A 144179-nucleotide genomic window follows, 5' to 3' on the forward strand; every position below is an offset into this window, starting at 1 on the left:
TCACACCTGTGTTTAAGCAATTATATGCTAGTCACTAAGGGTCTTCAAGGCACGTATCTGATTATAATATGCCAAATCACTGTAAGTGCTTCAGCCGGGGCCTTGGCTCAACCAAGCAGACTGAGTTGCTGAGTTGCTAAGAACACAAATACTACATCGAAGGCAATTTCTGATTTGTTGTTTAATGTTGATTCTGTAAGACATTGCAGAACCTTTGTTGTTGGAACAGGGACATGGATGTGAAGAGTTTGATGGAATGTGTTGTATGAATCTTTCTGGTCATTCTAATTCGATACATGCACAGCTGAAAACCCTGGCTCAGCTTACCCAGCAATTGCAAGTGAGCAATGACCTAGGGATAACTAAATGGTTGTCCTCATGGGGCATTACAGGTTGACTTAAAACACTGCTATTTGAAGGACTGCGCTGATGTATCATTGCTATTTTAATCACTGTAGTTGTTAGACTTGCTTATAGTTGCGTGGTGAAAACAAGTGAACAGAACGACCCACAATGTTTTGCTCGCACAAAAGAAAAAGGGGGGAATTGTTGCAGAATGGCTGTAAGAGCAAGGCCATGGAGCCTTAGAGGCCTTGTGCGAGCAAGGCAAGGTGTAGGCCTCACAGGTAACCAGATACCGGATGTGGGAGGAGAATGTGAAGGAAGCTGTGTAGAACTCACCAATACTGTTCTGACTAGTAGGCGTGGCTAAACACCATGCCGATATAAGCGAAGTGTGCCACAAATAAGAGTAGAAGCTTGCTTATCACCCATATTGGGTTGGCATGTCTTGCTTCTCCTCGCCACTTACACAAATATATCCATAGAATCTGGTCACAATCTCTTCATCTATGTCATCTTTACAGCTGATGAATAACAATTGGCTTGCAATGTCCACAGACTACGTACAAATCATTTTGATACTTGGACATCTGGAAAACTTTGTCCAATGTTAATGGTGTGCTTCAAGTTGCACAATTTCGTTCTGCAATAGCACAAATTATCCTGCAGAAGGCCACTGCCAGATATGAGGAAGGACAATATGTAGTTCACAGTGATGCAGAGTCATAACAACAGATTGTAAAAAATCTTGGAAGAGAAACGGGCATTAGAATCTATTACTATTTTATATTCATTCGTTTAACATTTAAGTTGTGAACATAGTTAATCAAATTCATCAATATCTTTTCTGTCATGCCTGCCACTAGGACTTGCGGAATGCAGTAGTCCAATGAACACAAGGCTGCAGCAGCCCCTTGTCCCAGGTTGATAGTAGTTAATGACATTGAGTGCATATCCCTAGCAGACACACATGCATACATACTCACAATACATATGTGCTTATACACACAGCTGGCCACACAGACCAACAGAAATGGAACACACAGCCTTTAGAGAAACATAAACAGAAATAATAGCCTAATTTTTTCCTATTTCTGGCTGCTCAGGATGAATGCTCATTAATAGAAAACATGTTTTTTGTAAGCGGCGAGGAGAAGCAAGACACGCCAACCCAATATGGGTAATAAGCACACTTCTACTTTATTTGTGACGCAGTTCACTTATATAGGCGTGGTATTTAGCCACGCCTCCTAGGCACAACAGTATTGGTTAGATCCACACAGCTTCCTCCACATTCTCCTCCCACATCCAGTTTCCGGTTACCTGTGGGGCCTACCCCTTGCCTTGCTTGCACAAGGCCTCTAAGGCTTCATGGCCTTGCTCTTAGAGCCATTCTGCAACAATTCCCCCCTTTTTCTTTGTGCAAGCAAGACATTGTGGGTTATTCTGTTCACCTGTTTTATCACACAACTATAAGCAAGTCTAATAGTTACAATGATTAACCTAACAATGATACATAAGCGCAGTCCTTCAAACAGCAGTGTTTAAGTCAACCTGTAATACCCCGTGAGGACAACCATCTAGTTATCCCTATGTTATTGCTCACTTACGATTGCTGGGTAAGCTGAGCCAGGGTTCTCAACTGTGCGTGCATCGAATTAGAATGATCAGAGAGATTCATACAACACATTCCACCAAACTCTTCACATCCATGTCCCTGTCCCAACAACAAAGGTTCTGCAGTGTTGCACGTCTTACATAGTCAACATTAAACAACAAATCAGAGATTGCCTTTGATGCAGGATTTGTCTGCTTAGCAACTCAGCAACCCAGTCTGTTTAGCTGCGCCAAGGCCCCGGCTGACGCCATACTTGGCGAGAGGAAAGAAACTGTTACAATAGTGCCAGGTGACCAAAACTTACATCAGATCTACAGTTAGCAGTAAGACTAAGTACAAAGCGTTTTAAGCACCTTAAACGGTGCTGTCACTGAAGTGTTAGGGGTCAACAGGGTCGGTCTTCCAGTAACTGGATTGCCGCAGATCGGAACATTCTGCTGAGCGACTTCAGGGGATGATCGGTAGAGCGGGAAGTGTTGCGGGAAGCATACCTGAAACACACGCTGGTGCTTCTGTAATCTAAAGGACTAGAATTTACATTTGTCGCAGTACCATTCACCTTGGCTTAAGTGCTTGTTCAACTAAATATTACGCAGGTACCCATTCGCACGGCCCCTAATAATTCTACTCCCGCGGTCCATTTAGGGCAATAGGCGAATATGGTACCCAAGTGTCCCAATTGTCTGTTGTGCTGTTGAGGTTGGCAGTGCTACATACGACATGGCAGACGGGCAAGGGCCAGTTGCCTATAAGAATATCAACCAAACATATTGGAAACGGTTTACCAAGGGAAGGTAAGGCGAGGCAAATGGCGTTCTGCCCCGCAAACTTAACCATCATCGCCCACCCGTTGTTCCTGGGCTGCGGAGGCAAACGGCTGATCGTTTCTGGAGTCTTCGTTACTGTCAGGAAAAGCAGGGGAAGATAAGGACACTGTTTTGGTCCACTTCGCAGGGACCCACTGTGTACCTGCGGATGTAAGCACACACGTATAACCTCGCCCCATGTACTTCACTTCTGCCGGGCCCTGCCATAGGCCTGTGCTGGGATCACTGTACATGACCATCATGGGTGCCTTAGATTCGGACGCCACGGCTCGGCCGTGCACTTGAGCAGGGGGAGAGTCCTTGATCTGCAAAAATGCACAAGTAGTTCAGAACAAACAATGCCTTAGACAGTCTTTCTTGCACATCGTGAACGTCACTGAACTTTTCAAGATACTGTTTCAGGGTCTGATGCACCCGCTCAACTATGGCCTGTCCCGTTGGTGAATGGGGAATGCCATTCACATGTTTGACTCCCCATTGTTGACAAAATTGGTGCATTCTCTCACCTACATAGGCAGGCCCATTGCCCGTTTTTATTTGCTGAGGCACTCCCATAACGGCAAAACAGCTAGTTAGATGCCGTACTACATGGGAACCCTTTTCTCCTGTCTGGGCTGTGGCCCACAGGAATCTGCTATATGTGTCAATTGTGACGTGCACATACTTTAGGCGTCCAAACTGCGGCACGTGTGTGATATCCATCTGCCATACTTCACAAGGGCCCAAACCCCAAGGGTTCACCCCAATTCCCAGCCCTGGTCCATGATGGCTGCAGCAGGGGCAGGCCCTGACAATGCCTCTCGCTTCCCCCATTGTAATCTTAAATTGACGGAATAGTCCCTTGGCATTCTGGTGAAAAGTGTTGTGGGCCTCCCTGGCCTTTACGAAGTTGCTCAGGGGTGCAGCAATGAAACTAATTGATCTGCTCTTCATTGCCTTCCCCCAACCCCTGTGACCATTTATGACTCTGTATGTGGATGATGGTGTAAGCACACTCCTGCTGATGAATGGCCGCCTGCAGCTGACACAGCAGGTCAAACAACCGCCGGTTTCGACACTCTCTGAGTCGAGCATCCTCAATGCACTGAACCACACCTGTGACGTACATAGAATCAGAGATTACATTTATTTCTGTGTGATGCCACTTCAAAAAGGTCCAGACAACCGCCGCTAGCTCTAAAGTCTGCAGTGAGTCCTCTGCTTCTGTGGCCAATATCTGCTGGTGCCATTTCTCATCCTGCATCCAGGTCACCGCGGCACGCCGAAACTTCTTTCCAGAGTTACTGGCCAGCGGGCGCTCACTCTGTTTTGGTATCTTGATCCGTTCTTGCTGGCTGATCCAGCGCAAGGTGGTGGATTGCAGTTGCTCTACCTTAAGCTCCGCAGCCTGAGACAGCAGGCTGACTTATAACGCCTGTGAATGCTGGAGATACCACTCAAGATCCTGCCATTTTATTGGCAGGTAAATAGTTCCGGGTTCCTGGGCCGTTAATTGCAACACCCTCATTTGGCCCTTTTGGACCAACTCTGCTAAATTTTCTATTTTCTGTTGAATAGTGGTTTTGGGCCGGACAGCAGTAAAAAGCCACTCCAATATCTTCACCTCCTCCCCCCTTTTCTTTTTGCACTGTGTCAGTGCACCCAAGAGTTGCTTAGGGCCTTGTAATATTGTAAGGTCTATGGGAAAGTCTGGGTCTCGACAGTCAACCCATCTCTGTACGATTTGTGTGCTGATGAGCTGAATGGTTAGCCGCTGTTCTGACGTGGGTCGCACCGGCCATGCTGGGTCAGTGCCTTGCAACAGGGGTCTCAAGGTGTCAATATCATTGTTTGAAATGCCCACGACAGGACGCAGCCATTGTATATCTCCAAGTAAGCGCTGTGCGTCATGTAGGGTCGAAAGTTGCAGCTTCTGCGGTTGTACCTGGCCCTCTGTAATATGCCAACCTAAATATTTCCAAGCAGGGCCGCGCTGAATTTTTTCAGCCGCGATAATGAGTCCTTGTTTGCTCAGTTGCTGCTCCAGTAGAGTCTCTTGGTCCGTGGTGAAGGGTTGATTTTGGGCGAATAGAATATCGTCCATATAATGATAAATTAATGTTCCTGGCCATATCCGGCGAAGGGGCTGGAGCGCATTGGCCACAAACAGTTGACATAGGGCAGGGCTATTTTTCATGCCCTGTGGCAGTAGTCCATTCAAAACAGCGAAAAGGTGCTGCTTTATTTGGCATTGGCAAGGTGAAGGCGAATCGTGAGGTATCTAGTGGATGCAGCTTAATTGTGAAAAAACAGTCTTTAAGATCAATAACCAGCAGGTGCCAACCCTCAGGGAGCATAGCAGGGTTGGGCAATCCTGGCTGCAAGGCACCCATTGCTTGTATCTGTGCATTCACAGCTCTCAAGTCCTGTAGCAGTCTATATTTTCCTGATTTCTTTTTTATAACAAAAACCTGTGGGGCCTACCCCTTGCCTTGCTCGCACAAGGCCTCTAAGGCTCCATGGCCTTGCTCTTAGAGCCATTCTGCAACAGTTTATCTATATTTATATATGTACAATATTGATCTCTCCTGGACAGACAGGATAGTGTACCTGGTAACTAACCTCTCTATTTTCTGATCTCTGATTGCCTAAGGTGCAGACAATGTGCAAACAGGTCCTCCAGTTGACTGTGAGACCTTACAGTCTCCTTAGTAGCTGGCTTGGACCTGCTAGTCTCTCAAGTAGCCAGTATTCGGCAACTTAGGTACCTGGCTCCCAAATCTCTTATTTGCCAGCTAGGCCACCTTGATGCCCATTAGTGATGAAGTCCTTGGTATAGATACCTACACAATATGCACAAACCCCAGTTCCTGCTACCCAAACAAAAGGGACCCTGTCCTACCTAGTAGTCTAGTTGTTAGACCTCCGTAAATGCGTGCATATACAGAACAGACTGTACCTAATCAAGAAAAAATAAAAGAAGAAATAAAATTTAATGAGAAGAAAGGACAGACTGCTGATCAAGCAGAATTGGGCTGCAGGGGAATCTCTGCTTTGGAATTGAAGTACCTTTCCCCTCTCCTTCTTCATTGACCTTGGTGTCTGCAGAGCTGTTATTCATACGTATTCTGCCTCCTTAGATATTTTATCTCGGAGGCCCTACCTCTGCTGCTGATGGGCTCAGACTTGGTCAGGGTCTGTCTTGCTGCTGACTGGCATTGGGTCTATTAGACATGACAGAAGCTTCTTACAGAAGCCACCCTGAGTAGCTCCCCTGCTACTAAAACGTTGCCATGCAAACCCAATACACCCTGTTTGCCATCAAACCCATGAGCTCTTTCTAGTATGTAGAGACCTAACGCCATACCTATCACTGAATGGATGTGTGTAGTCAAAGTCACCATCATCTCCACATAGATGAGAAACAAGAAAATGTATGTCCAGAAGTCATACACTTCAGATCCATATTTTCACTGAACACCCTCAAAATTATATGGGAAGAGGGTAGCTAAACTAGTTATTCCATTCTTAGTCCTTTCCAAAAAAGGAGATACAACCCTAATTATTCTATGATTCTGTGCTTCTATGAAATATTAGCTTTTCTTGTTTGCATAAAAGACATCAGAAGCACCAATTTCTTGCAATTTCCACACATCATAATCAAAATTAACTACATAATTAGGAAATTAACAGCACTAAAGAAAATTTTCAGTGTAATGAATCTTTAAAAATTCCATCCACATCCATGACTGTTAAAGAGATGTGGTCAGGATATCAAACATCTGATTTTGTAAATGGATATCAAATCTCAAGAGCTGAAGTGTTTGTAGTTCTAAGACATTTTCTGTCACAAATATTAATATAAATATGAAAATAATTTTGAAACAGTGAAACTTTTTTTATGTCCCATTCCATGTAAATGCAACATCATTATTCCACAGACATGAAAAGCCTAGACAGTGTAAATATTTTCTAGGTACAGTCACCTTCTATACAGTTAATTCAACTTTTGCATTTCATGTTACTTGTATTTCAAAGTAATTTTCATTAAGTTTCATATCCAAGGGATTTTTGTAGCTGATTCTCTAAATTGCATTTTACTGGAAGTTAACGATACAAAGTGACCATGAGAAATTTGAACACTTCAACATTAAAACACAATTACAGGAGAGTTTTCTTACTCCACCTATGTACAGGGTACTGTACATCACAAAATTCTGTTTCTTTCCCCAGATCACAATTCTCTTCATCTTGACTAGCTCATAAATATGAGTTTGTACAAAAAAACTTACCATGCTTTTATAGTGTCCATATAGTTTTCATGCCTTTCAGACCAAAGGAGTTCTTATCCTCTGGCTTGTGGGTATATGTTCTTGGTAATGTAGGTAGACAATTCAGTAAGAAGACTGGTGTTGATTTTAACTGAAAGAAAAATGGCAGAATTCTAACTTCAGCCATTTGAAAGCTATTATTTTTTCAAGCTGAAAAACATGTATGTTCTTCATACATGCAGTTGATTGATACAGACTTTTGAAGATACTGACAATAGCAATAACGTATACAAGAAACAACTGTGAAGAGTTAGTGCCTTAAGAATATTAATATTAATTAATGGAAGAAAATGTGCATTCTTCATAGAAATTGATGGAAAATTGATGCATTTATAAATAAACTTCAAGAACAGCAGAGTTTGCGTGTGCAGAATAAAAATTTTACCATATTTTGGTAGCATTTGTAAAGGTTACCAATGTTACTCTGGGAGAATAAATATGAATATGTACAGAAACTGCAAAAAAATACGTTGCACTCTACAGTATTTTAATCAAGAACCTTAAGGTAGTGTAGAGATCTCCTGAAGAGATGCCACATTTCAGCTTTAATCAGTTCAGAAACAGTTAACATGTCTTTAAATGAGATTTGAGAGAGTTTGATCAAGTATATGCAGCTACGGTATTTGGTTCTATCACAGTCAGATGCCCAGGTCCTGGGAGAGTTCTGAGACTTAGAATCAAGAGCAAATAGTTAGATGTAGGATGCTTTGACCATTACCTGTTTCATAAACAAGTCCAGCCAGTATATTTGATGAAATTGTTAATCAACTCAGAATCAGGTAATTTCCCTTGCTGTTTACTGCAATCCATTTTCTTCATCAAAAGAAAACATACATGAAGGAGAAATTTAAGAAATCAAAGGAACAACTTTAAAACGGATTTTAAAAATTCAATTACATGTATGTTATTACCTGTTATCAGTATGACCCATATTAATTAAGAAAACTTAATGAGCAATAAATATTAAATAGTTGTGTGGTAATTACTGAGAATTAATGCTTCATTTGACAAGTATTCAGCTGCAAATGTTTATTGAATAGGATAAACAGTTACATTAAATTCTAACTTGCTAATACTTGTGTGCTATTGAGACATAACAAGAAATAGTGTGCATTTAGATAATTTAGTTGACCATAACACAATAACATTTTTCCATCTTCCAAGTAGTCTTCTGCAATGTGCATTTTTTTTTTAATGCTAGTGCACAACGAAACCAAACTGAAAGTGAAAATCCCTTGTAAAACTTAACTTAAAATAATATCTGATCCAAGTCATACATTACCAAGAAGTTGAACAAATAATTTGGATTTCAACTTACTTCTATTTAGTATAAAAGTACACATTTTAAATATGTCAGAAATGAGTTCTGTCACATAGTGCAAATTTTGCTTTTAAGCTAACAGTAAGTGTTTGGTAAAGATTTCACTTTCAAATATTTGTCCTTTTCTGATAAATCTACTAGTATTCCTTGGAGTTTTTTCTGATCAGCTCTGTTGTCAGGGTATTCTTAGGTTGCAATCGTTCAACCTTAGAGGACAGCTTCAAGGAATTATTCTGTCAGAAGTATCTAGAAAAGCAACTTAGAACTAATGTCATGTAAACTAGTGAAAAGCACAAATGGATCAGTGGTTGAAGTGAATGCAGTCCTTTGAGGACGAAAGATCAAGTTCTGTATAATGTTAGATGTGTTCACATAAATTAAACTGCACATAAAAGGATTTTGAAGAATCTATGAATTCAATCGCAGTATATTCATTTTAGGGTAGATTTGCTCAACATTCTAGAACCTGTTGAGTGATCTGTAGAATTTTTGGAAATTTCCTGGTATATTATCTTCCAGAGGCAACAGGCACACGGGTGGGTGTTTTCCATTCAGGCATCAATATGAACACACCAGGAAAAAACATGTACCTGACACTGAGATGACCAAATGCACCACAGAGTGTAATAGACAAATACCTATATGCAATATTCTACACAAGACTTGTACCAAATTTTCATTGGGTTGAGAGCTTTACAAGCTCTATAGAGAGCTGATTCCTACAGCCAAAATAAGTCATCAAAAATGGCTTTGCTTCTTATTGAAAACAAGGGTCAATTTTTCGATGAAGACAGCTGGAGTATGTTTTTTTTTGTTTTGGTTTGTTTGTTTGTTATTTAAACCTAAAATACACTCAATTACTACAATCACGAGGGACATCTTGAATAAATCGGTTTTTATTTCTTAGAGGTGAAGTCTTAGCTTTACTGAATTCAGTGAAATAATTTCAGTTTAGTTGGGTAATATGGGAAGCATTCACATCAGATGTTAACCTATGTACAAATAATTGAAAGAAAAAAAAATGCATGTTTTAAAATGGATTTTAGAGATCACCAGTTCTGTGAATACTATTTCATGTTTCTTAATCTCTCAGAAATATATAGTTAATCTGTATGTCATGTATTTCTGTACTTACTATGTCATAACCTTATAATCATTGCAAAAACATATTGCTAGCTATCATTTCAACTTTGTAGGGATTCTACACTATAGTTAAATTTCAAACAAAGTCAAAAAATATTAATATTCATTTCCAAACACTCACATAATGATCTTCTGTTTCTGAAGGTAGAAATCTTATCCACTGAGCCATGTTTTTCTCCTTCTCAAAAAGTGCAGTCTTTTAATAACATATTTAGTGTAATCAATACTGACAGAGACAATGTGCAAATAATTACTTAGTAGTAGGAGAGTGTTATAATTTGAAGGCAGCATGTGTTTGTAAATTGTTCCATACTTCCTACCTCCATGTGCCATCCAAACATTCTTCATCTCAGCAAGGTTACAACATGAAATATGTAATTTTATAGGAGTTGAGATGAGTATTTCAGGTTCTTTCTTCTAAAATTGCCTAATTGCAAGAATTTTATCCGCCAGTTCATATGTTCCCTTATGTGTCTTTTCTGATTCAACTCAATCTTGAAAATCTGACAAACATTCTTGGGGCTTAGGCCTTTTTGTTGTATAAATGTAACAAAATGGATGTTAACATGCTTATGTAACCCACTGTAAATATGGGTTGTGATGCTGGCTTGTGACAATAATGTTTCATTTAACATATTCTACAGTTTATTTTCATGAACAGTCATTTGCTGAAACCCAGGGAAAATTTGTAACACATTTATACAGTTGCACTGATTTTCTAACTTTTCAAAATAGAAATTTAGGGCACAATAATTCTGTTTCTTACTCAAAGCTTTGTCATCATGTCCAAAACAATGTAACTGTCATTGTCTGCATCTATATAATGAGTATAGTAATCAGAAGGAGCTTTCAGGAATAGATAAACCAGCTGGCTGCCAAGATGGATTCCTGTCATTGCTGTTGGTATTAATTAAAATTTCCATGTGCAATCACTTAGGCCCTAATTCAACACACTTCTTCAACAGGTGCCTAATTTTAAATACACCAGTAGTCTTCAGCAGGACAACTCAAGTACTTATACATAGGCATCTGCTGAAATGCCTTACTGAGCTAGAACCCCTACTGTGGCTGTTCTTGAAGGAGAAGAATATACAAAAATAGGGAAAAGAGGGAATAATAATAAAAGAAAAACATTTTAATTGTGCATATATTGCCACTCTGTTGCTAAACCCTATTCCCAAGGGTCACGAAGTGGGAATATATCACTGCTTAGTCTGCAGCATGTTACCCTAAGCATCCTTTACCTTCTGATTCCAGCTGTTCCTGTGGAGAAGGCTTTTTTGCAGGCAGTATTCAATGTTGATATCTGCTTTATATAACCCATAATAACAATATAAGGACTTCATTGTGTGTCACTCCTATCTTTTAACAGCAGAACACCTCTCCAAATACTGAAATTGCTGTTCAGCCCCAGTGTAAGGAAAGAGACTATACAAAAATAAAGAGGAGAATGTGTTCCATTTAATACACACATCACCTGCATTTTAGCTGATTAGTATTATGCTGCCTGGTTGTACACATATAAATAAAAGGATGTGATTAGAGAAAGCAGAAAGCAAACAGAGAGAGGATGGCAGCAACTACTTTAAGAGGGAGCCTTATCAGAGAAGGTAATCTCTTTATTTGGAAGTCACACTTCTGGGCAAGCCTGAAAGAGAGTAGTACTAAAACCACTAAAGGTTTCTTCAGAGGGAAAAGATATTGCTCAGGCTGAAAACAAGAGATGGATGTGAATCTCAAGCAGACAAACAGAAAGCATATTACAGAAGTATAATCTGTTTCTTTTTTCCCTCAGGAAATATCAATAACTAGGATGACTGGGACTTACTGACATTTGAACAGTTGAAACCTAGGTATGAAAAGGATAGAACTAGGTTTTCTTTGTTTTTCTTTGCCCTGCAAGATGTAGTTTTGGAGGTTTTGACCTCCAAAATTTTATGTTATTTTAGCAAAAAAAAAAAACAGAGACACCTTCAACACCGGAGCAGAGGTAAGCTCAGCATCCAGGAGCCTCAACTCAGCTGCAAGAGCACCCGAGGGAGCCTCAAGTTCTCGACAGGACTTGCCCAGGAGGTAGCAGCTCAGCTGACAAGAGGACCTGAATTATAGGGGGCAGAGCCAGGAGGAGCGGCACCAGCCCTGACTGGGTAAAAACCCGGCCAGGGAGAGCAAGTGATCAGGAGTGCGGCGACTAAGGCAAGTCGAGGCAGTTTGAGCGGCAGTTCGCGCAGGAAGGCGAGCACGTGTCGCATGACCAGGGTCCGGTCTGGGAGCTCTGCTCTGGCTGCCTCAGCTGTGGCCAATGTAGGCACCCAGACAGAGCCGGCGAGAGGGGAGGCTGCAGTGCAGAGCTCGGGGTGTAGAGAGTGCCTGCACTGGTCTGGTGAGGGGAGGGTGCACAATGGGCAGGGCTGCACTCGGTGCACCCTGGTGGAGGTCCTCCTGCAGCAAGGGCTGAGCTGCGGGACGCTGTCAGTAGGCTGTGAGACGTCAGGGAAGCTGAGAGGAAGCAGGAATGCTTGCTCCAGACCCAAACTGTGCAGGGGCCTCAGGCGTCCCCAGCAGTTCATGGAGGAAAGAAAGAAGCCATTAACCCAGGAAGCTGGTAGCTAGTAACAAAGGAAACCAAAAAAGGAGGAAGAGGACAATTAAAAGCAAGGGGCTTCCTCTTAAATCTGTTGTCCCCACCCAAAACCGTTTTGCTGTCCTCTAGGGGGCTGATGAGGAAACACACCTGCAGCAGAAACAACCAGCTGGTGCGCTGGTAAAGATCTCTGCTGGTGCTGCCAGGAAAAACAGCGGGTCATAGTAGTAGGGGACTCTACACTGAAAGGAACAGAAGCACTCATCTGTCTGCCTGACCCAGTATCAAGGGAGGTGTGTTGCCTACCAGGGGCATGGATTAGGGATGTTGCAGAGAGGCTACCTGCTCTAGTAAGTCCCACGGACTATTACCCAATTCTAGTGATCCATGTGAGTGCTAGTGATACACATAGCATTTGTCTGGAGAACATAAAGAAGGACTGCAGAGCCCTGGGAGAGGTGGTTACGGGCTCTGGAGCTCAGATTGTCTTTTCATCAATTCTCCAGGAAACAGGGGAGGACCCTAAAAAGGCTATGAGGATTAGCCAAGTTAATAAATGGTTAAAAGTGTGGTGCCATAGTCAGGGGTTTGGGTGTCTTGAACATGGGACCCAGGTTAGTAGGCGAGGTCTAGTGGGGGCTGGTGGAGCTGGTCTGATAAAGAAGGGAAAGAGCAGTTTTGGTAGGAGGCTTGCCAGACTGGTCAAGAAAGCTTTAAACTAGATGTGTTGGGGAGGGGGGGCATCATTCCATCCCAACACACCCAGTCAGTTGCCAGCACCTATAATAAATGCTCAGAGCAGTGTAGAGATATTCCAGCCGCTCCAGCCAATGAGCTGGCATCATTTGGAGCTTGGCTCAGATGCCTCTATATAAATGCCCATAGCATGGGGAGAAAACAAGAGGAATTAGAGATGTGTGCACATCTATGGGGGTATGATATAACAGGCATCACAGAACCATGGTGGGTTGACTCCTATGACTGGAGTGTTGGAATGGAGGGTTACAGGCTCTTTAGAAAAGAGAGGCCTGGCAGGCTGGGAGGGGGAGTTGCCCTTTATGTTGGGGATAGGCTGGAGAATATGGAACTCTGTCTGAGGACAGGTGAGCAGTTTGTGGGTCAGGGTTAAAGGGAATATAGCTATGGGAGAAATTATTGTAGGGATCTGCTACAGATCACCTGATCAAGGGGAACCTGCAGATGAAGCACTCCATAGACAGATAGGAAAAGCCTCACGCTCGCAGGCCCTTGTTCTCACGGGTGACTTCAACCAACCTGACATCTGTTGGAGGACAGCACGGCCCGGCACAAGCAATCCAGGAGGTTCCTCGATTGTGTAGAAGACAACTTCCTTCTGCAAGTAAAGGAGGAACCGACAAGGAGAGGTGCCATGCTTGACCTCGTGCTCACCAACAGGGAAGGTCTCTTTGGAAATGTGACTCTCCAGGGCAGCCTTGGATGCAGCGATCATGAGATCCTCAAATTTGAGATCCTCAGGACAGTGAGAAGAGCGTGCAGCAAGCTCAGTGCCCTCGACTTCAAAAGAGCAGACTTTGGCCTCTTCAGGAACCTGCTTAGGAAGGTTCCATGGGATATAGCCCTAGAGGGCAGGGGGGCCCAAGACTCTTGGTTGATATTCAAGGATCACCTACAGCAAGTTCAGGAGTGTTGCATCCCAACCAGAAGGAAGTGCATCAGGAGGGCCAGGAGACCTCCTTGGATGGATTAGGAGATGCTGAGGAAAATTCCGAGGAAAATTCCGAGGAATATTCCAAGGAAAAAAGAGGCTTATAAAAGGTGGAAGCAAGGACAGGTGGCCTGGGAAGAATACAGGGATGTTGTCCGGGAAGCTAGGGACCAGGTCAGGAAAGCTAAGGCTCAGTTAGAATTACACTTTGCTAGGGATGTTAAGGATAACAGGAACGGATTCTATAGGCACGTAGCGACTAAAAGACAGGATAGGGACAATGTAGGCCCCCTCAGGAAGCTGTCAGGAGAACTGTCTACCCTGGACTGGGAGAGGGCTGAGGTTCTGAATGACTTCTTTGCCTCACTATTCACTGGCAAAGGCTCTGACCACACCACCCAAGTCTTGGAAGGCAGACGCAGGGACTCTAAGAATGAAAACCTTGGGCCCACTCTAGGACAGGATCTGGTTTGAGAGACCACCTTAAGAACCTGAACATACACAAGTCCACGGGACCTGATGAGATCCATCCGCGGGTCCTGAAGGAGCTGGCAAATGAAGTTGCTAAGACACTGTCCATCATATTTGAAAAGTCGTGGCAGTCAGGTGAAGTTCCCTACAACTGGAAAAAGGGTAATATAACCCCCATTTTCAAGAAGGGGAATATGAATGACCCAGGGAATTACAGACCAGTCTCACCTCTGTGCCTGGCAAAATCTTGGAGCAGATTCTCCTGGAAGGCATGCTAAGGCACATGCAAAACAACAAGTTGCCTGGTGACAGCCAGCATGGCTTCACTAAGGGGAAATCCTGCCTGACCAATTTGGTGGCCTTCTCTGATGGGGCTACAGAACTGATGGACAGGGGTAGAGCAGTTGATGTCATCTACCTGGACTTGTGTAAAGCGTTCGACACTGTCCCACACGACATCCTTGTCTCTAAATTGGAGAGACATCAATTTGATGGATAGACCACTCCGTGGATAAAGAATTGGCTAAATGGCCATACACAAAGAGTTGTGGTCAACGGCTCAATGTCCAGCTGGGGATCAGTAATGAGTGGTGTCCTCGGGGATCGGTGTTGGGACCGGTCTTGTTCAACATCTTCATCACTGACATGGACAGTGGGATTGAGTGCGCCCTCAGCAAGTTTACCGATGACACCAAGTGTCTGGTTCAGTTGATATGCTGGAGGGAAGGAATGCCATCCAGAGGGAACTAGACATGCTTGTGAGGTGGGCTGATGCCAACCTCATGAAGTTTAACTTAACAAGTGCAAGGTCCTACACCTGGGTCGGAGCAATCCCAGGCAGAGCTAAAGGCTGGGCAGAGACAAGATTCAGAGCAGCCCTTTGGTGAAGGATTTGGGGGTGTTGGTCAAAGAGAAACTTAACTTGAGCTGGCAGTGTGGGCTCGCAGCCCAGGAAGCCAACCATATCCTGGGCTGCATCAAGAGGAGCATGAGCAGCAGGTCGAAGGAGGTCATCCTGCCCCTCTACTCTGCTCTTGTGAGACCTCACCTGGAGTATTGTGTGCAGTTCTGGTGTCCTCAACATAAAAAGTACATTGGAACTGTTGGAACAAGTCCAGAGGAGGGCCATGAGGGTGATCAGGGGACTGGAGCACTTCCCGTATGAAGACAGGCTGAGGAAGTTAGGGCTGTTCAGCCTGGAGAAGAGAAGGCTGCATGGAGGCCTCATAGCAGGCTTCCAGTATCTGAAGGGGGCCTAAAAGAATGCTGGGGAGGGACTCTTCATTAGGGATTGTAGTGATAGGACAAGGGGTAATGGGTTAAAACTTAAACAGAGGAAGTTCAGATTGGATATGAGGAAGACATTCTTTACTGTGAGGTTGATGAGGCACTGGAATGGGTTGCCCAGGGAAACTGTGAATGCTCCCTCCCTGGCAGTGTTCAAGGCCAGGTTGGACAGAGCCTTGGGTGACATGGTTTAGTGTGAGGTGTCCCTGCCCATGGCAGGGGTGTTGGAACTAGATGATCTTAAGGTCCTTTCCGACCCTAACTATTCTATGATGCTATGATTCTAATACAACAAAAGTCTCTAGTGCAAATGGGCATAAATGAAAATGGTATCCTAAAAATTACTAAATAAGCTCATTAATGAGAACATTTATATTGAAATTACTTGTAGATTTTATTAGAATAATTTCAGTACTTTTCCTTTCTGAACATGTTTGGATATTTGCAAGGAGTGAGAGAAAAAATTTAAATAAAAAGTTTGTATTTACACTGGCGTTTAGCCCAATCTCTCATAACAGAAGTGGTTTCTGGAAATCTGAACTGCAGATTTCCTTTTTTCTGAAGAAATTACTACTTTGATGAGCAATATCATCGACTGACAAGTTAAAAATACAAATTTTCATTGGAAAAAATATCTACTTTAATTGTATTTTAATTTACTTGAAAAAACCCAAAACATATAGGGACATTCTCTCTCCTTTTTCATTTTAATGAATTTTTTGGTGAGCTTATTTTGACTTAGTATTTCTTGATTTTAATTTTTGTATATACTTCAGAAACAAAATCAAAACTCTCCAATGGTTTTCTGCTCATTTTAATTGAAGGAGATTCATTGCCATGGCAATTAATGTTTATGGCTTGCTGTTTATCTGAAATTACCTTTTTTCAAGTAGCAAAAAGGTTTGTGCTACTTTAAGTCCTTAAAGTTTGAAAACCACAATGGGATTACCAAATAATTTGAAGAGACTTGGCCTAACATTAAAATTGCAATTGCAAGACTTTTAAAGTTTCTATCTCAAAAAATGTCACAGCTAATTGTCAAGGACTATAATAGTTATTTGTGTAAGGTTGCTATTGCTATCTAGGTTGTAAGTAACACATACCACATTGCTATCAAGAGCAAGGAAGTTAGTTTCAACAACCCATGACACAGAATTAAAATGCAAGGGTTATTTTGTTGGTTATTAGCCTCAAATGAAAGTTACTGGTATCTAAGTCTTTAGTTATACGTTACAATTTTTTTTCCTTTTTTTTTTTCAGTATCTTGTATTGTTCTGTCAATGCTATACGAAGTAATTTACATGTTACTCTTCTAATTTTGGCTACAGTGCTAATGACATATCCTAGAGCTAGGACTAGTTCCTTTCAGAAGTCTAAAATGTCTAGTTTTGTTCATAAATATCTCTATGGCATCACCTTTGAAGAAATTATACTTCCTCTGTAAACTGGCAGAAGTGCAGAAAAAAACCATTTTTTTGCTAAATTTAAGTTTTGTATGCTGTATGCTAGAATTTATATTCTCCCAATGAAATCAGTGATAACATACATGAAGGCGGATCATGTCTTGGGATAAGGCTTTCTCCTAACATTCAAAGTATCTCTGATTTTTTACTAAAATAATTTTCGGAATCAGTATATACAAAGTATGAGAATACAACAGTGTGTTTTGTTAAAGATTAAACTATATAAACATTGCACATCCGAATGAACTTAAAAAAATAAGCATTAAATGGTAAAGATACCTAGTTACAAATGGAAGAAAATCTTTTGCAAAATATATATTTAATATTTGACTTCTTAGTATCTTCAGTGGAGTTCAATAGAACATCTTCAAAAGATCCTAATAATTAAAATTCATGTTTGTTTCCTAAATTCAGACTTTATTCCTTACTTGTTTCTTCCTCTGGACAGTTGATCTCTGTTTCTTGTCTAATATCTAGGAACTAATATCATTATTATTTTCACCTTCCAAAGGTCCCTAAGCTGTAGCTACTACTTAACTTTTTGTACAACATGTCTTAACTAATAAGCACTGTCAAGCTAAACAGAAATTTTGTGTGATTGCTGCTTCTTAAGACCTAAACAAAGACTCTGTTCCTGAAAGCTTATTTCCAGTTCTATCAGTTTGTCAGCTACTACTCTTCCTATAAACTTTGTCTCAGAATATAATGATAATGAGGTATTTTAACATAGAAGGTGACTCCCACAGTAAACAAAAGACAAGACAATGTCTTGTTGCGCCCTGAGCAACCATATTCTGTACAGACTGAGCCAAATAATCCTATTTCTTTCAACTAGATTGCAAAAGAACTATTAACAGGAATTGAGTAAATTGTGCAGTCAGCATCACAGAAAGAGTTAGGAGCAGGTCTACTGAGCCAAGTTCAAGATACTTGGCAAAGGAGTCTCAGGACATTTCATCTAAACACTAAAAAAGATACAGTAATCATGTCACTAATGGAGTGCAGTTGGCTTCCAGACTACTCAAAGCATTTTTCTGTCAGTACTTTTTGTGACTAGAATGCCCTTTGTCAAAGTAATTTTGCTTTCATATTTTCATTTTATCAACAATATAAGGAGATAATAGACTTCATCTTACCTTACTGATGAATAGGTAAAGGTAACAGTACCTTCCTTTTAACACTACAGAGCCTTGTTTCTGCACATGATCTGGTAATGTCCTAGCAGTCTCTCCTCTGGTCCTTTTACTAAAAAATATGTGGCCTAGAAAACCTTGATAGTATGCTTAGATTTTGTACTTCTGAAAGGCAAAAGAAATTATTAATTATTAACTGAATTGTTTAGTCACAGAGGTACGTGACTGGTGGCCATTAATCTCATAATTATGACTGATAAATACAAAAGGTTATATGCTTATTTTTCAAAGATTTTAAACTTCCCTGAGAGCTTATACCTTTAAATGAGAAGTGTATAAAAGAATAAAAATTGAAATGTACTTTCATAAAATATGATTTTTTAAAAGTCTAGTAAACAGTGGAAGAGGTCTATATTTATTGTGATCCTTAACTTTCCATTTAAAATGCTAGCAATTAATATTTTATAGTCTTGAAATAAATAATTGGGAATAAATTTGGAGTTTTTTGTCTTTATAATATTTTCCTATAGTAACATGTTCCTGTAGTGAAAGTGAGAAAAAGATGTAAAGTTTGTACTTTTTAATTTACCAGTCAAATGCACAAAACTGACTTCACTATACTACCACAGCTTGTTCTTTAATCTCAGTAAACTGTTCCATGATAGAAACCATATAAACATCAGCCTGTTCAAAGTGAAAAACCCCTATGACACACTGAACAAATACAATAGAGATTTACACTTACAAAGGAGAGTCATAAAATAGATCTAGCAGAGCTTCACTAACTTCAAGGCAAGACATCCAGCTGAGGAAATTACTTCCTATTTTTTATTCAGACATTTACAAGGCCCTGAAGGCAATATAGGGGCCTGACTATTTCTTCTGGTCCTTTTCCCTGGGACCTCTCCCCATGCAGCCCATGGGCTCAAAAGACTCATTTCAGCCTAACCCTGGTCATCAGTCCCTGCTCCAGCAGTGCTGTAGGATGTTGGTCTCCAGCTCTATCCATGGGTCATTTATGAAGGAAATATTTCTCATTAAATGTTCTTTTGTTTTAAAACATAAAATATGTATGTTAAGGTATTTAAGATGATTTCAGACACAGGAAGAGACTACAAATAGTGTTGATAGTATCACCTTTCCCTTAATCTGCTTCTTTAGACTGCTTTATCTTCATGTCATTAACCAGATGCCACCTGGTTGCCCAGGACACAGATTTGTGCACCATTTCTACCCATGAACTCTCAAAAGCAATATTTAACAGAAATGTAACAGATATGTATGCTCAAGACCTATGATTTTTTGAGTTCATCTGCTTGTATGTAGCTGTGAAAAGGAAATTGATTCCTTTTTGCCCAGCCTTCAACCCAGTTAGCTAATATGGTTGAGGGACCACAACATGTCTTGTTAGACTGAGTAGAACTTATTTTATTTTTTAAGAAAGTCTAGTTCTTCAGTCCTAATACTTTCTCTTTTTCGTTACCTTTTGTTGTGGATTGAAATATTGATGACCTACCTGTCAGTTATGGAAAAGATGATGCAGAAGAACTGACACCAGGCAGTGTCAGTTATGGAAGAGATGATGCAGAATTCAGTAGCAGTGAATGAAAAACAGATGCTTCATTCCAGCTGATGAATGCTGAAGGTTTGTAGGACTTCTCTGCACAGTAGTAAAATGCAGGCTGTGCAGGTGTTTTTCATTTGTTGAAAAGACTAGTGTGAATCCATTTTCTTCTTCCTTCCTCAGTCTACAGCAGTCAAAAAAAAATGAAACTTTTGCCAAGCCAGGACATGCTATTGTAGATGCAAACTATTTATAATCTACTTTTTTTAAACATTGTTCTTAATCAATAAGATCAGATTTTAAGTTTCTGTAATAATTTACAATCATTTGTAGTGAGGAATGTAACAGTTTGTAATGTTATGAGTGCCCTTTTAATGTAGTCATGTGAGATATGCAGTGATTTTCTATTTATATGAAGATAGGACTGGAAAGAGATCTGAAGATATGCAGCATCCCTGACCCCCAAAAGGACGAGTTTTATTGTTCCTTACAGGTTTTGAAAATCTGTTCTTAAATATCCCCCCATTATGGATATCTCTGTTATGGGTGTGACTTGGATCATTCTTTGCAGGTGATTTCTCTTGTCATACATTTTAAGACACTGGTATTTTACTGACCTGCAAAGGCTATCTGTCAAAATGCTTAACTAAATATTTCTTTGTGGAAAATATTCCATGTTTATACAAATAACCAGGTATGATACATTATGGTATCTTATGTGAACTATGCAACCCATTGTATTGGGTATGTGCAGAATTTTGTGTCTGCTCAATCAACATGCATGGATTTTTCATTTTCTGCTTTACTTTTAATATTATTTCAGTATCTAACTTTTGTCAACAGTTATTCAAAAGTTGTCATCATTCACGTATTTCTTCATTAAAATCCTACAACCATAGAACATTCTTCTATATACCCTAGAATCCAAGTTTAAGACAACACCTTGATCTTGACTGGATGATGGAGTACCTACCACAGGAACTATCACCACCACTCTTCTAGCATATTCTTTCTGAATCTTATTCTGGTAACTACTTTTGCCAACTAACTTCATATAGTTGAGCAACTTCAGGCTGTATGCATATTTTAAATTTATATGGACTAAATAAAAATTCCAAAGTAGTAGTGTGAACATTGCTCCGATACACAGCTTTGCCTTCAATGAATACTTAATAGAATGCCGTGCATTCACAAGGCAGTGCATCTTTTCCCACACAGTGAAACATTCACTAGTTTCTGAGTGATAGGAAAGCTCTATCTTATCAGTGAGACTTCGGTGATATCTATGCAAAGTGGATCTGTAGAGTAGTTATATAAAAATTTGCTGTAGCTAAATTAAAATTTGTAAAATTCCATCTCTACATTTCTTTTCATTCTAATAGTTGTAGTAAATATATATTAAATACATCATATATACTTAAATATCACACAAGATGTAAATGGCCTTACTTGCAATGACCCATGAAAAAACACTGATCAACCCAATGAGCTGTGAATCAATATTGCCTTTAAATGCATTCTAGCATAACGTTTTATAAAAGTGTAATATAAAGCACTAAAGCATAATATTTACAGATTAACCTAATAACCTATAGCAAAATATATATATGACACCAAGCTGTGTGGTTTGGTTCATACGCTGGAGGGAAGGAATGCCATCCAGAGGGACCTTGACATGCTTGTGAGGTGGGCTGATGCCAACCTTGTGAAGTATAACCATGCTAAGTGCAAGGTCCTACACCTGGGTCAAAGCAATCCCAGGTGCATCTACAGGTTGAGCAGAGAAAAAATTCAGAGCAGCCCTGTGGAGAAGGACATGGGGGTGTTGCTCGATGAGAAACTTAACATGAGCTGGCAGTGTGCGCTTGCAGCCCAGAAAGCCAACCGTATCCTGGGCTGCATCAAAAGAAGTGTGACCAGCAGTCGAAGGGGGTGATCCTGCCCCTCTACTCTGCTCTCGTGAGATCTCATTTGGAATATTGTGTACAGTTCTGGTGTCGTCAACATAAAAAGGACACGGAACTGTTGGAACAAGTCCAGAGGAGGGCCACGAGGATGATCAGGGGACTGGAGCACCTCCCGTATGAAGATAGGCTGAGAAAGCTGGGTCTCTTCAGGCTGGAGAAGAGAAGGCTGCATGGAGACCTCATAGCAGCCTTCCAATATCTGAAGGGGGCTTTTAAGGATACTGGGGAGGGACTGTAGTGGTAGGACAAGGGGTAATGGGTTAAAACTTAAACGGGAAGTTTAGATTGGATATAGAATCATAGAATAGAATCATAGAATCATAGAATAATTAGGGTTGCAAAGGACCTTAAGATCATCTAGTTCCAAACCCCCTGCCATGGGCAGGGACATGTTATGATAAATCATATCACGCCAGGCCTTGTCCAAACTGGTCTTGAACACTGCAAGGGATGGAGCATTCACAAACTCCCTGGGCAATCTATTCCAGTGCCTCAGCACCCTCACAGTAAAGAATTTCCTCCTTATATCCAATCTAAACTTCCCCTGTTTAAGTTTTGACCTGTTACTCCTTGTCCTATCACTACAGTCTCTAACGAAGAGTCCCTCCCCAGCATCCCTATAGGCCCTCTTCAGATACTGGAAGCCTGCTATGAGGTCTCCATGCAGCCTTCTCTTCTCCAGGCTGAACAGCCCCAACTTCCTCAGCCTGTCTTCATACGGGAAGTGCTCCAGTCCCCTGATCATCCTCGTGGCCCTTCTCTGGACTTGATCCAACAGTTCCATGTCCTTTTTATGTTGAGGACACCAGAACTGCACACAATACTCCAGGTGAGGTCTCACAAGAGCAGAGTAGAGGGGCAGGATCACCTCCTTCGACCTGCTGGTCATGCTCCTTTTGATGCAGCCCAGGATACGGTTGGCTTTCTGGGCTGCAAGCACACCCTGCTGGCTCATGTTCATTTTCTCATCAACCAGCACACCCAAGCCCTTCTCCGCAGGGCTGCTTTGAATCTCTTCTTTGCCCAACCTGTAGCTGTGCCTGGGATTGCTCTGACCCACCTTGCACTTCTCATGGTTAAACTTCATGAGGCTGGCATCAGCCCACCTCACAAGCATATTGAGTTCCCTCTGGATGGCATTCCTTCCCTCCAGCATATCAACTGAACCAGACACTTGGTGTCATCGGTAAACTTGCTGAGGGCGCACTCAATCCCACTGTCCATGTCAGTGATGAAGATGTTGAACAAGACCGGTCCCAACACTGATCCCGAGGACACCACTCATTACTGGTCTCCAGCTGGACATTGAGCCATTGACCACAACTCTTTGCATGCAGCCATTTAGCCAATTCTTTATCCACGGAGTGGTCTATCCATCAAATTGATGTCTCTCCAATTTAGAGACAAGGATGTCGTGTGGGACAGTGTCGAACGCTTTACACATGTCCAGGTAGATGACATCAGCTGCTCTCCCCCTGTCCATCAGTTCTGTAGCCCCATCAGAGAAGGCCACCAAATTGGTCAGGCAGGATTTCCCCTTAGTGAAGCCATGCTGGCTGTCACCAGGCAACTTGTTGTTTTGCATGTGCTTTAGCATGCCTTCCAGGAGAATCTGCTCCAAGATTTTGCCAGGCACAGAGGTGAGACTGGTCTGTAATTCCCTGGGTCATTCATATTCCCCTTCTTGAAAATGGGGGTTATATTACCCTTTTTCCAGTTGTAGGGAACTTCACCTGACTGCCACGACTTTTCAAATATGATGGACAGTGTCTTAGCAACTTCATTTGCCAGCTCCTTCAGGACCCGCGGATGGATCTCATCAGGTCCCGTGGACTTGTGTATGTTCAGGTTCTTAAGGTGGTCTCTCAAACCAGATCCTGTCCTAGAGTGGGCCCAAGGTTTTCATTCTTAGAGTCCCTGCGTCTGCCTTCCAAGACTTGGGTGGTGTGGTCAGAGCCTTTGCCAGTGAATAGTGAGGCAAAGAAGTCATTCAGAACCTCAGCCCTCTCCCAGTCCAGGGTAGACAGTTCTCCTGACAGCTTCCTGAGGGGGCCTACATTGTCCCTATCCTGTCTTTTAGTCGCTACGTGCCTATAGAATCCATTCCTCTTATCCTTAACATCCCTAGTAAAGTGTAATTCTAACTGAGCCTTAGCTTTCCTGACCTGGTCCCTAGCTTCCCGGACAACATCCCTGTATTCTTCCCAGGCCACCTGTCCTTGCTTCCACCTTTTATAAGCCTCTTTTTTCCTTGGAATATTCCTCGGAATTTTCCTCGGAATTTTCCTCAGCATCTCCTAATCCATCCAAGGAGGTCTCCTGGCCCTCCTGATGCACTTCCTTCTGGTTGGGATGCAACACTCCTGAACTTGCTGTAGGTGATCCTTGAATATCAACCAAGAGTCTTGGGCCCCCCTGCCCTCTAGGGCTATATCCCATGGAACCTTCCTAAGCAGGTTCCTGAAGAGGCCAAAGTCTGCTCTTTTGAAGTCGAGGGCACTGAGCTTGCTGCACGCTCTTCTCACTGTCCTGAGGATCTCAAATTTGAGGATCTCATGATCGCTGCATCCAAGGCTGCCCTGGAGAGTCACATTTCCAAAGAGACCTTCCCTGTTGGTGAGCACAAGGTCAAGCATGGCACCTCTCCTTGTCGGTTCCTCCTTTACTTGCAGAAGGAAGTTGTCTTCTACACAATCGAGGAACCTCCTGGATTGCTTGTGCCGGGCCGTGCTGTCCTCCAACAGATGTCAGGTTGGTTGAAGTCACCCGTGAGAACAAGGGCCTGCGAGCGTGAGGCTTTTCCTATCTGTCTATGGAGTGCTTCATCTGCAGGTTCCCCTTGATCAGGTGATCTGTAGCAGATCCCTACAATAATGTCTCCCATAGCTATATTCCATTTAACCCTGACCCGCAAACTCTCTGTTAACTGCTCACCTGTCCTCAGACAGAGTTCCATATTCTCCAGCCTATCCCCAACATAAAGGGCAACTCCCCCTCCCAGCCTGCCAGGCCTGTCTTTTCTAAAGAGCCTGTAACCTTCCATTCCAACACTCCAGTCATAGGAGCCATCCCACCATGTTTCTGTGATGCCTATTATATCATACCCCCATAGACGTGCACACATCTCTAATTCCTCTTGTTTGTTCCCCATGCTACGGGCATTTGTATAGAGGCATCTGAGCCAAGCTCCAACTGAAGCCGGCTCATTGGCTGGAGAGGCTCGGATATCTCTACATTGCTCCGAGCATTTATTATAGGTGCTGGCAACTGACTGGGTGTGTTGGGATGGAATGATGCCCCCCCTCCCCCACACATCTAGTTTAAAGCTTTCTTGACCAGTCTGGCAAGCCTCCTACCAAAACTGCTTTCCCTTCTTTATCAGACCAGCTCCACCAGTTCCCACTAGACCTGGCCTACAAACCTGGGTCCCATGTTCAAGGCACCCAAGCCCCTGACTATTACACTACCCTTTTAACCTTTATTAACCTGGCTAATCCTCATAGCTTTTTTTAGGTCCTCCCCTGTATCCTGGAGAATTGACGAAAAGACTATCTGGGCTCCAGAGCCCCTAACCACCTTCCCCCAGGGCTCTGTAGTCCTTCTTTATGTTCCCCAGGCTACTACTGTCTTTATCCCTAGCGCCCACATGTATCACCAAGAGTGGTAATAGTTCGTGGGACTTACTAGAGCAGGCAGCCTCCCTGCAACATCCCTAATCTGTGACCCCGGTAGGCAACACACCTCCCTTGAGATGGGGTCTGGCTGGCAGACGAGTGCTTCTGTCCCTTTCAGTGTCCAGTCCCCTACTACAACGACCCGCCGCTTTTTCCTAGCAGCACCAGTAGAGATCTTCTTTACCAGGGCATCAGCCGGCTGTTTCTGGCTCAAGTGCTTTTCCTCAGCCCCCTGCAGTACAGCAAAGCGGACAACAGATTTAGGGGGAAGCCCCTTGCTTTTGGTTGTCCTTTTCCTTCTTTTTTTGTTTTGATTTTTTTTTGTCACTAATTCCCAGCTTCCCAGTTTAATGGCCTCCTTTTTTCCTACATGAGGTAGAGGTGAAGCTCGAGGACCCTGCACAGTTTGGGCCAGGAGCAAGCATTCCTGCTTACTCTCAACTTCCCTGACATCTCGCAGTCTATTAATAGCATCCTGCAGCTCAGCCCTTGCTGCAGGAGCACCTCCACCAGGGAGCACCGAGTGCAGCCCTGCCCATTGTGCACCATTCCCTCACAAGAGCAGTGCAGGCACTCTACACCCCGAGCTCTGCACTGCAGCCTCCCCTCTCATCGGCTCTGTCTGGGTGCCTATGCCAGCCACCACTGGAGCAGCCAGAGCAGAGCTGCTGGACCGGGCCCTGGTCATACAAGTGCTCACCATCCCCCTCACCTGCCCGCGCAAACTGCCTTGACCCGCTCTGTTTGCCGCACTCCTGATCACTTGCTCTCCCTGGCCAGGTTTTTAACCAGTCATGGCCGGTGCCGCTGCTTCAGGCTCCGCCCCCTGTGAGTCAGCTGCTTGCGTCAGCTGAGCTGCCGGCTCCTGGGCAGGTCCTGTCGAGGACTTAAGGATCCCTTGGTGGCTCTTGTCGCTCTGAGTTGAGGCTCCTGGACGCTGATCTCCCCCCCACTCTGGTGTTGAAGGCGTCCTCTCTCGAGCTACTCACCTAGGCAATTGAGGATGTTCTTTACTGTGAGGGTAGTGAGGCACTGGAATGGGTTGCCCAAGAGTGTTGTGAGTGCTTCATCCCTGGTGGTGTTCAGGGCCCAGTTGGACAAAGCCTTGGGTGATATGGTTTAGTGTGAGGTGTCCCTGCCCATGTCAGGGGGGGTGGAACTAGATGACCTTAAGGTCCTTTCCAGTCCTAACTATTCTATGATTCTATAAGTCACACTTCTTCCCAGGTGAAATTCAGGCCTGTCTTGCACAATATTATAACAAACCTTTTGTGTACATGATGTTGCTGAAACTGAGGTACTTCTAATAACAGGGATAATTTTAACAGTGTACTATGCCCTAAATTATATTCTAATCACATCAATAATGTCTTTTCCTATGGAAAATAATTTAATCAAATCACATTAGGTACTGACTTTGAGCTAATGCAAATGCCTTCTAGGATGGGAAATTGTCATGGTTTATGCGCAGCCGGCAACCCAGAACCATGTAGCCGCTTGCTCGCTCACCCTCCTCTCACTCACCCCCTCCTGGAGGGATGGGAAGGATAATCAAAAGAATGTAACTCCTACGGGTTGAGATAAGAAAAGTTCAGTAACTAAGGCATAAAACAAAACCATTACTGCTACCACCAATAATAATAATGATAAGGGAAATAACAAGGGAAGAGAATACAACTGCTCACCACCTGCCGACTGATACCCAGCCTGACCCGAGCAGTGGTCTAGCCCTTCCGGGTAACTGCCCCCAGTTTATATACTGGCCATGATGTGCTGTGGTATGGAATACCTCTTTGGGTAGTTTGGGTCAGGTGTCCTGTCTCTGCTTCCTCCTGGCTTCCTCTCCTTCCTGGCAGATCGTGAGACTCAGAAAGTCCTTGGTCAGAGTAAACATTACTTAGCAACAACTAAAAATACCGGTGGTATCAGCGTTGTTCCCAGGCTGAAAGTCAAAAACACAGCACTGCACCAGCTACTAAGAAGGAGAAAAATGACTGCTACTGCTGAACCCAGGACAGAAATAAAAATAGAAGATGTACAGTAGAAGAAAACCCAGTATATAAACTGAGATTAATTTTGAAAAAAAATTATTTCAGTTTAATTAACATAAATTACGTAGAAAACTGGGAAATGCCAATGCAGAAAAATACTGAAAGGCAGAGCTGACAGTATGTGCATCCTGTTTCAGATGAAAAGTTCATTATCCGCTTGGTCTACACAGTTATAGATGTATCAGAATGGTGTCAATAATCTGATAAAACTATATTGAGATTGAATATCACCTGTAGGTTTTGAGACAATAACTTGGAGATCTTCTGATCAGAAGAGAACACTGTTTGCATATTGTTGAAAGAAAAAATGTCAAATTAAATAGTGGAATAATGGCATGAAAGTCTTTGTTTTATATGTTTCTTTGAATTTCATCTCTACTGTTCAAATGCTAGGAATATAAAGATGCACTAATGAGTTGAAAAAAATAAAATATAAGGGAAGTAAAATGAAAGCATTTGCCAATCTGCAAGAATGTTCTTGAGCGAAAGGATTTGTCCATTCCGAGAATCACTCATTGTACGTCTGATATTCTGAATGCTCTAAAAATGACCTGAGTTAAATATAAATGTGCATGCAAGATGCTTCTAAGACAGTGGATAATTCATTTAGGAACATATCAGCAGATTATAATTTCAGTTTGACCAGATCAGTTGGTTTCGGCCAAAGGACAAGATGCTCTAAAAGACACCAACATCGATTCTACTGAGATTTAAATGTTGCAAAGTGTATTAATATTTTATCTGACAATATATTTGAGGTGAACAAAGTTGATCAGTGTAATAATCTTTAAAAAAATTAATCTGTACAATAACATGTAAAATCAAAGACCGTTATTTTCATTAAAATCTTTAAAGGAAGCCACCAAGCACATTCTACAGCTTGCTTTCTCCCTCTTTGTATAACATTAATTCCATGAGTATGATTATTTCATTACATATTTTCTGCAAATGAAAATCTACCAAGAAATACAAGAAAGAAATACCAAAGATTGTCTGCCATTTTCATATTAAAATTGTGATTTAAAAAGTGTTCAGCTATGTTATAGAAGAATATGTGTTTTAAAACCTGTCCTGTTCAACATATTTGTCAATGATCTGGAGAAGGCGATGGAGTACTTGCTCATAAAGTTTGCTAACTACTACTTGTTAATTGAGGTGGGTATCAGTAAATATATACAAGGTTAGGGCTGCTGTCCAGAAGCACACAGAGAGTATGTGGAGGGACGGCCCACAGAAACATGATGATACTCAGGAAAACACAAGTAGAGAGACTGTATGAGCTCTTGGTTTGAACAAAGGGTAGCATTTCTGGATTGTTTCTGTGGTCGCTCTACAGCGGGGACAGACATCTGATTGAGTATTGTGAAACTTAAAAACAAGCCTCCAATTATGAATACTTAAAGTCATGATCAAACCATGGTTCAGTTCAAAACTAATTTGATTCTGCAGACACTTATATACTGCAGACACTTGCGTCCACCTGAATAATCACAATATCAATTGGAATAACTAGCCAGTCATTACTACTTTCCCACTTGTTTGGAAAGAGCTTGTCCTGGGTTTAGCAGTAGCAGTCATTTTTTATTCCTTCTTAGTAGTTGGTGCAGTGCTGTGTTTTTGACTTTCGGCCTGGGAAGAGAGCTGATAACACCGATGTTTTTAGTTACTGCTCAAATGTTTAGACTGGGCATAGGACTTTGTGAGTCTCATGCTCTGCCAGGGAGGAGGAGAAGCCGGGAGGAAGCAGAGACAGGACACCTGACCCAAACTAGCCAAAGGGGAATTCCATACCACAGCACATCATGCCTGTGGAGGTAACTGGGAGTTACCCGGAAGAGCTGACTCACTGCTCAGTCGGGCTGTGTATCGACAGGTGGTATTTTATTCTCTTCCTTAATTATTTTCCTTATCATTATTATTATTGGTGGTAGCAGCCGTGATTTGTGTTATACCTTAGTTACTGGACTGTTCTTATCTCAACCCGTGGGAGTTAAATTCTTTCGATTCTCCTCCCCATCCCTCTGGGAGTTGGGGTGGGGGGGATGGGTGAAGGAAAGAAAGGGGGGAGTAGAAACTGTGTGGTTGACTGGGTTTAAACCACAACAGTTCTTGGCACCCAACGTGGGGCACAAAGGGTTGAGATAATGACACATTTGTATTTCTTATTTTTTTAATATCTGTTTTAGTGTTTCACCTAATGGAGTATTTATACCTGAATCTACAGAGGAAAGTTAAAATACTTGGAGTGAAACAAGGTACTGAGGATTTTTTTGTTGCTTTTTGCCTTGTTTTTTGTACAGAATGGTGATGTCTGCTGTTTTTTTCCTCAGTATGTCCAGCAGCACATGCAACAAGTGCTGGCAGAGCTGACTGACAGCAAGAATAAACTGACCTGTGACAAAGGAAAACTTCAGGTGGCAAGCCTGCAGCACCAGCTGGGCGCACCAAAGGATGATAGTAATAAGGCAACAGCCATGCTGGAACATGCATTAGCATCTCATAACAAGATGAAAGCAGCACTGGATGTGGTACAAACTGAGCTGGTACATAAGGACACTGAAATCAGCCACCTCAGAAGAGGAAAGCACTAGACTCAACTGAAAATACAGATGTTGGAAAGAGAACTGAAACATGTGCTGCAATTAAACAAGCCAAACGGTTACAGCCTCTTTGATATGGAGGACGATGGCTGAAGTATAAATATGGGGAGGCCTGGCAGACTGACTATATCACACTCCCACCAACCCGCCGAGGCAAGAGCCATGTGCTTGCGTGGTGAAAGGAGCCAGCGGATGGCTGGAAACTTACGCTGTGCCCCATGCCACTGCCTGGAACACTATCCTGGGCCTTGAGAAACAGATTTTGTGGCAACACGGCACCCCAGACAGAATTGATTCAGACAATGGGACTCATTTCCGGAATAATCTTATAGACACTTGGGCCAAAGAGCATGGCACTGAGTGGGTATATCACGTCCCCTACCATGCACCAGCCTCTGGGAAAATCAAACGGTACAATGGGCTGTTAAAAACTACACTGAGAGCAATAGGTGGGGGAACTTTCAAGCATTGGGATACACACTTACCAAAGGACACCTGGTTGGTCAATACTAGAGGATCTGCCAACAGGGTTGGCCCAGCCCAGTCAGAACTTTTACATACTGTAGAGGGGGACAAAGTTCTTGTGGTGCACATAAAGAATTTGCTGGGGAAGACAGTCTGGGTTATTCCTGCTTCAGGTAAAGGCAAACCCACTCGTGGGATTGCTTTTGCTCAGGGACCTGGATATACTTGGTGGGTAATGTGGGAAGATGGGGAAGTCCAATGTATACCTCAAGGGGACTTGATTTTAGGGGAAAACAGCCAATGAACTTAATTGTATGTTGTTGCCTGCTATGTAATATTTTTACAGCCCATCAACTAGATGTCTTCAGGTCACCAGTGACTGGCCCTGACTTCCCTCCGACCATCATCCCAACAGAGAATGAACTTTGATAGAACCAGACGAGTTCTGCAGTAAAGGAACGATCAGCATCAGCATCCAACACTTCACACAGCCTTTCCTGCCCTGAAAGATTGTTACAAGAGATGGAACCTGACATCATGGACCAAATGGACTCAGCAGCATTATAGGGATTGGTCCATGCACTAAGAAATGATCTCTTTGTCTGTGTGTGTATGTGGACGTATAGATGTAAGAGCAAAGGTATATTGAAAATGTGGGATCTAAGCATGATGTGAATGGTATGGAATAAGGGGCGGATACTGTCCTGGGTTTAGCAGTAGCAGTCATTCTTCTCTTCTTCTTAGTAGCTGGTGCAGCACTGTGGTTTTGATTTTCTGCCAGGGAAGAGAGCTGATAACACCGATGTTTTTAGTTACTGCTCAAATGTTTAGACTGGGCATAGGACTTTGTGAGTCTCATGTGCTGCCAGGGAGGAGGAGAAGCCAGGAGGAAGCAGAGACAGGACACCTGAACCAAACTAGCCAAAGGGATATTCCATACCACAGCACATCATGCCTGGGGAGGTAACTGGGAGTTACCCAGAAGGGCACTCTCTTCTCGGTCAGGCTTGTTTTGGTTGGTGGTATATTATTCTCTTCCCTTGTTATTTTCCTTATCATTATTATTGGTGGTAGCAGCCGTGATTTGTGTTATACCTTAGTTACTGGACTGTTCTTATCTCAACCCATGGGAGTTAAATTCTTTTGATTCTCCTCCTCATGGGAGTTGGGGGGGTGGGGGGGAATGGGTGAAGGAAAGAAAGAGAGTGGGGAGTCGAAACTGTGTGGCTGACTGGGTTTAAACCACAACAGAGCTACTAGGGATTTAGGATTTAAGACGAAGGATTTTTCAAATAGCCGTGAAGGATGCACTTGCATCTGCAGGATCTCAAATCTTACACAAGAAATATATAGCTGTTATAAAACTGGGCTCTTTCTTTCTCCACTCCCTCTTTCCCCTCCCTCCATGCCCCCCCCTCCCCCCTCTTGTAAATCTGTTATTTTCCTTTCCCCAAATAATTTTTTTTTTTCAGCTGTAAACTTCTTGTTAGTGCAGCACAGGTGGGGCTATTCTTAAAGAATTTTACAAATATTTATTTTATCAGATGATCTTTCATATTTGTGTGTAAATCAATTGTAGGAAAAAAAAACACAAACCACCAGAACATTGGCAATTGCAAAAATCCCTGCTTTAAGTTTATTGGTAATCTGTTTTTCCATTAATTTTATTACTATTGCCAAGCTTTTACAGGGTCAAGGCTTAACAAAGGGTAGCTAATAACTTTGTTACATGCTGGAAAGATGGAAGGACAAAAATAGTAAAGAATGAAAAACCAGCTGTTTATAAACATGAACTCAGATCCTGGAGCAAGGGCTTTGACGTTTTCTGCTCTTTCTAGTGGTCTTTTTGTTTTGTTTCTTTGATAATTTTTTATTTCAATGCCTTCTTTATTTTTATTGTCTGGTTTCCTATTTAGAAGTAAAATGTATAAACATCAGTCACATGAACAGCCTTATTGAGAGCAAGGCAGAGATTAGTGATGTATATAATTATGCATGTACAATTGCAGTATCATAGTATTCAGTTAGAAAAATCACAGGAGTGAGCTATACTCTTACTTATAAAACAGCTGGCAGCTTTTTTTACAAGCAACATAGTAATTAAATCAATATTAAATAATTTCTCAAATAGTGTGTAGCACATTAGAGAGCAATAATTCTGAATTTTTAACTGTCTTTTAATGTCATTAATTTATTTGCTTTTCAGAAGTCAGTTTTTGTGCTTTTCTCATCTGTAAGGAAGTGCTTTGAAATATTGAAGAAAAAAAATAACTCATTGACTCAGATAAAGCACAGAAAATTTTTTTTTTTTACAAAAGAAAAGAAAAATAAGCATTCTGTTTCACTTTCTTGCTCTATAACAGAAGATGGACTAGTATGTTAAAAGTTCTTGAATCACAGAATCCCTGAACCATAGAATAATTTAGGTTGGATAAGACCTTTAAGGTCGTAGAGTTCAACCACTAACCTAAAACTGCGAAGTCCCCCACTAAGTCATGTCTCTAAATGCCGTACCTACATGTCTTTTAAATAACTCCAGGGATGTTGACTCAATCACTTCCCTGAGCAGCCTGCTTCAGAGCTTGACAACCTTTTTGGTGAAGGAATTTTTCCTAATACCCAATCTAAATCTCCCCTGGCACAACCTGAGGCCATTTGCTCTTGTCCTGTCACTTGTTACATGGAAGAAGAGACCAATTCCCAGCTTGCTACAACCTCCTTTCAGGTAGTTGTAGACAGCAATGTCTTCTCAGCCTCCTTTTCTCCAGACTCAACAACCCTGTTTCCCTCAGCTGTTCCTCATAAGTCTTGTGCTTTAGACCGTTCACCAGTTCCATTGCCCTTCTTTGAACACAGTTCAGCACCTCAATGGGACATACGAAAGCATGAATCTTAAAATCAGTACCTGAATAGATCTTGCTGGGATTTCATTACAGAGAATCTCAGTTTAAAGTTTTGTATCTACCAACCTCATCATTTCCTTCCTGACTAACAGATTAAGGCCTATATTCTGATCTTTTGATATCTCTGCTCCTCAGCAGCTTGTCATAAGCCATGTGCCTCATTTCTTTCAGGCACTCTCAGCAATGCATGGTTCATGTGTAAGCAGTGAAGCCAATTATCTGAATTGTTCTGCCTCTTTTGACACTGGAAAAAAAAAAAAACAAACCAGGTTTTGCTCTCATTTACAAAAAACAGTGCTTGAGAAAATGTAATTTCTCCACAGACAGGAGAAAGAAATTGCATGTTGGTGTTCAGAACTGAAAACTTAGAGGCACTAAAAAATGTAAAGAGGGTATTGGGTAGAAAGAAAAACTGAGGGTGTGTTTTTGTAGCAATGGAGGGCTGTGAAGATGGTGATCAGCAAAGGCACAGCCCCACACTCCTGGGGAGCAACCAGGGCCCTGGGTTTAGGGACACACCAAGAGGTTACGACTGCTTGTTGCATCACTGGCAGAGGTAGGGGAGTGCATGGGCTCAGCGGGGTGAGATGCACAGTGAGTGAGTAGTCATGGCACAGTGCTTTATGTGAATACTGACATTTACTTCATGTGATATGGTTACTATTTAATTTAAAGACCACTAAGCTGCTTTCAGACAGTTTATTCCTAAGGATCCTCTTACTATATCTCAGATGCAAATAATCTACAACATAGACACAGCCATGTCTCAAAAGCAAGATCAACCATCTTTCTCTTGATTATTATTCCTTTATAGTAGTAATTTATTCTTCTTGGATTATTTCTAGAGTAATTACACAGACTATAATTCAGTCTTTTTATGGTGAATTTGCAAGACATCTTTATAGGTTCGTGCAGAAGTTTCATTTATCAAATTTATTTCCATCAAATTTAAAGTAAATATCTTAGCAACACCTAAGTATTCTTTGTGCATGGTATGATTTTGTAATAAAATTTTCTGGTTTGATTTTTAAATTGTTTTGTTATTTCAAAATCTCCAGATATGAGCACCAATATTAACAGGACTATGGAGAGTTGACCTTTGCTGGCTGCCAGCTGATCTCTCAACCCACCCACCCCAACAGGACAGGGGAAGAAAACAGGATGTAAAAACTCATGGGTCAAGATAAAGGTGGGGACATCACTTACCAGTTACCATCATAGGCAAATCAGACTCAAATTGGGGAACCTTAATTTAATTTATTGAAAATAAAAAATAGAGTAAGGTTTAATTAAGGAAGTTTTCTCAATTGCAAAATTCTGTATTCTACCTTGGAAGTGAGCAAACAAAAAGAAAATAAAGATATGTATTCTTTTTATAATATCCAATAATAATATAAGGTAGAGAAAGAAGTGTTGTTCAGGGTAAAATGTATTTGGAAATAGTCACTAAAGCTGTACATTCTGGATGATCTCATATATCACACATAAATCTACACTGAACCATATTTACTGTATTACAGCCAAATGCATTGGAGTTTGTGAGTATATTCTCAGAAAACAAAAATCAGGAAATTCATAAATATTAATCTGAAGAGCAATATATATAGCATTTTGGAATATATGATGTTAGAGTTCATTCTTACTCTCACTGAATAAGTTAGTGGGGCGCATTTTTTGCCAGAGAGCCGGTATATGCTCATGATGAAGAGGGAATTCTGGTGTTTCCACTTTTAGTCTTCTATGGAGATACTTGCCAGGCCAAAGGAACATATGACATGAAGATCTAGGACATTCTTGATAACTGGGCACTACATGAATAATAACCATAGAATCATAGAATGGTTATGGTGGGAAGGGACCTTAAAGATCATCTAGTTCCAAACTTCCTAACGCAGGCAGGGACACCTTTCACCAGACCAGGTTGGCCAAAACTTCATCTACCCTGGCCTTGAACACTTCCCGGAACGGGGCATATACAACTTCTCTGGGCAAACTATTCACTAGAGGGTCTCACCACCCTCATGGTGAAGCATTTCTTCCTACTGTCCAATCTAAATCTCCCCTTTCAGTTTAAAGCCATTCCCCCTTGTTCTATCACTCCATGCCCTTGTAAAAAATCCCTCTTCAGATTTCCTGTAGGCCCCTTTTAGGTATAGGGAGACTCCTATAAGGTCTCTGTAAAGCCTTCTGTTCTCCAGGCTGAACAAGCCCAACTCTCTCAGCCTGTCTTCACAGCAGAGGTTCTGCAGACCTCAGATCATCTTTGGGGCCCTTTCTGAACTCACTCAAACAGGTCCACGTCCGTTTTGTGTTTCTGGCCCCAGATATTAATGTAGTACTCCAGGCAGAGTCTCACCAGAGCAGAGTAGAAAGGGGACAGTCAACTCCCTTGACCTGCTGGCAATGCTCCTTTTGATGCAGCCCACCATACGGACTAATAATGCTGTAGGAACTGTTAACTGCTTTCAGTCACCCTGCTCTCTGAGCCATATGTGCCGCAGGGTCTTTGTCCACCAGACTATAGTGCCATGTCTATTATCACGCTTCACTCAGATTAGCAAACCTATTATCAGATGCATGAATTAGCTTAAGCTTAACGGAGCTATACTACTCCCAGTCCCCAAGCTAGCTCAACTGTTATTAATGCAATCTGATACACTCTTAAGAGCAAATATCCATTGAAAATCACTGGACATTCATCAAAAATCCTGTAGACTTTTTAAAAATCCAACTTTATTTTCTGTTTTTCTGATGTTCAAGATGACTGTAAGTAGCTTCTGATCTGTCCATATTTGCGTGCAATATGTAGCCAAGAATATTGTGGCCACCTTTTGTGTAGAAAAATTTCAGCAGCATCAGTAAAATTCAATATGGAGAGCAAAAAGAGGTTTCCCTCATGAGCATTCCAAGCCACAAGACAAGCAAGATTGAATACTGATAGGCATCAACCACTTAAATGGAAAATGTTTGCAATGCATTTCTTGCTGAGACAAGAGTTGTTACCCTGATGCAATCCGTAATACTTCAACATCCTTCTATAGGAAAATAAATCTGAGCTAAGGATTACTTGGGCTTTAATGTTTTTATTCTGTATAATTTACTTTTTCCCTAACTCCTTGTTTGGTTTTTTGTTTTTTTGACTTTTTTGTTTGGTTTTTTTTTTTTTTTGGGGGGGGGAGATGTTGGTTTGTTGGTTTTTTTTGTTTTTTTTTTTTTATTTCTTTTTTTTTGTCAGAAAGTGTATTTGGAATAATTCTGGAATACTTTAATCCAAGTATTGACATATTATTTCACAGTGAATTCTAATTTTGCTTTCAGTTTATAAACATGATAATTCATTTATCTGATAGGGATTTCTGGATGAAACTCTCCCTTGAAATAGTTCCTTGTGTTATGTCTGTGTGTTTTAATTAAACATCACAGTCAAAACCTGTCATTTAAAAACTTATTTTGACACATTATTATTATTTGTGATCCACAGCAGTTACTCAACATTCATCTGACATGTGTAATAAAATAAATTTTATCCACACTGAAAGGAGCTTAGATGAGTAAGTAAGAACAAATAAACTGAAAGTACAAGTTTTTTTCTTACTTACCTATGCAGTTTATCACTGAAGAAAATATCAGTATTCTATGTATGCATCAAGTGTCACTGAAAAATTACATTCGTACTACTTTGGATAAATCAAAAATACTTTTAATACATAGCTGATAATATTTCAAATTATGAAGGCTACTAGTTTGTACTGAACTTGTAGAACTCAAAGTTTGTTTCAAGTGCCACATGCTGAGCACAGACTAGGACTGCGGAATACAGTGTCAGAGAGTAACACAGTCTGTTTTTTTATTTAAAAGTATTATCTCTCCTCTACTTTTTCTTTTATATTCTGTCTGCAGAACATTTTAGTAAATAACTCCTAGATGACACATGCCTAAATACAAAGTTCATACTTAATTATGGTCTGTTTAAGCTGCTTCTAGGCCAAAGCCACTATTTATTGAGAAAGTGGAAGAATTACTCTCTCAAAATTTACCGTTAAGGCTCAGAATTGTATTATCTTCTCCAGTAACATCTTTGAGCTCTGAAAACACATACTACCTTTCCTCAAGGAACAATGACCAATATGGTACAATAATTTGTTTTTGTTTGGTAGTGACTTAAGCATAACAGAATGGTCTTTTGTAGAGTACCGTAGCTGCAAGTGATTTAATGTTAAAATTAATTTAGGTTTGAGATACCCTTTAGTGTTTTTTTTTTTTCTGGAAAATATTTGACATTCTTTCTATTGTGAGAAACTTATGGGTCTTTTTTTAGAGGATAAAACATAATGAGATACTTCTTGAGTTAGGCATAACTACATGATCTGAAAAAAAATAAAAAGAAGTAAACTACAAAAGACTACAACTCAAATATAAAAATAAGTATACTTCTTATAGAGATGATATTTCTGATATTTTACTTAAATATTTTTCGGATGAGCAAGCATTCTGGTGCTTCAACAAAAAAAGAATGGCTCAACTTTGATATCTAAATTCCAATTCTGGATCCTCATGACCACAGCCTGGTTGCTACCTATTCCTGAAATCTCCTGAGATAAATGGATGCCTTTTCATGTTCCAGTGTTAAACTTCCCTTGTGCCAAAACTTTTTATCTTGATATGCTACTAGGACTTCAGTCTTCACAGCATCAGACAGTCCGTGATCTATTTTATATTTAATCTTTGCCAATATACACAGGGTGGATATGATGTCCACTTTAAATAATATCTCCATTGCTGTACCTAAGTCAGGATATGATTTATTTAACTGTGTTAAACACAGTTCAGGCCAAAGTTTGATTTTCTGTAGTGTTTGAAGAGATTCAAGCCCTTATCAACCATCTGAGTATGACAGTGTGTCTCTCAAACACACTGTAAACTGTAGTTGAACACAATTTCTGGAAGGTCCACAACTTTGGACTGCTGCAGAGGAAAAGGAATTTTTAAAGCAAGTTCTTCGGGCGTCACCAAAGTGTATCGCAAAACCAGCTCTGTGTTATGGGCCTCTCAGCATTTCTAAGTAAAACATAATTAAGTAATTACTTACAAGTACTAATTCAAATTAGTTCATTAAAAGTAATTAAAAACATCTCCAGGTGTCATATGTACCTGTGGGCAGTTTGCTTGGGTCCCTCAGTGGTTGCATTTTTTCAATCCTATATTTATTTCTAGGCAGGGATCCTGTAGGAGGCATTGTACTAGAAATGTATTTAACACAGGGAAACAACTTTTCTCTCTGAGACCAAATGCTGGAATGTTGTGATGCACAGAGTATTTATATCAATCTCTTATGTTTTTATTATTTGAAATGATATCAGGAAGTCTGCAAAAAATGTACATTCTTCTCCACTGAATACTGTACAAAAATGTAATTTAACTACAAAAAGTATAGAAATTGAATTTCTACGAGAAGTAGGAGAATCTTACGTATGCAATTCTTTTAAAGTCTGCAATCTTTACTATTTAGATTTGGAAATTTTCTTTAACATTTGGTTAAATCCATGGATATTTAAAGTGACAGTCTTATCTATGAGATATACTTTCAGAAATAAAACATAAAGTGTTTAATTAAATGGGAAGCAATGGAGATTTTAAATATCATGTAAACAGTCTTTTCAGGGAGTTTTGGATAGTATCCAGAGTAACCACAAATGAAACTCTCTACATAATTCAACATAGAGTTGGAATTTGTGCTAACAGAGGAAATTTTCTAATACTTGAAGAACATTGACTTCTCTCCCTAAAATGAGTCATTGACAGTGGATTCAGTGAAATACAGGAAAAAAGAAAACAACAAAAAACGAAACAAAACCACCAAAAAACCCACATAAGGTGCTTTATTTGTTTGGGGGTTTCTTTTTAGATCTGTTATGCGTATTAATTATAAATTAGAGTTAGACATATGAAATGAAGGGTATGAATGTCTGAAAAGTTACAAATAATTGAAAAAGCAAGAAATCCGTTAGGACTTCATCCTTCCTTAAAAAGCCTGTTTCTCATTTGGGTTTTGGAAAGCTGAATTCTTGGACTCACAGAACTGCTCTTTAAAATGCAAGCTTGTGACTGTTCTTTTCAGTGCTGATTGACAAGATCTAATCTAATCTACATAGGATTTGTTATTAGCAGAAATATTTTAATTATGGGTTTGTACCTGGTTAGGGGAATTTATATAAAATAATATTTAAAAATAAAATCTCAACTATCATGCATTTTCTGGCCTTGTTATTAAAAAAATCAGATTTCTAGCCATTGAAGTACAGTTCAAAAAGCTTGTTGAATCTAATTCTTTTGTCTTAAAATTTCCTCACAAAGTAATTTCCAAATTCTCTTTCTCTCCTTAATTGTTCATCCAGCCAAAAGCAGATGCATATACTTGAACATATGTAGGTGTTCATATGAGGAATCTAGCTGCCTAATAAATAAAAGTAGAAATTACCTAAATGGAATTTAATGCTTTCAATCTACTTCAAATATCCTTATCCTTCAACAGTCGTTATGCGTACATCAGCAATTTCTGCTCAACATTGAACTGAAGTAAAACAGGCTGCATATAAACAATGTTCCCTATCTTGCATAGTCATACAATGTTAATTTAAAATAAGATAATACTGTATTCAGCTATAATTACCAGGTTTATTTATTTGTCTTTGTTGTGGTTTAAACCCAGTCAGATAACTTGTTCATTCACTCCCCCCCCTTCTTTCCCCCCCCCTACTCCCGGAGGGACGGAGAGGAGAATCGAAAAGAATGCAACTCCCACGGGTTGAGATAAGAACAGTTTAGTAACTAAGGTATAACACAGATCACTACTGCTACCACCAATGATAATAATGATAAAGGAAATAACAAGGGAAGAGAATACAACACCTCAGCACCAGCCGACCGATAACTTGCCCCCCTCAGCCCGACCAAGCACCGACCCATACCTCCTCCAACCCTGCAGTCTCCCAGCCCTTCCGGCTAACTCCCAGTTACATCCTGGGCATGACGTGCTGTGGTATGGAATAGCTCTTTGGTCAGTTTGGGTCAGGTGTCCTGTCTCTGCTTCCTCCCAGCTTCCCCTCCTCCCTGGCAGAGCATGAGGCTCACAAAGTCCTTGGCCAAACCAAAACATCTCTATCAGCTCTGTTCCCGAGCCGAAAGTCAAAACACTGCACTGCACCAGCTACCAAGGAGGAGAAACATGACTGCTACTGCTGAACCCAGGACAGTCTTAAACAGAAATATTAATTAAACTTAAATTAGGTGTATAAAATTAAATCATGTTTCTTGACAACAAATTTCAAGAAAACAAATCATTCTGAAAAGAAAATTAAACAGAAAAAAATTGAAACTAGATATGCATTTACAATAGAATTCAATTTTTTTTACTTTTAATTTATTTATTTTTCATCAGCATAAGTAGCACCTTCGAAATGCTTTAAATGCTTTGAATTCTTTAAAAGATGAGAGATCTGGCTTTGCAGTGTCTCCTAAAAAAATACTCATGCTTTGAAGCAGTTATCTATAATATTAATCACTTCTGTGTTTGTAGTGTGGTGAAAGTAAGCCTTTGTCATCTTTTTATTTTTTATCTTACAGAGGTGTAAGGGGGAGCTTTGGCACAAAGGGAGTGCAAAAAGGCACAGCAGAAATCAGTTTTTGTTCTAAACAGTTTTGAAGAAAACTAGCACTGCATTCAGATATTTTAGAGGAAAAAAATACAATGGGTTAAGGATATGATTGCCCAAAATAGAAAAAATAGATGGAAAGCATTGTTTCAGTTCAGAGGGGGAGGAATAGTGGGGAGATGTTGCTGGATATGGGAAAACAGACATGGTCAGTCAGTGATTTTTATGAGCTGCTTTTTTAAACTTCCCCATTCTGATTTCATGAAATGGAATATTCTCTCAGGGTGGAAAGCATTTTAAATTTATTGATGTGCTGCATTTAACTTTGCAGCCAAAACTAACATTGTTTTAATGGTACTGTATTTCTATTTAAAATAAATTTGCAGTAAAAATTTTTGTACCGCTTATGTGCAATCCAGTCATTTCATAATTGTTTCTATAGGCAATATAGTCATAGACAAGTTGTCAGTATTTATGTTAAAGGATTCTAAGTATTTTTTCCATCAGGATAAACAATAGCCTGGAGAAAAAGGCAAAAGAAAGAAAACATATTTCTAAAAAAGTCAAATAAAAATGGAAAGGTAAAATCCAATACAAAGAGCAGAAAGGAATCTGCAGTTGACACTATGAAATTAACAAATGTTGTTCATACTTGTACGCCCATACACGCTTGCACATATATTAAAGTTTGTCTTGTCTTGCAATAGGAGAGTTTTAAAAGCAGAAATAGATGAAATTACTAATGGAACAGAACTTGATTAAGCTGTTAAAACAATAGTCCTTGAAATCTATTCCATTAATTTCTTCAGTAACACTCTTGAGATTTGCCTTAAACCTACCTGTTTGGTAGAATACTGAAAAGACACAGGTATTGTTTTTTCTGGATTTATTACAGTTCAGTCACATGGCTATTTATTTTTGATTTAAGTGATAGCCCAATGTCAAATTAAGATATTAAGCAATATTTCCTAAAAGGAAGCAAAGCCTAAACTATCGACCCATTATGTCAATGAAAACCTTTGCAGTCAGTTTAGCAAGCAGTGGAATTAAACGTATTCCCTGATACTTTGAAGAATTGCATTCCATTCTGATTACTTGATGTAGAAATAGATGTTCAGCTCACACGCAATCTTCACAGGTTTTACTGACTGCAAAATTTAGATAACAGTCATAATAACATAGAGTGTCTTTGTAATTATAACTTTATATATCATAGGTCAGTGGTTTTTAACACAGAAACCCCACAGATGAACAATTATTTGGAGATTCTTTCATTACAGATGTGCTTCATAGTCTCCTTTTTTCCATCTCCTTTTTTCTATCTTCTGCAACTTGCAAAAATTCAAACAGCATATTCATATTTAAAATTATAGTGTTTCTAAAATGTTTCTAGTGTCTTTTTTTTTTTATTTTCTGTCTTAAAAATGAATAGAAGATAGTGGCATGAGTTCAGAGTGGAATTCATCCTGGAGTTAATGAACAAATGTTAGCCTCCATGTTCCAAGGGTGAAAAGAGACAATGACATACTTAAAATTCATAAAGAATGAAGGAATCTAGCATAGTTTGCCCAAAATACAAAAAAGCAGCAGTAACACAGGAGAATCAAATTAAATTACTATTGGAATTAGCAGAACATGCCCCATCCTGACTGAAACTCCAGTAAAGAAGGAACATCTTCAACATAGTTATGAAAGACAGTGGAATAAATGTTATAGGTCATTATCTAACACAAAATACAAGTAAAGCAGTAGAAATATGTTATGTATTCATTCATTGGTTACAGATCATAGAAGTAGGATCTTCTTTATGGAAATTCAGTTTACCACTTTTTTTTTTTATGTAGTTTTCTTACCCTCAGGGAGAGAAAGGAAATAAGGAAGAAAATCCATCTTCTGAAACTACTCTCTCTGGAGACCACAGTGCCTTCAGTTACCGCCTTTGAATTATTTAGTTAGAGAACTAGCATTAAAAAAACCCAAACCAGTATTTGAAGAAATTAACACAGTATTCCTCTAAGTTTTAAGACCAAAGCCTCTCTTCAACATAGGCAAAACTAAGGCTTGATAATGGTAAAACGAATAGACAGGAAATCTCATTCTTCAGTCTAGCAGAAGAGCATCACAAAAGAACATCCGTGACTTAGCAAAGACTTTTAAAGTTGCCACCTTAAACAACGAACCTTGTCAATCCTTAATTATCTAACAAAAATAGGTGAATCAAGCTTAGGAGTGCAATTCAGAATGAAATACATGATAGGTAATATTTCTCCTACCTACATTAATTATCCAGCATCACAGATCTGCCTTGAGCTATTCATCTTGTCGTCCTCTGTATGCAGTGAAATGAGACAGGACCTCCAAACAAGTTGCCACACTGGTGGGTTGACCCTGGCTGCTATATGATTGCCCTCCTCATCTGGACAGGGGAGAGAAAATATAGTGAAAGGCTCATAGGTCGAGGTAAGGGCAGTGAGAGATCATTCACCAGTTATTGTCATGGGCAAAACAGACTTGACTTGGGGAAATTATTTGATTATTAGATCTAGTTAGGAGCTATTAAAAAAAAAGTAAACAATCTGGATGTAAAAGCCCAAATCACTAGAAATACAGACTTCTGAGCTAGAATAATCTTGTTCTTCTAGCATTAAAAAAGTAAAAAAAATACAAAATAGGATAACCTCTGACAAAATGGAAGATCTGCCTGGCTTAAACTTGAATAAACTTGGATGTTCATAAACACCTGACCCCAAAACTGGAACAATGTTGGTGACAATGGGTCCTAGGGGTAACACTACATGCAAAGACCCTTCCAAATGGTCCATGGATCATTTCCAATTTCAGCTTAACAGGCTGCCCACAACTGACATATTTTCCTAAAAGCTGCCTAAACTCATGCACAGAGCTGATAAGTACCAGCCACAGTTTCAAGATATACTGGAGCTCCTGGCTGAGCTCTCACACAGCAATGGTCATGATCAGTGTTTTCTATCACTCTGGAAAAGTGAGAGGGCCAATCCTCAACTACTATATAAAGGTGAGGTATATAAAGCATAGCACTTTTCATGTTTAGGAGGCTCCAGTTTCTACGTATTCAATACATGCCTGGTTGTTCTCTGTATCCAGTATCCAGCACCGCAGGACTTGCCTGTGAGCTCTGCCAGTGTCTGGGCCCTCAAAACAGTAACTTGACTTTTAATGTGAAAACAACAATCTCTAGCCTCCTGCCAACTTTTATCACAGAAGCATGCAAAAAATTTGGAAGGGAGCTCTGAATTTCACCTAGTACAACCACCTGCTCAAAGAAGGCTAACTTCAATGTCACAGCAGGTTGCTTAAAGGCTTATTCAGACAAATATTGAAAATTTCCAAGCATGGGGATTCCATAACCTGTTTGGTAACTTTCAGGACAATCATTTAAACACATGAAATTTTAAAAGCTTAAAATGGGCCAACAGGGGAAAACATTTTCAGAAGCTGTCCAACAGTAGGGTGAGCTCCTTCAGGAAGGGTAATGATGATAATTTTTCAAATTGAAGTCTAAAGAAAACTTATTATATTCTCTGGTGTCTTATATGAACCCGTAGCAAAAAGAAAATAGTGAAAACAACCAACCAAACAAAAGAGTTGGGGGAAGGGGTAAAAACCAGCAGAACATAAACTACACAACTTTGTTTTAAGGAGAATTGTAAGTAAAATATATTTTAAAAATTTATGGGTTTTTTTGTTTGTTTTGTTTTTGTTTTTAATTTTATTATTTTATAAAACTCCAGTGAATATATTGCTTAAAATTAATGAGATAGAATAGACTGCATTTGAATGTCAGGAATAATAGAATTTCAGAAACCATAGAAAAATGATGGAAATTTATCAGAATACATTGTTATAGCATTTTTGAAGATATGGTTAGCAGTAATTTGTTTATATAAAAAAGCTGAGAAGTAAATTAGAAACTGCTACAATGAAACAAACCCATGTTTGCCCCAGTGAAGACAATAGCTCAAGTCCCTGTATATCATGTTTTTCTGATATTGGAGAACAATCAAGGCTCTTTGCAATTTTTCATTTCTTCCCTGAATTGCAATTTGGACCTGAAAAAATAATTTTTCATTATGGATGTCTCTCCTTATTGCTGTAATGGATCCTCTTGCCAACGTAACTAGGAGAACTGAAATATGTCAATAAACAATCAGAATAAAATGAATAAGAGCTTGCTACCTTACAGATAATTTCTTACTGATGCTTTCCACTCCAGATATGCCAAAGACCCAGATTTTATCCACCTGCTGTGTCGGTCTTTCTAGGTACATTATTTCATTATCCAGATGAGAATTAAACAATTACTGATTCGCATGAGTATTCCTTTTGAATTTGTACTGCTTCAGCCATCAGATATCTTTCAAGTCCCAAGTAAATTATACAGCTATCTGGCTGACAGCTTGCAGAATTCTTCTGGGATACTGAGGGGAAAGCAGGAAAGGGAGATGAGGATTCAATTAACAGAGATTCATTAGGATGGTGTCAGACATAATACTAATACATTCTAGTATCTTCCCAAAGGTTTTCAAATATTGGCAAACAGGGATCTCAGACTTTGGCTTCAGAAGGGTGTTCACACATTACCCTATTTATTGAAACAAAAATTAGAGGGGATTGTGAAAGAGAGAGAGAAAAGATTTGTAGACCAGCCTGTCAGATTTTTTCCTACTGCAAAAATCTATCTTTAAAGGTCTTCACAGACATCTCTATCACTATTGGTAAGTGCTCCCAGGTATTAACTAGAAATATACTTTTATTTTTTATTAGGTCTTCTATTATGTTTCACATGAAATAATCACTCTTTATACATTTTAACAGCCTTCAAATATTTATAGAATATCATGACCTACTTTGTCATCACCTAACTATTAAACTTAGCTCTTTTAATCTTCACTCAAAAGTCAATTTGTCTTTCCTGTTTATTCTAGTTATATTTTTATAACATAGAATTTTCATCTAGAAGAAACTTTAATAATTTTCTTGTTACTTGCTCTAGACTAATAATAGTCAAAATTATCATACTAACATGGTTTCTAAGACATCAGTAACCCTTGCATCTTTGCTGCAGCATGGATCTCCATCCCCTATTTTCACTGAGTTGGCAGACTGAAAGACCTTAACAGCACACTGCTCCTCAAACACTGATGTGGTGCCCCAAGCTTATCTCTAGAAAATCTGGTTTTATGCCTTTCCCCCTTCAAAACTAGTTTAAAGCTACATGCATTTATGATTATCATTGCCATTGCCTTTTTTTTTTTTTTTAACTAAGTATTCTTCAGCTTTAAGTCATAGTTTTAAGTGATAACAAGGTAATTCCCAAACTTCCTTGGAAATAATTTTATTTAATTTTGTCAAATACTATATTGAATCCTGCCTATCACTATATCATCATCTTTCCCATGTAAGATTGTTGACAAATGTCAAACTGCTGAAATATGTTGTTGTTTCTTTGTGGAATACATATTTATCTTAGATTAGATATTTTCTGTTTTTTCCAGGGTTTTTCCTGTTTCTTATCTTTTGTTTTTCATTGAATGTTGAGTAAAAGAGTACATCCAAACAGAGCATTTTATTCTTTCACATCTGTGTAGCAAATAACAAAGAATGATGATGTTATTTGCTGGTTTTAATAATACAGGTCAGCAATACTTCTATGTAATGTCCTACTATACGGTAAAGTGGTTATATGTCCAGTTTGTCAAAATGAATGGCTTCTTTGACATTGAAATAGAGGAACATATCTTTGAAATTGCTTCCTGAGGACTTCAGTGAAAGATAATGTAGTTACTGATCTGCAGCTGGTCATCTTCAGGGTAAGATATTTGGAAAGGGGGACAGGACTGCACATAATCTGGAAGCACATTAGTCTTTAGAGAAACCTTGAAAATACTTCTGCTACTTGGACTGGTATGGTGGTTTAATCCCAGCAGGCAACTAAGTACCACACAGCCACTGTCTCACTCCCCCCTGCAGTGGAACAGGGAGGAGAATTGAGGAAAAAAAAAAAAATAATTAAACCCTATGGGTTGACATAAAACAGTTTGATGAATAAAATTAAATAAAATATACTACCAATAATAATAATATTCAAAAGGGAAATAACAAAGAAAGATATATAAAACTAAAAAGAAAACAAACAAACAAACAAGAAAAACCTACAAACAGAAAAGGAAAATCTACAAACAAGCAGAAAAACAAAAAAAACAGAAGTGGTGTTTCTCACCACCTGCTGACCAATAACCAGCCCTACCTGAGCAATGACAGTTCCTTGTGGGCAACTCCTCCTCAGTTTACGTGCTTGGCATAGTACATAAACTGGGCAGTTTATGTGCATTCCATGCTGTGGTATGGAATACCCATTGGGCTAGTTTGGGTCAAGTGTCCTGTCCCTGCTTCCTCCCAGCTTCATGTGCCCCTCCTCACTGGCAAAGCATGAGAGACTGAAAAGTCATTGACTGGGGTAAACACTACTTAGCAACAGCTAAAACATTGGTGTGTTATCATCATTGTTCTCAGACTAAATACAAAACACAACACTGCACCAGCTACTATGAAGAAAAATAACTCTATCCCAGCTGAAACTAGGACAATAGGTTACCAAGCTGCCTCAGTAAGAATCACAACCTTTTCCTGTCATGCCCCTTTGTGTTGGGGCCACTCATGATTATGTGAAGTTAAAGAATTATATCCTCAGAATATTTTTTCAGTGTGCTCTTCCTCATTTTGTTTTGTTCAAGCAGTTCACATAAAAAAATCTTTTTTTTTAATTTTGAGTATGTTTTCTATGCTTGATATGACATCTCAAGGGTAAATTGTGATGTGATGTAATACTGAAAAAAAAGGCAATCTGGGAAAGTTCTAACAGGAAATCATGTCTATGAAATTACTAGATTTTTTTAACAGTAGTAAACCTCCTTAGGTCGCATATGTCACAAAAAGCTTTTTTAGAAAACAGGACTCTAACATTTTCTAAATTAACTTGAATTGCCAATCATGTGGATAAACTCACAGCCCTAAAAAAAAAAAATAAAAATAGATGATTGCGTCATTGAAAATACAATGAGATTTAAAAATTCTGTTGTGATGATTTTTCTCAATATAATTCATAATTTCTGCAGTGATATATGCTAGTGATCTATACAACAATTTCACTCATAGAAATATTCTTCATGTCATGTTACACTAAAGAAAGATTCATTATACAAATTCTTCAAGTCTGGTAATACTATTATATATTATAGTACCTACCTGATAAATGTAGGCCTAACTGAAATGCTGTGAAAGGAAAAAAAAATAGAGAATCTGAAAGAAAAGAATGAAAGTATAAAAACAATGTAATTTAAAAGAAAAAAAGAAGAGAGAACCCCCCCAAGCACATTCTGTTATGAGGATTAATGGAGAAGTTATTTTACCATAAAACCTTATTTTAATATTAAGCTTGAAAAAGTGCAACCCCCCCCCCCCCCCCAAAGAACAGGCACACAAATAATCTTTTACTAGTCATTTGAAAAAACTGAACAATTCTTCCTGAAAACATTTAGAAAAAAACAAAATAAAACAAATGTAATTTGCCACAGTAAAATATTAAAATAAAGAAAACAAAGTAGAAAAAAAAAACAGGAACAATTACAGGAACTGAAAATTTATCTATATATAGGATTGCAATACAAGAAGTCCACAAACATGGCAGCATTTAGTGTGAGCGGGAAAGACTCAACACAATGTGAAACAAAGAAAGTAATTTCTGTACTGGCTATGCTTCAATGAAATTCAAGCCCTGATATGAAAATAAATGATTGAAACTTACAAATAAATTTACATGAAAGAAGATACAGTAAAAAACTCCACATTAAATTACTCAGCAAATTCCAATTAACATACTAGTGTATTTCATAATGCCTTTGGCTCTAATGGAAAAATGAAAACAAAACTGGGCAGCTGTGAGCATTGTCAAACCTGTATATTCCCATTTTACTAGCTGATCTTCTTTCAGTATTTACATTCCCGACTGACCATGGCTATAAAAAGGTTATTGTTTCCTGCCACAGGCTCATGTCTGCTATTCATTCAGTTTGATTCTGCTTTCCATAAACGAAGAAAATTGTTACCTTTTTTTTTTTTCTTGCATTCAGGCTGAAAAAATGAATTCTTAGCTGTTATAATTTGAGACATTTTTTGGGGGAATTGAAGCATGGCTTTAACATACAGCTCCAAAAAGAATAGACAGCATGGAGAGCAGAAGGAATCTTGGTGTCATAGGATGCTGGGTTTCTTTGCTCCAAGGAAATTAAACCCTTGGAAAAGAGGTCCCTATGACTTTCCCTGAAGAAGCTCTAAAAAGCTCTATTGAATACTAAGCTAGGTGACCTTGCAATAAGTTTCTTTATAACCAAGGATTCTGACTTTTTTTAAAAAGGAAAGTCCTTAGTCTAATAAACATAATGTATATCCCACTGGTTCCTGGCTAAGCATTCTCTGTCTTCATCACTGTTTATGTTTTAGTCAACATTAAGTGAATTTAAATACATTTCTTATGCTAGTCTTGGTCAAGTACCCTAACAGATACTGTCCTAAAAATGAGAGTGTTTCATACACACTGAATTACCTGTAAATAGTTTCTAATAATTCTAATACTTTGTTCCTTTGACTTCAATTCACTAGTTCAGTTTATTATGTCTGATGAAAAGAAATAATTAAATCTATTTTGGTTCCATTGAAAACAAGTCAAAAAGGATCATTAAAAAAGAGCCTGTATCAGTAGGAAAACCTGGCCAGACACACATATTCAGGCCCTGTAAAATGTATTTTCAGGACATACTAAGTACCTTGCTCATGGACTCACTTCTTAACAGAGAGCAATCCTTTTGGATTGTTATGGGAACCTACAGGAATCCTATGGGACTTTCCTCTATCAGTGAAGGAAAAGGTAAGAGACAGTGTCCTCCTTACTGTTTTTTTTTAGGCCCTCCCATTTCATAGAATCATAGACTAGTTTCTGCCCAACTTACTTCCGTGTAACCTCACCACCATACAGCTACTGTTCTTTATCTTACTTTAGAAAGAGCTGGTGGAACAGGGTGGAATAGTTGCAAAACCAGAGAGATAGCAATATGTGCATTTTGTAGCTGTGCTAATATATACAGAGAATAACTTATAGTTTTGGAAAAGTTTTCAATCTGAGACTAGTAGTCTGATTTAATAAGAAAGCAATTGAATCAGCTCTCCTCCATTAGTGATATTATTAAAAACCTCGTGGCATTCCCTAAAGGAATCACTTCATTATGTTAAAAGGAACATATTTTCTTTATTTTTTTTAGAGAATATTGAATAGAATAAAGGATTTTTCTTTTAAAGAAATCTCCATAGAAAGTAACCAGAAAATCTATTTATTTTTTTTTTCATCAGGTAATTGATGATGTTGGAGAGAATTTATATGCCCTTGTAATAAGTAGAATATATTCCATTGTGTTTTGAACATTTGCTTTGTGTTTACTACCATCTGTCATATCCCATGTAATTTCACACAAATGCTAGGTGGCTATAAATATTACATAGAAAAAAAAAAACCTACATGGAAGTAAAGCTATACAGAAAATGTTCTGCTACCTGAAAATCCATTAGCTCAAATTCTTCCTAGGTAGATTTGCCATAATTTTCAATGATTCTTGCCTTAAAAGATGATAATTTTTTACTAAGGAAGTCATAAAGAGAACCTTATCAGGAAAGATATATTGAGATTTGTTCATGCTGACTGTATCACAGGGGCTATATTTTTAAACAATAGTGTAATTTCCAAATAGTACCTACAGTGAGATTTTACTTACATAATTGCTCAACAGCTACAAATTTCACAGGGTATATAGACTTGTACACTTTAGCCAAAGCCTCTGCTAATACATGAAATCACATCAATTTCATATTAATGGATCCCATGTTATAGAAACTCAAACGTCCTATAGTTATAGAACAAAGACATCTGTAATCCTAAGAGCCCCATGCTGGAATCATCAAACCAAAATTTTCACATATAATCTGAATAGCTTAAAGATAAAATTACCTACTTAAATTCGAAATTAATTAAAAAACCCATACCCACAATGTAGAAAAAACTTCTAAACTAGAACAAAGTCTACACAAAAAGCCTTTAACTTTCCCCAAAACATGTGACTAAAGCAACTTAAGGCTCATAATAAATTTAATTCAGCCATGTTTTTCTCAAAGTTTGGTTAAAACTAGGTTGAGTTCAAATGTAGAATATTTTTAATCACCATCTAAATACTGTAGTAAAGTGGTGATGTTGAGACAGGCCTTGCCAAGAGCAGCAAGTGTAGGGCTGCTCCATGGGGAACAAGTCATGAGCCAGAGTGTTCAGTCTGAAGCAAAAGGAAACTGGAGTCAGGCCTGCAACATAAGTCTGATGCTCATCCAGAAGACAAGGCTAGAGGATGGCCCTCTAAGGACTGGTAGTGCCTTCAGGACCCTCATAGGCATATACCAGAAAGCAAAATAATATAAAAGCTAAATGATGTGCTATTCTATAGGGGCACTTATACATAGTGAGCTACTCTAAATTAAAGACAAGAAATTGGTCATGTTCGTTAGCTGCGCTATTCTTGTAAATTTCCTCACATATTAATACTGTCTAATCCAGGTAACATTGCTGAATCCATCTCTTCAAGCCATTTTTTTTCCTAAAAAAATTGTCTGTCAAGCCATCTTAATAATGATTTCCATAGTATTGTTTTTAACTGATATAACTGTTCTCCTGAGTCCAGTTATATATGGACTATATAAAGTGTCCACTATATTGGACACTTACGCCCAAATCATCTTTTGACTGGTATTTTACTTTATTGACTATTACTTCTTGGACATCTTTCATTACCAAGATCCCACATGGAGAAGAAAGAAAGGAGAGATGGGTAGGGACATGAAGGATATAAAAAATGAAGAAAGGAACAAGCATTAAAACTACAAGGAAGAATAAAGATGATACTCATGTGTTCATGAAATGGTATCTATCATCCCATATTCATCTCTTCCTCATATAAGAAAAAAATAATAGGTGGAGGGGAACAAAGGAAGTCATTAAGCAAGGTCATTCTCTCATATGAAATCAAGCATGTGCTGCTTACTTGTCTCTTTAGATTTTGGAGTACGAGCATGCTCTATTCTCCTTTGCTATCCATCAGTACTGCAATTTGCATTTTGAAACTACCCAGTTTTTAGAGCGCGTCCACCAATTAATTAACTACTATAAAACTTTTTTTAAAGGACAAAATACTAGTATTTGCTACTCAGCAAGCCAAAGTTTTTACTGCTCTTCAGGACTCATTTCTCTTTTGAGGGGCAGATTTTGCAACAGGAAAATTGTATTAATTTCATAAGAGTAAGCTCAACTAATTCATAATATTCAGTCAGCTTTTGAGGAGATGATGAAATAGCAATGTATTCCTACAAATGATACTGACTTACATCTGAAATTATAGGATAGTAGATGAAATATTATATTTGAAGATTAAATTAAATTTCAGCTTTTAAGGTGAGGTCATTTGTGGCTATAGTTACATACTGGGCATGAGTAGATACACAATTGTTGTCAAACTCAAGGCATTATAAATTCTTTTTCAGAGTCTCAAAATTTCCATTTCCTAGCTCTCTTGATAATCTAAAGCATTTATGAAGACACTTTTAAATTGGGATCTGGAAGAGTTTGTCCAATACATGGCACAATAATAACTTCCAAATCATTACACTTCACAGAGTTAGAAATAGAAACTTCAGACTGAGTGTCATCGTTCATATTCTGCTTTCACAAAATCCTAAGGGTTGGAAAGGACCTCAAAAGATCATCTAGTCCAACCCTCCTGCAAGAGCAGGGTAACCTAGAGTACATCACACAGGAACTTGTCCAGGCGGGCCTTGAATATCTCCAACGTAGGAGACTCCACAACCCCCCTGGGTAACCTGTTCCAGTGATCTGTCATTCACAGTAAAGAATTTTTTCCCGATGTTCACATGGAACCTCCTATGCTCCAGTTTACACCCATTGCCGCTTGTCCCATCACTGGACATCACTGAAAAAAACCTAGCTCCATCATCCTGACACTCACCCTTTACATATTTGTAAACATTGATGAGGTCACCCCTCAGTCTCCTCTTCTCCAAGCTAAAGAGTCCCAGCTCCCTCAGCCTCTCCTCATAAGAGAGATGTTCCATTCCCTTAATCATCTTTGTAGCTCTGCGCTGGACTCTTTCAAGCAATTCCCTGTCCTTCTTGAACTGTGGGGCCCAGAACTGGACACAATATTCCAGATGCGGCCTCACCAAGGCAGAGTAGAGGGGGAGGAGAAACTCTCTTGACCTACTAACCACACCCTTTCTAATGCACCCTAGGATGCCATTGGCCTTCTTGGCCACAAGGGCACATTGTTGGCTCATGGTCATCCTTCTATCCACCAGGACCCCCAGGTCCCTTTCCCCTTCACTACTGTCCAGCAGGTCAGCCCCCAACCTGCACTCGTACATGGGGTTGTTCTTCCCTAGATGCAAGACTCTACACTTGACCTTGTTGAATTTCATCAAGTTCCTCTCCGTCCAATTCTCCAGCCTGTCCAGGTCTCGCTGAATGGCAACACAGCCTTCTGGTGTGTCAGCCACTCCTCCCAGTTTAGTATCATCAGCAAACTTGCTGAGGGTACATTCAGTTCCCTCATCCAGGTCGTTGATGAAAATATTAAACAGCACTGGTCCCAGCACCCACCCCTGAGGGACTCCACTAGTCACAGGCCTCCAGCTAGATTCTGCCCTATTGACCACAACTCTCTGCCTTCTTCCTTCCAACCAGTTCTTGATCCACCTCACTACCTGATCATCAAGCCCACACTTCCTTAGCTTATCTATGAGGATGCTGTGGGAGACAGTATCAAATGCCTTACTGAAATCAAGAAAAAACACAACTACCGCTCTACCATCATCCATCCACCTAGTTACTTGCTCATAGAAGGCTATAAGGTTGGTCAAACATGACTTCCCCTTGGTAAAGCCATGTTGGCTGCTCTTAATGACCCCCTCATCCTTGATATGCCTAGAGATGGTGTCAAGAATAAGTTGTTCTATCACCTTTCCAGGGATGAAGGTAAGGCTGACCAGTCTATAATTACCCGGGTCCTCCTTCTTGCCCTTCTTATAGACTGGCGTGACATTTGCCATCCTCCAATCCTCAGGCACCTCACCTGTTTCCCACGACTTACCAAAGATGATGGAGAGTGACTCAACAATGACCTCTGCCAGATCCCTCAGCACCCGCGGGTGTATTCCATCCCGACCCATCGATTTATAGATGTCCAGATTACTTAACTGATCCCTAACCCAATCCTCATCTACTAGAGCACACTCCTCCTTTATCCTGACTCCTTCCGGGGCTATAGGAATCTGGGTTCCCCGGGGAGAGTCTGCATGGAGTAAAGACAGAGGCAAAGAAGGCATTCAACACCTCTGCCTTCTTTATATCCTCTGTCTCCAGGGCACCCACCTCATTCAGCAGTGGGCCTATACTGCTTCTTGTGTTAGTTTTATTCGCTATGTATTTGAAGAAGCCCTTTCTATTGTCCTTGACCCAACTTGCCAGATTACGTTCCAAGGAGGCTTAGCTGCCCTAATTGCTTCTCTACATCCTCTAATATCTGTCCTATATTACTCCCAAGTGGCCAGCAGCTCCTTCCATAATCCATAGATTCTCTTTTTCCATACGAGTTTGCCCAGCAGTTCCTTGTTTAACCATGCTGGTCTCCTGGCTCCCCTACTTGACTTCCTACTCATTGGGACACTCTGATCCTGAGCTTTGAAGAAGTGGTTCTTGAATGCTGATCAACTATCTTGAGCCCCTTTACCACCTAGTACCCTTTGCCATGATACTTCCCTTAGCAATTGATTGAAGAGGCCAAAGTTTGCCCTTCGGAAATCCAGAAATGCGGCCTTGCTAGGTATTCTATTCCTCCCACACAAGATCCTAAACTCCACCATTTCATGGTCACTGCAGCCCAGGCTGCCATTGACCGTCACTACTTCAACCAGACCCTCCTTGTTGCTGAGTACCAGATCCAGCAGCGCTCCTCTCCTGGTTGGTTTGTCCACCATTTGCATTAAGAAGTTATCATCAATGCACTGGAGGAACCTCCTAGACTGTGAATGACTGGCTGTGTAAGTCTTCCAGCAAATGTCGGGGTAGTTAAAATCCCCCATAAGGACCAAGGCATGTAGTCTTGAAGCTGCTTTCAATTGCCTGTAAAAAGCCTCATCAACTCCTTCGTCCTGATCAGGAGGTCTATAATAGACCCCCACAACTGTGCCACCCGTACCAGCCTGTCCCTTAATTCGCACCCACAGACTTTCCACTTGGTCCTCATCTGCCCCTGGACAGAACTCAATACATTCTAGTCGCTCTTTCACATAAAGAGCAACTCCACCACCTTGCTTTGCTGATCTATCTTTCCTAAAAAGGACATAGCCATTCAGGCATTCACTGCAGCCAGAGACCTGCACGGCCGCATGTCTGCAGGAAGGCTCAGTCTGGGTACCCACGTTATTCCTAACTACAGGTTTTGATCGAGTGGTGACCATGATCTATCCGGTTGATCGGCCCGTCTACGTCTCTCTGCACGAGCAAGCAGTCCTTCCTCCTCCTGCGCTTCAGTCGAGTCCTCTTGATGAGGCGGTCACCCCACTCGCCTGCCCGCGCAAACTGCCTTGCCGCGCTCCTGGTTGCTGGTGCTCCCCGTGTAGGTTTTTAACCGCTCACAGCGGCCGCCGAGCCTGCTGGCTCCGCCCCCGGTGAGTCAGCTGCTCCTGAGAGCTGAGCTGCCGGCTCCTGGGCAAGTCCTGTTGATCACTGTAATAAACTTCAGAGGTATATTGTTTTTACTTAAACAATCTTAACCGTATCAAACCTCTATATTGAGTGTTGTTTTTCTCATGGAAAAAATAGAACCATTCTGTAAATACTTTTTAAAATTTAATAGAAGAAATTATTCCAATGAACGTTTAATATTTAAAAACATGCTACTAAAATGTTAACAGACTGACTTACCTAATTTTTTTACCAAAGAAATCTTCCAAAGAAAGTAATGTAAAAAAAAAAAACAAACAAAAATCTGAGATTTTTTTATAAACATTTATGAGAACAATTTATAAAGAACTGATTGTGCAAAGTTATATCAGTATGTTGTGCCCTTAATTTTCTTTTAGAGGATGCTTGTTAAACAACAACATGAAGGGTGAATCAATATTTTGAAAAAATATACACATTTAAAAAAAACCTCTAGTAGTGGGTGATATTTTTCTGCATTTTGCATTTTTTATGTAAATAGATATTTATTTCAAATAAGTTAGCTATAATTGTGACAGGTCATAAACAGTAAACAGTAGGAGTTCATTTAATTTTAGAGTTCAGGGGCAAATTCCTTAAAAAATCTTAAGGGATATTTTCCATGCTGTCAATCATGTTAACATATTTCATAAGAGGTGTCCTGGGTTCAGCAGTAGCAGTCATTTTTCTCTTTCTTAGTAGCTGGTGCAGTGCTGTGGTTTTTACTTTAGCCTGAGAACAACGCTGATAGCACACCAATGTTTTTAGTTGCTGCTAAGTAACGTTTACTGTGATCGAGGACTTTTCAGTCTCTTATGCTCTGCCAGTGAGGAGGGGCACAGGAAGCCGGGAGGAAGCAGAGACAGGATACCTGACCCAAACTAGCCCAACGGGTTCCATACCACAGCATGTCATGCCCAGTATATGAACCTGTGGGAGTTACCCGGAAGGCATGGCTGCTTAGGTTGGGCTCGGTATCAGTTGGCGGGTGGTGAGCAATTATTATTATTGGTGGTAGCAGTAGTGGTTTTGTGTTATACCTTAGTTTTTGACTGTTCTCCTCTCAACCCAGGGGAGTTACATTCTTTCAGTTCTCCTCCCCATCCCTCCTGGAGTGGGGGAGGAAGAAAAGGGGGAGTGAACGAGCAGCTGTGTGGTTCTGGGTTACTGGCTGGGCTTAAACCACAAGAGGAAACTTAATTCTGGACATTTTAAGGTCTCAAACTGAAGAAAAATATTTTTTGTAGTAGGGGCTATATATTTTGTGGTTATACTGGGCGTCATTTATCTTTCAAACCCATCAGGTCTCCTCATGGAAATGTTGTAAGTTTGGCAGGTCTCCCAGTGTGTCTTTTGCTGAAATTATATAAACAAAATATCTATTTTATAAGATCATTTAAAATTCTTGGACAAGAAAAGGCCACTTGGCCTTAGCAAACCTTTACCCTAAAATTTAGCTCTATCTCCTATCCCTGGTTTAACATTAAACAGATGAAATTCTCATTAAAGATTTGCAAAATATTTAAACTGAAAATAAAGTATACAAAAATGCCCTTTTGTGAAGTCTGAAAGCTGCCATTAATTTTATGTTTTAGAATTGTAAAGATGTGTGTGAAAATATTGAAATCATAGCTAAAGACAACATTTCTTTTTCCTCCGGTGGACCACATCAGCAACACTCACATCCTATATTTTGCAGATACCTTTGAAAATCATATTTCAAACAGGAGAAATTAACCCCAGGATATCTCATTATATGATGAGTGTAACTCAAGTGGAAAATATGATTCTTTTAATTTTGACAAAAAAAAAAATCAAGTTCACTTTCCTAACTTCTTTTAACCCAATTCAAATCTTTCCTCATCATTTTTACAAACTCACATCACAGGCACAGAAATGCATTTTATCGCACAAGGAGGTTATTGATAATCCGTATCACTTGGTAAGGTATGATTCATACAATTACACTTATTTCCCTTCTGGAACAGGGATGTTGCATACAAACTGAGCATTAGAAAAGATCCTGTGTTGTTGCTTTTTATCCTTGTCCTATATTCAGACACTGTATCAGAGAATATTAGTTGTCCTCAGTTGAAAGCTTTCCAGCAACAGAATGGGCAATCACATGCAAGTGGTCAGGTTCATGCCCTGATATATACTCGTGCAGGTGTATATTTTTATTCTAGACACTGACTTTTGATGTAATATTTCATAAGCAGTGAAAACACTGAAGAATAAGAAGATAAGCAATATTGTATTAGAATGAAAAAAAAACAAGATGGTTGAAACTGGGTAAATGAAAAAAGAAAAATGAATTGAAAAACAAATAGAAGCACTCATGATAACATAAAGATATTTAAAGTACCTTGATGACTTCAGATACGAGCAAGCTACTGTTCTAGAAAACACAGTTCAGAAGAACAAAAAATTACTGTTTTCAATATAGAATTAGTGAAGCAAAATATAATAGCTTCTGAAATACTGGTCAAACTGGATGATTTAATAATTTCTTATGGCCTTAGGCTTTATGAATTAGTAAATTTATGAGTAAATTAAATACTTGATAAATTCATTGTAAACTGTCTCATTTTAACATATAGATATATTCTGTGCAAGCTGCAGTATTCTCAAGGTTGTGCCTTTATTGCCAAGTATTGTAACGCTGCAAAAATTTTAGCGATTGATGTCATCATGCTTACTTTTGCAATTTCTTTGTTTTCCAGTTTGTTCTCTCCTCTGTCCATTGCTAGAACAACATGTGGAATGGTGTCTGAAGGTTTTGTATGTCAGTATATCTGTCTATGCACATGAATAAATTCACTGGGTAGTACAAATCATTCAAAACTGAAGTGTTTGAGAAACTATTTCAGTGCTCCAAAAGCATTATTTGCCATTTGGAAAATGCAGAATAGAATGAAGAGAAATGAAACTTCTGAAGTGTGGAATATTACAAAATCAGTTTGGTCACACAGCACTCGTTTTCAGATCACTATATTAAAACAAGCAACCATGTTCAGTTTAATTGGCCATTCCACTGTAGTGTATTTTACATGTTCCTTTTGTCATTTTTAACAAAACCAGACACCTTAACTTTCAGTATTTTCTCAAAAGAATGGGAGATAGAATCAGCTTTATTTCAAGTATTATTACATAATGATGTCATAACCAATCTGCAAAAACAGCATTGTTTTGTTCCATTAGGCATTTTTGACCATACTTGTTTTCATCTTCGTATAGTCAATGAAACCAGAAATTGGAAAAAGCAATTCCCTTTTTTTCTTGTTGATGAGAGACACAACATTCTGATGTTTTGCCTTATGTCATTATAACTGTCTCAAGGAGGGACTCCCAATGAGCAGTGAACTGATGCCGCTGCAGAGCCCACAGGTGCAGATCAACACTTTTATCCCAATGGAATTTGGGATAAAGAAAGAAGAATTTTGGTAAATGTTCATCCAGCAATATCTTGCTCTAATCTTTCTTAAGTATCTAATAATCACTCTATTAGTGCCACTTTTCAAACACCTAGGCAATCTATTTTGAAACACAAGGGCACATCACACATATGAGCTTTCTTTGGCCTGAGATCTGCTAATAACCAGACCTTTGAAACTTTCCTGAACACCTGTTTGTGATTTCACCAGTGTAAGCAGCAGCTTTTACTGTGAGGTCACCTGGAGACAGATAAATAATGCTTGTTAACAGTAATCAAGCATACTAGTACAAAGAATAAACAAGCAAACAAAACAAACAAACAAGCAAACAAAAAAACCCCAAACAAACCAAAACCCAGTCTTCTTTGAAAGGGTTTGGTTTTGTTCCTCTGTGCATAAAAGTGTTGTTGTTGCAGTCAGGTGAATTTTAACATTCTGAAATTGTTAGTAAGTGCAGAGAAGGTTCTTTGGCCAGTTTTATTTAGCAGTATAGCCAAATGAGTGGTTCAGCTGAAGCTGAGCTATCAACCAAAAAGTATGCATTGCCCCTCATGAAGGTTAGCCAGCGATGTGTATTCCATTGATACATCATGAGCAAATGTTCACTTTCTAATGTGTCTCTGTATTGTTCATTATTTTGTAAAAATTTCTGGATGTGAATTGTACATGAAGAAAAAACAAAATCCTCTGCTAATATCTTTCATAGGTACCTTCTGTACCTTTTCAAAGATGCATGCACATGTGTTTGTAAAATAATGCTAATAATATGGCAATGATCAGACTAAACTGACAGAGACTACCTGTTTGCAAAACTCACAGTGAATTGGCTGGGATTACTTGATTCTTCTTTCTATTTTCTGATTCCTTTATGGTTAGAAAATTGCAGTGATAAACAATAACTATGTCTTGTGCTCTATTTCTCCCGTTCCCCTTTCTTTTTGCGTAATCAGACTATAGCACTTTTAATAAATCAAGACACAATCAGAGTGAATTTTTTATTTTTTTCTTTTTTTTTGTGTGTGTGTGTGTGTGCGCTTTTTCTAGTCTGCAGAGAAAGCAGATGGTTAGCAATTATGGTCCTACGGTCTGCTTTTGGCTATTCATTGATGCAAGAGAAAGAAGCAGGAAAGTAGCAGCAGCCAGGATCCCTCAAGCAAAAAGCACTTTCAGGAGGGTGAGTCACAGCACCTGAGGGAGGCAAGCAGTGTGCTCATCATCCCTCTCATTTATTACCTGAGAGAGGCTGACAGCAGGTGGAGTGAAAGAATATAGCTCTCCTGTAGGGCTAGATAAGGAAGCAAGATCATTGATTGCTATGTACAAAAGCACAATAAAGACACCAATGGAAAAACTGCCTGGAATCAAAATAAGGAAATGCATAAAACAACAACAATAGCATCGATAAGACCAATAACAATAATAAGCAACCAGACATCATAGACCTGTGCACTTCACATTTCTGCTCTTTTGTCTCATAATAGGATGATGTGCCAGTTCTACCCTTATAAATGAAATGTTTATGAAATATACTTTGTGCTATACCTATTATCTTTAGATTAAAATACACCACCAGCTCCACCCCCTTCCCAGCTTTAACATTACCCTCTTATTAGATTCCAGGGTGTTGGAGACAAGCAGGTGTTCAACAGTCTGTAGCATATGGAGTTTCTACTGTTTGGCTTTACTTTACTTCTGTTCCCTTCTCTGTAAATTGCAGTGTGATATATATTATCAAGTAAACATGGAATAGTTACAAAAAAAGTCCTTTAATTTCTTTTCCTTTTGCATTTCCTTTTCCTTTTGCATTTCCTTTTCCTTTTCTTTTTTCCTTTTCTTTTTCTTTTTAATTTATTTTCCTTTTCCCCTTTTCCTTTTTCTTTCCTGCAATGTTAACACAGACAAGTTGAATAGAAATAAATAATGCCACAACCAAAGCAAAATAGGAAGACAAGATGCCTCTGTGGAAGCTATAAGATTTTAGAAGGGATAACATTTTCCTTCAGGATTGAGAAATATGGAGTAACATATTGGACTAAACCAGCTTTCCTCCCTTGAGAGTCTGGGGCCAGTAAGCCCAAAAGGTTTTATCCAGCATTAACATTAGGCGTGTGAATGTTCTCCTGTAGCAGCTTCTTTATCTTGAGAGAAAAGAAGTATGCATATAATGGAAAACACACATTTTGGGAAGCTCACTGAAACACCTATACCAAGGAGAACATTCATTAACCCATTCGGAATGATATTTCATCCCCTGTTGATACTTTTTTCCCAGTAATAGAGTAAAACTTGTACAAGGAAAGAAAACATAAAATTCTGTTCCTGCATAGAAACTATGCAGAGTATTCTGGTGGGGTAAAACACATTGCAATTTGAGAGGAATGTTCCAATTTCAGTTTGTGTCAATGTTCAGCAAACCTACGTAAGACCTTAAATGTTTCATGTTTCTATAGACTATGAAATGAGTCTGCAGAACTTCAAAGAATGGGACTAGTTAAGGATGCAACCAATATTCCAATTGTTGGCCTACTTTTCAGCACCTGTTATTATTTAGAGAACAAACAGAACCTATTCTGTCTGACCTGCAAATTCTTTTGCCTACTTTGAAACTACAAAAGATTAATATTTTGAAAGTTCAAAGCAAATCAGCCAAGCTGCTTTCAGCTTGTTAGGGTAGTGAAAAATGTAACGTGTTCTGCTTTAATTTACACATTCATTATGTTAATTCTTTGAAATTATTTTGGGAGGAATGTGTTAGCAACCATCACCAGAACATACTCAGTTTCATGTGAGCATGCATGCATGTTCATGTATATCTGTTCTGCAAAAAAAGTTGTATATGGTTTAAAATAAACTTGTCCTCATTTGGCAGACTGAGGTTTTCTTATAGCTTTGTGGATTTTGCTATTGAATTATAATGAGATTGTTGATTTTGGACATTTTGTTGATTTGTTGATTTTTGGACATTTGGAATATTCTCACTACCCCTATATCCCAAAGTACCTTGCTATAACATATATATTCACTGTAGGATAAGTGATAAGGATAATATATTAATTCCAGTTTTAGGTTGGGTGCCCTTTTCCTCTTTTATATAGTTGCTGATGCCAGATTGGTGAAATGATAGGCTAAATCTGCATTAATAAATTAAGCATGCCCATATTTACTCTGTGGCTTTGGAGCCTGTATTATTAAACTCTCTCACATCCCATTACTGGGAGACCACATCAAAAGTACTTGTGCAATATTAACCCTTCAAAGAATTCCCAGACATTATCTGGGGAGTGCTAGCTAGCCCTAACAAAACTGTGCTACGAAGTGTAGCAGCATTTTAATAATACAGTTGGTTGTCTTCCAGGAGTTTGGGATGCTTCCTGACCAGGTTAAACCAGTATAAGTGTAAACTGTATGTAACCCTCCTCCCAGGGGTTCAGATGGCTGTGGTACAAAGTCTGATTTTGAGCAACCTAAGCAACCTTGGCTTAGATTTCTGAGAAAACTGCTAAGATGTCAGGTGGAGCCATGAGAAAGTACATAAACTGCAGCCACTCACGGTAAGAAAGGTAAAATTTCAGAGACTGTTGAGACTGGGTAGTTGGCAGCTCAAGGATTCAGGAGGGAAAACACCAATATGAAAAGGTATAAAATCCTAAGGAAAAAAAAAACCAAGGAACTGGAAAATAGCAACTCAGCAGAAGTAAAAGAAGCACTGCAGCTCAAAAAGTAGGGGCAGCCAACCTTTATTCATCTGTCTGAAGACTTATTAGGTGTCCTGCCATAGGTGGTGAGCATATGTCCTGGGTTCAGCAGTAGCAGTCATGTTTTTCCTTTGTGTTAACTGGTGCAGTGCTGTGTTTTGACTTCTAGCTTGAGAACAGTGTTGGTGAAGCCGATGTTTTCGGTTGTTGCTAAGTGATGTTTACCCTGACCAAGGACTCTGTGAGGCTCATGCTCTGCCAGGGAGGAGGGGAAGCTGTGAGGAAGCAGAGACGGGGCGCCTGACCTGGGCTAGCCAGGGAGGTATTCCATACCACAGCACGTCATGCCCGGGGTGGGGGGTAACTAGGAGTTACCCGGAAGGACAGGGGCTTCCGGGTGGAACTCGCTTTCTTGGCCGGTGGTATCGTATTCTCTTCCCTTGTTATTTTCCCTTATAATTGTTTTAGCTGATAGTAGCGGTGGTGATTTGTTGCTGGACTGTTCTTGTCTCAACCCGTAGGAGTTGCACTCTCTTGGGAGAGCCCCAGTGCGGGGGGGGGGGGGGGAACGGACACGGACCTCGATTGTTGTCAGCTCGGCACCACTCACTGGGAGTGAGTGAACAAGTTACCTGACTGGGTTTAAACCACGACAGCATATTAACACTTAGCCTGTGAATCATCACTATCTATTGTATCTATTGTATATGTTTGTCAAAAAATATTTTTTTTTTTTGGTCTTTAAAGTAGCATATGTCCTACCTGTAAAGCCTTTTTGTTCACAGTAAAAGTTGTCCAAACAAGATAACTCAGAAAGGCAAAGTTGTGAGAATATATGAAAAAAAGAAACCAAAAAAACCGAAAAAAATCATTTTGAGGATATTCACTTAAAAAGTCTCTATCAAATGTTTTTGTCCTGTTACAAAATGTACAAAATAAAAATTTAGTGGATATCCTATATTTTAAGTTTATCCTATATTCTAAATGTATTAATATGGTTTTAATGTGAAATCTATGTATCTTACCTTGTAGAGAACCTGATTTTACATGACTATCTGACAATAAGAGATTCAATCCAAGACTGAGGTTATACTAGAATAGCATTAATTGGATGGCAGCATTGGGAAAATTGTACTTTATTAATCTGCCCTCAGACAGCATTTCTCTTTTTACCCTAATTCTCTGTCAGTGAGAACTGCCAGGAACCATCTAACATTTCATGTTAAATATCTAAACCAAACAGAACAAAGAACCAAAACAGGATAGAAAGTGATGACCTCCTGTTCACCTCTGCTCCTCTTCCTAATTGTAGACTGTTATATACTTTCTTCTTTTCTGAATCTCATGGTCAGTGTGGCCAAAAAGATTTGAGTTAGTAGATATACAAATTTGGACTAATAAAAAATGTACATCACTTACGTTCTTAGTTCTGCTTCCAAGTTCTGTTATTTTGGCTTGTGCAGATCTCATCTAATGAGACAGTGGTGATTTAATATAGAAGGCATATGCTGTTGTGTGTTTGTTCCTGCCTTTACACATTCTCTGTGGACATCTATACAAGTAGGATATAATAACAAATAACATAAAAATCTAATGTAAATCTAGATCTATAATGAAAACATAGAACAAAACCATCAAAATCTTCTTGAATTAGCTCCTTTTTTATATGCAAAAAGTTTAACATTCATGAAGGTCTGTCCAAATACATCTTTTCTGTTTTCTATATGTGGATTTTATCACAGGACTCTCATTTTGATCTCTCTGCTATAGTTTTGAAGAATAAAAAATAGTATTTTAAAATTTGACATTTAAATAGAAAACATATTTTACCTGATAAAAAGTTTAAGTTGCATAGTTTGTTATTGCTTTCCAGTAATTTCTACCTGCTTCACAGTTAGCTTGCAGTATGTATACTCTCTTGCCAGGCTTTCTCATTTACTTAAGCAGGGAAATAGGAACATATAATATAAACATATTCAAGAAAGTAGTCCCCATAATCATTCTCATACCAGTACAGCTATGTATGGCCAGCTCAGTATCTAGGACTTGAGTCACAATCATGAGGATGGATTTCAAAACTTTGTTTCTTCCCAGACCTGGCAAACTTCTGCAAAGTTCCTTAGTTTACTTTGCAACTGGAATATGCTAACCTAATCTGCTTTTGCAGTGACTTTCTTTGCTTCTGCTTCCCATTCATAAGCAGTACTTCCCATTCCTCTGCTTCCCACTTCCCCTTGGATAGCTGCTAGCTCATTCTTTCCAGTATTCACATGTCACCTCAAAAAACTATTAAAAAATTACTCAAGTCATGTGAAAACAAAGCATCTGTGAAGCTTTAAATTGTTAACATACCTCTGAAAATTAGCTGTAATACACCTTCATGTGGCTTTGAGAAAAGCATTGAGAATCAAGACTTTACAAAGAAAGACTGGCTAAAACTTTTTTACTTACACCATCTGCCTTGCTTTTCAGTTGCATTCTATGCTCCTCCTTGCCCATCCCCATGGGCTGTCTCCATCATCAAAGCTCAAATTTGGAACTGTGTCAACGGTTTGTTCAGCAGTATTAGGCGAAGAACGACAGTCGAATAACAATTGCAGTGCAAATAAATAGTATACTAAAATGTTCGCCAGATCCTTCTACAGTAATGCCTATAGTTTGATGCACACTTCTAATTCCTTTGTTTAAAAACAGACCAACTGAGACATAAACAAGCCTTGGGTAGCAAACTGATCATGGCACTTTGTAAGCTCAGAGCTTTGGTCTTTGACCTACCTACATATATCCTGAAGAATTTATAATATTCCCTCTCCAAAGCTTTTCCATGAAGTTCAAAAAAACATACCAAGACAACAGTACCAAAAATAACTGAAATGGGTAAGAAACTGAGGGAGTTTTTGCCATATCATAAATTTCACGGCTTAAAACTTTATTTATACACAGCTGTCGTGGTTTAAACCCAGTCAGGTAATTCGTTCGCTCACTTCCCCCCCTTTCTTGCCCTCCCCCTGCTCTCGGAGGGACGGAGAGGAGAATCAAAAGAATGCAACTCCCACGGGTTGAGATAAGAACAGTTTAGTAACTAAGGTATAACACAAATCACTACTGCTACCACCAATGATAATAATGGTAAAGGAAATAACAAGGGAACAGAATACAACACCTCACCACCCACTGACCGATAACTCGCCCCCCAAGCCCGACCAAGCTCCTGCTGATACCTCCTCCAACCCTGCAGTCTCCCAGCCCTTCCAGCTAACTCCCAGTTACATCCTGGGCATGACGTGCTGTGGTATGGAATACCTCTTTGGTCAGTTTGGGTCAGGTGTCCTGTCTCTGCTTCCTCCCAGCTTCCCCTCCTCCCTGGCAGAGCATGAGGCTCACAAAGTCCGTGGCCAAACCAAAACATTCTTGTTATCAGTTCTGTTCCCGAGCCGAAAGTCAAAACACTGCACTGCACCAGCTACCAAGGAGGAGAAACATGACTGCTACTGCTGAACCCAGGACATTATCCACCCCTTATTCCATACCATTCACGTCATGCTCAGATCCCACATTTTCAATATACCATCACTCTTATCTCGGTGCACTCTTATCTTAGTGCATGGACCAGTCCCTATAAAGCTGCTGCGTCCATCTGGTCCATGTCAGGCTCCATCTCTTGTAACAGTCTTCCAGAGCAGGAGAGACTGTGTGCAGTGTTCACACTCGTGAATAACCTGGGCAATAGTGTCCATTGTTAAGTCCACCCCTCGATCATGAGTCCATCTCTGTGTTGCATCTCTGCTCTGATGGCCTGAAGTGCCATGGGCCCACCAGCCTTAAAATAATTCACTGTCCCCTTAAGCAGTTTCTGCAGCTTGTTGCTGGGGACTCCATACAGCTGCCTTCCATCTCCGACACTTCCAAAGCACTGGAGGGGCCCAGTGGACTACATACTTGCCCATACTGTCCCACACACCCTGCCACTCATGACTCTCCAGCCTTGGGGAAAATCTCTTGGTCCCCCTGTATTGTTGTCTAACCCCAGACAAGACCCAAACCTGACTCTGCTTAACTTCTGAGATCAGACAAAATGGTTGTGGGTAGAACACAGTCTGTGTGTGTGCCAACATGCTGATCCCCATCACAATCAGCAGGCAGGTCCCAAGGGTACCCAAAGGCCATTCAAAACCTTCAGAACTCTCAGTTGATGCTGCTGTACTTGTCACTGGGGCTGGTGTAGCTGCTGTGCTTGCCGGCTCTCCCACCACCAGCTTCTCTTTTCCTGAGTCCAGCTCTTCCTCCTCTGCCTTGCTGGGAAATGCTGCGTGGTCTCCTGCGTCCTCCTGGGGCTCGGCAGGCGGCTTCCGGGGAATGCTCTCGGCCGTCGCGGGGCTCGGCTCCTCCGCGGGGCTCGGCTCCTCCGCCGCCTTCTCCCGCTGCTCGGGAGCCGCCCCCTTCCTCTCCTCGACCGCCCCGACCTCCTCCACCGGCAGCCGTCCCTTCGCGGCCTCCGGCCCCGCTCCCGCCGCCGCTTGGTCCCCGGGGCCGCTCTCCCGGGCCGCTTCAGCAGCCGCCGGCTCCCGGGACCGCTCCCCCTCAGTTCCCCGCAGCCTCACGAAGATGGAGAGTAGGGTGAGGGCCAGGACGGTGAAGAGCAGCCGGACGGCCAGGTACAAGTCCACGGCCACGTCCGTCCCGCCCTGCTGCTGGAGACCACCCGTATTACAAGCCATTGCCATAAAGCACAGTGAGACCAGAACCTTAGCCCAGGCCCCACACTTGATAAACACTACCACAGCAAATACCGGCTCTAAGTAAGTTACAACGGTCTGAAGCTGTGAGATCAAGAAGAACAACTCTGAGAGCCAATAAATCAGCATTGTGATGAGTGACTATTAATCCAGCCAGATCTGTCGTTATCTCAACCCTTCGTGCCCCACGTTGGGCGCCAAAAAGAACTGTCGTGGTTTAAACCCAGTCAGGTAATTCGTTCGCTCACTTCCCCCCCTTTCTTGCCCTCCCCCTGCTCTCGGAGGGACGGAGAGGAGAATCAAAAGAATGCAACTCCCACGGGTTGAGATAAGAACAGTTTAGTAACTAAGGTATAACACAAATCACTACTGCTACCACCAATGATAATAATGGTAAAGGAAATAACAAGGGAACAGAATACAACACCTCACCACCCGCTGACCGATAACTCGTCCCCCAAGCCCGACCAAGCTCCGACCGATACCTCCTCCAACCCTGCAGTCTCCCAGCCCTTCCGGCTAAATCCCAGTTACATCCTGGGCATGACGTGCTGTGGTATGGGATACCTCTTTGGTCAGTTTGGGTCAGGTGTCCTGTCTCTGCTTCCTCCCAGCTTCCCCTCCTCCCTGGCAGAGCATGAGGCTCACAAAGTCCTTGGCCAAACCAAAACATTCTTGTTATCAGTTCTGTTCCCGAGCCGAAAGTCAAAACACTGCACTGCACCAGCTACCAAGGAGGAGAAACATGACTGCTACTGCTGAACCCAGGACAATAGCTAGAGTTCCTAATAATATGTGTGTCAAAAGAACCTTGGAGCCAATTGGAAGAGCAACCAAGGACCTCTGGAGTCTATACAGGCAGAGAGTAGGAGTAAAATTCCTAGATAAATAAGTTAATATTTCATTGGCATATTTTATATAACTGTCAGTTTGTTTGGTTTAATGTATCACTAATCAGGTCTGTTTGAATATGTATTCATGTGAGATATTAATACAGTTTTTTCACAAGCTAGGACTCCTCTAAATGTACAGCTTTTGGTGTTCAAGAAACAATCAATCTTGTTGTTTCTTAATAAATAAGAAACACATAAATAAATTAATATATAATAAAAATAAAGTATTATGCACAAAGTGTTGTGGGATTCAATAAAAGTTGATATTTTTCCAGTTAATTGCTTTGACTGAACTCAAGTTGTTCATAAAAACACTCCTGTGGTGTTTGATTTCAAAACTATCACTGCTAGACATAATATTTATTGAGCGACTAAGAAAAGAAAATATTAGGTCACCCAGAAATATTTTTGAAACTGGAGTCCTTGTACACAGCAATATTTCAGCTATAACTTACTGTGGTGGTATAGCAAGGTTTGATCCAGAACTACATGGTATCTGATTATTTCTGCTTTGTGGAGTTTATGGTTGACCTGTACAGCCTAGAACTGCTGAAGGAAAAGCAAGTATTAAATATATTTATTACTGAAGCAGTACCTAACAGATTTATTTGTGTTTCAAGCTCAATGTCCTCCTTGAGGTTTCATTATCATGGCGTCATGAACAAAACTATGGGATGTCTGTCTCGATTATTGTAAGACAAGATTGCTCCTAAAACTCAGATCATCCTATGTATTGAGCATTACTAAGACACCTCTGAATTTATCAGAATAGTCTTTTATTCATTGGTGAAATTAGCCGCAAACATAGCCTCTTGGGTACCTGAACTGCTACTTGTTAAGTGGTGTAGAGTGAAAATTCCAAGTCAACATCCAATAATGGGCTTTGACTCTAACTTAATGCTAAAGCCACAAATTCCTACAGCATATGTTTCTTGTAAGGTAAGGAATCTCTAGCTTTGTATCTATCTTCTCTGTATGTGCTAAAAATAGGTGGAACCCAATGGGTGTGTCTATTCTGATATGGGAGATTCCTGGTTTTGTGCCCTCCTTTATGTCTCTATACCTTGTCATGCCTACAGAATGCAGTAAATGCTTTGTATTTCAACCTTTACTTCATGAAATGTGGTAAAAAGTCTGTAATTAGATGAACTTAGAGAGAAAAGAGAGAGAGGTCACTGACCTTAGACCATTAAAATTCAAGTATCCTCTATTTTCATTGGTGTGAAAATAAAACCAAAGCCTCTTGCAGAGGTGGTGAGTGTTTTCAGTGTCCGTTATTCACAATTTGAGCAGTCACACTCATTTGACTTTGGATCACTTTCACTTTGTACTCTTCTATGGAATTTACAATCATAGAATCATAGAATAGTTAGGGTTGGAAAGGACCTTAAGATCATCTAGTTCAAATCCCCCTGCCATGGGCAGGGACATTTCACATTAAACTATGTCACCCGAGGCTCTGTCCAACCTGGCCTTGAACACCACCAGGGCTGGAGCATTCACAACTTCTTTGGGCAACCAATTCCAGTGCCTCATCATCCTCATCGCAGCATTCATCCCTAAGGGACACCACTTGTTACTGGTCTCAAGCTGGACAGTGAGCCATTGACCACACCGCCATCTTAATATAAATTTAGATTTTATAAATTTAGATCTAGATGAATGCTAAGGTCTCATTCACCACTACGTACCACTAAATATTAGTATTTGCTGACATCAAAACCAGCACTTCTGCTTATGTTTGGTGGAACTAACAAGAGGATAAATGTTTTTGATCTGATATGTGCACTGACTAGTTATTGTTATGTGACACTGCAAAGGAAGTAATGAGAAGCTGTTTGGCTTCTGCAATTGTTTTGTAGTGCAGTTTTAATTAATAAATACTGGCTAGTGGACATTGCTTGAAGTTGATAAATCTCAACAGATGACTGAATACGAATTTTTTTTTGTTATGGATGAGGATGCAAACTCCTACACAAGGCAGAAAGTACATTTGAGTTCAATTATTTGTGTTTAAGGTATTTAGAACATTTTAAAGTTACTGCCATTTAAGTGACTTGCTCAAATTCTCTAAATGCTGATTTTGCTAAAGAAGTAACTATGTACCTTCAGCAGTGACATATTATTTTAATTTAGAAGTGCTATTCCATTCCTGACTTGAACATCTGTCTTCTTTCCCTTAATCAATACAATCCCCTGGGATAAACAACATGTAGCAAGTTAAAACATTTGCACAAAAGTGAGGGGGTAGTTTTGTGTTTTAATAGCCATAAGCATAGACTGGGCAAGCAATGTCTGAATTCAGGTAATCCTTGGTAACTAAAAAATAGGCAAATATTGCTAGCATAAACTAATCAATAAAATCTGTAAAATATGTTAACCTAGGAAAATTATTATTTTTTTGCAAATGTAAACCTTTAGACTGGAAGCTTTAAACTGGAAAATTACTCTGAGATATATGCTGTATTATTCAGCAGGGGTTTCATAACCCTAACACTGGATAATGATAATACTCTGAAAAGTACTACAGTTTTGTAGTCAAAAAGTGACTCATAAGGAAAAAGAATTTTGCTTTCAAGTCTACAGATAATTCCATCCAGTTTCATGTCTATGTGTGTAATTACAGCCGGAGTTACTATTAGTTGTCTTCAATGCCCTATTATGTTCTATTTATCAGGTGAGAAAATTATATGATTTTAGATTTTTCAGGAAGTTTGAAAGGATTTTTGAAGCTAAAATTTATTCCACATCTCCATCTAAAGAATCTAAAACTACGAAGAATCTTCAACAAAGATCTAAAATAATTACTACAACAGCTGATGACCAGAATAGCAACACCAAAATTAAAAATAAGCTGAAAAAAAAGTGAAAATTAAATACAAAAGCCCTAACCTTGAAATGAACATATGCTTGAGTAGAACTAAGAAAGGATCTAGTCATCAAAAGATTTACTAAACCCTATTCATCTGATAACATACCAAATTAATGTTTTTTAAGAAAAAAGTATGAACTATACAAGCCATCAGAATGTATTGTTTGTTCAGTTTTAAAATCAATTTATATCTTTGAAACTTTTAAATTATAATTTAAAATATATATACTAGTGTGTAAAGCTCTTTACAGACTATTGCAAATAAAAAAAGAAAACAACACCTCCCCAATATATTTCTTCTTATTATAAGATTTTTTTTTTTTAAAAAAAAGGAAAATCCTAAGTATGAGACTCACCCAAAAAGGTATCCCATACAGGTGCTAGAAGAGATGGAAAAATTACTGTATAATTAAGTTTTGCCTTTGCTTTTGTTTTTTTATTTTGCTCCTATTCTGTAAAGTCTTGGGTTATTCTGGCATCCATTTGTGCAAGATCCTTCATTCACTCTAATGCTGATATGGAAGCTCTATAAGGTTTCTCACTGTATATCCTTATGAAAATGTGACCACCTGTCCTTTGTAAAGATGGATTCTATGATTCTATAATTTACAGAATTGAAGATAGCATAGAACAGACCCCTGAGGCACATCAAAGGTACATGAAAAGAAATTCAGCAGCCCAATTTCTTAACATAAAATACTAGTGATTCTTGTAATCTAATTTTTAATTTGGAATAGCAGTTAGGTTGACGACTGTTTGAGGCAGAGGCATGTAATCTCATCTGGGACTTTGGACAGGAAAATTACATTGCTTCAAGTGCTCTTGAATCTATAAATATAAAAAAGTAACTTTTTCAGTGGTATAAATACTAGCACATAGTAGATATCTCTTATTTAGATAAAATCAATAACAGTAATAATAAAAACAATTATAACATTTTTAAGGCTTGTGCTTCTGTTTGGGAATGTTGTCAAGTAAGAGTAGACTTCTATATAGTACAGTGCTCCTGAGGTCTTTGCTTATATCTGAAAGTAAGCCGTTTGTTGTGCCAGATTATAGAGGTGGTTTCTCTTTCCTCTTTTTTTTTAAGGTGAGAAATTACGCCATTCCAATATTTAGAGTTAACAATTACGTGCTCACTAAACAAGCCCCATCAATATATTTCTCTTTGATGCTCTTTATGATAAAACACTGTAATTGGATTCAACAGTAAATCCAAACACAGCTCTGAGGCATTGATTTTCCAAATGGTTCTGTCAAAATTATGCAGTAAGAAATGAAGCAGCAGCTTGATCAGGCATCTCATAAAATGGTGTTAAAATCCGATTATTGAGCAGAGGATATCAATATGTTGGTAGTATTTTTTATTAAGACAAGCCTAGTAAGGATATCTGGGGAATTTATACAATTTTCTGTACTGACCTTTTGTAAATGTACATTGACAGACAGAGACAATGCATTTCATTTGTTGAGACTGACAGGCAAAATGCATGTCAGTGATGTCAGATGTGTTATAGGATGGTCCAAATGGAAGGAAATTAAGAAAACAAACAAACAAATCAACCAGAAAAAAAACCCAACCAAACAACCAAAAACAACAACAAAAAACACAACAAACCAAAAGCAATGAAAAAAAAAACAGCCCAAAATCCAAACCCAACCAAACAAAAACGCACAAAAAAAAACCACAACCCCCCAAAAAAACCCCACTCACTTAGCATTTTCTTCTGTTAGGATTTAGAACATAATTCCTGCAAAGACCTGAGCCTTTTTTTGGGTAGTGGAACACCATTTTATGATAATTTATGCATATGCTATACTTAGCACATGTTTTTTTAATACTATGAAATTATTTAGTCTTTCTGCATGTATGTCACTAGCATGACCTGCCCATAAAATACATGCTATCCAAGTACAGCTCTTTGCTCTCATGTTTTTTCACAAATTCAATACTATATGTACGTCCTTACCTGGGAAATAAAAGGGGGGAGGGGGTGAGTGAGAAAAAGTTTACTATAGGTATAATTTCATTTCTTTTTGGTCAAGAGAGAAGAATTTTCCAGCTTTAAACCTAAATCTACTGAAATTCTCCTATAGTCAATTCAGTCTGACTGAGGAAGGAATGAGGTGACTATTTGCTGTAGTTTACATGAACAGGAAAATTAAGTTTGTGACAAATAATACAGTAGGATCTTCATACAGATGAGAGAATGTAGGCATGACCAGTTCAGGAAACAGAATGAAATGGTACTGACTGTATGGGTTATGCCATGCTCAGACCTTTTAAAAATCAATATGCATTGATTTCCTTCAGAATAAGTTTTTACTTGTCCACAAGGTAAAAAATCCAAGGGATTTTCTGTGTAACATCTACCTGTAATTTTGCCAAAACTTTAATGACAGCATTCTAGGTTTTTATCTGAAACTTCTACTAACTGCTTAAGAAAAGAAAAAAAATGCTCAAGGTACTGTATACAACCATTACACAAGAGAAAATTTGTATTTGATAAATATCAGGAACACATTAATCTTCCTAAACAGGGAAAACATGGAGTTTAGTTGGTATGTTAAACTTCATCTCCAGGAAACTGAGCATCAGAGGTATTTTAATTATCTCTTTTCTTAACATACCCTATAACTCCAAAACACCTATCAAGCACACACTGACACTACTCAGACAATTTGTTTAAAAGTCGCTTAGCAGGCTACATGCAGTTTTTCATATGTTCAAATTCCTTTTTCATGAAACAGTGGGATTGAACCAGTTATATGAAACCATAAACTACTCAACACAAAACAGCTGTTAGAATCATGTTTGGCAGAGCATACTCTTCTATTTGAGAATCTGAATTGCCTTGTTGACTACACGAATACCCTTCAATAGCCTAGAGTAAGAGCCTATTTCAGCCACAGTTGGCTAAATCCAGGTTTTAACAGAAAATTGTTCAGTGCAGGGCTCTCATGAGGTCATGAGTTCTATTAATAACCCACTATGTGAACTAAATATATTTCTGGATACAGAAACAAGTCAAAATAATGAGTTAAAGGGAGGCCTATATATTTGATCACATAAAAGCAGCAGAATTTGTAGTCCTTTTTGAAGAATGATTTAAATTTAACTAAAAACATGGTGGTAATCCTGTACAAAGTACATTCAGTCAAAAATGGTGAGTGGGTTGACCCTGGCTGGATACCAGGTGCTCACCAAATCTGCTCTATCACTGCCTTCCTCATCTTGCAGCTTCTTGCAGCTTCTCCAGAAGCCACCATTGTAGCCCCCCTATGACAAAAGTCTTCCTATGCAAACCCAATACAGCTAGTTGGGTTGAGTAAATCTTTTCTTATTATTTCCAAAAGCAACTGTGGCACTGGTTTTCTGTGAATGCTTTTAATACAGTTAGGCAGTTGCTGCTGACTAAGATTTCTTTTAAGATTTGTGAAATCTTTCAGTCTGTACATTTCAATCCTACTAGCAGAACTATTGTTCCAACACTGCAGAACAATATGACATCTGTAAATCACCCTGTCTTCTTTCTCACTCTGCCTATGAATTTCTATCTTTCATTTACAAGTCTTCAGTTATGGTTGTCCCATTTATATACATTAGCAGATTTATAATTCTTAGTCAGTTTAATTAAAATTATTGAAGATTGAATTCAGGGGTGGAGGAAAACTGTCACATCAGGCAAAGCAGTCTCTGTCATTACTGAACAGGCTAAGACTATGCAATTATACATAGATATTAGCTACATATGTCTACAAAGATTTACTGAAGTTATGTATTCCAATGAATACATAATGGATTTAAAATGCTTCCAAATGTGGTTTGTTTTTGTTTATTTTTCTTTGTTATGAAAGTAGCTCCTCACAAGAGTTAAATCAGTGGAAACAGGCAAGTGTGGTTATTTGTGGGGACTTTTCTTGTCTTAAGATGTCCTGTTTTATTCTAGGTCTCCACATTCAATAATGTAATCAATTTGGGTATGTAAAAAAATTAGCTTCTTAAGGCAACTTTTCATTTCAGTGAAGTACATTTAATAACTTTACTGACTACTACTAAATCTAGTAGGAGAGACAAATGTGAGTACTGAAAGAGTCTGCAGTCCGTGAGAGAAAAGCATAACAAAGTGAAAGTCGGGCAAATTCACATGGAAGCAAGCTTTTAATTGAGTTGCTAATTTAGCATTTGATCAGTTCTGTCCAGCTACATATCTCTTGACACCTTTAATTTATGAATGGATGTCCTTCTTTAGAAATGCTTTACTCATACATAAGTCAGTGAGTTTAATACAGGACCAAAGGCATCCAATTCTACAGTTTATGTTAATCAACAAGTCAAATTGGATAACCCAATTGTGTCTTCTAGAATTAAGCACTCGTTGACTATATAAATACACTTATCATCACATTAAATCAAACAGTTAGCACTTCCAGTGAAGTGTTAGTTTCTTCAAAAGAAAAAATTGTCACCAAATTCTGCTCTAGGGTATACTGATAAATTTAGTGTAACTGATAAAAAAATTTGTACCAAAGCTAGAGTAAAATACCAGGTTTCCAAGAATTTCTGTTAACATAGGTAAAAATATTAGTTGATGAGGGTGAGGAGAGCTGGTTTTTAACAAAATAGTAAAACAATGGCTATAAACATTATGATAATAAATTCTCTGGAAGCATGATGAAGGAGCCAGAATGTACAGAGAAAAAGAGAGAGAAAAATGAGACGGATTACCCTTACAGTGAATCTTAAAAATTAGCTTTTCTGTAATTGGGAGAAAATTTAAGTATTCCATCTTGACATTCAGACTCTCTTATCCAGCTTTTCATTATTCAGACAAAGTATTGTCACCAAAATGAATACATCACTGTAACAGAGACAAATGATACAACATGGAACAGACAGAACTATCTTCCTGTTCTTATGAAGAAAATTGTCTTTTTGTACTATTATGTCAGTGACAAAGATGTCTGGACTTTATAAGCACCTCTTTCCATTTAGTCTGCCTTAATATTAATGATGCAATGATTTAACCTCTCTATAGTAGGTTCAAGAAAGAGTTTAAAGGTACTAATAAGGAATAGGACTGTTTCAAACATAAAATAATCAAATTATTTGAAAGATATAGATAGTTTGCACCACCTTGAAAGAATTAATAATGTTAAATGAAAAGGAGATAATTGAAAAGGAGCTGACACACATGAAGACCACGTCTAATCTGTCAAATTGTTTCAAGATAAATTGCATTAGATAATGACATTCCTCAAAAAATTATCCTATAGCTATCTAAATTTTAAAAGCAAACACTAGCATCACTAGGAGTCCTATAAATCTTGGGCGGATGTGGGAGAAATGCTTTAAAAAACAAACAAACAAATAAAAAACAACAAACCCAACCTAACAGTAAAAGAAAGATTTATTTAATCAATATTGTCAGCTTGCACCTAGCAGTGGTGGAAAACAAAACCTGAATTCTTGAGTTGAAATTCTATTGAAAACAAATATTTTAGATAATGAATTATCAAATCTCAATATATCAGAGTTTAATAGTTACCTACAGCCTTTTCTACATTGTGTCTCTCCCCCTTGCCTCTGAAACTGCATTTGCCACATAAAACTGAAGCATAGTACCATTTAAAATGAAGTTGGCATACTTTTGTATACCAAATGGTAAAGGCAGTTCCATGATTACTTTGCAAGCCAGAATCAGAAGTACTGACAGACAAATCTCTGGAGTTACTCAGGTCCAAGACTCTGCATGAGGAATTCACCTTTCAATGAGCTTAAGTATGAATGGCAAACTGAATGTACACCAGGAAAGCAGAAACAAGCTTCATATCTCACACCATACACTTACCTTTTGTATTGTCCTTTGATTTTAACTGAGGACAAGTTGAAAACAGGTAAATATGCCTATTTATAGAAGAAGAATGAGGCCATAAAAAGGCAAAGAAATCTTTGTTCAGCTGCTGCTATAACCAAAACCCTTACATTTTCTCTAGGATTGTGTCTAGACAGGTATTTTCCCTTTAATATTATTACTGTTCAAAAAATTTGCCTTATCACCAATGCCATGTAACAGAGGCACAGCCATTGATAAGACAGGCTAGAATAAAGAATCTGTAGAACAATTCTACCAATTGATAGAAACTTTAGAAAGAGTACTTTGTTACTACTTGATGTTTGACTGTTGGAGAAAACATGAGGGTGGATTAAAAGTAAAACTCTTTAACAGCTAGTTAAACATGCAGATCTTCACTGAGTGAGTTCCCCTTTTGCCACACCATAAGGTGAAACAAAAGAGGCATGGTGTCTCCTGCTGTCTTCAATTCTAACGTCTCTTAAAAAAAAAAAAAAAAAAATGGTACTAGGAGTACCTTTTGAAGTAACTATTTGAAGAATAAAAAAACCCTGTATTTGGGAGGATCATGCAGCATAGGGTTTTGTTTAATCACATCATCAAATCCAGAGTCTACTAAAGGATTTAATTAAATATAAATTTAATTAAATATAATTCAACAGATTTGGATAATGCAGTACTGTGTAACAAATCAGGTAGAAGTTATTTTGCAGAAGGAAAACTTACTGCTATTATGATAGCACCCAAAACTCACAGTCATGAGTTGTCCTGGGCATTATTCCAATAACAACATTAGTAGATGTCCTACCCAATTTTTTAAGAGCTTCCCTTAAAATGTATGTAGATCAGAACCCAGAGGTTATACAAAATACCTAATACATTTCTCTTTATAAATGAAAGAGAATTGCTGAAGAAGCTAATTAAAGAAAGAGAGATTGGTGTTGCACTAAGGCATTTTCTTAGGGGCAAGTAATGGATTTATGTATTAATTGTATCTATGCTGCAAAGGACACTTGTCACAATCCCTAACAGAAAATTTCAGTCTGTCAGCTCAGTAAGACTTCTACTGTTAATGGATGATGTTTTCTTCTTATTCAAGAAACTAGATTGTGTCCCGACTTTGCCTACATTAATGTACAAAGTCCTTCTTTAAACATCTCACTAAAATACTGACAAATAACATATAAGATGCTATCAATCTAAAATTAGTGACTCAGTTAAGAGGGGGCCTTGACCCCAAACATCACAATGGGGAACAACTTTCCAAATGAACAAACACAACAGGAATGTAAGGAAGAAAATGACAGAAATAAATTCTAAGGGTAAAATAAAAATTAAATAATTATTTAGGAAATTAGGCAAGAAACAATATTGGATCTGAGAATACTTGAGAACTCATTAAAAAAAAATAACCATCATGGAGAAGGAATTAATCAGGTGATAACAGCAGTAAGTTTAAAGTCAACAAGATAGCCAGAAACTAAACTCCTAAACCTAGATATGTACAGTAACCAAGGTTTTAGTGTATACTGTAAGGAAGATGGCCATTTCTCTTCCAAATCCTAAAATACAAAGAAAATCTCAGATGAAGTCAAATCATGGAAGATCTGAAAAAGATGTCAATAGACAGTTTGTCTCACCACAGAAAGAAAGAAGAGAAATGCAATAGAACTGAATATATTCAGAAGAACAAGAATAGATAAATGGACACAAACACAACTAATGCAAAAGATTGCTTAAATATGCAACATTCAGCTATGGCAAAATCTTCTAAGCTTTTCTCTGGTAGTTTGGTAACACATAAAAAACTTCTTCATAAGGCATATACTGAGTAAAGGGTCATGGATAGGATCCAGTTTGCATATTAAGGTGTGTACATAAAAAGCTAAATATCTAAGTTCTCATTAGTCAGTGGAGAATTCCATATGATTAGCAGGGTGCAAAATGCTATTCAGCTCAACCTGGAACACAAGATTTGGGGCAGTGAATACCTGATGAGAGACGAAGATGTGAAAAGCATTTGGTTGACATTATCTGAAAACATGAATTGTAATTTTTATAATAGGTAAATTCAAATCTAAGAAGTGGTTTCCTTTGTGGTTTTGGGTTGAGAGGATTCATAAGCTATTTGCTTCTCATCCAGCAAGGAAGGAATTCTGCTACCAAAATATCTGGAAATTTTAATTTTTATTGAGATATAACATTTGGTCTTCTTATCAAGTATGGATTTATTATTTACAGATATTTACATTTGATCTAATCCTTTTCAGACAGTGGACAGAAAGAGATAATATCATTTTTGATTAATTTCATTCTAAAGTACATATTCACATGTATTTCTTTCTTCTTATCTGAGGGTATTGATTATCTCAAATCAAAATGTTTGCGGTATATAACTATGTCAGCATTAAAAAAAACCCTCAGAAACCCTGAAACACCTTAAGTAGTAAAAGACATAATGGTAAGGGATGTTATGATTTTTCAAGCCACAATTTCATGTGCAACTGCTATATTGTTCTGTTAAACTTTGAGTGAAAGCTGCTAGCTCTTCAGCTACCTCGTCTCTTAAGTATTTATTTATATTTTATTAGAAAAAATATATTTACTAGCTTATCAATCAGATTTTCACTGCACATTGCAATGTACTGAAAAAAAAAGACTGGCAAGAAGTTTCTTCAACACGAAAAAAAGGAGAAAAGAAGTGCTAAAGCATTTTTTTTTTTTTTAAGGAAATAAATTTAATTATAATTTTTACAGGTTAGGGATTTTTTTTTTCTTGATAGAGAACATATGGTATTAACAAGTGTGGGGTTTTTTTAATTTTGTGACAAAATAGCCACTAATTAAGTTTAAAAATTCAAATACAAAAATGCATCTGAAACTTTGTAACATTAACTTGAACTTCTTACCAAGTGTCACTTATGAAAGAATACTGCCTTTTGATAAGAATACCTTTATGACAATATACCTTTAAAGAATAGATATGTAAAAATTTCTCCAATAAAATAGGTCAAGGTTTTCCATAATTTAGTCTTTGTGGCATTTCATGACATGGAATCAAGTTGATGAGGAGACTCAAATCCCACTTTATTACAATCGAGCCCTTTTTATTCCCCTGTTTGGTACTTTCCCAACCTGCACAAACATGCCACGTTCAATTTCATTGGCCCCTGCAAAAACCTCCAGTTAAATAGTCCAATCACGATGTTGCAGACCCTCTCACAACCCCCACAAGTACATCCTGGCCCATGCCCCCAAGGCTTGTTTTTTGACCTTGCCTGTTCTTCAACAGTCCAACTTATCGCCCCAGAGCTTGTTAAGCCTTAAGGCCTCAGAGCTCATTTCCAAACTGTTTTTCATGCAAATCTTATCACCTTCACTCCCCACAAGACTTCCTTTCCTACACATTATGCATTACATTTCTGTTGAACTAAGTGGTACAGAAAAGTACTTCAGAATGAAGAAAAAAAAGGTGATAAAAACCTGGTACTTTTTTCCTTAATAAATTAGGTTTGGTTTTCAAAGAAATATCATTATGTCTTAGCTCACATAACTTGCTACATATCATTGCAGATAATGTACTTCTCTAGGTGTTCTGTAAATCCACTGATGCCATAACAGATACAGAAGTAGTTACTACCATCTTTATAACTGTGGTGCAAACACTCGGACTTGGTAGCGGAAATCATACTGAAGGATCTGTAAAGTTATATACACAAATTTAAGGGTTACTTTTGAAAACATAAGCATTTATTCAGTTTAATGCTACATTTCCTATACTGATAGACTTTTTTAGATGCAGATAATTAAATCTGATGCTTAAGGGAATTTAGTCACCACTATAGGAATCAGAAATAAATTATTTTTCTTTCAAACACAGGACTGTACAAATAGATCTAGATATGAAGAAAAAATTAGTTCAGTGATTTGTTTTCCCAGGGTTACAATGATCACCTGGTGATTTAAAAACACAAAAGTCCAACAACCATGAATTGATTCATTTCATGAGAAGTAAATAAAACATTTCTGTATAAGTACTGTATCCAGCAATGTAGCCATATATGCCATTTTTTTAAATTTAATCATAGCACTTTATTATGGAACATAACCCCGTGTATTCTGATCTGGTTTTGTAGTTGTGTTTTGTTTCTTTTAATTTGCAACAGGGTGCTTGAGAAAAGGTCAGAAAGGTAATTCAAGAAGTGAAAGTATTGGTACGCTGGCCTCATGAGGATATGGGCCATCAACAAACAAGTTGCCAAATACTGATCCAAATTACAGTGATATTAATGAAAAAAATCTAATTAGATTTCATTGGTTCAAAGTGATTTGTTTCACTTCTATTAAGAAAAACAGAGAAAGGAATAAGCCTTTAACAATCTACCAAATGGAAACCTTTTTAAAAAAAAACAAAACAAAACCAATTTGGCAAAATTTCCTTGTAACTGTATTAATAGGATGTCCTGCGTTAAGCAGTAGCAGTCATTTTTCTCTTTCTTAGTAGTTGGTGCAGTGCTGTGTTTTTGGCTTTCAGCCTGGGAACAGTGCTGATAACACCGATGTTTTTAGTTGCTGCTCAGTAATGTTTACTCTGACCAAGGACTTTGTGAGTCTCATGCTCTGCCAGGGAGGAGGGGAAGCCGGGAGGAAGCAGAGACAGGACACCTGACCCAAACTAACCAAAGAGGTATTCCATACCACAGCATGTCATGGCCAGTATAGAAACTGGGGTCAGTTACCCAGAAGAGCTAGATCGCTGCTCGGGTCAGGCTGGGTATCAGTCAATGGGTGGTGAGCAGTTGTATTCTCTCCCTTTGTTATTTCCCTTATCATTATTATTATTTGTGGTAGCAGTAGTGGTTTGTATTATACCTTAGTTACTGGACTGTTCTTATCTCAACCCATGGAAGTTGCATTCTTTCAGTTCTCCTCCCCATCCCTCCAGGAGAGGGGGATGGAAAAGGCAGAGGGGAGTAAGCAAGTGGAAGCATGGTTCTGAGTTACCAGATGGGCTTAAACCGCGATATAGGATCAGAGTCACTGGTCATGAAAGTACTTTGCAATGATAAATCCAGCCAGCCTGTTATCTTAGTATTCTCATAGATACATACTCATACTACTGAGAATTAGTTTCATATTGCATGCAGAACTGAAAGTACCAGGTACTGCTGAGACATAATCATAATGTACCAGGCAAAGTACAGACAAAAATACTAGCTCTTCCTGGCATTACTAAGAATAATTTTAATGAAAATCATTTTTAGGAAATGACTAGAAATAATACAGCAAACAAGTTCAAATATTATTTGAATATGATATTTATCTGTTATTCTGTATAACCTGTGTATTGAAGTAGCTAAAATGGGCAAACCAGGTATTTATTTAACTTTGTTTTGCTTATTAATACAAGATGGGTATCTTTCTTTCTTTGAATTTAAAAGTGAGACAAAATTTTTCTGTCATCCCATGTGAAAAAGTGTCGTATCATATGTATGTTTCATGGTATCAAATGACAACATATGAAAGAAAAAGTATTTCATATGTATGCACATTTGGAATTTAATGTACATTTTTAATCTTTTGGTTGCAGATATGAAGTTCGGTCTTCACAGCCTATCAGTTTAACACAATAAAGGAAGTACTAGGATAAAGTAATTTGCAGTTCTTGATACTAAGACCTAGCTTTAACAATAAGCAAAAACATACTCCTTCCTTGGGCATTGTACAGATCAGGGCACCAACATGCATTGGATGAGAGCTCTTTTCCACAGCCTGGAGCTGGAAATATTTCACATTCTCTCAGGAACTGAACTTATTCCCCCTCCACACAACAAACAAGATAAACCAAAACAATAGCTGAGTAGACAACAGTTAGAAAGATGGTGCACTGGGACCACTAACTACCCCACTGAAAGGGAAAGTTTGACTGTTTGTTTACCTGCTAGTCTCCCAATTATCTGTATCCATCTGTCATTTCTTCTTTTCTAAGACAATAAAATCACTGGGGCAGAAACTATCTTTTGTTTGCACTTTAGTTCAGCAGATCTGATTTTTGTTATTGCTAGTAGAAGGCAGTAGGCTCTGCACTGGCGGTGGAGGTTCTCAAGATGTGCCATGGCCTGAGCAGGTTTCAGCTTGCTTTAACAATTTGCTGGTATATGAGCAACTTTTATGTCCTCTGCTTTAGCTTCAGCACAGGGAACATCACTGTTACACTTGAAAGCTTGTAATGTGCAAAAGTGAATGTGCCATACACACAGAGCTATGCAATTATGGCTAGTCCAACGAATATCTTAACAGCTGAGTATAGCAAATCATGCAAGTAAATGTCTCATACTGCAGGCCTGTGAGTGCGACGTTAACTTCCAGCAATACATTTGAGACCAAGTTTAATGAGTAAAGCCACCAGTAGTCTACAGACAGAGTTTCATAAATGCAATGTTCTGCTGTTTGATTTTTCCTATTTCCTTCTTTTTATGCATTTTGTATTTTCAGTCATGGAATTACCACAGTAAAACATGCAGCACTTCAGGTCTAGGTTGTTGGTCAATATGATGAAAAAAAAGAAGCACAAGACTAGCAATATAAACTATAAAGATAATACACAAACTTTTAATACACAAAAGTTTTTTGAAAGCAAGGAAAAAATTCTGTATATTCATGGTGCACAAACACTACATCATTTGAGGAAAGGACTTGGATTATTGTTAAAGTTAGATATATTTTTATCCATTTCAACAGTCTGAAAAATTCAAGCCACTTTGAATATCTGTACTTAAGAAGGTTTGGGTTACTTTAGACATATATCTGAGCTGTATTCATAAAAAACAGAACACATATTGGAAAGATGAACAAATATCTCTTACATACCAAAATGAAAAACAAAAAAATGAAAAAAAAATGTAAAAAATCTATTTTTTATCTATTTTATCCTGCTGTCATAGACAAAAAATAGCATGGCCCAGGCAACGGACACATGAGATATCAATGTAATTTTTCACATTGACCTATTTCCGAAGTACAAAAACAAAGCCACAAAGCTTCATTGAATTCTGTGCACTTTACTTTCAATTTCTCTAGAAAAAAGTTACTCATAAAATGTTATTTTGGCAGTATTTTTAAGACATTTTTTAATACATATTTATGTATTTTAAAGGCCTTGAATTCAAAGTGTGAAAATCCTGTAATGATTTTTCCATTTGTTAAGGGAATTCATTTGTTCTCCTCACCTGTCTAGGGAATTAATTACCTTATAAATAGTTTTCTGACAATTTAAATTTTTTAGATTTCAGAATAGCATTGTTCTATGCAGAATAAAAAAAAAAAAGCTGACTTTTTTGATATTGATTCATTTACTAACTGCAGTGGATAAGACATTATGACATTTTCTGTAAGTTCTCATAGATAGATACATAGTATACTTGCTGGAGTATTTTTCAGCTTTGCTTTACTTCTGTGGCTGATAGTCTTCAAAAGAAAATTAATGATGTGGCATTCACATAAACTCATCTGCAGTTTGATTTCTAAATGTCATTTACCTTTACAGTAGTAAAATTATTAGTTGTCTAAAGCATATAACTAGAAGACCAAATGAATGCAACCATCATTTGGTACACATATGTATGAACATATGAAACATAATATTTCTTTTTTTCTGCTAAAGTGAAATCCAGAAGAAAACAGAAAATCAATTGAGAATCTGCAGAAACTTCACTGGTATCCATCTTAGTGTCTGAGAGAAAGAAAAGCCCTCAGATTCATTAACTAGAAAAAGGATCAAGCATCTTGAGAAATCAAGGGTTAATCTTATTGGCATTAACTGTGTACTGGAAAAGATTTCTGTCTGCTTTCCACTCATCACTCATATCTTATGAGGAATGGCCGAGAGAACTGGGATTGTTTAGTCTGGAGAAGAGAAGGCTCAGGGGCATCTTCTGGGGCTGTTCATGCATCTGCAGACCATGCCTCTACTAAATCCTTTTGTTCAGTGCAAGCCCTGTTTTCCATAGCTCCCAAGTTCAGGTTGACACAGTACCTGTCTTGTCCCGTTGTGTTTCCACCATATCTTTAGCAATTATTCTAAATTCCCACATCTAGACTTCAGTACAATTAAACAAAACAGTGATCTTATTCTTCCAAGTACTCTTATTCTATAGGCTGAGAGTTCTTAGAGTTCTTTATAATTCCTTTTTTTTTTCTTTTTTTTCTTCTTCTTTCTTGCTTTCCATATGTCTACAGGGAAGGAAACATAAGTTGCAATTAATATTAATGCATATCTTCAAAACAAAATAACTGCAGATCAATTTTGCCAAATCTTAACGCTCAGGGTTTTGCATTTCCCTGTATGTTTCTCAATCATATAAGTTCTGATTTAAGAATGGGTTGAACTGCTAATGCCTTAAGATTGAAGTGAGTTCAAAGGGGTTTCAACTCAGTTTTAAGTTTATTGGGTGAATGTATCTTATGTACACCTTTGAAATTCTGTCTCTAGTATTTTATATTCTGCCTGTTATCATAATAAATAACTGGGTGGGTAGTTATTGAAAACCTTTGCAGACATTTAAGAGCAATAGGTACCGGCTTTCAGAAGGAAGATCTAAAGAATTACAAACTATGTCATTGCTTTCAAGGTAACTCCCTTTAAACTGTGCGTTTGTCAATATAAATACGTCTTTTAAAACTGAGTAAATCATTTCAGCTCTAAAAGTGTCTCACAGAAGAATGAGCATATTAAAAAATTACTAACCTTCATTACACTAAATGTGTAACTTTGACAGGTAACTGTTTCAGTGCCTGAAGTAAGCTGCTGTCAACCACTCTTTTTTTAAGAGAAACCTATTTTTTTTTTTCTAAAGATACAAAATTTTAGAAATTTTGTATCTTTAGAAAAAAAAAGATTTTTAGATTTTGGAATCTTTAGATTCTCAGTTTTTAGAAAAAAAAAAAGATCTTAGATTTTTAGAAAAAGGATATTTAGAAATAATCAACATTATTATAGAAAAAAAAATTCTTGACTGAAACTGCTCAGACATATGCTATGTAATTTCTAGTAATGGTTTTAAGAAATGTTTTTAAGATACCTGGTCCAGATTTTGACAGGATATGATATATCAGAATTTCTATTTAACCTGCAAAGAAGTAAAGCATGTTGATCTATTAAGTTTTATGGAAATTAAATTTTTAAAAGCTTCTCTTTTTCTCTTCTAGTAGCCTTTACTAGCTGGCCTACACAGTGTTTTCTTCAGCAATTAGTTAACTGCATGGTGCTGTGAAAAGGCTCAATATGATTCTGGGTTCATCACTTGTACAAAATATGCTATCATACATGTATTAATATACTGTGAAGTATTATTATAAATAATTTAAACTCTCAAAAAAAATGGAAGACTACGTTCAGTCATAAACTAGTGTAATTTTTTTTTCATGTGTGTTTGTTGACTTGTTATTGGGGTAGCTTTCCCAGACCTTAGCATAATATATTGAAAGTTTCATTGCAGATGTAAGGATCACAGAATTCAGAATAGAGACACTTCTTTGCACAATCCACTTTAAGACTCCTATACTGCAGATATGTAGTCTTTTTAAGACTGTGTGATTAAATATATCACTGTAAAGATATTTGCTGTGAATTTCTTGAAACAATAACAAGTGTTAGTTTTTGAATTTTATATTTTGAAAATTCAAAAATATATTTTAAAAATACTTTCATTTCATGTACCCCATAAAAAGAATCTGTGTAAACAAACTTTTTTGAATGCCTTGAAATGAACAGGATTGACCTTTTCTCTTTTTTTCTTTTTTTTTTTCCCAAATATATAATAAAATATATCCATCAGAAAAAGAAATACAGACCAGAGAAATGGGCTGACAGGAACATCATGAAGTCAGTACATGCTGGAAAGGTAGCCACCAATGTGTCCTTTTGCCAAAGGCAGCTATTTGTACCCTTGCTTGCATTAGGAAATTATTGCCAGCAGGTTGAGGGAGGTGATCCTTCCCCAATACTCAGCACTGGTGAGGCCACACCTGAAGTATTGTGTCCAGATGTCAGCTCCTCAATACAAGAAAGACATAGGCATATGGGAGACGGTCCAGCAAAGACCATGAAGATGAAGAGTCTGGAGCATCTCTCCTATGAAGAAAGGCTGCAAGAGCTGGTACTGTTAGTGCCAGAAAAGACAAGACTCAGGGGAATCTCATCAATGTATACAAACACCTTAAGGGAGAATGCAAAGAAGACATAGCCAGGATTTTTCAGTGGTGCTCAGTGACAGGACAGAAGGCAGTTGGCACAAGGTGAAACACAGGAGCTTCCCTCTGAACAACAGGAAGCACTTTTTCACTGGGAGGGTAGCTAAGAACTAGCACAGATTTCCCAGAGAGGTTGTGGAGTCTCTTTGAATATTTAAAATGAAAATGCTTTTCTAAAGACTTAATTCCACTAATATTTTTTTTGTTTTTCCCAGTTAAATATATATATATTTTTCACAGATCATGAATACACACATACAAAATCACATAAAATACTTATTAATAAGAAAAATATGGGTTTGGTGGACATTTTCTAAATTTGAAAGACAGATCCTTTTTTTTTCCTTTTTATCTTTCTTGCTAGCTTGCTTGCTAGCTATCATTTTTTTCTGTTCAGTTGGCTGACTTACTCTCCCTCACAAAGTACTGCTCTGATCAAAATTGCTTCCAAGAATTTCAAGCTTTTCAATTTAACTCAGAGAAAAAGATGTTTTTTTCTTAACAAAGAATACTTAAGAAATGGTTCAGAGTGGGCTTGTACAATGGATCCACCTGTCAAATTTTGACACTTTCTAAAATATTAAAAAAAAAAAAAAAGACTAGTGCATCAATTTTAGATTGTTCTGTTTGAAAAAAGCTCAATAGCACAGATTCACCTGCTTGTTTCTGGTTATCATGGCCTCTGTATCTATTTTGTGAATAAAGCAAGACAACTCTGTTGCTTCACTTGCTTCCTTTAGCTTTTCTGGATGTTATATTGATAACAGTAAAAATATAATGTGTATTAAAAAAGGAAGATATTACCCAAGGACTTCAGAGAATCCAGAGCAGGTTAAAAAGTGTCCTGAAGCCCACTGTACTCCACTGAAGTTTAAAGTGTCTACAGCCTTGTCAACAATTGTGTTAGCAGTGCTGAAATGTATGAATTGAGTCTTCTACCAGCAATAAATGAAATTATTTTTTTGTAATTATACTTTATCATGATCTGAACATATTACTGAAAAATGCTGTGAAGCTCAAATTCTAGTATGCTGTTATGTGATGCCTGCAGATGACAAAGCATATGTGTTCTTCCAAAAGGGCACTAGGCTTTCTAGAGCTTCACTGCAGATGGATATGATAAAGTGGTACTCAAGCTTGTCATAGAGTGCCCAGCATGTCCATAGTTGGTCATAAGCACTCTTTATGATCCTGTTAAATGATGTCATAATCTCAAGAAGTATAGACTTCCATCCACACATTCGAAAGGAATGGGAATTTAGAAACAAGCAAGGAACTGAGCCTGTGTTCAACATATGGTGTAAATTCAGCTTTCCTTTTTCCACCTAATCTGCTAATACCCTAAGCAACAAAAAAATGTAATGATGTGGGAACAAAAAATATAAAAATTTTTCCTCCATCTTACTGTATGGAAGAGCTATTCCTTATTCTCTCAGGACTTTGTTGATAATGCTTTATAACTTCTCTAATCTTGTTCCTTCTCTGAATAGATTAGATAACAAAGGCCAGTTGCATAAAAAATTGGATTTTGCTTAACTGCAGAAAGAGCAGTGCCATCACTTCCAAAATTACAGAATTTTGTAAGAATAAATATATTTTTATTACTTTGATGATGGTAAATGATTCTTGCCACTGCTGACCTATAGATAACAAAGGGAAAGTATTTTCAGATGTTAACATTTCATGTAAAATGTGGAAGTGCTTCTAGCTTACCAACCTAAAAATAAGCTGAAATTACTCATATACTGTATGTGAACAAAATTACTTCTAATCAAAATGAACTGGAACATAAAGAGCTCAAATCAACAATACAAAAAATGGAGCTAAAAATAATGATTACAGCTTTCCTATTTCTCTATAAAGCACAGATACTTAGAATAGTAAACAGCTAAATATAAACATTCCTTCAGAAGGACACAGTTGGAATCTAACTTTCTACCCAGACAATCTGGATTTTATCACTGGAAGTTCACTGCACCCAGCAAAAACTTTTATTTCAAAATCTTTAATTTTCTCATATTCTAAGTAAATGTTTCATGTTTGTAATGCTTAAACATTTCATTTTGATATTGTGAAATGTGACTTTTCCTTTTTTACTTTTAGTGCTATGATTTCTAATACTAATATTGAAAGTCATCCTTAAGCTGTGAAACAAGAACAAGAATATTTGGAGTTGGCCAATTTTATTTTCTTCTCAGGATGAAAGTTCCATGTTTTATCCATATATTTTGAATTTGGTCTAGTAAGGTGTAAGGAATTTTGTTTCTGTTCAACATAAATTTTAGTTTTACTCGTTATAGTATTATTTCTTCAGCTCTAATGTAAAACTCTTAAACCTAGCCTGCACTAAAACCAGCAGCAAAAATTACATAAACTGTAATGGAGCAAGCATTACACCAGAAGTTCTATGCACATACTGAGTGACATGGTGTATACTTGCATACCCACACAAATAAGTAGTCTCCCAAAACAAAATAAAATTGGACAAATAGAAAAACTTCTGATATTTAAAGGACTTTTCTATATTAGGAAGAGGGAGGAAAAAAAAATAAAACAAAACACAAAAACCTAATCAAAGAACTAGATCCCTAATCCAGAGCAAAGATTAAAATCAATCAGAGATGTGGGGAAAAAAAAAAAAAAAAAAAGAAAAAAAATCTACAATCTTCGCAGAAGCTGGTATTTCAAGAAAAAAAGATTTACTCCTGAGAAAGCCAGAATGAATTAGTAGTTTGATAAGGACCATCCTGGAAAACTCTGGTGAGTTCCTCTTTAGCTTCAGGGATGCAGAATCAGACTGAGCAGGATCCCCAGGACAGTCAGTACCATGACCAGCACACAGGCTCACTGCCTCTTTGCCAAGCCAGCAGCCTGAGTGCCAGCACAGGGCTTCCCTCCAGCTTCCTTTACTCAAAGTGGGTTTTGATTGTGTGGCTCCCTGCCTTGAAGACTTATGTTCACTTTGTTTTTTCCCTGCATGCACAGAGTGAAAGTGGCAAGACTATTCTAGGAGGGCAGCCAAGAAGATGTCAGTGCATTTTTCCTAGCTGGGCATAAAAGTCATGGTAATGATATGATTACTTTTGCATCTCTGAAATTTTCCCATGGACATTTCTTTCATTAAAAAAAACATGTTAGTGAAAAAAATCTTAAAATTAAATTAAATACTTTAGTTTCTGAAATAGAAAGACAATCTGTTGCTTTGTACATTAAATATTTAAGAAATTACTGTAAGTCCTTGTGCTTTGAAGAACTCAGACTTCACCCTGATGGATATATTTAAAAAGAGGCAGTATTTGCAGTCCTCATTATAGCAGGGAACAAAATTTCATAATTGAAATATAAATATAAAATCCTTAGCACATTTTAGAATGCAGTTTTGTAACATGTCCAGCACCCCCGTCTTTCCTGAAAATAGCCCTCTATGTTGGCCAAGACCCTTTGGTTCACTTTGAATTCTGTAGACAGAAGCTATTACCTGAGAAAGAAAGCACAACTGGCCTGCTTATTTTTCAGACTTACATAAAGCCAGTGTGAAAACAGGTGGAAAATGGGCCTTTGTGCTTTTCAGGATACAAAGGTATCTGAACAATATACCAGTTAGTTCCCTTTGAATGGTGTTTTTTTATCTTCTTCACCACTTAACTGAGTTCAGAAACTGACTTCTCTTATGATTCCTTGAACTTAAACTGGTGGTAATGTATCTGTATTTTCTTTATTGTACAACTATATTAAAAACACACCTCAGCTAGCTGTCTCAAGGCCATTTCAAGTAAGATGTTTTACACTGAGTAATTAGGAAAGAATTACATATAGTTTCAGTATTCCTTAATATTAATTTTATTTGCCTTAACCATAAAGGGGCCTACAGGGATGCTGGGGAGGGACACTTCATTAGGGACTGTAGTGACAGGACAAGGGGTAGTGGGTTAAAACTTAAACAGGGGAAGTTTAGATTGGATATAAGGAGGAAATTCTTTACTGTGAGGGTGGTGAGGCACTGGAATGGGTTTCCCAGTGAGGTTGTGAATGCTCCTTCCCTGGCAGTGCTCAAGGCCAAGTTGGACGAAGCCTTGGGTGAGATGGTTTAGTGTGAGGTATCCCTGCCCATGGCAGGGGGGTTGGAACTAGATGATCTTAAGGTCCTTTCCAGCCCTGACTATTCTATGATTCTATGATTCTATGATTATTCTTTCTTAAATTTTAATTTTCTGCTGCCAGTTACCAGTACGCTGAAAACAGAAATGACATTTCAGGACTATGGATTTTGTCTTTACTCTGTGTGTTCTACATATCTTCATTATATTTAATCATCCTGCATGTACTAGGCATTAACTTATCCAACACCATTTATGCATTTGTAAGATATTTCCTTGTCTTTCTGTTCTGTTTTCTTGCAATATTTTGTAGAACTAATTTGACTGACTTGCAATCTTTTAATTCTAAAGATAAATGTTTTACTTTTGAAGACCTTCTGCTTTGTGTCTGTTTTAATTGACTTTCCTATGCCCTTTCCAATTTATGTGTATTTTGCAATGGAATGCCCCTTTGCTAACATACACAGTGGTATTCACTATAAATATTACATTTTTAATCACATTTCCACTTATTAGGCATTCCAGGAAATATTTTTTCTTATGGTATATGTATCAGTTAACAATATTTAGAATTATCACTTTCTCACTTTCATAAAGCTTCCAGCTTTCAATATTAGCTCAGGTTTACTTTGTCAATGGGTTATTGTCTGGGCATTGGGTAGCCTGAGATCATGGCCTTCTTATAAATACATTCTCCAAAACTGTCATTTTGATTCTATATCAGAACACATAATAAAAGTAGTCTGAAACTGCACACTTTTATGAACTGAAAAATTGTTTTCTGATCAGCACTAGAAAATACTAAAATTTTCAGATCCCTTACTTAATTTGTCAATCATGGAATAGAGTGAAAAATTACTTAGTTTACTAAGGTTTATTTCAGAGAAAACTACCAAGAAACACAAGAAGAAACGAGAAAAAAAGAAAACCAGAACCAAACAGTTCAGCTGGTGTTTCCATCTGCAGACAAAATAAAACCCAAACACTTAATTTGAGTGGGAATTTACTTATATATCTATAAATATAGAAGTATATATAAATAAAAACAAGCCATGAATAAATATAGATGCACTCAAAACAATTAAATGAGATTATATGACTTAGGAAATAAGCCAAAGACTTCCTCACACTTACTTAGTGAAATCCTGTTGATAGTGAAGCTAAAGGGAAAAATCTGTTGCATGACATGAACAGACTCAAGAGTTTCTCCTCAGCTTCAGGAATCCCCAAACTCCCATGCACCAGTTTGCATTGCAGAGAAGTTCCAGAGCTTAAGAAGAGGAATCTTCTCAGATGAAAATGTAATAAAAGTATCTGAAACTGAACTGAGTGAAGAATTCCAGTTATCAGTACATAGTTGTTATGAATTTGATCATGAGAATATGCAAACTATTAAACTGATAAAAACATTCCTCTACCCAGAGTGACAAAAAACAAGCTAAAGGAAAATCAAGGCACCAAGGCAACCTATATAATGTGCATCTTTAAAAGTGAATGAGTAATGAAGTCATTCATCAGTTAAATGAAAAAAAAAAAACAAACCAAAAACTGATGGGTATTTTTCAAGAACCTCTAAACTTTTTGTGTTAAAAAGTATTAATGAATAACATAGTGAAAAAATGATGAAAATAATCATCTATTCAAGAAAAAACTGCTCAGCTATTCAAGAATTCTTACTACATTTGTCATGGTGTTTTGTGATGACAGCAGTAAGTGAGAATTCATCTGTATCACTGAAAAGACTTCTCTTTTTTCTTTCTAATCACACACACCTATCTGCCATGTGTGATATTTACTTCTCTCTCCTTATTCAAATGTATCTTGAAGATGTATTTTGTCTTTAAGCCTTTAAAAAAGCCTCAAAGAAGCTCAAATTCTCCAGCACACTAGACATATGAATATAGCAACGCTTGCATTGTATCCTCTTTCTAATGTACTCATAAGCTTTTGGTTGCTGCAGAATATGAGAATAATTGTACAGAAAATGTTCAGAAATGGAATATATTCATCTTTAAAATACCTTCACTAGGTACATATTATCTTCATTGTGCAAAAGACACTGGTACAATCTTGGATAGCGTGCCTGTGGTATGATAAAGAACAGAACATACTCTAAATTGGCAAAAAAAGTAGGTAGCGCCATAATTGCTTACTTCATTTTCTGTGTGCTCCAGTGAAATCAAATAATTCCTGAAAACCCACTTTTCTTTGACAGACTTAGAGCCTTTTACTGGTAGGTGCAGATAGATACATAATTAGATAGGGAAATACAGATTCTTCCAGGTATGCTACATATTCTGGAGTGTATCGTATCATATGACAATACACCTATACTGGCTTAGATGATAGGAGCCTTTGTTTGTATTTGCTTGGAGAAAGTAAACATGGGTTTGTGACAAATGTCACAAAACAGACAGATCTTTTTATTCCACTCTCCTTCTATTTCTAAATAGTAGTTCTGAGATCAAATTCAGTTTGTCAGTGTTCAGAACAGTAATGGAAGAAGCAGTGACAAAATTCACCTCCATGACTCAGAAGATGCCAGATCCAAAATGTGATGAAAAACAGTGTCAGCCCATTGGACTCACACAATTGGTGCTGATTAATGGGGAATACATGGTGCAGTAGCAAGTAAGTCTTAAGAAGGAGAGCTTTGTAAGTGAAGAATATCAATGGGAGAAAGAGCAGATATCTTGCCACATTTAGTGTTTGAAAGATGGCGATAATATGTGAGTTTTGCAACCATTGCATGAAACCCAACAAAGCTGCATGAAGAAAACATACCTTCTCCTGAAACAAATCCCCCGATCAAACTTCTGGCGCATCAGACTCTCACCTTCACCTTTAAAAACATGTAGGCAGTGTATTCAACCTTATTGTAAGAACATGATGAGTGAAAGGAAATAACACTAAACATTGCAAATTCTCTTTCCTCTTTAACTGAAACTATTTAAATATCATTCTCATGAATGCTTTTTGCTGAAAACAGATACACTTTTCAGTGAATGAAAATCAGAAAGGGGAACCACTCAACTCGAAAACAAGATATTTTTTTTTCACCTATATTAAGTGAACACATTTATTTTTTAAACTATCATTTTGGAGGCACCAGTTATTAAAACTTGAAGTCAGAGTTGCCATTCAGATGTGCCTAGACACGATGGAGACAACAGGAATGTCCTGAAATTCAGCAAGGAAATGTGCCACATCCTGAACCTGGGAAGGAAGCACCTCAGCAACAATACAGGCTGGGGACTGCCTGCTTGGGGAGGAGCTTTGTGGGAAGGTGTTGGTAGGCAGCAAGCTAAGCATGAGCCAGTAGTGGCCCTAGCAGCACAGCCAACAGCATCCAGGGCTGCATCAGCACGTGCAGAACCAGCAGGTCGATGAATATATTGTCCTTGTTTGATCAACACTTGTTAGACCTCATCTAGAAAGCTAGTTCAGCCACTTCTGATCCTACCGCAGGTATTACACTCTGTAAAGGCTGAGAGAGTTGGGCTTTTTCAGCCTGGAAAGAAACATGGCTTTGAGGGAGATCTAATAAGAATCCACCACTGCCTACAGAAAGGTAATTTAGAAGATGTAGCCAGTCTTTGCACAGCTGTGCTTGATGGGTAGACAAGTGACAATAAGCATAAATTGAAAAAAAAGTAGAGTATCAGACTGCATGCAGGGAAGACCTTTTCATCATGCAGACAGTACGTTACCCACAGAGGTTGTACAGTCTTTATCCTTCAAGGTGACCAGGACCCAAGAGGATAAAATCCTGAGTAACCTGGTCTGACCCATAACTGACCACTTTGAGCAGGAGTTTGGATTCAAGATGTCCTGAGGCTAATCCAAATCTGAATTATTCTATGATACTAAGTTTCTGAATTGTTTTAAAGTTACTTAATTAAAATGAAATTGTGTATCCATTTTTTTCAATAAGGGACAGCATGGAAGACTTGTATAGAAGTAAAGATATGAAGTGTACCTTCTATTTCTTAAGAAATATAGAACTGATCAGAAATCTGTCACTGCTGGCATGGGATATTGTCATTATAGTCTTGATAAGGGAACAAGCAAACAAACAAACCAAGCCAAGTGGCAAATCATCATTAAAAAATAATTTTCTGTGTAATCTCTGTTTTACCAAGCTGTCATTCATATCATGAGGCGTAAAGCGAAAAAGTCAGCAATCTGGCAGCTCTTTTTTACCTCCTTCCATAAAATGTATGCTGAGCTATTTGAAGCATCTGTTGCATAGTGTTTTTAAATGGGAAGAACAGTGGACAGTTGTCGACATCTGTGTCATAACGTCATTTAGGGGCACACCAACTATCAGGGGGAGGGACGCAACAGCAGCAGCAGGAACAAATACACTTGGGTTGGCAGTAGATGGGAACTGAATGTGAGGAGAAAGAGCAAGCATAAATAACATTTGTTTTGCATTCAGCAGTTCTACAAAACAGTGAACTGAAATGTGAATGTTTAAACCTATCTGACTTGTTAAATTTCTAGTCATCTAGCTTTTAATTAAACATAGCCTAAAATCCTGTTCAACAGAATACAGGTGAGGTGATCTGTGCTATGCAGGCTCCACTGAAAGGACCCTGCTTTGTGGGAAACTTTGCTATCTATGAGAAATGTCAGTCTCTGGGGGGCAGAGGGGAGGGGTGGTGGTGTGGAGGAAGCATTCCTTTAATCCCCTTTCATAGATTACATTATCTATTTTTTTTTCCCTGTGAAGCTAGCAAAACATGACCCTTTAGCTGACAAAATCTGCTCTATTTCTATACTTGGTCATTTTACTGAATGACCATTAATGAAAGTGTTAGGGAAAGAGCTAGAGAATTATCCAGTCTATGATGGGATTCGATGTGGCTGGCTTAGATTCTTAACAGTGAATTGTCAAATTCTAAACTAATCACTGCCTGATCCCATTTTATCCAGTGGAGAAAGATAGATACATCTAGGAGAGATTCTTCTTGGCTCAATATGACTGTCTAAACTTAGTGAGATGGATTGCCCTTTGCAGGTGTCTATTTATCTTCACTAAGCTACAAAAAGACTCTAGAGTTACTATCTTAGCCTATGATAGCTAATTGTTTGATGTCTAAACATAGGTAAGATAAATCCTGCTTATAATGCCTTTTTTATTTGTTTGCTTTACAGTTTGGTGCAAACATTTTCATACAAATGAAAAAAAGAAAAAACATTGTAAGCTGTGGCATAATACAAATTCTGCTGAAGACACTAAGAATCTTGCAGCTGCTGTCTGTGAGATTTGGATCAGACAAACAATTGCCTCCTGCAATGGAGTCGCTGAAGAGTTGTCATTAATCTAAGTATATGTGGAGGTTGTAGGGTCTAGACATTTCCCTCCTCAAATCCATCTTTTCCTCTATGTACATTCCAAGTACAGACTCTAGAGGTGAGATTCAACCATCCAGCTTTAGCTGCCTTACTATCATATGGACACAGATAGTCATCAAGGCTTTATTCACTATCGATGGAGAGAGATGCTGATGCCCAGAAGGCATCCCCTCTTAGCTAAGAACCTTTGGGGGGGGGGGGGAATTTGCCTTCTGGAGGTGTCTGCTTTATTACAAAACAGAAGAACAGGCAAACAATTTACATTTTCCATAGCTTCACAGATGCTAACATATAAATAGAAGAGGCAGACTGGTTCATTCTCAGTACTACTTAATGAAATGTTATGTTAAAGTGCAAACTGAAGTAAGTTTGCAAACTTAATTTAAACCATTTGTGGGTGAACTTCAAAAAAATACTCTGCTACTTGTAAAATATCTTTTTCTCCCAATAAAAATAATAACTGGTTTGGTTTTTTTTTCTGGAATTTTCACTATTTGAGCAATTTAGTACCTTTTTTTTCATTATTTTTCCCTATTAATCATTTGTGAGACAGTTCTGATTTTTATAAATACATAAATCATTGAGCAATATGGCAAAATAAATAAGTAAATTGCCTACTATGGAAATGCTCTGTAATACCTCAGTTCAGTTAACTTTGTAGTCAGACTACATTTAGTTGATTGTTCACCTAGCTTTCATAGCATCTTAATGTCCCTTGTCTTAGTAGTTGATATGAATAAAGGAAGAAGCAGTGTGACAATATTCTTAAATGAAGACTTCCAGAGCAACGAGTGGCTGCTTAGTTTTTCAATTAATTGTGAAAAATCTTGGTTTAGTCCATCAACAACAACAGTAACAAACCCCTCTTAGAACTAAATTCAATCAAAGGTTTATTTACAAAAAAGCCAAATTAAATCTCGTCAAAAATTAGTAGCTTTATTCTAGTTTCATAATAAACCTGGTTACTTATTCTACTGACAGAAGTATGCATAACATGAGATGTTCTAACAAATGTTTGCTTTAGCAAAGATCAATAATTAATAGAATTCATAGATCAAAAGATATCAAAAATTAATAAAATTTACCACATACTGCTTCTGGACACACTTTGGACCTAAGAAATGCAGTCTTGACAGAAGTTGATATATCCTATTTTATATTGCAAAAGTAAAGTAGCATCTTTTTTGTCCTTGACAACCATTTTATGTGAAGGTAGGAGTTTCATGTCATGCTCTTGAACTCATAGATTCTACCCTTACAAACTGGTTAGAATTGGCCTCCTGGACCTGACTGCTTCCAATACTGAACATGTCTATCAAGCCATTTTTTGCCACATTTGTCAAAGCCCTCTCTTTTCTTATCTCAGCTGCCCTTCCACTTGGTTCTTTTTAAGCTGTTTTCCTATGAGTGCTATATAATCTCATCCCAGTGTACATTTACCTAGTTAGCTATATGCCTGTCTGCACCTTAAATAACTGCTGCACAAATAGGCAATCTCAATCAAATTCTCAGTCAAATTTGGCAAATTCCTAGTCTTGAAAAGGTTATTAAGTTTCTGTAGTTTTTTGTGAAAGATGACAACCAAACAGAGGATATACCCCCAGCTGAGCTATTTTTGAGAGAAAAGCTAAAATTAAGCACAACCTTTATCTGATGTTGTATAATCCACACAGAAATGAAATCAAGTACTTCAGGACTCCCATTAGAAATGGATAAGGATCAAATCTGTGGAAATCAAGATTCATTAGTTGAGCACTCACAAAATTACCTCTTGTTTTCTCCTCTTGGAATTCTCATCATGTCCTTGGGGTTTAGGGGGTTTTAAGTGTTTGGCTTTGGGTTGTGATTTTGTTTCTGTTTTATGTCTGTGTTGGTTCGCTGGTCTTTTCCTAGTTTTCTTATTTTTATTTCTCCTTTTATAGCACCCTGGCAGTGTTCGAGACCAGGTTGGACGAGGCCTTGGGTGATATGGTTTAGTGTGAGGTGTCCTTGCCCATGGCAGGGGGGTTGGAACTAGATGATCTTAAGGTCCTTTCCAACCCTAACTATTCTATGATTCTATGATTCTATGGTTGTACCAGTATTCCAGCAGTTCCTGGCCTAGTTCCTCATCTTTGTTGGTGTATATTATTTAGAGACATGCATACAGAAATATTACATCTGATGCCATATTAAAGTGTCTTGTTTTCCAACTTGGAGAAATGCAACTGTCAACTGTGAGAGAGAACCATACTGCTTAACTAGCCCATTATACTAAGTGCATTAAGAAACATCTCTCATGCACCGCTATACCAGCAAATCAAGCCAGCTGACAAACTATGGATCTTCCCTTACATATGGATTTGCAACCCAAGTCAGATTATAACCATTTGTTTAATTGATCAACTTTTTTTCGAAACTAAGCCTCCTTTAAATTGATAATTTTTGCTTTTTAGATTTGATCAGGTCAGTTTCTGAATTTTTGTACAAGTCACATGATACTGACTCGTGCTTCATGAATGGATAATCACCTAAATTGCCTTTATTTCCTTTTAAGAAAATTAAAAAAAAAAAAAAAAAAAGAAATAACAACTTAGCTATGTCATTCACCTATTTGGTTGTCATCAAAAAAGTAAAAATCACTTAAATGCTCATATGAGGCTCATTTAAATTAAATATTCATGAACAAAAAAAATCATTAAGCAGCTAAGTCAAATCCTCTGTTGTAGTTTTGTGAACTGTGTCAGGAACAATATGGTGTACTATTTTATCATATCTAACTTTAATTACCATTGAAAAAGAAAAAAAAAAAAACCCAAGCCACTTAAATTCGAGTGTATAATTACCAGTTATTCTATGACATTTGAATGATAATGGTCCTGAGACATACAAAATTTTAAGGCTTATTGATGCCCTAGAACCCTAGTACAGTGCCTTAACTGTGATCTCAGCCTTCTTCTCTACAGATAAATTTGTCCTATCAAGACAATGACTGCTTGCTAAACTCTTTTTCTTCCCACATTTCCAAATACATTCTTGTAGAGTAACTACCTAAAAAACAAGAAAGCTCTTGAGTTTGCTGCTGCTATATTACTTCCGTTTAATTTAGCTTTCTGATGGAAAATAGCTTTCAGTACTAGTTACTGCCCTTGTGAATGTGTGGGAATTACATAGTTTAAAGCTTGCAGAACTTTTTATATGATTAATATAAACATGATTTTGTCCAAAGTCACAGTGCTTTCTCTGTCTTTTGCTGTATTGAAGTTAAGCAGGTAAGACAGACTTTCAGAGTGGCTTATAATACTTTCTACATAACTTTTGTCAGCTTTGTTGCAGTATGTGCTGTAAATACTTTAGCATAGTCATGGTCTACTGGGCCAATAATCTCATTTCTGAAATGCCTCTAAATATGTATTTACATGAAAGCATAATGGTTCCAAAGAAGCAATTGTGACCTAGGAAGTCAACGGCCCATGTTTAAGAAGTCCAGAAAATGTTACATTCTTCTCAGTTAACTCAGTTTCTACAAAGAAATTAATTTTTCATCTAAACACTATTTTAAGCTACCTGTTATTAGTATAACAGTGTGTCAGATTTCAAGGAGTATCAGCGCATTTGTAGCTGAAGGTAATGAAAATAGCCCCATTAAATTTTGCCAAAACTGAACATAATCTGAAAATCTTCAGTTTTGAAGGACAGGGAATGGGGGAATGGGTGTGTGTGTGTGTGTGTGTGTGTGTGTGTGTGTGTAGAAATCCCAAAATGTAAGCCAAAGACAATCAGAAGTTTTTACTTCATTTTTTCTAATTCACCTCAAAAGAAGCTGGAAAACAGAAGGATTTAAAGATTACATCTCAGATCAGCCATGTTTAAATACTTAAACAATTGCATAGATATGAATGCTGTACTGTAAGGCAGGAATTGAAAAATACTTCTTACACAGAGCAGGAGCTGTTAAGAAAAAATATTCCTCTAACTTTCCATCTCTTTACCATTTTGCTTACCCTCCTTAACCCCCCCTTCCTTCCTTCCTCCTTCCTGCCTTCCTTCCTTACTCCTTCCTGCCTTCCTGCCTGCCTCCCTCCCTCCCTTCCTCTCTTCCTTCCTTTCTTCCTTCCCTCCTTCCCTTCTTCCTTTCTTCCTTCCCTTTTCCATCTCTGTATCTTTCTTATCTTTCATATCTTTCTATCTATTTTTTTTCATGTTTCCCACACACACACACGTAAACTGTTGTTTGTAACCATTTTCACGCTTGTCAGTTTTGCATCCTGCTTTTCCTGAAAATCTCTATTCAGACTCATCCTGGATGTTCTCCAGAACCAAAACAATTCTCATTCCACTTAAAATGCTTGCTGTCTTATACATGTGTGTGTGTAATAGGCAATAGATCTGAATTTAACTTTACAGGCCAATGAGCTAGGCATATTTGTCTCCCTGATCCATTAGGCACTGGGGAACACAGATCACCGTAGCAGACACATTCCGCTGATGCTTTCCCATTTTGCTAATACTGAGCTTTTAACTGACATCAGCATCATGTGGCAAAATTGCTTCCAACCTCATTTAAACAGCTGCACATTTGAACAGGCTTAAATGATGGGTTTTAATAAATTGGTGAAGCATAAGTTTGCTTGTGCATAAATTAATCTGGCCAAAAGCCAACTTTTAGGAAATTCATTCTTACTAAGCTGCTGAAAGTAAATGTCTTGTCTCCAGGGGTAAAGGGAGGAAGGTAGGAGGAGGAAGGGAACTCTTACTTAGCATCTGATTGATTTGAACTTCACAAGTCATTGGTTCCCCCAAGCCTGTGGATTGAGCAGATCAGCACTGACCTACTACCTCCAAACTCACAGCTGCTCAGCTTTACTTTCTCAGTGCTCACTGAATTGAAAAAAAGCTTTGCAGCTCTTGCCTGATTTTCACAGCCATCCCATGGCAGTACAATGTCCAATGCTGTTTCCCTTTCATTGAAGCGCATCTTTCCTTTTTACCCTGCTTTTCTCATCCATGCCAGTCTACACAGGCTTCATTATAATTTCTTTTTCTTTTCCACAGATAATGCTCTTTTGCAGCATTAACGTAAACAATTCTCCAAAATTTTCTGCAGGCTGCATATCTAAAGCAAAACATATGAAATCACACAGAACTGAGGAAAACACCAAAATCTTACTGGGTAACCTTGAATGCATTTCTCTTCTCCCTTCCTCTTCCTACAGCTTTCTTTATTTTTTGTTTTGGTTTGTTTTGTTTTTTGTTGTTGTTTGTTTGTGTTTTGTTGTGGCTTGGTTTTGGTTTTGGTTTTTTATTCAATCATTCCTCAAAGAGGTTCTGTCATACATTATGTACATGTGAATCAAATTTTACCCTAGGAAATGATGCTGAATCAAAAGACTGCCTTGTAAACAGAAGTTTTAATAAATAGATTGCAGTTTTCTTCCTCCGTCCCCTAAACTTTCAGTGGCTTTAAGTGGCTTTAACACGTGTTTGAAAATTAGCTTCCTCAATAGTTCTGGTTTTGGGGGGCTTTGGTTTGTTTGGTTGGGGTTTTGTTGAGGTTAGGTTTTGTTAGGGTTTTGTTTTGTTTTTTGTGATTTGTTTCCTTTTGTTTGTTGGAGTTTGTTGTTTGTTTTGTTTTTTGTTTTTTTTTTCCCTGGAAATGGTAAATGCTCCATCTGGTGGACTAATTGAGCACTGTTGAAACTTATCACAGAATCCCTTTTATGTGTCAAGAAAAGCAATATCCCTATTGTAGCAAAAGTGAAAAAAATGGAGAAAAAAAAAAAAAGAAAAATACAGCTCTCAGTTTCTACAGAACATGTAGAATTTTGAGCAATAATTATAATCATTATAATGCATCCTGAGAATTCATTCTCTTCACAAGCAATACTGCTATTGAGATAGTTCATTGTTGCTATGGTAATATGTCATAAATTTCTCTCAACTACCTAAAATTGCTGCAGATCATAAGGTAATCAAGTTTGGGGTTTTGGTTGGTTTGAAGGTTTTTTTTGTTTGTTTGTTTTGTTTTGTTTCCATTGATTTTATAGCTTTTTAAATTTGAACAGGAATGAATCTATCTTTTTTTTTTTTTTTTAAATTTGTAACCACCTTTGTTGGAATTTGATGAATAAATCAATGTTTATTATATAAATATATATATTTCACAGTTACATTTTTAGCATATTTTGTAAAATCTCATAGTAAAATACCTTCAAATCTACATAGGTTTCTGTCTTGGCCAATAGACCTTTATTTCACCTAATTTGTATTCTGAACATCATCATGAGTCTCGAAGAGTTTGCTGTGGTGCTGTGACATGTCTATGGATCTTAGTCATTACTCCTGTCATTGTTTATAACATGACTTTCAGCATGACCAAACACTCAATGTCCTGATGAAAGAAAAATACAATATTAAATTAAAAAAAAACACTAAAGAAAAGGTTGTTGCTAAATCTAATAGCATGCTATATGTACAGGAAAGGATACTTAACAAAAAACTGTGAATTCACCTACAGTGTCACCTACCCACCAAGGTGTTCTGCTCAGAAGTGTGATTGAAAGCTGCCATCCATGACAGAAAGCTTAAACAGATCTGACAATCCATGCTTGAAATGATGTCACGAAATTAGGAAATGCTGAATTTGTATCACTAAAAAGGCAGCAGCATATTATTATTCCTTTGGAAAGCATTAACATTTTATAGAAACATCCCCACAAGCAATCATGTTTCAAACTATATGTAAATTCTTGGAGGTGGCAACATTAGGCTGAAAACCAGCTTTCTTCTTTTTTTTTTTTTTTTTTAGCTTTTTCTCCCCCCATCAATTTAACCTTCCTGTGCATATATTTGCTGTTTGTGCAACAAATCAAAGAAATCAAAGACATTTATTTACTGTGCATGGTTTATATATGACTACAAAAAGCATGACTATATCTTTGTCATTTACATTCAGCTCTGGTAGATGTGTATTAAAACCAGTCAGTGCAACCATAGCTTATCAGAAATTTGTGCTGTGTTTTTGTGATGTAATTTAGTCTAAAATGCCTAATAACATTAACATTCCACTGAAGCCTCACATACATAATGCTGCAGACTCTTTAGCTACCAAAGCCAAAGACATAAACAGGCTTTAGTGTCCTGAGAAAAAAAAACAAAACAACGAACAGTTAGGAGTTGATGACCCTATTCATTCATAGAGTCTGCTTTGTTAGCTGAGCATGAGAGGATAGTTGTGGAATAGAAAACACTTTATTCAGCATTCATGAGCTGGGACATTTTTTTATAGGTTACTCAGAATGTATATATTATGCCTATAGATGAGCCAATGGAAGGGAATTTTTATATGAACAGCTAAATTTCTAAGCAAACCCCTATTACTAAGGAAACATGTATTAATAATATTCCTTGCTGCTGGAAAAAAAAAAAAAAAGAAGAAGAAAGAAAAATATAAATTTTAGGATAAAATTGATTTACTTTTCCCCTTGTCTTTCCAACTATTTTTTTGTTTGTTTAGTTTTTAACTTTGTTTGATTTTTAACTTTTTAAAATCTCTAGAAGAAAAATCCAGAATTTTCACTGGAATACACAAGGTGAGAAGGCATATAAAGCTTTATTTTAAATTTTCTTATTTTCATGCTCACAAAACTTTTAAGCAATGAATAACAGGTGGAAATTCACAAAATGTGAGAAAAGAAATAGAACAATTTAGCTGGTGTCAACTCCAGCCTAGAAAAAAATTTGCAGTTAAAACTTTGTATTATATATCAAAATATGTATATCCCCATACATGGATCCAACTCAAACATACAAGAATTGGCTTTGAGAAAAATAATGTCAGGCTCATTAATTCAGCTTAGGTTTGATTCTTAAAATACATGAAGCAATATTTCCTGAAAGGAGAATGTTGGTATAAAACTTTTTGTTTCTTGGCTTGTACATAGTGCTAGAAAAAATATACAACAGGTATAAGAAAAGCCAAGCTTCAACCTTATATGTAAGTTGCTTTTCAGACTAATGGTGGGAAAGATGTTGAAAGGGGAAAAGACTATTTATAAAATTAACTTATCCAATTTTGATGTTCTAATATATAATAATCTGCATACCATGCAGAAAATGATATCTATATACTTCTTAAGTTATAAAGGTATGCTAAAGAAGTGACTACTGACTTCCGATCACAACATATTTACTAGATAAAATGGTACTTTAGGAATTTTCATTATTTTTATGTCAGGGATTTAATTTTATACATTCTTCAAAGCTCACTGTTCTCTTGCTTTCAGGTATATCTGAATGGAGTTGAAAGCCTACCCAGGTCAACTTCCAAACATAACAAGTAGTTCCCTAGAGAAAGAAGAAACTACAGAAATACCTCTGGAAAAATTTATCACAAGTATTACCACAGCTTTAGTGGTTAGTGTCTTTCATAACAGTTCTTCCACAAGAGAATAGTTTCAGGTTTGAGTGGTTTTTTTTCCCATGAAACCAAGTTTTCTGTTGTCATAACATATGTCAATGCTATGGTACTCTTTCCAAATTCAATAGAATACAGTATAACATAATTTACCTTCTTGAAATGTTTTGGATTCATATTTCTGCTTCCTGTCACTAAAGAGTTTGACAATCTTTTGCTTAGAAATCTTCATTTTGTTGAAATTGAGACCACAGAAAGACTGTCTCTTCTAACTTCTAACCTTGAGTTAGTCTGCCCTGAGGAAATTTTCCTTGATTCCCTTTGATGCTACAGTAATTTCTTCTCTATGCAAAGGAGCTTCTTGTCTGTGTAGCTATCAAACTTCTTGGAAATGGCTTAAGGCTCTTCCTTGAGTTTGTTTCTCTCATCAACTTACTGTGAAGTCAAGAGTACAGGCAAGTCTGACCATACCCGTAACAAGAACTTTACATACCTCATAACTTCTGTTTTGAAAACAGTTTCCTCAAAGTTAAATCTGATCAGGGCTTTGAGAATTTCCCTTAATTCCTTCCTTAGGTACTCTCAGATAGTGATCTATGAAAAGAAATGGCTTGTCTGTGCTGGCTGATTGATACACTATTTCTGACTTTACAGAACTGAATCCCTGGTGCATGGATGGCTGAATTGTGAATTGACATCTGAACTGTCCTGCAATGTAACATTTAAAAATAAACTGTCACTGACTCCAGTTTGCCTTACCATTCAGAAATTGCCAAGCTACGGTGTTTTCACCTATCCATCCAAACTTTTAATCATTTTTAGATCTGACTGTAAAAGACTCAGAATATCAATTTCACTAAAATGTCACCCAAGATGAATGTGAGAAATGCTAAAGCACTATGATTATTTATGAAGCCACACTAGTCTTTTCAGACCTTTCAATGTTATTGTGACCATAACTTATTTCAGCCAGAGTCCAGTACTGTGCTAAACTTAAAAAAAGTGTATTGTATTGAAACAGTGGCAATATCGGAGAAACATTGGAGAATCTGTGGAAAACCTTTAAAGTTCAGAATACCCTATATTCATTTTTCAGTTAAGGCAATAATGTTCTTAAAAGCAACTTTATTATTGAATAGTTAAAATGAATGGCAGATATCAATGAAATCTATTATTAGGAAAATGTCAGTTTGGCTGACTTTACCTCTTTAAACTGAATCTCAGCACAACTTGCAATCAGAATGCAGTAATAAGGGATGATCCAGACCAATCAATTGATTGCAATACTGTAAAAAAGGAGTCAAACTAGTAAATCCAAATATTTTATTGTTTATTCCTGAATAATGCAATCCATAAAGAAGGTATTACTATAATCTTCCCTCAGAATTTCTACATTAAATCAGAGCAGATATTTATCTAACCCAATATAGATGTTTCTTGTCATGTACATGGCCTTTATTTTGGTCAAGCAGGAATCTCATTCACCTTGCTCTTGAACTACAGTATTTCCTTTCAGGGTGTGTCAAAAACCAGAAAAAAATCATGATATAATTTTTAGTAGATATTAATTATTTCTGCAATGAAGAGAGAGAGATTTAACTTAAGCCAGTAAAAGCTTTGATACTATTTTTAAAGATAAAGCTTTCAGAAATTATTTTTCATTAAGATTTTAACAGACTAATAACCCTGGCCATATTCTTCATCTTTCCTTCTTTAGAAGAGTGCTATGGTTTAAGCCCAGCTGGTAACTCAGAACCATGCTGCTACTCGCTCACTCCACCACTCCCTTCCTCACCCCACTCCCAGAGGGATGAGGAGGAGAATTGAAAGAATGTAACTTCCACGGGTTGAGATAAGAACAGTCCAGTAACTAAGGTATAACACAAATCACTACTGCTACCACCAATAATAATAATCATAAGGGGAATGACAAGAGAAGAGAATACAAAGGCTTACCACCTGCTGACCGATACTCAGCCTGACCCGAGCAGCGATCTAGCCCTTCCGGGTAACTGCTCCCAGTTTATATACTGGCCATGATGTGCTGTGGTATGGAATACCTTTTTGGTTAGTCTGGGTCAGGTGTCCTCTCTCTGCTTCCTCCTGGCTTCCCCTCCTCCATGGCAGAGCATGAGACTCAGAAGTCCTTGGTCAGAGTAAACATTACTGAGCAACAACTAAAAACATCAGTGTTATCAGTGCTGTTCCCAAGCTGAAAGTCAAAAACACAGCACTGCACCATCTACTAAGAAGGAGAAAAAATGACTGCTACTGCTGAACCCAGGAGAAAGGTCTAAATATTTTATAAGAGGGTTTAAATAATGTTTTCTTAAGTAAACAGACATACTTATGGCATAAATGACCTGCCTATTAGATGCTTTATCTCTGAATTATGGATATCATCATCATAACCATGCAATCAGACTTTTTTCCACCCTTTATATCAGAAGAAATGTTGCCAACCTCCTGTCAAACCAGACAGGTAATCTGCAATGGATTTTCTAAGAATTATGGCTGCAGGTAGTTCCTGTTCATGGTATGGTTGATTTATGGAAAGAACCCTTTCTTTTCTTGAAGCTACATTTACCTAAAATACTGAGTGGCTGTCGTGGTTTAAACCCAGTCAGGTAACTTGTTCACTCACTCCCCCCCTTCTTTCCCTCCCCCTACTCCTGGAGGGACAGAGAGGAGAATCGAAAAGAATGCAACTCCCACGGGTTGAGATAAGAACAGTTTAGTAACTAAGGTATAACACAAATCACTACTGCTACCACCAATAATAACAATGATAAAGGAAATAACAAGAGAAGAGAATACATCATCTCACCACCAGCCGACCGATAACTCACCCCTCAAGCCTGACCAAGCACTGACCCATACCTCCTCCAACCCCTCAGTCTCCCAGCCCTTCCGGGTAACTCCCAGTTACATCCTGGGCATGACATGCTGTGGTATGGAATACCTCTTTGGTCAGTTTGGGTCAGGTGTCCTGTCTCTGCTTCCTCCTGGCTTCCCCTCCTCCCTGGCAGAGCATGAGGCTCACAAAGTCCTTGGCCCAACCAAAACATCATTGTTATCAGCTCTGTTCCCGAGCTGAAAGACAAAACACTGCACTGCACCAGCTACCAAGAAGGAGAAAAATGACTGCTACTGCTGAACCCAGGACAGTGGCACAGGTGAAAAAAACCACCAAACAGTCCAAAAAAAACAAAATACAGCATTTTATTGATAAATTCAATTAGAAGATCTTATTCTACAATTTTGGGTTGGTTTAACTCTCTGATTTTTTTTTTTTTTTCCCCTGCTTTAATGTATTTCTGAGCTAATCAGCCTATTTTTCAAACAGGTGAATTTTCACACTCACAATACTTATTCTACACATATGAATGTGTTCCAGTCCTTCCTAGATGTACTTTTAGCAGTAACATGTAAGATTAGAAACTGTTTATTTTTCAGTACCACATACCCAAACACTTGGCATTGCATGTATCATTAAAACTAATGGAATCCTGACATATTGCCAGACTTTTCCTTTCATTTTCTAGGGCTTGATTTTGCTCAGGGTGAATTCAGCTGCACTTTGGCCATTAACTTCAAAGTAGAAGTAGGTCCTTAGAATTATGTTATTTTTCTGTTTTCAAGTTTCTATAGCAGGTGACTTTGCTAATTGAACTATGCCTTCTTTTAATTTCTGTGTTAACTGTTTCTTCAAAGTTTTTTATTGAACCAGAGTTTTTTAATACTGTTTATGTTCATGATGCTTTTTTTGTCATTTTCCCTCTCTCAGTTTAATAGCCAATTCAGAGTTGTGGTCTCTTTAGTATCCCAGCTTTCCTGTCAAATTAGCTCAGGTACATCAAACACTTAGTGTCTTCTACCAAATCATCTATGTATCTGTGTACGACTACTCACAGGTAAAATACCTTAGCTCTTAGCATGCACACACACTTCTACAGCTGAAGGGATTATTGTTTACTTAATGAACCATGGCAAAAATTTTCTAGCAATGCTGAACAATGATCTCATCCAGTTATCGGTCTTTTATCATGTAGTCACATCGGACATTGATAGATTATTGGCATTCTCACACCTTTAAGCAAAGCAGTGTAGACTATGCTTAGTGTCACATCCATTGTGAAATGACTCAGTACTTGGAACATTGAATGTTTGGGCAATGACAAACAACTTTCTGTAGTTACGCGGCAGAATTACACTTCACTTCCTCGGGATATAGTTTTAGTAGGTTTTCCTGAGGTTAAAAATACAGAGTAGAAAATATGTAACTTCCATTTTAGTTGTGTTACTGTGTTAATGGTGCCCAAAATCTGAAGAATATGGTATAATTAGATTAACTTTGTAAAGGATTATAGAATTTTAGTGAGGAATCAATTTAATTTTGTCATTCAGGATCCTTAATGAGCATTAAATGGGGGTGAAAAAGATTGTAAGATAAACTTTTAATTAGGCTCTCTTCTATTCAGGTTTCAGAAAGAGCCCTTCAATGATACCAGATTTATTGCTTTCATTGCACTTCTGAAGCAGCATTACTTGGCATTTCAGACCCATGTGTCTTTTTTTTTTTGGACATAATTACATCCTGTGACCCTTCTAGACTACTCAGGATAGCTTTTGTGAGCAAATCATTGATGAACTGGCAAATTATATATGGCTATGCTGGTGTTACCATGCCAGGAAACGGAGCACATGCTCAAAAACATGTTCAAAAACATGTTCAAAAAAAAAGAAAATGGAACACGTTCAAAAAAAAAAAAAAAAAATTCTTACATAGTAGAAAGAGGAGAGAACACTGAATGGAGAGGTAGTAGCTGCCTTACTTCTGTTCTACTAGTCATGATCAGATACATTTTTGGCAAGTTATTGTTCACAGCCTTCTTTAACAAGCAAACTCAATGGAAAGTATCAACTGACTTCAGGGATCTAGAATGAAGAATTTCAGCACAGAAGGTGGGTTTTGTGTCAGTGCTGCAACTTTCAATATGAACAGAGACCATTTTTCTCTTAAAATTCAAAGTTATAAGGTTTAAATACAGACTGTATTTTATATGGGATAGATCCACACTGTGGCCTTGAAGATTAAGGGTTGTATTTCTTGGTGAAACTCTGACTGGCATGCTGTGGGTTTCAAGACAAACTGATAGGCTTTGACTGTCTATAAAAAAGTAACAACTATGAGGAAAATAAGTCATTCTTCTTTGAAAAATGTTGTAAAGATACACACACACACACACCCCTTGCAGCTAGGAACAAGAAAAGCATGTTCAAACAAGCTGTATATCTCAAACAAAACAAGCCTTGTTCTTTCTTGAACCAGGGGTAACTGCTAGGTTTATAGAAAAAACCAGCATGAAGTCTTTGAGTAAATTAGTTCCAAAACTCTAATGTGAAAAACATACTGAAGTTTTACTATAGTTTGAACACTTCATAGAGCATCATCTTGGACAAATTCAAAGGAGATGTTCACAAGAAAACCAAAAGTTTTATGTTTGTTTTCATGTCAGATCACTTGTCAGATGACAAAAGAAACTTCTGAGATCTGTGGTGCCAGGACTGATATGCTCTAAAGTCTGCCTTGGGTAAGGGTTTGTTTTTTTTTAATTTCTTGTCATACAGTCCTATGGAACCTCTGCTTTCACAAGGATTTGGCTCCTCATTCAGACCCAGGGAGATGATATTTACTCCTATCCGGGCTTCAGGCAGGGCTCAGAGATCCCATACTGCTTGCAGCAGATTCAGCAACATAAAACTCTTGAGAAGCAAAGGCCCCAGGGTCCCTGCTGAAGACACGGCAGCCTAGGAGCTGGCACACCATTTGAAGACACTAACTGCTTTAATTAGGTTGTTCATAAAAGTTTCCACAGTTCAGCAAATGTTCAAATTTGCAGTACTTCATATTCCAAATTCTGCTTCCTTTTTTGACTTTTCTCTTTTTTTTTAATGTAAGTTTCCAGCTATCACTAAAGTATTCTTCGCTAAGGTTTGTGATCTCTTTTCTTGCTGGTCTCAGACTAGCTTGTCGTCTGTTTAAAGACATTCTTAAATAATATACATGCCCTATCAAATTTTCTGGAAAATCACAGTGTTCAGAATAAAGGGCTTAACAATTTTGCAAAATTAGATCCTATTTCATAATGATTATTTTAGGATATATTACACAAAGTTGTGAGATTTTACTTAAAGTGAACAAGTAGAGAGGTACATGAAATTTACTGAAGGAAAGAAAAAGAAAACAAAATCCTTTTTCATTTTCACTCCTATGTGCCTCAAGGTATTTTATACACCATAATCAATTCAGTTCTCTATCTTCTTTAGATAAGTTAAATAGATTGAACTCTTTAATGATCTTACTGTCAGACATTTCCTGCAGTCCCTAAATAATTTATATGGCTTTATTCTGTAACTTTTTCTCTAATTTTCCAACATTTTAAAATGTAGGCACTGAATGTAACACATGCATTCTATATAGAAGTAAAATAATCTTTGCGTTCCTACTTCCCACCTATGTATCCACACAGTAACTTGTCTTTTACTAATTCCCTTTAATGTCCATCTGTGTTGGCAATGTAAAGCAGACTACAGACTCCCAATCTGATTTTCTTTGTTGTATACCTCTATACATGCTATATTAAAGCATACTTTTCACGTTCTCAGCTTACTAAGTGAACCATATTACTCTATATGTTTGTGTATAGTGGAAGGCACATGTTCTTATAGCTAAGCAGTGACAGGGTATATAGAGAGGAGAACAGAGCCCTTATAATTGAACTACTTCCAATATTTCTATTCCCCTCTACTGAGGAGAGGCTGTATGTTCTGGAAAGGGAGGAAATATCCTCAAAGTTTTGTCTAACACAAACGTCTTTGCCTGAAATATAGGGTGGGGTGATTTTAGAACTAGTAAAGACAGACATCTGTAGAGTAAAAGAGGCATTACAGTTAGGTTGGAGGCACATTGTCAAGCAAATCTTTGGAAGTGCAAAGGACACTGTAGACATAGACAGGCATGTACCTTTAGACATGGTAAGAGTCATGCAGATATTGAGTAGAGAGGGATAAAGATTAAGTCAACATTCTTCCTTTACTGCATTTCAGTTAATATTTGCCTTCTATTGAAATAAAGTTTTATAGTTATAAAGTCAAAAATATTGTCTCTTTCTCTGGGATATCTTTATGTAATAAAACTACTACATATATTTTTAGGGATCATGAAAACAAATTTAGTGCACTGCTCTGCAATTTCTATACAGGAATGTGGTATTTTTTTTTCAAACAGTACAGGCAAATGCTTAAGCAATAGCTTACAGTATTCATTCTTTGCATTCCCCAGTGTGAAATATATATATAAAAAAATCGTAACCAAGATATATTGCCATGCAGATGATAAACAGTAATATAGAAACAGATACATGATTTAAGAGGAGGCATAAATTGCACCACTTTACTTTCTCTAAATGTCCTTGGGATCAATAAACTCATTTGTGATCTTCCTGAAAACCTGAGGCTTCATTTTTTACAAAGAAGTCATGAAAATTCTGTATCCATACAGATAAGAGCTTCTTATAATTTCTTTCCCTTGTTTATCTGATGCCCATTAACAGCAAGAGAAAACTATCTGTGCAAATGAAACAGTTTCCTGTAAATTATGCAGGATAACTGAATAAATTATTTCCAGTGACATCTTTCCCATGTAACTTTCCAGAAAAAAGAAGACAGAAAAATAAAACAAGGAAAAGAAATATTGAAAGTTCAAACTGGATATTTCTAAATCCAACTACAATTAAACTTTGCTGCCAGCAAGATTGATAACATTATGTGAAAGAGATTAAATTCTTTTCTTCCCTATCCTTTGATTATTTTGTTAGGGAATCAGTTCCCAATGTTGAAGAAGTGGTGTGCAACAGCCCTAGTTATTCTAGGTATCTATGCATACAAGTGTTTGAAACTATCTTATGTTTTAACAAGAGTGAAGCAGAAGAAAATTCCTTGGCACTCCTTCCCAGGTTGGCAGTGGAGAAGGAAGGGACATAATTGACTGGTAGGTTTAGATTGCCTGCCCCTTTGTATTATATTTGCTATATTCCTCCTGCTTTGTAGTGTGATTTTCTTGAAATTGATTTTTCTTAATATTTTGAGTTTGTCTGCCTTCTAGTCTAGTCTGTCTATAATCCATTCTGTGAACAGAGACTGGAATTTCTTTACATATAGGTGCTTTTTTATTTCTTTATCTTTCCCATATCAGCAGAGAGATTCATTTTCCGGTGCAAAATGACATACAGTTTTCTCAGATCTGCTCTTTAACCACACTTAGCCACAGTGAAAAATTAGACTCATAGAATCATAGAATAGTTACAGTTTGAAAGGACCTTAAGATCATCTAGTTCCAACCCCCCTGCCATGGGCAGGGACACCTCACACTAAACCATATCACCCAAGACTCCATCCAACCTGGCCTTGGATACTGCCAGGGATGCAGCATTCACAACTTCCTTGGGCAACCCATGCCAGTACCTTACCACCCTCACAGTAAAGAACTTCTTCCTTATATCTAAGCTAAACTTCCCCTGTTTAAGTTTTAACCCATTACCCCTTGTCCTATCAATACAGTCCCTAATGACGAGCTCTTCCCCAGCATCCCTATAGGCCCCCTTCAGATACTGGAAGGCTGCTATGAGGTCTCCACACAGCCTTCTCTTCTCCAGGCTGAACAGCCCAACTTTCTCAGCCTGTCTTCATACAGAAGGTGCTCCAGTCCCCTGATCATCCTTGTGGTCCTCCTCTAGACTTGTTCCAACAGCTCCATGTCCTTCTTATGTTGAGGAAACCAGAACTACACACAGTATTCTGAGTGGGGTCTCACAAGAGCAGAGTAGAGGGGCAGGATCACCTCCTTCTACATGCTGGTCACACTCCTTTTGATGCATCCCAGGACACAGCGGGCTTTCTGGGCTGCAAGTGCACACTGCTGATTCACGTTAAGTTTCTCATTGACCAACGCCCCCAAGTCCTTCTCCGCAGGGCTGCTCTGAATCTCATCTCTGCCCAACCTGAAGCTGTGCCTGGGATTGCTCCGACCCAGGTGTAGGACCTTGCACTTGGCATGGTTAAACTTCATGAGGTTGGCATCAGCCCACCTCACAAGCGTGTTAAGGTCCCTCTGGATGGTATTCCTTCCCTCCAGCCTATCAACCAAAGCACACAGCTTGGTGTCATCGGCAAACTTGCTGAGGGTGCACTCAATCCCACTGTCCATGTCAGCGACAAAAGATGTTAAACAAGACCGGTCCCAACACCCATCCCTGAGGGACACCACTCATTACTGGTCTCCAGATGGACACTGAGCCATTGAGGACAACTCTTTACGTGCAGCCATCCAGCCAGTTCTTTATCCACCGAGTGGTCCATCCATCAAGTTGATGTCTCTGCAATTTGAGGACAAGGATGTCGTGTGAGACAGTGTCAAACACTTTGCACAAGCCCAGGCAGAAACTGCTTTGCCCCTGTCCATCAGTTTTGTAGTCCTGTCAGAGAAGGCCACCAAATTGGTCAGGCAGGATTTCCCCTTAGTGAAGCCATGCTGGCTGTCACCAAGCACCTTGTTGGTTTTCATGTGCCTTAGCATGCCTTTCAGGAGAATCTGCTCCAAGATTTTGACAGGCACAGAGGTGAGACTGACTGGTCTGTAGTTCACTGGGTCATCCATTTTCCCCTTCTTGAAAATGGGGGTTATATTTCCTTTTTTCCAATCATCGGGAATTTCACCTGACTGCCATGATTTTTCAAATATAATGGACAGTGGCTTAGCAGCCTCATTCACCCGCTCCTTCAGGACCCATGGAATGATTTCATCAGGTCCCATGGACTTGTGTACGTTCAGGTTCTTAAGATGATCTTGAACCTGATGCTCTCCTACAGTGGGCCTAAGGTCATCATTCTCACAGTCCCTGCATCTGCCTTCCAAGACTTGGGCGGTGTGGTCAGAGCATTTGTCAGTGAAGACTGAGGCAAAAAAGTCATTCAGAACCTCAGCCTTCTCCAAATCCAGGGTAGCCAGTTCTTCTGATAGCTTCCGGAGGGGGCCTACATTGTCTCTAGTCTGTCTTTTATGCGCTACATACCTATAGAAGCCCTTCCTGTTATCTTTCACATCCCTAGCCAGATTTAATTCTGACTGATCCTTAGCTTTCCTGACCTGGTCCCTAGCTTCCTGAACAATATTCTTCCCAGGCTGCCTGTCCTTGCTTCCACCTTTCATAAGCCTCTGTTTTTCCTCAAAGTTTCCTCAGCAGCTCCTTATCCATCCGAGGAGGTCTCCTGGCCCTCCTGCTGCACTTCCTTCTAGTTGGGACGCAACATTTCTGAGCTTGTGGCAGGTGATCCTTGAGTATCAACCAACAGTCCTGCCCCACCCCTGCTCTCTATGTCCTTATCCCATGGAACCTTACTAAGCAGGTTCCCGAAGAGGCCAAAGTCTTCTCTTTTGAAGTCCAGGGCAGTGAGCTTGCTGCACACTCTTCTCACTGTCCTGAGGATCTCGAACTCACAATCTCATGATCACTACAACCAAGGCTGCCCTGGTGCATCACATTTTCAGCCAGCCCTTACCTGTTGGTGAGAAGAAGGTCAAGCATGGCACCCATCCTTGTCAGCTCGTCAAGGAACCTCCTCGATTGCTTGTGCTGGGCTATACCGTCTCTCCAAGAAATATCAGAGTGGTTGAAGCCCCCCTTGAGAACAAGGGCCTGCAAGCGTGAGGCTGTCCCTATCTGTCTATAGAGTGCTTCATCCACAGAGTCCTCCTGATCAGGAGGTCTGCAACAGATCCCCACAGTAATGTCCCCCATCACTGCTCTCCCTTTGATCCTGACCCACAAGCTCTCTGTTGACTGATCACCCATTTCCAAAGTTCCATACTCTCCAGCCTATCACTGACAAACATCTACTCCCCTTCCCTGCCTGCCTGGTCTGTCTTTCCTAAAGAGCCTATAACCTTCCATTCCAACACTCCAAACTTAGAATCCACCCCACCATGTTTCTGTGATACCTATTATATAATATCTCTGTAGCCATGCATACATCTCTAATTCCTCTTGCTTATTCAGGGTGTTTGTATAGGGGCATCTGAGCCAAGCTCCAAATAAAGCTGACTCATTGGCTGGAGCAGCTGAAATACCTCCACATTTCTCCAAACATTTATTAGAGGTGCTGGCAACTGTCTGGAAGTGTTGGGATGAATTGATGCTCCCCTCCCCTAACCCATCTAGTTTAAAGCTTTTTTGACCAGTCTGGCAAGTCTCCTACCAAAGCAGCTACCCCCAGCTCCACCACACTCCAGTAGACCTGGCCTCCCAAACTGGGCCCCATGTTCTAAATAACCAAACCCCTGACTACGGCATCATCGTTTTAACCATTTATTAACCTGGCAAATCTGCCTAGCTTTTTCAAGGTCCTCCTCTTTGACCTGGCGTATTGATGAAAAAATTATCTGAGCTCTAGAGCCCTTAACCACCTCTCCCATGGCTCTGTAGTTCTTAATGTTCTCCGGGCTACTGCTGTCTATATTGCTAGCACCCACATGGACCACTAGAAGTGGATAGTCAGTGAGACTTACTAGAGCAGGCAGCCTCTCAGCAGCATCCCTGATCTGAGCCTCAGGTAGGCAACACACCTCCCTGGAGACTGGGTCAGGCTGACAGATGGGTGCCTCTGCGCCTTTCAAAGTAGTCACCTGCTACCATGACCCGCCTCTTTTTCCTGGCAACATCTTAATTAGCTTTGTCCTGCACAACATGTCTATAAGAGCAATGCAAGTGTCCTGTGCAATGCGCCTCACAGCGTTTTTCCTCCTGTCATTTAAAAAAAGGATTGTACACATGCACTTACACTGCCTGGGTGTTTGGTTTGCCTTCCAGAAGAAATTAATACATATGGTAGTATAGCATACAGACAGGTCCCATCCTGAATGGCAGCCTGAGTGCACACATAGCAGATTGGACTGAAAGTTGAACCTATCCTTTATGTTGAAACCATCCAAATGGGGAAGGTGTTGCAGGACTGCTTGTGAGGCTAAGCAGATTCCTTTTCTATATTCCTATATTTTTATATATATATATATTCCTTTTCAAATCAGAGCTGCACTTCATATGCTATTTTAGCATTTGACTGTCTCTATGTTTCTGTGTTTTTTCTGTAACATTTTAACCGACCTCATCACTTTCTGAAGGCTGCTATAGCACATCAAACATGGGAGGAAGACCACAGCCAGTCAATAATCTTATTACTATATTAGGCTCTAATTTCTAAAAAGTTGTTATATTCTTGTGATTCTCTCATTTTATCTGAATGATGTATCAGGTATTTTTTATTGATGTGCTTTGCGTTCTTACTCCCCCCTTCCTGAACAGAAAAGTAAATATAGAAAACAACATGCAAAATTCATTCTTCTACACCCCTCTTTACATTATGTTCTGTGTGAACAAGCTTTCCCATATTCTCTCATAGTCAAGAAAGAAGAATAAAAAATTAGTTTTATGAATATTCATGGAAATTTCTCTGTTATTTTAACATAATTTTCATGGAACATCCATTGATTGTACCATGAAGAAACTGAAACCATGAAAAACTGGAAAGCTTGTACTGTTGATAAAAACAAAGAAATTATGATGTGCATGAATATGAGCAACACCATTTGAATGGCATTTATTTTACATTTGAAAGCTGGGAATTTAAACTGCCTTGTAGTAAAGATTTCTGCATTTTACTTCCCTGCAAGTATGGACAATTCATGGAGACTTTCTTGATTATATTGAAGAATTAGCTTTAAGAGGTTTTTTAAATTTTATTTGTAATATATTAAATTGATTATTCTGTTGTTCCAATTGGCTTTAATGCACTGGAAATTACCCACTCATAACAATTAAAGCTGTCTTACCCATAAAACCATACATTCAACATATAAATTAGTATAGAAAAGCAACATTAAGGCTGAAAAGTCACCAGTAAACCCGGGAAATGCCATAATTAAGGCTAGTTGTACAACCACAATTTTTGATGTATACATATACATAATGATATTGTGTTTAATTATAAGATCAGAAGGGAAGGGAAGGGAAGGGAAGGGAAGGGAAGGGAAGGGAAGGGAAGGGAAGGGAAGGGAAGGGAAGGGAAGGGAAGGGAAGAGGTCTTGATTCCTTTCCTGTCTGCCACCTGTAAGATTGGCTTTAACCTTGATAACTAGCTCTGTAATGTCTAATAAATTAACTTTTAAATTAAATTAATGAAAATTCCACTTTCAACCTATAAGGAAAAGAGTCTTGTCAGGGATCCACTGCAGTTCCTACGGTAGGATCAAACACTGGATTTGGGCATCAAAGTTAGACTTCACTTTAGAAAGCTGAATGGGGTTTGGGCAATGGTATCATCCAGTGGATAGCCTGGAGGGATTGCCAAAGCTCATATAAGAAGCTAGAATTGTCTAAATCATATTGTACACACTTTGAGTTCCTAAAGCTTAGTGTCAGACTTCAGGCTTCTGTCACCTTTTTAACATCTTTACACTTTACATAGGTTGAGCCTCATGTCTTTGTAGCTCAGAATAGTACAGATAATCATAATGCTATCCTGCTCTGACTGCTGACAATGTAGAGGTAGCATCCTCTTTAAAGAGGGGAGAACATTCATTAAATAAAGGTGGCACACTTCAAGTTTTAAATGCTTCTGACTTTTCTGTATTGGTCAAAACTCACCTACATACAGCATAGACATCATTCTTTCAAGGGAACATGCAACATACATATAACACTTTCTGTAAAAGGCTGCAAACATTTAATATTTTCACAATTTTAACATCAGTGTCATGATATTTTGAGGTATTTTTTCATTGCAATTAGTATCAGAATTCAGTTATGAATAATTAAACTATTAAGAAAGTTCTTATAATTGAGGATATCGGGCTGGAATATAAACTGGAATTAATAGAGGGAATTATGGCTGCTAAATTTGCTAAACAACTTAGATAGTAATCATAGGCACTGCAATAACTTTTTAGCACATGGCCCTTAAAAAAAAAAAAAAAAAAAAAAAATCTAACCCTGCCTAAGGTTTTAGCACAGGAAGAGAGGTCTTTAAAATATCTAAATGAAGAGCAGTGGATCACAGTGTAATAATTAATAGATAGAGAAGTATGTTTAAACATTAATATGTTTAAAACTTCTTCTGTGTCTAGGCATCTTTCTCTGTCCTCATAGGGACAGGGAACATACTTGCTTTCTTTCACATGCAGCTCTCTGAGGAATTAAGTTGCGATTGTGTATCTGTCAAGAATTTCTCACACTTCACTAAGCAACTCACAGCTTACTGTGTTGTAACCCAGGGATTAGTCATTCCTTTGTCTCATTCCTTTGTCTCATTCCTTTGTCTCACATCCGATGCCAAAGTTCTTATACAGACCCTAAGGAACTGAATCTACCATTTCAAGCATTTAAAGTGAGTGCAAGAGCTTGTTATTCTTTCTTCCACTCTCTCAGTCATTAATTTATACATTTTAAAATGACAGACATTAATGAGTAAGAAATCACATACTACATCATGATGTAATAATCTTTCTTGATCTTAAGGTAAAAAGAAAAAAAAAAAAAGAAAAAAAAAAAGAAAGACAACAAATAGTTCACTCCATATTGGGAAATACCATCTACCTGTGAACAAAAGTTACAGTGCAAAAAGATAAAAATCAATAGACTCAATTCACCTATGACCTACAGTATGCCTTCATGATTTTCTAGGGTTATCTTTCTTCCTAGACTTTCTTTATGGCTGGTTCTGATCATATTTTTCTCTTTCCACCGGTACGTAACATAACCAGTATTTGCTTAGCAGTTCATCAGAGATGCCCAGTTTCAAACTTTAGGCTTTCTTCCACAGCAAAAGATCCATAAAGAATTCATCTAATGTCTACATTGAGGAAGTACAAATAACCTTTATGGGTATTAGGTCAGGTTACAGATCAGCATAGCTATCTAGAAAGAACTGCTAAATAACAAGCAGTAGTCTGGAATGGACTGCCTTCAAAAGTAGCTTTTTTACTTACTTTCAAGCTATACACAAACTGCTGTCTCTCCATCCATAGCCTCTAACACTGGTTTGTGATAGTTCAGTTCCCCTTGAACTTTTAATGTCTTTTAGACAAAATATACTGGAAGCAGAAAGAAACACCAATTTTATTCCTTTAGTTAGAAATAAAAGGAAATAGCTAATACAGTATTTTAACAAATAGCATCACCAACAAAATTTTGAAACACTTTTCACTATGATCTAGGAAACACCAGCCCCAAACAAGTAACTAATTGACAGCTACAAAGTTAAAAATAGACTTTTAGCTTGCCTTCCCTCTACAAATTATTTTTTCTAGGTTGTCCTGGGTTCAGCAGTAACAGTCATTTTTTCTCCTTCTTAGTAGCTGGTGCAGTGCTGTGTTTTTGACTTTCAGCCTGAGAACAGTGCTGATAACACTGATGTTTTTAGTTGTTGTTAAGTAATGTTTACTTTGACCAAGGACTTTCTGAGTCTCATGCTCTGTCAAGGAGGAGGGGAAGCCAGGAGGAAGCAGAGACAGGACACCTGACCCAAACTAGCCAAAGAGGTATTCCATACCACAGCACATCATGGCCAGCATATAAACTGGGAGCAGTTACCTGGAACAGCTAGATCACTGTTCAGGTCGGGCTGGGTATCGGTTGGTGGGTGTATTCTCTTCCCTTGTTATTTCCTTATGACTATTATCATTGATGGTAGCAGTAGTGGTTTTGTGTTATACCTTAGTTACTGGACTGTTCTTATCTCAACCCATGGGAGTTATTCTTTTGATTCTTCTCCCCATCCCTCCAGGAATGGGGTGGGGAAGAAAGTGGGGGGAGTGAGGGTGCAGCTGCGTAGTTCTGAGTTACTGGCTGGGCTTAAACCATGCCATATGTCAAAAATATGAATCAAGATGGAAAAAATATAAAGACAGAAAAACAAATAATTCTTTACTTACTATGTTTACATTAGAAGATAATAAGTTGGGAAATTAACAGTATAGCTGACACTTTGACAAATAATTATTTCAAAACTTTCACTTCACCCCTAAAACAATGGATACTGACATATTTAGAAAAGAATGTATTCCTTTTTAAGAATAATCTTTCCAATCTATCGACCAGAGCACAGAATAGGTTCATGAGATAAATATATATAATCAAAGCAACTACTACTACTACTACTGGAATGTTTTTCCATGTGAATAAGTCTTTGCAAGTGTAAATTTCCTTTGTCTAAAAGTGCATTTGTCCCATGGATACTCAAAGTATAAATGGGTTCCAGAGATGGCATTGAAATTCATAGAAAAGAAATCTATTGTCTGACAGTGAACGCTCAGATACTAAATCTGACTCAGAAACTCCCTGAAGTACACAAATGATTAGAGGTTGAATTAGATGCATAGAAGTAAGACTTAACATTTTCTGATACTGTTCTCCATATATATAGCTTTGATCATGGGAGGAATCAACATGAGAGCATGATGAACATTTGGTCTGATTCAGCATGACAAATCTGCTAACAAATAATTTTTGCACAGAGTGGTTCTCGTGGTTTAAAACCAGCCAGGCAGCTCATTCATTCACTCCCCCACTTCTTGTCCTCCCCCTACTTCCGGAGGGACGGAGAGGAGAAGCGAAAAGAATGCAACTCCCACAGGTTGAGATAAGAACAGTTTAGTAACTAAGGTATAACACAAATCACTACTGCTACCACCAATAATAATAATGATAAAGGAAACAACAAGGGAAGAGAATACATCACTTCACCACCAGCCAACCGATAACTTGCCCCCCCCCCCCCCCCCCAGCCCAACCGAGCACTGACCAATACGTTGTCCAGCCCCACAGTGCCCCAGCCCTTCCGGGTAACTCTCAGTTACATCCTGGGCATGAAGTGCTGCGGCATCGAATACCTCATGGAATACTAGTTTGAGTCAGGTGTCCTGTCTCTGCTTCCTCCCAGCTTCCCCTCCTCCCTGGCAGAGCATGAGGCTCAGAAAGTCCTTGGCCAGACAAAACATTTGAGCCATAACTACAAACACTGGTGCTATCAGCACTGTTCCCAGGCTGAAAGTCAAAAACACAGGAGTGCACCAGCTACTAAGAAGGAGAAAAATGACTGCTACTGCTGAACCCAGGACAGAATCCATCCCTTATTCCATACCATTCACGTCTTGCTCAGATCCCATATTTTCAATCTACCATCACTCTTATCTCAGTGAACTCTTATCTTAGTGCATGGACCAGTCCCTATAAAGCTGCTGACTCCATCTGGTCCATGATGTCAGGTTCCATATCTTGTAACAGTCTTTCAGAGCAGGAGAGGCTGTGTGCAGTGTTCACATTCATGAATAACCTGGGCAATAGTGTCCATTGCTAAGTCCACCCCTTGATCATGAGTCCATCTCTATGTTGCATCTCTGCTCTGTTGGCCTGAAGTGTCATGGGCCCACCAGGCTCAAAATAAATAATTAATTGTCCCACTCAGCAGTTTCTGCAGCTTGTTGCTGGGGACTCCATACAGCTGCCTTCCATCTCCGACGCTTCCAAAGCACTGGAGGGGCCCAGTGGACTAGATACTTGCCCATAATGTCCCACACACCCTGCCACTCATGGCTGTCCAGCCTTGGGGAGAATCTCCTGGTCCTCCTGTATCGTCATCTAACCCCAGACAAGACCCAAACCTGACTCTGCTTAACTTTTGAGATCAGACAAAATGGTGGTGGGTAGAACACAGTCTGTATGTGTGCCAACACGCTGATCCCCATCACAATCAGCAGGCAGGTCCCAAGGATACCCAAAGGCCATTCAAAACCTTCAGAACTCTCAGTTGATGCTGCTGTACTTGTCACTGGGGCTGGTGTAGCTGCTGTGCTTGCCGGCTCTCCCACCACCAGCTTCTCTTTTCTGAGTCCCGATCTTCCTCCTCTGCCTTGCTGGGAAATGCTGCGTGGTCTCCCGCATCCTCCTGGGGCTCAAGTGGGCGGCTTCCGGGGAATGCTCTTGTCTGCGGGGCTGGGCTCGGCTGCGGAGCTTGGCTCCTCCGCGGGGCTCGGCTCCTCCGCCGCCTTATCCCGCTGCTCGGGAGCCGCCTCCTTCCGCTCCTCGACCGCCCCGGCCTCCTCCACCGGCAGCCGTCCCCTCGCGGCCTCCGGCCCCGCTCCCGCCACCGCTTGGTCCCTGGGGCCTCTCTCCCGGGCCGGTTCGGCTGCCGCCGGCTCCCGGGGCCGCTCCCCCTCGGCTCCCCGCAGCCTCACGAAGATGGAGGCGAGGGCGAGGGCCAGGACAGTGAAGAGCAGCCGGACGGCCAGGTACAAGTCCACGGCCACGTCCGTCCCGCCCTGCTGCTGGAGCCCACCCGTATTACAAGTCATTGCCATAAAGCACAGTGAGACAAGAACCTTAGCCCAAGCCCCACACTTGATAAACCCTAACACAGCAAGTACCGGCTCTAAGTAATGTACTACATTCTGAAACTCTGAGATCAAGAGGAACAACTCTTGAGAGCCAATAAATCAGCATTGTGACGAGTGACTATTAATCCAGTCAGATCTGTTGTTATCTCAACACCTCGTGACCCACCCACGTTGGGTGCCAAAAAGAACTGTTGTGGTTTAAAACCAGTCATTCAACTCATTCACTCACTCCCCCTCTTCTTGCCCTCCCCCTAGTCCCAGAGGGATGGAGAGGAGAAGGGAAAAGAATGCAACTCCCACAGGTTGAGATAAGAACAGTTTAGTAACTAAGGTATAACACAAATCACTACTGCTACCACCAATAATAATAATGATAAAGGAAAAAACAAGGGAAGAGAATACATCACCTCACCACCAGCCAACCGATAACTTCCCCCCCCCCCCCCCCCCCGCCCAACCGAGCACTGACCAATACGTTGTCCAGCCCCGCAGTGCCCCAGCCCTTCCGGGTAACTCTCAATTACATCCTGGGCATGAAGTGCTGTGGTATGGAATACCTCTGGCTAGTTTGAGTCAGGTGTCCTGTCTCTGCTTCCTCCCAGCTTCCCCTCCTCCCTGGCAGAGCATGAGGCTCAGAAAGTCCTTGGCCAGACAAAACATTTGAGCAGTAAATAAAACCATCGGTGCTATCAGCACCGTTCCCAGCCTGAAAGTCAAAAACACAAAGCTGCACCATCTACTAAGGAGAAAAATATGACTGCTACTGCTGAACCCAGGACAGTTGTGCAATCTATGTGATTATGTTGATATCCAACAATAGTTAAATAATTTCCTACCACTATGCTCTGCTAATAGATCAGATAAATTAGCATAACACCACCATTCTAGCTGAAGAATATCACTAAACTGGATACCAGTGGAGCAAAGAGGGATGTGAGCTTGCATATAGAATCACCTAAGCAGCAAGAAGTTCAAGATAAGGAACAGGATAACAGTAACAAAAAATCCCAATGTACTGCAAATAGGTAGAACATCCTGATGAATACTTAAGAAGCATGATTGGCAGAACCATAAGGAGAAGCAATAATGGAAGCAGCTGAGGCCTCCCTTTCGGGAACCACTAAGCTTTCATTTTTGAGGGGGGGCAAGAAGAATAAAAAACACCATTCATGAAGAGGAAAAGAAGGCAAGCTCATTTGTTAAGGATTTCTCAAGTCTGATAATTTTAACCTTAACAACTAAGAACCACCAAGAGTGTTGCTATTTCACTAACAATATGCTATCAGCTCCATGGTACTGTACACTAACAGCTGATTTTGGACAAAAATTGTTAACAGTTTTGTGTATGTATTGATGATGATTAATATTGTGCAAAAACTAGGCTTCAGCACAGAATATGCTGTTAAAGAATGAACTTAAAGTTTGAAGTTGAAAACCAGGGTCACTTATCAGTGTTCAAATCACTCCTATCACAGTAATCTCTGATTTTCTGACACATGCAGATATATCTTTTTGCAAATACTCAGTTCCACCATTCTCTATACCTACTTCAAAGCAATCAGTGGAATAAGGGACAATTTAAAGAAGGCGTCTTGAACACAAATTACCAAGTCTGCATTAGGCTAAAAACTAAAGCAAAATTTTAAAGCACTGTATAAACATGTTTTAGAAATAATTTTCCTACAGGATTAGTATTGAAAAAAATCCTTACTATTTTTAAAGTGGAGCTTGAGTAAATTATGACTAAATGGAGTACATGATATGCTTGTGAGCAATGAAAGAGGACTGCTCATGGATGAAGATAAAATTTCTTTCAGACCTTTATCTGAAGGGAAAATCTACATCAAACAGTTTTTGGCATAATATATTTCCATGTGAATATTAACATTATCTATTCTTCTCACCTCATCTGTCCTTTATCTCGAGTTCTGTCTCATTTCTTTTGATTAGAAGTTACTATTTGAGTGGAAAAGTATTTTGATGAGGAAGAGAAATCTTTCTTTTCTCATTAGATTAGCAAGAAGGCAGTTGGAAAAATGCTGATGATTTTGCTTCTTCAATCAGCAGGCAGATAAAGTACTATCATTTTCATTGCAGAAGTTAGATTACAAGATATTTGACATTAAAAAGTTAGTACACTCTCCAGCAATCATAAATTCATGTCATTGTAAGCTTCATTGCAATGTGCAATGTCTAAGTTTACTCATCATGTGAACACCTGTTATTTCTTTCGCCAAAGAAAGAATGCTAATGCTGTATGAAGAAGACCTATATGGCTACGTTACTGATAAATAATAATGCACAGTTTCATGAATGACTTTATTCACTTTTTTCATTAATTACTTTTTGCTTCTCTGATTAATTACATATCTTACAGGAATAGCATTAATCTGAATTAGTAGCAATTTAATTATGAGGCAAGAAAATGTTTGGTATTTTTCAGTTGAATTTGCCTTTCCTATTCCTTCTTCTAGCACTTTAGTTCAGTTGCAAATTAACCAGAAGTTCTGTGGAAACCAGTCTAGCTAACTGTGACTGCCCACAAATTAAGTTCCTTCCTTCAGGTATGCATAATTTTCTCTATAAGGTTTTCAGGAATATCTCCCACACATAATTTTTAGACAGTGAATGTAATTTCTGCTCTCAGCAGGAGGAGGCCCAGCTATGTGCTAACCAGGCGGAGTAGGGACTCAGTCTCATGGTGGCCTGAGTTGGGTTTCACTGGTTGAAACCCTGCACTGGGGCCAGCAATTGCGGCCTCCTCTGCTCCAGGTTCAGCTCTGGGGTGTGGCCCCACTAGGGAGGGGCTGACACTCACCTCTCCCATTCACTGCCTGACAAATCATTGCCCTTTGTGAGCCTGGAGGTGGGGGACTAAGGATGGTGGATGCATGAGGATAGCCCAAAGGCATCCTCCTGAAAAGGGGTGTTTTGTGCAACAGTTCCTCCCATTTTGTTATTGAAGCTTTCCTATGATGGATGTGATGTCCATTCCTATGTAATGTGTGTCATATAATTCACTTTCTAAATTAATCACCACTTCACCCGACTAGTTATTTTTCTGCTGAAAAAATGGACATAGAAAAGAATAGTTTCAATATGTTCAATATTGAAGTAAAAAAAATCTTAGTTTTGATAGGAATAATTGTGCCACTTTGTATTTGGTTCAGAGAAAGAACTTCAAAGAATGATGAACAGCCAAATAAGTGACCTCATGACAATCTTCTTAATTAGAATAAATTAGGAGAAAATATTGTTTTACCAGGAGAGAATTGCTAGAGTTGTCTGTAACAAGACACTTAATTATATACTTCAAGGGGAATTTCTTAAGGGACCTCTCTTTTCCTCATCTATGTAACTCATTCAGCATAGTTCTTCCTTTGTAAATGTGATTGGGGAGGTATATCAAACAGGATAAATTAGATCTAATTTCATCACACAGAGAAACTTTGTGAAAGTTCCAACCAATCAAGAAAGATGAAAACCCAAAGCTCATTTTGACTTTAATGAAAATAACATTTTATATTTGTGGTGGGTGAGTGACTAAATTCAGGTATAGTATCTTAATGACATATTCAAATGAAAACCTGACATTGTCATATAGTGTCCCCTAAATTAGCCAGATGTTTAGAATGATGAATAGAGAATATAGATTTTGGAAATAATCAAACAAACAAAACCAAAACAAATAGCCAACCTTATTTTATTGTTACTTTGGGTTTTTTTTTTCCTTTCACTCATATGACTCTACTTAATTTACGAGATACAGCACACTGGAAATAGAGTCTAATATAGATATTCTATTAAAATAAAAAGTACATTGGAGGATGGATATATCCTACCTACTGAAGGATACATCTATCCTGAAGTTATATCCTTCATCCTTCTATTCTGAAGGTCTGAAGCCTAAGCTGCCCTCAGGACCTTAAAAATTACCTGCACACACACAGAGACACATTGTCACACATGCATGTGCTTACATATACAAGCACACACAGAATATATATAAATCTTTATATTGTATAAAAAAAAGATAAAAGAAATCCCTTAAGCTACCTGATGCCAACTGTATTAGCATTTATTCTCATATTTTATGTACCTTCTTTTTTTTTCTTGTCAGAGACGACATGTTACACATAGGAATTGTCAAGAAAGAGCTGACCCATATAAATACTTCAGCCTCTATGTATCAGTCCTGAAAAGTACCAAGTGCTGATGAAAAAAGTTGGAAGAACAGCAAGGACCTGCAGGAGGAAGAAACTTCCCTGAAGCTTATTTGATGCTCTGCAAACCACTTATGAAAGACCTGTCACAGCAGAAGGCACACTAGAGTTAAGTACGGCAGTCCAGTCTGCGCCACAGATAATAAGTGTAAACAGGAAAAAACAATGGGTGATAGTAGCAGGTTAATCACTTCTGAGAGGTGCAGAGACACTCATTTGCCAACCTGATGTGATCTCCAGAGAGTTGTGCTGCCTTCCAGGAGCTCACATCAGGGATGTCACAGAGAGACTACCAAGCCTTATACTGCCCACTGACTATTATCTGCTGCTGTTATTTCATATGATCAACACAGATACAGCTATGAGCAGTGTGAGAACTACCAAAGGTTACCGAGCCCTGGGAGTGGCAGACAAGGATGCCAGAGCACAGGTAGTCTTGTCATCAGTACTCCCAGCTGAACAGAGGGGGTTTGAAAGGGCCGGTTAGATTCTGGCAAATCAATGAATGGTTACAGGACTGGTGCCACCGGCAAGGGTTCAGCGACCTTGACCTTGGAACTCATTTTGTGAAACCTTGTCTGATGAGGTCCACGGCACAGAGAAAGGGAAAAGTGTCTTCTGTCACAGACTTCCAAGCTGGTGAAGAAAGTTGCCGGGGGAAGAGAACCTCAATCCATCCCACTCCTACCAGTTTGTGCCAGTTGAAGATGCCTGGAGAGGGATGACAGGTAAGTAAGAGAGCACCTGAACAGCAGCACAAAGAATTCCAGCCACTCCAGCCCGTAAACCAGCATCATCAGGGGCCCAATTGAAATGCCTCTACAGTAGTGCACATAGCACGGGAAACGAGCAAGAGGGGTCACAGGAGTGCATGTGTGAAGGGATATGACCTCATTGGCATCACTGAGATGTGGTAGGATGCCTCTTGTGACTGGAGTGTTGGAATGGAAGGATACAGGCTCTACAGGAAAGACAAGCTGGGGAGACAAGGTGGCGGTGTCACCCTCTATGTCAGTGACCAGCTAGAGTGCATGGAGCTTCGCTGGGGAATGGATGAGGACATGACTGAGAGTTTATGTGTCGGGATGAAAGGGAAGGCAGGGACAGGCAACATTACAGTGAGAGTCTGTATAGGCCACGCAACTAGGAATACTAAGTGGATGATGCCCTCTATAGACAGGCAGGTGCAGTATCACAGTATCACACAGTATCACAGTATGCTAGAGATTGGAAGGGACCTCAAAAGATCATCTAGTCCAATCCCCCTGCCGGAGCAGGAACACCTAGATAATGTTACACAGGAATGTGTCCAGGCGGGCTTTGAATGTCTCCAGGGAAGGAGACTCCACAACCTCCCTGGGCAGCCTGTTCCAGTGTTCTGTCACCCTCACTGAGAAGAAGTTTCTTCTCAAGTTTAAGTGGAACCTCTTGTGTTCCAGTTTGTACCCATTACCTCTTGTCCTATCATTGTTTGCCAGTGAGTATAGCCTGGCTCCATCCTCGTGACACTCCCCCTTTATATATTTATATACACTAATAAGGTCACCCCTCAGTCTCCTCTTCTCTAAACAGTCTCATGTTCACAAACCCTCTTCTTCATGGAGGACTTCAATCATCCTGATATCTGTTGGAGGGACAACACAGCAGGGCAGAAGGAATCCAAGAGGTATCTGGAATGCATTGACAATAACGTCCTTCTCCAAGTGACAGAGGAATCAACGAGGAGAGATGCTATGACTGGACCTCACCAACTGTTGGGAGGGACAGGTGGGGAATGTGAAGCTCAAGGGCAGCCTCAGCTGCATTGGCTATGAAATGATAGAGTTCAAGATCCTTAGGGCAATAAGGAGTGTGTGCAGAAAGCTCGTTAACCTGGACTTCAGAAGGGCAGACTTTGGCCTCTTGAGGGATCTGCTTAGTGGAGTACCATGGGATAAAGGCTTGGATGGAAAAGGAGCCCAAAAAAGCTGGTTAATATTAGAATCATATAATCATAGAATAGTTAGGGTTCGAAAGGACCTTAAGATCATCTAGTTCAAACCCCCCTGCCATGGGCAGGGACACCTCACACTAAACCATGCCACCGAAGGCTCTGTCCAACCTGCCCTTGAACACCACCAGGGATGGAGCATTCACAACTTCCCTGGGCAACCCATTCCAGTGCCTCACCACCCTTACAGTGAAGAACTTCCTCCTTATATCCAATCTAAACTTCTCCTGTTTAAGTTTTAACCCATTACCCCTTGTCCTGTCACTACAGTCCCTAATGAATAGTTCATCCCCAGCATCCTTGTAGGCCCCCTTCAGATACTGGACGGCTGCTATGAGGTCTCCACGCAGCCTTCTCTTCTCCAGGCTGAACATCCCCAAGTTTCTCAGCCTATCTTCACACGGGAGGTGCTCCAGTCCCCTGATCATCCTCATGGGCCTCCTCTGGACTTGTTCCAACAGTTCCATGTCCTTTTTATGTTGAGGACACCAGAACTGCACACAATACTCCAAGTGAGGTCCCCAAGATCAGGAACAATATATCCTGACAAACAGGAAGTCTGGCAAGAATGCCAGGAGGCATGCATGGATGAACAAGGATGTCCTGAACAAACTCCACAATATAAAGGAGGCCTACAGAGGGTGGAAGTAAGGATGGTTAGCTCAGAAAAAAACATAGAAATAGTCAGAGCAACTAGGAATCAAGTTAGAAAAGCTAAAGCCCTGACAGAACTGAATCTGGCCAAGGACACTGAGAACAAGAAAAACTTCAATAGGTACATTTGAGAAGTCAAGTGAAAATGTGGGCCCCTTCCAGAAGGAGACTGGAGACCTGGTCACATAGGATGCAGGGAAGGTTGAGGTAGCTAATAGGTTTCACAATTTGTTCTGCTGTATCTAATCACTTTACACATTTAAAAAATGAGAGACAAGAAAAGAAGCAAACCATAACCCTACTGAGTGCATTGAAGCTAGGAATGAGGTTTCTACAACTAGAATACTTCACATCATAGAATTACAGAATGGTTTGGTTTAGAAGGGACATTAAAGATCATGTAGTTCCAGCAACCCTGCCATTGGCAGGGATACCTTCCACTAGACTATCTTCTGCAGTATGAACAATTCATAATTTAGTTTTTTATTTAAGCTAGTCATATATCCACATAGATAAATATATCATGTTCTGAAATTTATTTATTAGAAGAGCTTAATTATATCCTCTTTTGCTATATTTTGGAATTCAAAATTATCAGTTACAACTGGTAGCATTTTATTGTCTGAGCAGTCTTGAAAAATTTTTAAAGCTCTTTATGATTTGTCTTCCTCTTGGATACATATGTTATTCAAAGCACAGTTCATGTTTTGTACCCCTTGTATATGCTCTATTGTACATCTCCAGTGCAGTAAATAAAATATTATTGGAGCAGGCTGGAACATAATATTCTGTAAGGGGCCCCTTATCAAAGAGCTGTGTAATCTTACTCCTTTGTGATAAGTATTCTGCTGACATTTAGATTCATTTCATTGTCCTTATTTGCCAACTTCACAGTTTTCAATAATTAAATAGAAGTCACCTTAAAAAAATTAACAATACAAACCCCAATTTACCTATGAATACTAGCCAAGGTCTCCATATTGATGGGAAGAATTTGCATTCTGATATAGTCTGATTTGGTCTTGGTTTTTTCCCCTATATTAGTTTTACACTGTGTGTCTATCTAATGTAATCCTACTCATTATTACAAATGTGCTGATAATGAAAATTCCCTAAACTTCTGCCTCTACTGAAAAGTAAAATGAAGAGATACTTCTGCAGACAGTGCTCACTGCTGAAATGGGCCCACACATGTATTTTTCAGGCTTATCATGGAATTGCTGTGTTCACAAATTACAAACTCCTTTTGGGTGAGCACACAACATCTTTAACCAGAATTATACTTAATTACTAATACTGCGTATCATTTCACTTGCTGCTTGCTTTCTGGTTCTCTGTTTTATCAGTTTAGTATAATTTAGCAGCCTTAGAGAGTTTACAATTGGTTCCTTCCATTAATTAGGCTATAAATAGAAGAGCATTCAGTGAGTAGATTAATTTTTCCATCTACTATTATTTCATGCGATTTTATTTTTAGTCCTTATACCATATTTGCCAGTCCAAAGTTTCCTGTAGACACAGAGAATGTAGCTGTGATTATAGCCTGTGATTTATTAAACTTAGCCATTAATATAGTGAACAAAAAAGATCATACATTCCAGCGCTAACGCTATGATAATGAGCTTCATTTGCACAGTATAAAGATTCATGTCTATCTGTATTCCTATTTAAATATACATCATACAACATATGGAAGCATTTGTGGTTTTACAGCCATTTCTGTCAAAACATGACATTAAGACCCGAAGTATTTATATACATTACTGCTGTTTATTTGTGGTTTTATCACAAAACACTTTTAAATAACATTTTTCGGCACTTTTGGCTACATAGAAAATTCTATAGATTTCTTAGAAAAGAAGATTGAATTAAGTGCTGTTCATATTAGAGGGGAATAGACATTGAATAGTTTGTTATCTGTAATGGAGTTTTCGTTATGGGGGGGGAAGTGTATGCTCCTTCTGTTTTTCATCAGAACATAATCAAAATACATTATATTAACAATTTTGTTTGTTTTCAGCTCTACAGCCTCCAATCCCTTAGGAAAAGAAACAGCAGTTTTCAAAAAGCGGTTGGTATTTACTGTCAACTTTGTTTCCATCTCTGACACAAATCCACTTTCAAGCACATCTGGACAATATCTTTTTTATTTAAGTCCTTTTAATGATTCCTAGGGAGACCTGTGGAAAATCAGTCTTCAAAAAATATGACATAGTTGTATGGGGTTTATTTTGACTTTTTTTTTTTTTTATTCATTATAAATGCAAACTCGTATGACTGCATAGTAGTTTTAAACAGATTACCAAGTTTCATTTAATAAGTGACAATTTTCATATTTTAGCTTAATACATTAAAAGAGCTGTGGTTATTTTTCTTTCATTTATGGTGAGCTCAATGAAAAAACAAAATCTATTCTACATTTAACATATACTGCTATAGGCAGAACTAGAAATGTTACTTTTAATTCTTTTCTCTTGATATTCTAGATGGTGACATGTTCCAAATCAAAGTCAGAAAACACTTGCAGATTCTTACTGTATATCAACAAATATTTAAGTCCCACCAAAACAGCAGAGGCACATGCTGAAAATTAAAAGCATATGTTTGTTTTCTTAAATGTTGCTAGAGCTTTAACTCCTTCTATAAAATAATGTTTTATCAAGATCCTCCACCTCCAAAAATGCCAAGCTTTGAAGAATGATTAATAATATTATATCAACTGCCCTGTCTTTTCATATGCAGTTTTCAAAAGGCAGCAATTATTTTAGACTATTGATTTGCTACATTATTATTCCAGCCGAGGCAGATCTCTTGGACTTGGCAAATAAACCACAATTGCATTATACTAGAGTGCAATTACATAGACTTTCATATAGTACCATAGAGGATAAGAGGATGTTCCCTATGAGTTACGACCACATACCCAAAGTTTAAAAAAAAGTTAATACTTTGATTAGGGCTTGAAAAAAAAGAAGAGTTTAAAAGTTTGAATGTAATATATGGAGTTAATTTTTACTCCTTGCATTTATTTTTACTTGTTACATAAATTTGATATTTAAAGCAGATGCACTTTATATATTAATAAAATGATGGTCCTTCAGACAATTTTTACTTTCTGTTTATCATCTTATGCGGCATCTCAGCTAACCTGAAAATTTAAGTTATATAGATTTTACTGCTGTAAATTGTTCTGTACTTAATTCAGTGTAACACAGACTATACCTATCATCTTATTTGGAATGGAATAGAATAGTCGCAACATCTGAAGAAATAAGACTGTATGAAGGACAGATACATGCTGCATAGCCTGTTTTTAGAAGGAAAGAGGAAATGGGCCTATATAATTATCTGAGTCCAGTGTGATTTTAAAATCCTTACTCGAGCTGGGCATTGCTAAGGTGAGGTTGCTGAGATGTAGTTATCAAGGAAAGAAAGAATGAAAAGGTAGAATTCTACTACTTTTATTTATTAAGTTGTAGTCCATGATTTCAGAAGGAACCTACAGTTCCAGAAAAGGCTGAGAAGAGCTTCCATAATCATTAAATAAATAGCACAATACTTTTGAAAGCTGTACCTTGTCAAAGATTCAAAAGTGATTTAAAGGACATCTGTTAACAGAAAAATACAAAAGGATAAACAAGAAGTAGAACATCTATAAAGGTGGACAAGAAACTGCTCCAGCGAATAGTTTCTTTTTCTCTCTTTCCATTTGTTTTTAGAAAGCAAGTAGAGAAATGCCACAAGAATTATTTTTTCGTATTATAAATTGGTTTATGAAATAGGTTTGTTCACTTAACTTTGTCTGTGATGTCTACTGTGATCAGACCAGTACCAATCTCAGGCAAGTGGGAAACGGTATACAAAGTAAGTATATCAGTATATAGGCGCGCATCAGAGACCCATATTGAATAGGCTATTAATGAGAGTTTTGTATGAAGCAATTTGTCTAAATGCTGGGAATATCAGGAGAAGATAGGAGATGTTAAGATCCATTTAGCTAATCCACAACAAGAACACAAACCATGATCGCATAAATTTTTGGGGTGACACATTGAAGTCAGAGGTTTCCATTATTTTGAAGCTCAAAGCAGGATGAAATAGGTAAGAGCTTTGCGAATTAGAATCGGCTATGGGGTTACTTTTTTAGGGCATTCTTGCTGACTGTAATGACAAATGCAACCTGAAAAGTTATAATACTCAGAGCAAGGCTAGCTCGGTGCTTTGAAGACATAATGATAGGATAGTTTTGCTACTTAGAAATTTTACAGACTGCATTAAATTGGAAAAGTTATGGAGCAAATAAATTTGTTGATGGCAAAACATGCTTCACTGAAAAATCCAACTTGATTCCTGAAGTCTGCAGTACAAAAAATTCAGTTAGATTACCTAATTTTGGAGACCTATTGAGACTATATAAGTAATTTTCAATAGTTATTTGCCAGTTTACTGATAAAAATGTGTTGGAAGAATCTAATACTTGTACCTTAATTTTCAAACGGAGGGTTATATTTAGAATGTTATCGAGCTAAACTGGCAGGTTAACGTCTGGTAATAGTACAGGTATACACACCTACACAGACAGTCACAGACACGAAAAATCAAACAGAAAGAAATCCCCTGAGAACAGTAGAAGGGACATTGATCAAACGCTTGGATTAAAGTTTGGTTGTGATTGATTTTCAACTCTTGTTTACAAAGCCACCATCAAAAAAGAGGATGACAAAATAAACAGTTCTTTCTCCAGCATAATGACAAATACATTACTCTGAAATAGCAGTTGTACTGAAAATAATTCAGTAAAGGTGTTTCCCATGCAAACTATCTTGAGAAACACATACATCTTTTCAAAGCCTGAGAAGGTGTACCACTGTTGTATTTACAGTTTCTATTGCTATCTAAAATGAATATACTAATAATATCCCAAAATAAAATAATAATAAAAAAACTCAGGGAAAATACAAGAGCAAGTACTTTCGCACTGACAAGACAGCACTTGCTATCCAAAATCAAGGCGGAATTTCTTTAGCGCTTTTTGTTAATTGTGTATGTACGTGACCTGAGAAATGAACAGTTACTTAAATTTATTATTGAAAGTAGTAAACCAACAAGTTAAAAATTGTATGCTTGCAAAACTGTAGAAAAAATCTAAGAAATTCGTATTCTGTAACTGTATAAAAGCACTAAAAATACATATATAGTTTCAATACTTGTAGTATTTTACTTTTTTTCCACTTTCACACTGTTGTTTGAAATTGAAAAAGTCTAAAATAAAGACATTTCATGACGACAAAAACACACTTTCCTGAAAATCCCATTGGAGCCCTGAAGTTTGCAGAAAATATTTTGCACATTTTGAGCAGTTTTACAGATCTGTTGATTCCGTGTATTAAATAGCTGTACAAATATTTCTTGCTGTTTTATGGTGTCATGCTGTAAGCCCAGTCAGCAACGCAGCTCTCTCCCTCACTCCCCCCACCTTCTTCCCTGCCCCACTCCCGGAGGGATGGGGAGAAGAATCGAAAGAATGTAACCCCCATGGGTTGAGATAAGAACAGTCCAGTAACTGAGGTATAACACAAAACCACTACTGCTACCACCAATGATAATAATTATAAGGGAAATAACAAAGGAAGAGAATACAACCACCTACCACCCGCCAACCGATATCCAGCCCGACCAAGTAGTGATCTAGCCCTTCCGGGTAACTGCCCCCAGTTTGTATACTGGCCATGATGTGCTGTGGTATGGAATACTTCTTTGGTCAGTTTGGGTCAGGTGTCCTGTCTCTGCTTCCTCCCAGGTTCCCCTCCTCCCTGGGAGAATATGAGACTCAGAAAGTCCTTCGTCAAAGTAAACATTACCAAGCAGCAACTAAAAACATTGGTGTTATCAGTGCTGTTCCCAGGCTGAAAGTCAAAAACACAGGAGTGAATCAGCTACTAAGAAGGAGAAAAGTGACTGCTACTGCTGCACTCAGGACATACGGGAAATAAGATTTTTGTATGTATATCAAAGGAGATAAGGCAAATTTTTGTCTAAATGTTATCTTAGTCTTTCCTTTCTTTGGAAATATAACTGAATGTTTACTTTTATTTATTTATTTATTAAAAATGAGTCTTAAAACATTATGACAGAGAATATTCCATTTTAGTGGAATTTGTTTCTTCATTAAGCAACACCCACAGCTTCCTGTCCATCCAGTTTCCAAATTCTCCATTAATGTATGTTTGTAATTATTTTTAGAATTATGCTAGCAGGCACACCTACAGACATTTGCCACTTTTAATTTTCCAATCTGAACAAATAATTTCGAATGTCAAGTATTCCCTTATAAAGGTTCTAAGCAGGACCATATATAAATTTATTCACCAATTACTCTATAAGTACCTAATATATTCTTACTTTACTGGAACATTACAAAAGATAATTGTAAATGACATTTTAAAGAGTAATTAAATGTATTTTAATTAGATCATTAATTTCACTCTTGGATATTTTGAAATATATATGGATGCTTTACACAGGAAAACTAACATCCAGCATCAGATCTGTATGAGAATTTAAAAGACAGATCGTTCAGCTTAATATGAAGATTCAAGTGACATATTATGACGAAGAACATAAATGCCTGCACTAGATTTTATTTAGACTTAACAAACTAAACCCAAGGTTGCAACCACAGAACCCCAAATTATCTCTTAACCATTCCTCTATTGTCCATTGGAATAGAACTTTCACCTATAAGCTTGCCTATGTGTCACGTTAAAAGGCAAGACAATTTGGCAGAAAATAAACCCCCTGGCATTCCAGCTGGTCCTCAGATATTAGAGGGTCTGGGTGTGGATAGGCTTAGATTCTGAGTGCTGCCCAGTTTACCACTATCGGTCCAGTCATGTTCAATATGTTGAACTGTTACGTTTCTGGATGCAGTAATAGCGCACTCCACCTTCAGTCTAATCATGCCCATGAACTAACATGGCCGCACTGAAGGATTTGGCCGTGTTCAATAAGAAAACTATTACTCTTGGGTACTTAAACTGTGCAGTTTATTAAAGCAACAGATACAGGTTCTTTTTGATTGCTGGTGATAAATACACTGTCCGTAAAAGCACTTGCAAATAATATAGGTTATACAAACGCTCAGTAAAGTTATGAATAAGACAGCCTGGCTTTAAAATATAAAAGTAAAAAGTGAAAAATAACTCTATATAGAGATTTGGAATTTTCCCAGGTGTCCTGGGTTCAGCAGTAGCAGTCATGTTTTTTTCCTTTGTGTTAACTGGTGCAGTGATGTGTTTTGACTTCTAGTTTGAGAACAGTGTTGGTGAAGCCGATGTTTTCGGTTGTTGCTAAGTGATGTTTACCCTGACCAAGGACTCTGTGAGGCTCATGCTCTGCCAGGGAGGAGGGGAAGCTGTGAGGAAGCAGAGACGGGGCGCCTGACCCGGGCTAGCCGGGGAGGTATTCCATACCACAGCACGTCATGCCCGGGGTGGGGGGTAACTGGGAGTTACCCGGAAGGACAGGGGCTTCCGGGTGGAACTCGCTTTCTTGGCCGGTGGTATCATATTCTCTTCTCTTGTTATTTTCCCTTATCATTGTTTTAGCTGATAGTAGCAGTGGTGATTTGTTGCTGGACTGTTCTTGTCTCAACCCGTAGGAGTTGCACTCTCTCGATCCTCCTCCCCGTTCCTCCAGGAGCGGAGAAGGGGAGAGCCCCGGTGCAGGGGTGGGGGGGAGACGGACATGGACCTTGATTGTTGTCAGCTCGGCACCACTCACTGGGAGTGAGTGAACAAGTTACCTGACTGGGTTTAAACCACGACAGTTCTTTTTGGCGCCCAACGTGGGGCACGAGGGGTTGAGATAAGAACAGATCTGACTGGATTGATAGTCACTCGTCACAATGCTGATTTATTGGCTCTCAAGGTTTTTCCTCTTGATCTCACAGTTTCAGTATATCATATCTTACGTCCATCCGGTATTGGCTGTATTAGTGTTTTTCAAGTGTGGGGCTTGGGCTATGAAGAATAATCCCTTTCAACACGACTTAAGTGTCCAATGCTGTGACGACCATTAGAGGGGCCCTGCCTCCAGCCAGGTGGAGGTAGGGGACAATCGGATTTACTGGACTGTGTGGATCAGATGGCCTGGCACATCAGTCCCACAGAAGTATAAGGCTCTAGTAGATACCGGTGCACAGTGTACCCTGATGCCATCAAGCTGTCAAGGGGTGGAACCCATCTATATTTCTGGAGTAACAGGAGGATCCCAAGAGTTGACTGTGCTGGAGGCTGAAATCAGCCTGACTGGGAGGGAGTGGCAAAAGCACCCTATTGTGACTGGTCCAGAGGCTCCATGCATCCTCGGCATAGACTACCTCAAGAGAGGGTACTTCAAAGACCCAAAAGGGTACCGGTGGGCTTTTGGTATTGCTGCTTTGAAGACTGAGGAAATTGAGCAGCTGTCCACCTTGCCTGGTCTCTCAGAAGATCCCTCTGCTGTGGGGTTGCTGAAAGTTGAAGAACAACAAGTGCCAATTGCGACCACAACAGTGCACCGGCGGCAATATCGCACCAACCGAGACTCCGTGATTCCCATCCATCAGCTGATGTGTAGACTGGAGAGTCAGGGGGTGATCAGCAGGACCCGCTCACCCTTCAATAGCCCCATATAGCCAGTGCGAAAGTCTAATGGAGAATGGAGACTAACAGTAGACTATCGTGGCCTGAATGAAGTCACACCACCATTGAGTGCTGCCGTACCGGACATGCTAGAACTTCAGTATGAACTAGAGTCAAAGGCAGCCAAGTGGTATGCCACGATTGATATTGCCAATGCATTTTTCTCCATTCCTTTGGCAGCAGAGTGCAGGCCACAGTTTGCTTTTACTTGGAGGGGTGTCCAGTTCACTTGGAACCGACTGCCCCAGGGGTGGAAACACAGCCCTACCATTTGCCATGGACTGATCCAGACTGCACTGGAACAGGGGCAAGCTCCAGAACACCTGCAATACATTGATGACATTATTGTGTGGGGCGATACAGCGTAAGAAGTCTTTGAGAAAGGGAGGAAAATAATCCAAATCCTGCTGAAAGCCGGTTTTGCCATAAAACGGAGTAAGGTCAAGGGACCTGCACAGAAGATTCAATTTTTGGGAATAAAATGGCAAGATGGACGTAGACAGATCCCCACAGATGTGATCAACAAGATAACAGCAATGTCTCCACCAACTAATAAGAAAGAAACGCAAGCTTTCTTGGGTGCAGTGGGGTTCTGGAGAATGCACATCCCAAATTACAGTTCGATTGTAAGCCCTCTCTATCATGTGACCCGGAAGAAGAATGATTTTAAATGGGGCCCTGAGCAGCAACAAGCCTTTGAGCAAATTAAACGCGAGATAGTTCATGCAGTAGCCCTTGGAGCAGTCCGGACTGGGCCAGATGTAAAAAATGTGCTGTACACTGCAGCTGGGGAGAACGGTCCTACCTGGAGCCTCTGGCAGAAAGCTCCAGGGGAGACTCGAGGTCGACCCCTCGGCTTTTGGAGTCGGGGATACAAAGGATCTGAGGCCAGCTATACCCCAACTGAGAAAGAGATACTGGCAGCCTATGAAGGGGTTCGAGCTGATTCGGAAGTGATTGGCACTGAAGCACAGCTCCTCCTGGCACCCCGGCTGCCCGTGCTGGGCTGGATGTTCAAAGGCAGGGTCTCCTCTACACATCATGCAACTGATGCTACATGGAGTAAATGGGCTGCACTAATTACACAACGAACTCGAATAGGAAATCCCAGTCGTCCAGGCATTCTAGAAGTCATCATGGACTGGCCAGAGGGAAAAGATTTCGGAATGTCACCAGAGGAGGAGGTGGTGCGTGCTGAAGAGGCCCCACCATATAATAAACTGTCAGAAAGTGAAAAGCAGTATGCCTTGTTTACTGATGGCTCTTGCCGTATTGTGGGAAAGCATCGGAGATGGAAGGCAGCTGTATGGAGTCCTGGACGACAAGTTGCAGAAACTGCTGACGGAGAGGGTGAATCGAGTCAATTTGCCGAGGTGAAAGCCATCCAGCTGGCCCTGGACGTTGCTGAATGAGAAAAGTGGCCAGTACTTTATCTCTATACTGACTCATGGATGGTGGCAAATGCCCTGTGGGGGTGGTTGAAGCAATGGAAGCAGAGCAACTGGCAACGCAGAGGTAAACCCATCTGGGCTCTGCACTGTGGAAAGATATTGCTGCCAGGGTGCAGAACCTGGTGGTGAAGGTACGTCATGTAGATGCCCATGTACCCAAGAGTCGGGCCACTGAGGAACACCAGAACAACCAACAAGTGGACAAAGCGGCTAAGATTGAAGTGGCTCAGATGGACTTAGATTGGCAACATAAAGGTGAATTATTTTTGGCCCGGTGGGCCCATGACACTTCAGGCCATCAGGGCAGAGATGCAACATATAGATGGGCCCGTGACCGAGGGGTGGACTTAACAATGGACACTATTGCCCAGGTTATTCATGAGTGTGAAACATGTGCTGCAATTAAACAAGCCAAGCGGTTAAAGCCTCTTTGGTATGGAGGACGATGGTTGAAGTATAAATATGGGGGGGCCTGGCAGATTGACTATATCACACTGCCACCAACCCGCCAAGGCAAGCGCCATGTGCTTACCATGGTGGAAGCAACCACCGGGTGGCTGGAAACATACGCTGTGCCCCATGCCACTGCCCGGAACACCATCCTGGGCCTTGAGAAACAGATTTTGTGGCGACACGGCACCCCAGAGAGAATTGAGTCAGACAATGGGACTCATTTCCGGAATAATCTTATAGATATTTGGGCCAAAGAGCATGGCATTGAGTGGGTATATCACATCCCCTACCATGCACCAGCCTCTGGGAAAATCGAACGGTACAATGGGCTGTTAAAAACTACACTGAGAGCAATGGGTGGGGGAACTTTCAAGCATTGGGATACACATTTACCAAAGGCCACCTGGTTGGTCAACACCAGAGGATCTGCCAACAGGGCCGGCCCAGCCCAGTCAGAACTTTTACATATTGTAGAGGGGGACAAAGTTCCCGTGGTGCATATGAAGAATTTGCTGGGGAAGACAGTCTGGGTTATTCCTGCTTCAGGTAAAGGCAAACCCACTCGTGGGATTGCTTTTGCTCAGGGACCTGGATATACTTGGTGGGTAATGCGGGAAGATGGGGAAGTCCGATGTATACCTCAAGGGGATTTGATTTTAGGGGAAAACAGCCAGTGAACTCAATTGTATGCCGTTGCCTGCTGTGTAATGCTTTTATAGCCCATCAACTAGATGTCTCCAGGTCACCAGCGACTGGCCCTGACTTCCCTCCAGCCATCATCCCAACAGAGAATGAACTTGGAACATCATGGACCGAATGGACTCGGCAGCATTATAGGGATTGGTCCATGCACTAAGAAAATGATTTTTTCCTCTTGGTCTGTATGTATATGGATGTATATATGTGGGAGAGCGAAGGTGTACTGAAAATGTGGGATCTGAGCACGACGTGAATGGTATGGAATAAGGGGTGGATAATGTCCTGGGTTCAGCAGTAGCAGTCATGTTTTTTCCTTTGTGTTAACTGGTGCAGTGCTGTGTTTTGACTTCTAGTTTGAGAACAGTGTTGGTGAAGCCGATGTTTTCGGTTGTTGCTAAGTGATGTTTACCCTGACCAAGGACTCTGTGAGGCTCATGCTCTGCCAGGGAGGAGGGGAAGCTGTGAGGAAGCAGAGACGGGGCGCCTGACCCGGGCTAGCCAGGGAGGTATTCCATACCACAGCACGTCATGGCCGGGGTGGGGCGTGACTGGGAGTTACCCGGAAGGACAGGGGCTTCCGGGTGGAACTCGCTTTCTTGGCCGGTGGTATCGTATTCTCTTCTCTTGTTATTTTCCCTTATCATTGTTTTAGCTGATAGTAGCGGTGGTGATTTGTTGCTGGACTGTTCTTGTCTCAACCCGTAGGAGTTGCACTCTCTCGATCCTCCTCCCCGTTCCTCCGGGAGCGGGGAAGGGGAGAGCCCCGGTGCAGGGGGGGGGGAGACGGACACGGACCTTGATTGTTGTCAGCTCGGCACCACTCACTGGGAGTGAGTGAACAAGTTACCTGACTGGGTTTAAACCACGACACCAGGGAAGCACTTAACACAGTGCAAGTCTTACCCAAAGGCATCCCTATGCAGGAGGAAGATTAGCCCATCTACCAGTCCCAAGAGTCAAGGGTAACCTGCTGATGGTATTTTACTCGACTTATCCAGGATGATGTCTTCCCCAGTATTCCCCCTTTGCTGGGCCATTTTATACTATTTATCACCTTCAAGGTTGAGCTTGTGTGACTGTAGTCATATAAACCTTTATTATTATTGGTGTAAAATTCTCTCGCTTTGCTTTTAAAGGTATATGCCACAAAGAATTCAAAGAGCATGCTCAAAGAAGGGTGATCTCTAATTTTGAGATGGGTACCATTAGATACAGAGGTGTGGTTTTGTATTATAATGCATTAAAATGCATTATATTGAAGCAAAGCTCACACAAAGGGCAGCATTTTGTCAAAAGATTACAGACTGTTGGCTCAGGGTAGCAATTATGCAGTTAATCAGTTTCTAGTACCATCTAGTTCCCATCTTTGGTGGTGTTAGGACAGAGCATGGCCGTAGAATCTCCACTCTGCTCCATCCTCCTTCAGTGTTGCCACAGGAACCGTTGTGGAGCGCACATTCTTGGCACGTCAGGTGTAGCTGCATCTTCCCCTCAAAGTCCATTTTCTCATTATGTGTGAACAATGCTGCATTTTAAATATAAGCTTAATTTCTAATTATTCCACACTATGATACTTAACATTCTGATACAGGTCATGCCCAAGGCACTGACATTTGAGTAGAACTAAGCAGCTCAGAACCCATTCCATAGCTAAGAAGACTCTTGAAGTTTCGTAAGTTAGGCAGCAGTACATTTTTCCTAACTTTTGGTGCTTTTACTGTATTCTCAGTATACCTAATGCACACAAAACAATGCTTAATATAACTGTCAGAATGACCTCAATCTAAAATAATGGACGGCTCAAGCTACGTAAGAGTCTAGCAGCTGCTAGTCTGCAAGCTGCAAAAATAATTAAAAAAAAATAAATAAAGGTAATAGAAATTTTCAGCCCTAATTTATAAATTACTCTTATCAGGCTGAAATATCTGGATGAATTTTCCATTTTACCTGTCAAAGTACTGCCAAAT

Source organism: Pezoporus wallicus, unplaced genomic scaffold (assembly GCF_028554395.1).
Source record: "Pezoporus wallicus isolate ANWC-B61680 ecotype Strahan unplaced genomic scaffold, APGP_CSIRO_Pwel_v1 contig_4901, whole genome shotgun sequence".
NCBI classification, from domain to species: Eukaryota; Metazoa; Chordata; class Aves; order Psittaciformes; family Psittacidae; genus Pezoporus; species Pezoporus wallicus.